This window comes from Centruroides vittatus, unplaced genomic scaffold, assembly GCF_030686945.1.
Source record: "Centruroides vittatus isolate TY-2023 unplaced genomic scaffold, ASM3068694v2 contig_166, whole genome shotgun sequence".
Lineage (NCBI taxonomy): Eukaryota > Metazoa > Arthropoda > Arachnida > Scorpiones > Buthidae > Centruroides > Centruroides vittatus.
Window position 1 is genome coordinate 242,215 of NW_027121006.1, and position 134,513 is coordinate 376,727.

The following is a 134,513-nucleotide window of genomic DNA, read 5'->3' on the forward strand; positions in this document are numbered from 1 at the left end:
CGTAAATTAAATAAATCGTTTAAACAAATGCCCCGAGCGCAAACCGGGGAAAATTTCGAAAATCGGCCGCACCTATGCGGTGGAAATCGCTTTGCCCGTATTTTTACGGAAAAAGTAATAAACGTCCGAAATACGAAAACCGCGCTTTACGCAATTTTTAAAGGCAACATCGGATTTATCGGAGGAAAAAGAGGACACAGACTCGGATTTAAGACAATTGTATTTTACACAAGTCGAGCGCGTTACACGGCCACGCGTGCTGGGACGCGGAAACCGATTCCGTCCTCTCCGTACGCCGACGCGTCCGGCGGCCCTTCCCAAAGGCCGGAAAGGCCCCAGGCGGCACCGCCTCTTCTGGCGGAAAGGCCGGCCCGGCCCCGCCCGCTGCGGGTGGAGGTCCAACCGAGCGGAAGGCCGCGCCTTTCCCGCCCGGTGGGCCGTAATTCGCTATAAAAAGACGCGTCCGGATCCGACCGGATAATCCTGCCGCCGTCCAAGTCGGGGAGCCCGTCCGGCCGCCAACGTCCTTCCTCCGGGGACCACCTACAAAGACAAGTGACCAGTGGTTAGTCGGCTTCTAACGGTCCGCAAACGCGGAACTGGACGGCGCGACTTTAATTCCGCTTTATAAAACGTGGAGACCGGCCCGGCGCCCGGGTGGGTAAGACTGCCCGCTTCCGCCAGGCTGTCGGAACCCTAGCGAAGCCGTCAAATGTCATCCTCGGTCGGATACGGTCCCCGAAATCGTCTTGAAGCCCACTTCCAGGAGCTACGGGTGTGACCTAAGCCGCGTTTAAGTTCAGACGGGTTCCGTGGACATTTTAGCTCCTGCGGCTCCGTTAATTGAAGGTCCCGACGACATCGTCGACATTTGCAGTCCTACCCCCGGGTAGGTGTTTAAGCGTCCGACGTAAATGCGCCGTGTACTCGACCCGCGGTTCGCAACGTCGCATTTTCGGTTTCTTTCCGTCCCGAAAGAACGGAGAATCCCAGACCCGGGTCCGAGAACGGGATCGAAATTCCCCACCGCCGAGGGGAGTAAAAAAGGCAAAAGTTACCAGAGTTTTTCGGTAATAAAGTCGACTGACATGGAAATAAAACACGAACAGAAGTTAGAAAGGAAATACTTTAATCTGGGGTTTTTATAAAAATTGAACGGTTGGATGACCGCGCCGTCTTTACCGGGTAATTCGCCCCGTTCGGTTGGTCGACCGGAGATAAAACCACCGCCGCGGCAGAAGTCGTCTTTCGCGGAACGAATTAAAATGCGCGGGCGCAGGTTTAAGGTGGACTTTAGGCGTGAGAAGAAGTTAAGTTTAAACCGCGCGGAGGAAAAGAAGAAAGACAGAAATAAATATACAACCTTGTGGCCTTTCACCTATTCCTGTGTTTCTCTCGGGGCTTCTTACCAGACTCTTCGCTTTCGGAACTGGCCGACCCGCTGGTCCTCCTCCTCTTGGGCGAGCGAGATCGACTGGCAGAACCGCCGCGTCGGTACCCGTACTTGGACGATTTCTTGGACTTCTTGGAGGCCCTGGACCTGCCGGAGCCGCTGGAAGGCGAGCTGCTGCCCTCTCTTCGGGACTTTTTGGACCCTCCGGTCCCGCGCCCGCCACTCTCTCTGCCGGTGGAGCCGCTCCGACCGCGTTTGTACCTGGCGCGCCACCTACCGCTCGAACCGGCCTTGCCGTCCCGGCCGCTGCTGCCGTCCCTGCTGCCGCTACGCCTCTTGGCGTCCCTGCTGCGGCTGCGCCCGCTTCTCTTCCTGCCGCCGCTCCTTCCGCTCCCGTCGTTTCTTCGTCCCTCGCCCTCCCTGTCCCTGTCGCGGCCGGTCTTGCCCTCCCGACTGCCATCCCTCTTTTTCGCTCGGTAGTCGTCGCGGCTCCTCCTGCGGCGTCGTCCCGCCCTGGCCTCCTTCTTCTTGGCGCGCTTCCTGGCGCGGCAGCCATCAGCCGACGAGCTGCTGGCGCTGTCCTCCTCCGAGTCCGTGCTGCTCTCCGAGCTTTTGCCGGCTCTGGCCGCCTCTGGGGCGCCCGCACCCGGGTCTCTCGGACCGCCGCTTCCGACTTGGCTTCCTTGCCGGACTGTTTGCCCTCGGCCTCCGACTTGTCCGCCTCGGCACCAGGACACACCAAGCCGCACTTCTCCTCCTCTTTCTTCTCCTTTCGGTTTCTGTCCGTCGGTTTGCTCTCTAAAACGAGAAAACACCCGTTAATCCGCCGAACTTCCCTCCTCTCTCCCGCCGCTGCCATTTTAAAAAAGTTCCCGTCGGATTAAATAGCCGAGTAGAATTTTATCGTCATTTTACCAACATTATTTTTCCTAGAATTATTAATGTCAAAATATATATTTTACACGGCGCTGCGTGCCGTGTAAAAATATAATATAGTCGTCCCAATACTCCGTGGCCAAATACTCGAGTATTAAACACCGTACCACCCCTTTTTTAAACTGATGACGACGACGTAAAGGTATTCAAAAATTAGTTTATCTTTTGTCAAAGTCGATGCGTCTGTTAAATCATTTTTCAGGAAAAATTACCTGACCGTCGTGGTCATAAATTTCACATTTACAAAAGTCAAAGTCGTGGGTTTTCTCCACGTCCGCAACGCCCAAAAAACACCTCTCGGAAGGCGTACTACAAATAGGTCGTTGGTGGTAACGACGACCAGTTTCGTTTTATTTCTATTCGTCCACGTATGACACGGAAGTTTATAACCGCGTACGCCACGCCGGGGACGGGCAACCCGCAGCCCACGTGGCATAAAATACGAATAAATGTGTCAATTTCCCAGCTGAAAAATTCAAACGTTATTTTCTACAACTTACGTACAGTACACATGTATGTGAATTGTTTTTCCATAATGAATTTAGTAAAAATTAAAGCGAGAAACCAGCTAACAGACTGGAATCCAAACTAATTTAAAACTAGCGGTGACTAATACTTAACCAAATATTTCCGATATATTATGTTTACATCGGTTCCGGAAGCTAAATTATACACGAATAAATAATTGTAATTTACCGGCATTTTCGAACCGACGTGGCCCGGTTCAAAAGTGACGATGCTCTTTTATACACCATTCTCTAGTTTTTATAAGAAAAAGAGCACCCAATATCTATAGCTTGCTACGGAAGGACAAAGACAGCGTAAGAAAAGAAGAGAGCTGGGGTATATAAAATACCATTTGAAAGTCAACCGTTAAGAATCGAAAAAGATTGTGAGTGTGACTAGAAGAAACCTGGCGGTGCGTCTGCCAGAACATAGATACGACATTGACAAAGGACAGGATATTAGCCATTACGGCGCAGACTGACGGAGCTGTCGTAAAATAGGAAGAGACGAAAGTCATTAAAACTGTGCACCCCATCCATTGCGTTGGAGACGAAAAGGTGGAAATTTATAAAAGTAAAATGAAAAACCATTGCCTAAATGCTAGGGATGCTAACGCATTTCCAACAACGTGGAAATACAGTATATAATAGAGAAAAAAGGAGGCTTAAAAACCCTTAAATCGTGTTTCTTTCTAGCTGGCTTTGATTTCTATGTTTTATCTGTTTGTTTATTTTCTATTTATTTATTTATTTAATATACACACTTCTTTAATTTAACTTTAAAATAAACTGAGTTTTTGAAGTTTAAATATGTAAAATATTCAAAAATGGCACGTTCCATGTTGGAACATTTATTATATTAAATCTGACGATGGTCTATATTAGGCAGGTTGAAAACGTTTGTAAAAATAAAAGAATTCTAAGCTCACTTGTCAGCATAATTAGATGTTAGTGAAACTGAACTGGTAACTTCAGTTTTATTTTCCACTTTTTTCGCAGTAATTTATCTTTTGGGAATGTGTACGAATGTACTGTACTGTATTTGATGAACTTTTAGACTTACATCCAAATACACGGCAATATTTGTTATTTACCATTGTAAGTTGAACACTTTCTAATTCTAACAGACCACAGACTATACTCATAGCAGCTGCCATTATGTAGTTCGCACTAATAACGCTAGGTGTCAGATCTATCGTTGGCACGAGCGAATAATGTTTCCATTTCGCATTTAAAACACGTGGTTACACCGCATTTTGCCAAATATTGCCAATTAACTGCGAATTTTCCTGGGACTGCTTTTAATTTTCCCAAACCTGGTTCGAACAATTGACATGTTCTGAAGCTCTGGTGATATCGAAGCCATTGAAACAATGTCAAAATTCCACGATGGAAGAGTGCAACCGGTAGCAAATTATTTGTAGGTCATAATATAATGTTTCGCATTTTCAATTTCTCCTCCTTTATGCATTTTTTTGAAAATAAGTATCGACAGATAAATAAGAAATTTCATTGTAAGCCATCAAAACCATGCAAATCATTGCTGTGTCTGCCACATTTATATATCAATCTAACTTTCGGCTATCGACTCTGTTTTATTTTTAACTTGACTTACGAAGTCTTCCAGTGCTATAGAAATGGAAAATTTGTTTTTCTGTTTCCATATTTCCTTTCCTTGGTACTTTGTTGAATGGAACCGTGGCTTCGGGTAAAATCTTAACGGAAACAACTGCCTCTGAATACTTGTCTTATTCAATTTTTTGTTTTTTTAGAAAACAATTTCATAAATCAATATCTTTGTAAGAATTCATTTATTTTAATAATTGTTACACTAAAGCAGCGATTCTCGACCTTCTTAGCTCCGCGTCCCCCAAATAGTAAATATAAATAAAGTTAATATTTCGCGACTCCCACCCAAAAGAATAACAGTAAGCCTCACTATTACTAATTGAATTTTGACTGTAATTATAAATGTAAATTTTTTTAAAATACAGCGCTAAAAACTGAATACGGGAATCGCCTTTTATCACTAGAAAACAATTTGCTTTTGTGTGTTTCTAACGTAGATCCACGTATGGAGAAAATTTTAAATGAAAAACAAACGCAACCATCGCATTAATTTCTTTTCTTTACGTGTGTACTTATTGTAAGTAAAATGTTTATAAGTTTATAATAAATGATTTTTTCTCGTAAAATGATTTCATTATTGTTTCACGACCCCCAGGTTGAGAAACGCTGCACTAAAGTATTGAATAACTACGATCTAATTAAGATCGGATGATCTGCCGAATTATCGGGCTATAACAAAGCTAACTTAATAATTAGATAGGAATTAATTTGTCTAGAAGTAAGCGGTTTGGCCACAGTCTACTGATAATTTTAACAATTATAAAAAATTAATTTTAATTTACAATTTTTTGAACGAAAATTGGTAAGGAGTGGGGGGGACTCAAACCGTCAACTCGCGCTTGTTGTGCAGATGCATTGCCAGTTACGCCACCTGGACTTTCATCAATCTTCGCTTCATAAATCTAATTATAACGTTGCTCCATAATTTAGCAGATTGTCCGTTTTAATTAAAAGTAACGATTTAGTAGAGTTCTTTGTATACGTAATTAAAGTATGCAACTTGGTGAGGTGGTAACTAGATAACACCTCTAGTTTTCCTTTAAGCTATATTCAAAGGCATTTTATATTGTAGTTTGTGTTTTTGTAAGTTAAGTTTGCTACTTAACATTTATTGTTACAGCAACACTGTATTTCAATGAGCCATACTTGATAAATATATATATATATATAAATAATGGTAGTCAGCCTTTAAGTCTACCAACCAATTTTCAATGAATATTAGCATAGAGACATCTCTCATTTTGGAAAGAGACAAGACAGCAACCCCACTTTTAGGTTGGCATATTTTTGCATTCTCAGCAAATATTCTAATGGATGAAGAATATGAAGATGAGATTCCAGACATTTAAGTTATTCATTTCTAGCAGTGATGAATTATAATATTAAACTATGAGAAAAATCGATGTTGGGAAGACAAGACTGCAATCCATTACATGGATTGATTAGATCCACTTGATGAAGGATGTTTGAGCTCTAACATCAGCAATTGCTGATGTTATACTTTCCCTTAACTTACAAGAGCTAGGATATACTCTTTGGCAAAAATGGCATTAATCCTGTAACTCACAGTATGTCCAATCACCGTAAAATTAGCATCATCATCTGAAAACATTACACTCTTACTTTCAAACTTTTTCTTGTTCTTTTGGATATTAATTGTGTAATCTGTTCATCTCATTGAATATTTTGTGGAACACTTGTTTTTCTTTCCTACATTTCCAATTAAATCCATTAAAAACACTTTATTTGTATTTTTTAGTTTACTGCAAAACTTTAGAGTAACAAGGTATTTACTACAGTCTGTCTATTTAATTTCCATTCTCTTAAGGCACTTCTGTTTACATGTGTGTGTGCGCATATACATATACTGTACATAAAATTAATTTCACATACAGTAAAGTATATAAAATATGTACAGTACATAAAAATTAGAAATAATCAAAGGTCACGCCGATTTCGAAGAAATGGGTAATCGTTTAGTTTTCGCTTAACGGCAGAGACGAAAGACGTGCAGATTTTCCGAAATAAACCAGAATATTGTTCCAAAACTAAACGCGTACTTCTGTTTCGTTACGTAATACAAAACGACCAAAGGAAATTGATGAAAATCAAAATATCCAATAGATATAAATTTCTATATAATATAGACCCTATTTAAATGTACGACTTGAAAAGTGGAGAGTATTTAATCAAAAGTTTACTCACCCTCGTGCGACTTCTGTTTTTCTCTCTCCGCCGCTTCCTCTTTTTCTAGAGATGCGACGATCCACTTTTCTTTCTCCGCAAAGGTGCGTCGTTTCTCGTGTATTATGTGATGCAGCTCTTCGTCCGAGTCGGAACCCTCCTCGTCGGCCACGCTGTCGCTATCGGTTCCGTATCCGGCAAGTCCACCTACGTGATAGTTTCTTTCCACTAAATCTCTCCAGTTTAAGTATATAAAAATTTCATTTAAATGAAAATATTGACCACAGGTTACAACTTATCTTTTCCCAACTGCAATTTAACTATATCGAATGTAAATGACACGTACGCACGCTTACGTAACCGAACGGAGAGAGTTTGCACCTACTCCATTTAAAACTTTAAAAGATAATTTATAGCAAAGTTGTTTTTAAACAAAGCCAAAGTAAATGTTATGTTTATAGAAATTTGATATAGCTGTGAGACCTCAACACGAAATGTATTGTGAAGTAAATGCATTTACATAATACAAATCAGACTGGCAAAATTAATTTATTAAGAAAAATGATCCAAATAGTATGATAATACATCTGAACAGAGTTGGTATTTTTCATTTAAAAATAGATATTTTCAAAATTATACGAGAAGAGATAAAGTAAAGAAATAAAAATCTACATAAAGTTATTACTTCTTTCTGAAGTTGTGAACACCAATTTATCTGGTTGTAAAACTATAGTAATAACAAATTGTTCTAAGAACTCAATATTCAAGTTTTATTCTCTCTTCTAGGTCTACATATTTTTTGATTCAAAACGGAAGTTCACATCCAACATATTCCAGGAAGTTATAAACAGAAATTTCAGAATGGTCGATTTTGTGGCTAATAATTATTACTGTATTATGACGAAAGGTCTAAACCGAAGTCAAAAACAAATTTAATGAATGTTGAAAGTTTTTAAAATTAAAATTTTATATATAATTGCAGGTCAGAACAACTGTAGCCAAACACTGCACGTAATTTGCGACAATAAGTATTTTCTCACATTATATATAATTCGATTGATTCGACGTTTTCTATAAATCTATATTTAAAATGCTTTTCATAATTAGTAACCTGAAGTCAAACAAAATTATGTATAGTTTGGCACTGCTTAATGTTATATCCAATAAAAGATTTTATATAAAATATAGATGCTGAAATCTCAATTAAGTTAAAAGTTATTTTATAAAACTCTCTGCCATAAAAATTTCCAGAACAAAAAAGTGAAAATACTATTTTAAAAATTAAATTAAATTATAGTTAAGACAATTTAAAATGATCACAGAAATTGTGATCATAGATTTTAGGATAACTTAACAAAAAAACACCCCAACTCAATTCTTAAAGTAAGTAAAAATACTTAATGCATTATAAAAAACTGAATTTTGTGAAAAATCTTACAATAAAAATAATGTTTCACATTACTTTCAAATTGCACTTGAAATGAACTTTTCATTATTTTGAACTTTAACTTACCATACAGTCTGCTTGAAGTTTTTTAACACTATATTATTGAAGCATATTCATCTATTCAGTGATGAGTGCTCAAAAATACATAATCTCCAAACATGAAAACCGAAACAATGAGAACTTACAAAATATTTTTTTAAAAATCAAACTCGATACAAAATAAGTTTGTCGACAACTTACACGCGAACAGAATCGTCCAATTACCGTAAAACCTGGCACGTGGCTATGTCTCCGACAAGCACGTAAACAATTACTGTTGCAATCTGACTGCATGCGTAGTAATATAGTAGTTGACATTTCTGCCAATTTTTCTTTGCAGATGAAGATCGTATTATGTTTTTAGAAACACAAACAAGATCTGTTGTTATTGATGAAAAACCAAATCTTACCAAATCTCTTAAATTTATAAATAACTTCCAGAACAAATAGTTTATTTACCATGCATTTACTTTTATACATAAAATACCTGGCTTAAAATCATCACAACACTTTTTCCATCACAAAAAAAAAAGGAATGGTGGCATTGGAAATCAATAAATCATCACAAAATTCTTGTTCTAAATAGTCTACACTGGTTGCAACAAGTGCCCACTTGCAACAAATAGTGGCTGCAAGTGGGCACCTCATATACATGGTATGTTGCATTTGTGCACAAGTGCAACAGCTACCATTAGAAAATTCAAATTAATTTATCTTATTTGTAGGGTTCCTACTCAAATTTTAGTTTTAAATTCCACGACTTTCCCCGACTTCTCCTGATCAACTTTGTAATTCAAATTCCGACTCTCGCATCCTTTTCAGTATGGCACATTGACAAAATAAAATATTTGATCTACTACGCACATGTGCTATTGCTTCTCCAACTTTTTAGTTAGTTATTTTTTCTAATTAACAATTACATATTTTTTACAATTGCTAAATTATTAAAATTACAATTAAAATGTTTTATTAACTTAAAGTAGTTTATTCTGCTATTAATCCACAACTATAAATTTACATTGCTTTGAAAAGAAAAAAACAATTACAGGTATACCTCGAGTTACTGTCATTTCCGATTATACGTCGTTTGTCAAAAAAGTATATGGAAAAATAAAAATCAAGTTTAAGTCAGTTTATTCGACTTTAAATCTGTCTGCCACAAACATTGAAGTCGTAATATCACTAGAAAAGCATTAAAAGCACATAAAATCATATTAAAATATGTATATTTACAGTAAATGTTAATATAATCATCATAAATCCTAGAGAACAAAACATGAAAACATCTGTTTCTGTGTTGTCGTCTTATTTAGCGGTCTTTAAGTGCTCATTATTGGCGTTTAGCTACGACTTACGTCGTAGCTAAACGCCAATAATGAGCACTTAGTTTCGACTTACGTCGTAACTACACAAGTAAATTCGACTTACGTCGCCTCTGCTGGAACCAATTACCGACGTAAGACGAGGTATACCTGTATTGATTTATTATTCATTAACAAATCCTGTAAAACCCATGTACAAAAGTATATATTTATTACATTTATCCTTTAATAAATTCCCTAAACTTTATAAAATATTAGTAAACTGGAAAAAATCAGAAACTCTTTTGTTATGCAATGAAAATTATAAAACCAAAAAATGATAAATAATTTTAATTTACATGGTATTATCTTTCATTTTTGTACTTTATCAATTTTTTAGCAGACCATTAACACCTTTTCTCAAACAGTGTAAATGGCAATTGTGAAGGATTTGGAGAGTTAAAATATTTCAACAAAAAATTTCAATCAATGTTAGATTACTAAGAGTATTACTTTTCTCTCGAATTCATAATACTGAATAATTAATACAGCTGTTTTAAAATTTACAGATGATAACTGATATTGTCATAGGCCTATATTTGAGACTTACAATGAGACAGCCAGACATTTGCATCTCAGATTCGAACGAAACTTGGCAAGCACGTAGCCCCAAACACAAATAGTTCCTTGTCCAAACAACATAGAACTCACTTCTCAAGCATTTCTGAAAAATGGTCCTCTGAAAGTGTTTAGCTTCTAAGTCATTCCTGGGTTAGATAGAACTTCTGGACTTACAAGCTAAACACTCAATTTTCAGAAGCCTATTTTTCAGACAAGCTTGAGAAGTCAATCCTATTATTTAGACAAGGAACCATTTGCATTTAGGACTACGTGCTCACCAAGTTTCATTCAAATAGGAGATGTGAATATCTGGCCATCTCCTCGATAGTTCGATTCCCTGGCATTTTGCAATGCTCTCCTCCCTGTTGCATTTTATAATTCTTCACATAGAAAATCAATATTAGTTTTTAAAATTGATCTGTATTATCAGTAAAAGAAGTAAATGTCTGTAACAATTGTCTGAACATAACATTTCCTTATCAAATTTATTTTTGTATTTTACTGAAACATAATATTTTAATAATTTCCAAATATTTTTCTAATAATTTATTTAGTGAAGTTTAATATTTTATTCTGACTATGACCCCCCCTAGTTTTCTCTGGCTCCCAAGAAATTGACTTTTGGCTTGTGGCTCCCTTGAAATGTCCTATGGTCCCGAGGGGTCCACATGGTACCCGGTTGAGAAACACTAAGGTAGAATATCATAAAAGAACAAGATTGAAATTATTGTATTCTTTCATCATTTATTAGTTTCTTATGTATGCATTATGTAATATGATTCTATTAGGAAATTTCTGTCTTCATTGGATAAGTAAAAGAATCTACATCCTCCTTTTCTTATCACTTTTGCTTGGGATATACATGCATTTTATATAATCACTATTATTATACTAGCTTTATCAGGTATAAATAACCACAGACACCAATAACCAGCTGGTTACTTGTGTCTTCCTGGGTTTATTTATGCATTTTATTTTGGACACTTGTAAAATTTTTGCTGTATGTGCCATCTGACAATACATGATGTTTAAATTTGTTTTGAATAACTTTAAATTTGTGAGTTTGAATCTATCTATTGATTAAAGTAATTGATACTTGGGTTATAATTTGTACTCTTTAAAATAATCAAGTACAGGAAACCCATGCTAACTCAAATCTTGCCAACTTAAACGAATTTTTTTCAAAAAACTTTACAGTAATTTAAAATTTCTTGACAATAGAAAAATTATAATTCACGAGTAATTATAACAAAATTATAACTAGCAAGTGTTTACAATATCTAGAAATTTTTGTGATATTACTGTAGTCGTCAGTAAGTTAGTAAAGATTGCACAGTATCATATACAGTACTATCATTAAAATTTTTTAGCTCATTTCATGTAATAGTAAAGCTGTCAGTATAGCTTACTAAAGCTCCACAAAACTTCTGCTTAGAGCCAATCACAATAAATTACCATACCGTATACCAACCTTATTGTTTTCCATGTCTGAGAAAACACCTCGCTAACTTGAACAAGCTTTCAACCCCATCAGTCTGAACTAGTAGGGTTTACCATAGTTTGTTGAAGACACTAAAATAGTTAAATGACCAAGGGACAACATTATTATTATTACTGCAGAGCCAATTACTGTAGAAAAATAACTTTTCTACAATAATTCATTCTTCAAATATTCCCTAATAAATAAATATATTCTGAAATACATTTATTAATTAAATCAGACATTTTACATAACTTTCAACTGCTGAATATATAAAATAAAAATTTATTTTTCAATTCTTAACATATAACATTAATCAGTGCCTTCTATATTATTAAATAATGGAACTTCTATTAACAAACAGTTAATATAATACAGGCTGTTTCTAAATGATATCCATAAATTATTAAAACGACAAGAATGTCGGCATATAGTAACATTTATAATTATCCACAAATATCAAACTGTTTTCTTAAAAGTAACAGATATAATTATAGCTATTTATATAAAATTAGTTTCATAAGCATACTAAAGAACAACAACACTAATTTATAGTAATGTAACAATAATTCAACTTTTAAGTTTTCACTAAACACTTTCTAATTTAGAAGTGGTTAAAATAGCACTTGTAATATGTTTTTGTGTATTTAGATAACAATTTGACTTTTTATCTGGTCAGAAGGTATCTCATCCCACAAGTTTGGTCTTGAAAGCAAAATACAAGTGGAGTAACTCCAAAAGACTTATTAATGCTTTCAAGTCACCTCAAAACCATTACAAAATGTTTCGTTGGAAAGAGTTTTGGCAAATTGACAGCGCAGACATCGTCCAGAGGCGGCGGGCTCTCGAACCGCGCCGTGCCAAAGCCCGGGTACACGACGGCAGTAATCGAACAGGTAGAAGAACGAGATGTTTTGGAATCTCGAGACCAAATGCGAGACGTACATCTTATGTCACACATAACAGGAATACTTCCAAGTATTTTCTTGTATTAGTATTTGAGTTAAAAATTCTTTACCTTGATAAAAACTTTAAACATTAAAATGTAATTAAGATATTCAATGTTAGATTGTATTTCAAATGTTTAAAATTCTTTGGAATTATATATTTTATCCTTGGTTCAAAATTTTATAATTATGAAAACTGAATGATCAACAAATGAGTTTAGTAGTTTTTAATAAAATTAAACTATAGTAACATTTATTTGTTATACAAATTATCTAATGCTTTTCATTTATATTTTTAACAAAAGACGGTGAATTAAAACTAAGATAAATTTTCTGTTATTTAATTTATATTGTATTAATATGTTTACATTTGCTGTTAATTATGACTTGACACTATTATTCTGTCAAAATTAATAATAGATCATATATATTTGATAACTTCCCAAATTCCTGGTACAATAATATTAAGCATTTATTATATCTGAAACTAAATTACAATGCTTCTATGTTAAAATAATACAACTAAGTAAATATTTCTGTAAGATAATCTTGTTTTATATTAAATTAGAAACAATATTTTTTTTAAAATCAGCATTAAAATCATTTATGTATATTCTAACCTTTTTAAAATAATTTGTAGGACTTTTCCTGTTAACAATAGAGTCAAGCCGGTCATCTGAACTCTTTTCGGAGAAAATTTTTAATTGAAATAATGTGACTTCCAATTTGCATTGGAAGTTTGTATATAGTTAATTGGGGCCTCCTGCCCCTAACTTTTCCATATTCTGGTCCTGGCTTTCATCTATCTAATTCTGTTCCTTTGATTAAGGATGGATGGACAGCAGACAATAGTGAAAAGGTAGGCCCCAAATGAGACTAACCACAACTCCTAATAATGTCACACCAATACCTTCAAATGCAGTAGAATTTTAATTATACTCTAATGTTTTCAGTTGTATTTAATGACCTTCTTCAAGGGAAAAAAAAGTACATTCTATATATAAGAAATGCCATCAATATGAAACTTATTAATATGATTTGAAAATTCACGCATCAGAACATAATGTCACAAATTCAAACGCACCTGCCAAATATCTGTTTGTCTGGTGTAACATCATTAGTATTATTGTGAGTGCAGTTTTCAAAATAGTTCCACAATTCCCACTTATCGTGCCAAAGCATTGTCACAGTTACACTATCCAGACCTCCATCCAATCTTTGCTATTTTAGATATAACAATATGATGCTAAGTGGGGACATATTTGCACCCTCAGCCCTCCATAACTCTCAGTCAGCCTATATTTTAATTTCAGCATTGTGTGTGTGTGTGTGTGTGTGCGTGTGTATAATAAATACAACTAAACTGATAAATTATTTAGCCTTATAAAGAACCTGCCTATTCGTTTGGTATTCAAAAAAAAAATTCTTCTTGTGATATTCACCTATCTGACAACTTTGATGGTTCTAGGATGTTCACTAACACATTCAGGGATCCTCCAAGGGTCCACAGATCAGAAATACCAAATTACCCACAGTACCTGGGTACAAAATTATTCATGACAATCAACACTACACCTCACTACATTGCTAGTCCCGGTAAAGTTTTTGCACACATTTTAAAGCATTTCATAACACCGTCAAAATTATACACACTAGGAAAGAATTATTAAAAATTATAAAATTTTTTAATAATTTATTTCAAATATTAATTTTAAAATATATTAACATTTATAATTTTTGACAATTATAATGTTAAATAATCTAAAACTATTATTAAATCTTTCAATCCAAACAAGATTTACTCACACAGAATTATTATTAATAAAAAAATTATAATTTTACACCCTAATATACAGAAAATTATGATTCTGTTTTAAGTATAAATAGTAAGTATATAAAATTTTACGGTAGAGTTCCACAAACTCGACCTAATGTGGACTCAGGAGACAAGTTGTTGAAAATGAGAAGTTTTAAAGCATAGCAATGGTGCTAGTCTAAACAGTAGAATTTTCACCAAGGTATTGTGTGCAAATTCATATTTGTATTAACTATGTACCAATAGTGAATATTTCTACTAGTAGTTAAATTTTAATTGTAAAAAGTACTGACTATTCAATGGCTACTTTTCAGTTAGTGATATTCTCATCATGATATTTTTCAGTGGCACTTTGGAAAAAGGGTGATATTCTTTGTTAGCATGTGAAACTGATGATATTATCAAGTGTTGCCAGTAGAGAACAATAACTTATTTGATCCTAGTGTTAAGTTATAGTGATAAAAATTACATTACGTGCATTTACTTATTTTTGAATGACACGAAGAGTTTTGCAGTGTGTCGAGTTATCGAGAGTAGAGTTTCTGGGACTTTACCGTACTCGTAAAAGCATCTGTCAATTTTGCCATTCTGAACCGAAACAATAACATTAATTTAGTTTCAAAGATATGCCACAGACAAATACAGACAAAAGCATAAAGTCATTATAAAAAAATTCAAAAGCATGTCTTAAAATCACTGTCTAAATCAATGATTCTCAAACTTTTTCAATCCACCGCCCCCTTTGTCTATAAAGTTATACCAAACGCCCCCTAACCCATTTTCTCTTGTGTGAGAAAGGATTGGAAATATCCTTAGGAAAACTTTTCTATGAATCTCACACTTTGTGCCCTTACCGTACATTGTTCTCAACATCCGGAAACCATTAAATGCAATGTTTTCTCTTATCCGTTTAACAGAGAAAAGGGAACGGCTGTCAGTGACCCCAACTTTTGCCTTTGGTCACTGTTCAGTACCCTGCCTCCAGTGCCCCCCTAGATTTACTCACCGCCCACAAGGGGGCATTATCGCCCACTTTGAGAAACACTGGTCTAAATCAAGGGTCTCCAACCCTTTTATGAGAGAGGCCACATAAGTCATAAAAAGAGTCAGGTTCAAAAGATATAGTCAAAGATTTCTTCCCCAAATACCAATGAACAGAAATCAATGTAAAATTTGCAACTGTTTTTCAAAAGAATGTTATCAAAATCTAAGATAAATTTTGTGGTGTCCAATATTAAAATCTCCTTTAGATGTTCATTGAGCAATAATGTTTAATATTTTGATTTTAGGTATTTCTTTTTCAAAAAAATTTATTCACAAAGATACATAGAAACAAAAATATAAAACATTCCTCATGCAACTTCTTAAGACTTGAAGTTCTCTTTTGGCAGAGATTTTTAAAAATTTAGCAAATTCCCTTCTTTAAATAGGATTTTATAAAACTCTAATAAAGAGAACAAAAACATTAAACTGGTTAAAGTAATATACTACAATTACAAGTATAACCGAACAAACACAAAACTAATGGCAGAACGACAAAAGCACACAAGGACAAGAACAGATACAGTACATTGCATTTAACAAAGTACATATATGCCACATCTGGGTCACTCAAGACCAGGATAGTAAAACATGAAACAATATGAAAAGGGGAACAGGTAATGATTCTAGTAGCATATGTACAGGACCCTTCTGTGGAAATAGGATTGCACAGTGCTAAAATCATTGGGGTTGTGCATAAAGAAGCTGACCATAGAAGACTGCAAATTTACAAGTCAGCAAGAGTGAGCAAATTGATCAATTTTAAGGACGTCGAAAGTTTTTCTTACATCTAGAGCAGTGATTTTCAACCGGGGTGCCACGATTGGGGTGTTGCGAAGTTTAGGACCTTCGGGCAATTTCTTGAAAATTTACTTAAGTGTAGTTCAAGATAACTCATTGTCAGTATTTCGACAAAATTCAATGGACTTAAATTTTGATTTTGAACACGTAGAAACACTATTTTTGCATTAAAATGCTACTTCAAACTGTCAATTTTTAGAAATTTTTTTCCGGGGAGGGAGTCCCTCCCCGGACCCCACCCCAGCATCGTGCATAATATTCATTTTTGTAAAAAATTCATCTGCCCCCTTATTCAGATTCTAGATCCACCACCCGCCGGTCAAGGGTGCCACAATTGTTCTTTCCTCAATCAGGGGTGCCACTCAATGAAAAAGGTTGAAAAACACTGGTCTAAAGATTGCATTACAAAGTACCATATTAAAAGACAGTACCTGGGCTACATATAGATTGCCATCACTCATATATATGATTTTATTTCAATTTTTTTTATTTGATGTCACTTTTATAACATAAAAATGTTATAAAAATTCATAAAATATGAATTTTCATAACATTTATAAAAATCCTCAAATATAACTAATCATTATGACATTTCCTTCCGGTTTACATTCAAACAACATGAAGAATTGTTCCAGCTAAGTGAATGTGACTGTCGCATCAATCGTCTAATGTCAATTTTAAATCTTGCTTCTGTATTCTAATTTCTGTTTATAAGCACTTGTTCTTCAAAAGTCCAAAGGCTAAATAAAAGCTGCTGAAAATGTTTTCACCAAATAAAAATATTGCCAGTTTTAAAGATGTTTGTAGTATATTTTATAAAAATCATTTGAGGCAAGGTCTATTAATTCTAGTTGACTTTTGAACCGATTTGATATGATTTGAACTAGTTGAATGTCAATGACAAAATGTGTTAGCAAAAACTGAACTAGGCAAGGTGAATAAATACGTGTCTGGAATGGTATTTGGCTAGCGGGCATTAGTTTAGAGACCTTCTGGTCTAAATATTTTAGGTAATGAATATAGTTCTACACTTTAGTCATAATTTTTGATATTTGACAAACAGGAATGAATATTTGCATCTATAAAAAAAAAGTGAATACCAACTTCTTAATTTCTGAGAAATTTCTCAAACAAGCAATTAACAAAAATATATAAAAAATATAAATAAGCATTTTTAATATATCTTTAATCTATAAATCTTATTAAAAACAAATTAACACTTATGTTTAATGTATCATTTAAAACAAATTAGTAAAATATAAAACATTGTAAAATTACCAACTTATTCAGTTAGATACTGTACACACACATTCAATACAGGTTATTGTGAAAATCTCATTCAAAATAAATTTATGTAACACATACAGAAGTCAAAAATTGACATGTGCACATGTAAACATTAATAGTATCTTTTAATCTAGGAATTTCTTGAAAGTATTTTTCTACAAAGAAAACTTCATTAAAACAATTATACATAATATGAAGTCATCCACAACTATGGCATTTTTCTAAAAAAATTGTTAATTTTATATTTAATTGAAATTTATTTTTGAAAAAATATATATAGTAGCAGGTAGGCCCGGCGTTGCTTGGGCAAAAGTAACGATAGCGAAAGTTAAGATTGTTATGTTATAGTCAACCTTATCCATTTTCAAGGTTGGGTCCCTCTGTTTCCAGACTAATTAGAGAATTTTCAGATGGGTCTAAAAATATGTTCGATTTCCCGCAAAAACGAAAAAACTGCATCTGCGTCTTGCACGTTGCTTTCTCTTAACACTTCCATTGTTGATGGAAGTGTTAAGCCTTAATCCTATCTCTCTTCCCCATGGGGAGGAATTTCAAAAAATCCCTTCTTAGTATGCGTTCTCGTGACGTACCCTAACTGTGTACCAAATTTCAACTTTTAACTCCTAATCGTTTGTGCTCTGTGATTATTATTATTATCAACTCATCTAGATTATATATACACTCGCTGAAAAATAACAAATGATAATTTAGAACTTCTGTTGGCAGGAATTAACAATTTCTAACAATGCTTAGACAAGTTATTGACATTAATTACTTGAATGACTGCACATCCTAGGAAAAAATTAAATGAAAGAACTACTCCCGCTACAATTATAAATAAGATCTTTGACAGCATTATGCAGATGGAAGAGTGCAAGTCGCAAAACTTTTTGAAGTAATATGTAATGTAAAAAAAAACAACCTTCAAGAAAAAGAGTACTTTATGTTTTGATTAAATGGTTTTGAACAAACAAGTTCAATTAGTCGAGTAAGAAAATAGTAACCTTGGCATTTGGGCGAAGTTCCTTTCAATTTCGTCATTGATATTTACACGTTCTATGAATGGTTTCGTTATGTAAATACCACTCGTAGAATTACAAAAGATATTGCATTAACCAACCGACGGAGACTGTTGTCGGTCTGAAAATCAGAACTGTTGAATCAAACAGATAACTATAAAAATACACATAATAGCTTAAAAAATATTTAATTAGCAAAGCATATTCATACTACCTGTATTTTTGAGTACATGCACAACAGGATGTTTGTATAATGTTTAATTGCTTGGATACAAAATTCAACACTTTGCAGCATAATTTCTCATTTTTTTTAGAAATGGTTCTATGTCAAGTAAAATTACCATTTCTAAAATTATATAAAGGGACGAGATCAATCGATCCAACGAGTCGGCAAGGAAAAGTTCACCAATTATTCCGATCCGTACGCAGAGCCGTCTTAACGGCAACATAGATCCCCAGACAAAGCAGCATACTGGATCCTGCCTACACAACCAACAGGTGATTGGAAAATTAGTGTTAAATTCTGGTCTGTGCATAAATTAACACGAAGCTGCCCGGCATGCCTGTGCATTAAGACGGCACTGTCTGTACGTCCGTTTGTATCCCATATTTAAAAGACAATGATATACTGCAAGACTATTTTATTAAAACCATACAATAATAAATAAACAAAAGCATCCAAAGAAAGATAAATTTATGTGATTTTATTATGTATGTCTGTGTACAAAGACCTAAAACATTGAATTAAGCTTTAAGTCAAACAACAAACCAAATTGTCAAATTTTTTAATAAAATTGTTTTTGTGAGAACAAGTAACTGTGTCTAGAGTGATAAATTTAACACTGTAACAACTTTGATATTAGATAATTCTAGGTTAATCTTATTAACTAACAAATTTGACACACTGCCAATTTCTATAATCGACACGAAAAGTCGGCAAGGGCTATTGCACGACTTTCCCGACGCTCGTAATTTATACATTTAAAATTACACGTTATCGATATGCCAGTAATCGGAAATGTTAACTGTTAATAAAAATTCACTTCACCGAGAAAGATTTTGAAGTTAAAACTGTATAATAAATGTTTTGACGAAAATAAAATACTCAATATAAACATTAATTAAATTTAAAATTAATCTTACCAACAATGTGAACTTAACACATTTTTTGCAAATTTTAATAGAACAAAGCCACTTACTAAAAAATGCTTTATCAATAATTTTATGGAGAACATACTCACCCCTTTACAATTGAAATTACAAAGCTTTTTATTGCTTCATCAGATATCTTGGAATATGTATATATTCAAAAATTTCATATTAACGGCATCACAATGTTATATAGGATCAACAGATAAAATTTTTGAATTTAAATAATTCTGTAAATATCTGACAAAGAGACAAGTGCAGTAATTAATTAAAAAACTGAACATTTGGGAATCATTTTGTCGGCTAACAATACCAAAAGAACGAAACAGAAAGAGAAAAAACAAGCTTTCGTTACAGTGAATTGCAAATTAATATTGTTAATATATAAAAATGTACAGGTATTGAATAATTTTATCAAACCAAAACATAAATTTGATAAAATGATATTTCAGAAGAAAATTAATGAAATTACACACATTAGAAAATTAAAATTTGTGGATAATTACAAACTTACATAATAGATTTTTTAAAGTTTATACCAGGACAAAATTTTGACACAGCCTGTATATAGATCTCCAGATAAATCCAGATTACAATACTTACCCAATCCACTTGCAATAGAAGCCAGAGCTGAAGAGGTGGCCAGCTGACGAGCTGGAGCTTTTGAGATATACATACAGAGTTTAGTAACATTGAAAACAATAGAAGATCAGATAAAGGAATTAAATGGGAAGTGTTTGAGGTCACTCAACATTTCCCCTAAATTCAGAAAACCTACAATTGGAAAAAATTACATCAAACATACAAGATTAATGCATTACCGTGTCAGGGGAAAACCCGACGAACGAGTTAACATGCCTAATACAGTCGTTCGGGAATCGGAAAACAAAATCAATGTATTTTGTTTTTCTATTAAAATACTTACGGGTCGAAGAGCAATTTTAAGAACAAATCATCGAACAAATAACAGTTCCGGACGTAATTATCGACGCCGCTCGGGACGTCGTTTCTCAGACGTATTCATTTAATTTCAGAAATGATTTGTATTTTGAACAATTTGATAAAATTCGTCAAAAGCAACATGTTAAAATTACATTTTTACCTTTTTCGTATTACATTACTCTATTTATATGTTAAAGATCAGACAGAAAATTTCATAACAAAACACACAAAATGTATAAAACTAATGCAGTTACTACACAATCTTTACAAACTGTATTCCTTTAAATCAACAGACAGAGAAGCAAAGGAAGTCATTGCAGAGACACATTCAATAAATTAACCAGATCTGAAACCATTCTTTACAAATATTTTTTAATATAGTCTTCATTTAAATATTTGATATATTAATTTCTAGTTCATTTCACTATTTATACTCTTCATAATATCTGCTCTACAAATATGTAATTCTATAATTACTTGTATCAAAAGAAAATATAGTTATAGTTACATTAGGAAACATCTAAATATAATCCTATGATTTATTTACTAATTAAATTTATTATTTTATTCAAATCTACTTATAAATTAATGCAATGTTTTATGCACATTGCTTCTAATTTAAGATCATAATTAATACATGTTAATTTAAGTCATTTCAACAAAAGTTGCATGTAAATTTCATAGTATCATATAAAAAGTATTAAAATTGTTTAATCAAAATATAATTTACCTATAAAAGATAAGAAATTCCTTCAATATTCAGAAATAAATATAATCATGGTTCCAAATAAAATATTTTGTTTGCAAGCAAAAAACATTTTAAACTTTTTTGTAGTGAAATTGGTTATGAGTTTTGACAAAATAAAGCTTTCTTTTATGTTTAAAATTAATAACAATATATAATTAATTAATTAATTCAAGAAATGAGCATTATTTATTGTGACATCGCCACAATGCCGGGCTCCAATTTTTAATCATATTTTAATTTATTTAATTAATTTAAAATATATGCTATCCACCTCAAATTTGTGCTGTAGTATCTTGTCCCCGTACATCAAACTTTTCCTTTAACGACAGAGTCGTGCCAGTCGTCTAACTAACTCCTTTCCGAGTAAAATTTCTCAATCGAAATAACACGACTTCCGGTTTGCGTCGTATGTTTGTACATAGTTAATCGGGGCCCCGTGCCCCAAAGGTTTCCATATCTGGTCTCAGATTTCATTATTCTATCTCCATTCTTGAGATTAAAAAGACAGACACCAGACAACAGTGGGAATTTATAGGTCTGCAATTTTCAAATTGCAGTTCAATAAAGTCAATAATTATGTTCTGTAATAATTCTGTGGGTCAATTAATTACAGATATGAATAATTTAAAACAAATAGATAAGTATTTTAAGTAACAGATGTATGCAAAAGCAATTTTTTAGAGTAAATAAATTCTTTTATTATATTAATCATATTTTAATTGTATAACAACAATTATACAATTTAAGTTACTGAAGATAATGTGTGACATGTAAATATACATTAAAAAGTTTAAATGCAGAACAGGTATCATATTTTATTTAAATGATAAATATTTTTAATTTCATTTTCTAATAAAACTTTTTAAAGTCAAATTTATCATATTTTTTTAAATTATATAGCATCCTAAACAATTTGAATTACATTAGCAGAGAATATTTGTTTTTTTACCAATATTATTACCAAATTTGCCTAAGTTTCCTAAAATGAAGAAACAACAACAATCCTAAAGATACTGATTTCATAATTTTAAATTTGAAAAATTCTGAAAATTTAACTTATAATTTTATAATCACTTCTGAAAGTAAATAATCACATCTTTAAAATAAACACGTGAAGCTCATTGATAATGTTTTCGTAAATAGAACTGAATAAGGTTGAAATTTAAAAATAAAAATCTATATTAATTTTTCCAATGCTAAATATTTCAGAAAAAAGTAAATTAAAATGTAACATCCATAATAATCCTACCTTTGGACAATGCTTTCTGGTGAACTTCTTTTGCAACGTTTAGAATCTGATCGGTAGTTACGTCCAATAAAATTTCCGTCAGCATCCTTCTAACTCTCAACATCTATCAAACGATATGCTAAATATTAAAATTGTATAATTTACTTGTTTATTTTTTGTGTTAGCCAATTGTGTCCTACAGAGCTGATACCAGTGCTTAGTGCAATATCAGACTAAGGTCAAGGAATAGCTACTGAAAAAGCTGTTATGTGCTGAACTGTTAGTGAATACATCTGTATTTAAAAATTTCCTGTGACATGTGTTTAGTTTAGCTGCTTTTGGTAATGTGATGTATTGCTGCTGTTGAAACCTAATTCTTCTAGACTTTTGTATAGTATATGCTGGTATCAGAAAGTACTACAGGATAAATAAGTATCTTATCGGTTCTCCACAGATGTCTTATTTCGTGGGAGTTCTGAATTATATACAAAGTGCTGTCTGTATGTACACCGAAAAAATTAGTGTATGTTATGAGTGTCTGCCATAGCAATGTCTGTAATGAATGTGATTTCGCCTTGTCTGTCCACAAATACAATATCTAGTTTGTGTTGAAGGATTGTTTTGTCTGTAATCATAACTTGATCGTAGCATATTTTGTTTACGTTGTTTCCTATGACCGTCCAAAATGGATGTTTGTAGTATGATTCATCAATTATACTAGTTTCGGTAAAATTACAACCATCTACAGTACTTAAACAATCGAGTAGCATTTCAGGATACTAACTAATTCTGAATGTAAGACGTAGATCGTGGTCTGTCAATATGGAAATGCCGTATAAACTTCACAAATACTTCAGCACTGCTTATATACAGGGTTCCTACTCAAATTTTTGTTTAGAATTCCCCGATTTTCCCCGACCAACTTTGTCCAAATTCCCCGACCCTCACATTTCTTACAGTATGGAATATTGACATAATAAAACAGCATTTTATTTACTGCAAACATCGATAATATCTATCCCTCTTTTTGACTAGTTGTACGTTTCAAAGACTGCCACATTAAAAAAATACAGTATGCATACATCCTGTAGAAAAATGTATGATAGAATCCACAACTTCAATGTAACGAAAAAATAAGCAATTTACAAATGAAACATGAGTTTTTTTTTTTATCATCATTTATTTGTATGTAAATCTAGTAAATACAAGATAGCATAAAATCAACAAACAGTATTCTTTGATATACAAATAGTACTGTACTATGCTTAAAATGAACTCTTCACTTAGAAACACATAATTTTAAAATCTTTCAACAAAAAGAGTAACTTTTTTTAAACAGCAACATAATTTTAACAAAAAGTTAAATTTAAAAACTTTCAAATAAAGCATTTTTTCCCTCAAAAAAAATCGATCATGTAAAAAAAGAAATAGTTTTCTTTTGTCAACCACATTATTTCAAAATGGCGTAAAAATAGATTGTATATAAAGAGGAGTAGGTGTAAATTTTTACTATAGCTTCTCTAACAAATCCACTAAATCCAGCAAAAAATTAGCCGAATTGGCAACTCGTTAAAAGAAAAAAAATGTTTCGTTGCTGCCATTTTGATTTTGGTTTTGGTGTAAAGGCCAGAGTTTTAATAATTATTTTTAATAATTTTTATTTATTATTTATTTAATTTCGCATTAAATTTTGTTTTTGCATAAAATTTTCTTAAGAATGCAGACAAAATTTATCTATTTTAACCCTTAATTACAAATCTTATAATTACTGCAAATCATATCACAAACCATCTTACTCACTTTTATAGCAAATTTTAATAAACGAACAAATGTTTTCGGCAATCTTAAATAGCCTTCCTCGGGTTTAACATAATTTCAAACGTCAATTAGAACGTAAGATTTGAAACTTCGCGTTTTGCTTGCGAGATATGACGACTCTTTCCCTTTGGGAAAATAAAGGGGATAAAGTTAATTCTCCCAACGTTGGGAAAGTCTAGGGACTAATAAGTATGTGGGAAACGTGGTACGGACAAACAAAGACACCTCTTTACCATTTAACCCGTTTATTGTAAAAATATGCTTACAATATAGCTAAAGTTGTCTTCGTTTCTCGTCTTAAGTTCGTAGTGGCGGTAGTGGAATCTGGAGCAATGTTTGGCGAACGATCCAGAAAGGAAAGTTCATCCGATTTCTGTTCGATGTCTAGCACTAAAGTAAATCACTCGTGTTTTTCCCGAGTTAGAAAAGTCCTCCTTTTGAAAGGCAACTGTTAATTTGTGGAAGGAAAAGGTAGCAGCAGCAGCAATATAGTGGAGATAAAGTGGAAGGAAAAGGCAAATGACTGGAGGCAATTGGTGGCGATGGCTACGGAAGAGACGACTCTCGTCCCTTTCCGTCCCTCGATCGTTCCCCGGATTGGTTTCGGACCGTCACCCACGCTTTACAACGGGGATCTAATGGATTTTCCGATTTACTTACGTCAATCGAAAAATCAGAGTCACAGAAGTATTCATTGTCTTTTCAAACAATGGAAAATCCAACTCCAATCCAAATGATGGATCTCGAGAGCTGCACTGCCTTGACTATTTCTCAAGTTTCTATAAAAAATTTTTTATTCATTCCTTTTTTTCATCTAATAATTTAATTATTTTACGTTTTTCTATTTTAGTGAGACTTGTATTCCTACGACGTCATAGTATTATGAAAATTAAGATTCTTAAAATGTATAGAATTTAAATAAAATAAAATAAATACACTCAAACCTGTTTTTGTGCAGTGGATAGGAACCGCATAAAAGAAAACGCATAAAAAAAAATCCCACAAAACTTCACAAGTAGCTATAAAAAATAGTTTTTGCAACACAATTAAAAACTATTTTTTTTATGTGGTGAAGAGGGACCTCATAAAAAAAAGTCTCACGTAGAAAATAACTCAAAACCCTATCAAATAACTAAAAATTGCTTTTTTAACTCCTTGGGCCTTTTTCTGCAATCCCTAATGGGGAAAAAATCCTCTAAGAATTTTATTTTTTATATTAATTAATTATTTCCACTTAAATACGAATCTAACATTTAAAAAATTTGCCGGGGAAATAATTCCTGCGAAATAAACACCCTCCCAAAAAGTGGTTTTACAGAAAAACTATATAAAAAGTTAAAAGTAATCCCTAAAAAATACTTTTATTTGATAAATATAGCTGCAGGAAGTGTTATTCTTTCATTTAACAAGGTGTGAAATTTCACACCTGCAGTCTACATTTAACACAATATTTCTGATTTTTATGCTTTTAAAATAGGAGAAAACCGAAAAAAGGTAAGAGAAAAAAATTTTACTGAATAAAAAATGGAAAAAACTTGCTGATGTCATAGAAAACATCCAATAGAGTTTTAAAAAATTTTACAGATGTCAATTATGTTCCAATTTGATTGAAATTTTCACATACCGCACAAAAACAGGTTTGAGTGTACAGAAATAAACATCAAACGAAATTACAATTATACGAAATTACGTTAATAAAATATAGAAGTTCAGCGCATAGAATCGTAACTACAAATCTCTTTCTTTTGCAACATCACTATAAAAATTGTTTTGGTGTTGTTTCGCACAAAAGATAATCAAATTTATTTTAAATTTTTTAATAATTTAATTAACTTTTTAAAAATTTACCAGCTTTTTAAATTTATAATTAATTATAAGCAAGTTAACACTGGTTAAACTATCGGATTACCTAGCTGATTTTCAAAACGATAACTACAGTATATCTATTACAAGTATGATGCCTAAATTTGCCAAAATCGGTGGATATTTGTTACCCAACATCATTTCTGTTAAACTAATTATTAAACTACGTATCGAAGTTGCGGAAATTAACGGGAGAGGGGGGAAAATACGCTTGCAGTACAGTTCTTTCAAGGAAAGTCATAACAACAAATGTAAAATACTGCTAGTCGGCGCCAGCATTTTACTGTAAATGTCGGGTAGCTATTTATAATTTGTTGTTGTATAGTAATGTTTCAAACGTAAAAAACAATTAAATTACGGATTTTTACTGATCTATTTAGCTATTTTGAAGTAAACAATCTAATAAATTACGATTTCAAGTTTTAAAAGCTTGTAAACTAATTTTTAATTAGTTATTTTTTATTATAATTAACAAATTCATCTTTTTATAATTGCTAAATTATTAAAATTAAAAATTAAACACTATTACATAATAGTAGTTTATTCTGTTATTAATCCACAACTGTAAAATTATCTGGCTTCAGAACGGTGAAAAGAGTCATTTCGGATTCAAAACGGATTCTGGTCTATTTTCTTATTAAAGATTGCAGAATTACTTCTTGCCGCCTGCAGATGGCTATGCTTGGTCGACCATTTTCAGCAAACGAAATCAACAAGGCAGTTAAGGAGACAAATTCCCTGACTTTTTGACAGTTTTCGACAAATTCCCTGACTTTCCATGACTTTTTCCGAAACTAATGAAAATCCCTGACTTTCCAGGTGCGTAGGAACCCTGTATATACAAAAGAAGCTTAGCTTTCATAGAAGGTTGCCTTAAAAATCTTATTGTTGTGTACAGACTGCTGAACAGGAGTCCAGAATGTTTTTGAGGAACATGTTTTGTAAAGATGTATCACTGCATCCCATTGCTCAACTATGCTTGTTCAGCAGTCCCAAATGTTAGCCAGAGTGTTGAAATGTGCTTTAAAAATTTGTTTTTAAAACTTGATTTTTTTGCACTTCATATTCTGCACACTGTGATGGTAGAAATCCATCAAAAAATCAGCAAATGACTTCGGGTGCATCATCCACAATTTCCAATAATGTTTTCAAATATGCATTATGAACAGTACGAATAGAGCAAGTCCTCATCATTAACTGCTAAGACATTTTCTTATTCACATTTGTCCATCCGAGTCAAGCATTAACAATTTAGTCAATGGCAAATTTGCACTACTGACAAAAATCATAATTTTGTGATGCAAAGTATCACCATCTGCATAACCCAAAAACAGATTATAAATGTCTACAAACCACCTGATCTTGAAGTTTTGACCAATGTCTAATTTTGATTTGAAGCTCCTTTTGGTCTTCAGCATTTGCGGTTTCATCAGAGCAAATAATGGTAAAAAATATATTCGTGGTAAAATATTCTGAACTTGCTTCTTCCAGCATTTCTTACCAGAAATATGGAGCTAGTGTTTCTGTGACTAAGCAGTTTGAAGAGAATTCTTTTGGAACACGTAACATGAAAAATTTCGGCAATATTGTGACAATGTTGTAGAATAGTTTGTACACACAGCTTTTAAAATCCATAATAATTCAGCACTTATAGCACGATCCCTTTTACCAAAAAGCTGTAAAATGCCAGTTTGGTCTAATTGCTTATTATGTTTAGCATCTGAAGTAGTATGACCATCTTTAATATTGTTTAACAGAAGATCTAATAAGATGCAGCTGCCTAGGATCCCAAAACAATGTTAAAGTTCTGTTTACGTTTTGCAGATTTTGAGTGGTTGAAGACTGTCTGGAATTCATTATTGCCAATGTTTATTGAAGAAAAACAGAGTTTGCAGAGGATCTGGTTATCACTCCTCTTACTTCCCCCACATACATATAACATAACCACTGTCATCTTTCTTTATTAGCAAATCTTCCCCACTTGCATTTTCCCATCTTCCTTAGACCCTTGCCTTTAGTATGACCAATATACTAATGCAACTCCAACTTCACAGCTCTGCTAGATGCAAAACACAACATGTCCATTCTAATCTTTGTTGCAGCAATTTTTAAAAATTGTAATTAAAGATAAATTCAAATATAATTGAGAGTGTATGTTTAATTTGGCAACAAGTCCATGATAAAAATTGCCCTTGTTGTTATTTCACATTAAAAACTGCAGTTACTCAGATATTATCAAAATACGAGTTAAAATCAGCTATTAAATTTTGGACCACCTGTATCTTTATTAAAGCAAATTTCAAGTCAAATACACTTATTTCAATAATAAACAATTCTAAGAACTCATCATAAGCTGTGAAAATATCAGATTCCAAAATCAACAGTTTCAGATTCACAATAATTTTCTTTTAATGATCCATTTAGTTCCCAACCAAAGTCTTCTGAGAAACAATTTTTAATATGTTCCAATGTTTTGTTAATTTTATTTAAAAAGCCCATTATTTGTTTAAAACCAATTGACTATCACAGGATCAACTGATGTAGATTTTACTTGTTATGTAAAACTTTTACAATACTTTTATTTGTAGTCGTAAAATGAGAAAGAAATACTCTTTTAAAAATTATCACTGTAACGATAAGTCTCTCTACAAAAGTATTTTTTCCCGTTCTACTAAATATCACTGTAGAGGGATTTGACTGTATGTTAAATTTCATCCACTGTCATAAATGCACTTATTAATTCAGCAGAGTAACCATAGCATTAATTCATCCATATAAAAACAACTTAAAGTTATAGAATTACTTATGTAAAATATTACCAGTTCTTGTTGTTTTTCTTCTTCTGTTTTATTTACAACTTCAGGTGAGGGAACAATTACTTGCGGAGAGGATTCTTTTTCTTCTTTTATACTTTCGGTTTCGTCTTCGCTTTCACTCTCCTACATTATAAGTTGAAACAATAAAATAAAGCTTATGCTTTCTTGTAATGCTAAAACAAAATAATTTATTTCATAAAAAAAAAAACATACAAATTTACTCTTAATGGGTGTTTCGTCAACCGAAGATAGAGATTTATCATCTCCACTAATTTTTTCTTGAGAAGAATCCACGGTTTTAAATCTTTCTATTTGTTCCTTATCTGCTTTTTCTTTTTCAAGTTTTCTTTGTCTTTCACGTTCCATTTTCTCTAATCCTTCTCTAATCCAAGCTGGCAGTTGTTTTCTTTTCACAGCATCTGAATTTAAATATGTACATGTTTAATTGATGCATTTTAAGATATTAAACATAGGGTACCAATGTTTAATAAAAATTTTTGATTATATCTTGTATAAACAACCAAGCTCTAACTTTAAAATAATCAAATCACTAAACACTAGATTAGCCAGTGAGTAGTGATATGAAATGTAACTAAACTATTGTTTCTATAATGGACTTTTAAGAGACTGTGTTCACAGGAAGTAGAAAAGTTAGGAAACAAACTGTAAAAAAAAAACTGGCATTATTAAAGTAAAGATGATTTCAATGGAAGAAAAGAATCAAAAAGGTCGAGAAGATATACATTAGATTTTACTACAGCATTACCTTTCTTTGTATTCTGCAGAAATAGTATTGTTTATGCTGTTACATTCCCAAAAACAAGTGAAAATACTAATTTAATTACTAATATTTTTGGGTTAATAAACTATATTTTCAATATTAGAAATTATTTAATGGGATTTCATGATGGAGTAAATGTTATAAAACATGTTATATTAATAGTGCCAGAAAATTACATCTTTAACAAGAATCCTTATCAGGCAATAATAATTGAATATAAACTCTGCCTAGGTTGTACAAGATGCTTATATCCACAAGTTGGCTTTCAGATAAGATGACGAGATTGTTTTAAAAAGTAGACATAATCATCTCAATACAGCCTAGGTCTACTTCCATAAAGATGTTTGGTCAATAAAGAAATAGGCTTAATAGAAAAAGCAGAAATATATTCAAAACCTCTTTTTTCTACTAATTCTAGAATTAAATACATTCTACATTGGTGTAACATCCAATTGTTTATTTGTACAGCACTTGTTTTTCAGTCTATACAGGCAGAATACAGATACCCCAAAACAACAAAGAACCCTTACATTTGTATAAGTTTGAAATACTGAGTATAAAAGTGATATTGCATATAAAAATATTCATACTGAATTGTCAAAATTATATTTATTGTGAGGTTTAATGCCAGATTGGAGTGCTGTTAAGCTTATAATGTAATCCAAAATTATTTTTGTTGAGAAATAGTCAAAATCTTGATACCAAAATCATGTAATACACCAACTTTTGGCTATTCCAAATATCCGATAGCTTACTCTTACTTTAACTAGTTATTGAATCTTGCATCTGTTTTTCAATTATATAAGTTTTATATTTTTGTTTGTTGTTGTTATTAATTAATTAATTTATGTAACTCTATTGAAATTGTTTTTTTTATAATTTTTGAATTTGAAATAATTTGATATTCTAAAATTCTATATCATCATATCCTAAAACAACTGCACTTGTGCCACAAACAACACAAAAATAATTCATTTTACAATGAAAGCTACTTATGTGAAGCCTAAGAAATACTCCAGCTCACATGTTAAAAATTTAATGAAAGTGTCAAACCAGAGAATCGAACTTTGATTCTAACACTTGTAAAAACTGAAAGAAAAAGGTAAATAAAAATGTGAAAGAATAAAACTTTTTAGTCAAGAGAGGGAAAAAAATTTAAAAAAAATCTAGCGTGGAGATTATGTTCCAGACTTACAAGAATTTGGCTGTAAACAAAAAGTAAATATAAGCAGGAGTTTTCAAACTTCGATTAACTTTTCTTGATCGAACAAAAATGAGGTGTCAAATTTGACACTTCGTAGCCTGAAATGGTCTGTTATCTACCTGGAGACAAGAAACTAACCAATCAGAAAGTGAGAAATTGGGGGAAAATACTTTAAAAACCCCAATCTCAAGGTCAGAGGACTTTGTCTCTCTGCGTGAGCCATAAATGTCAGTTCCGCAGATTGCTCCATTGGTCACATTGCCTTCCTGACTAGTCTTTAGTGATCTATGCATACAGACTTTTGTCTCTATCTTCACCATTCTGCATTGGTCTATTTTTTTTTGTCACTTTAGTCACTGGACTTCCCAACAGACAATTCTTTGACCAACTGCCATTAAGCCATCAACTCTCTGACAGACCAGCACTAATTGTCAACACGTCACTCTGTTATATGTAAAACTTAGAATTAATAAATGAGTTTGTAACTGTGGATCTCTTCCTTGCTTCCATTCACCCCATATCTGATAAATCCTGACATCTGTTTATCCCTAATTTGGCAATCTCACACTTATCAATGGTTTTACATGGGCTGGTCAGCCATGTTGCCCTATTCTATTGTGTCATCTATGGCAAACAGCTTATAAATGCAGTAATGGCTCCAGCAAATCCGGAAAGACACTTAACTACAAATCACAGGCATTCAATAAGATGCTATTTTAAAAACTATAGGAATCGTAAAAGAAACAAAGTAAAGTTTTTCTTAAATGACATCATCACAAGCCAGGATGCAATTTTTAATCATATTTTTAATTTATTAAATTTAAACTATATGATCTCCACTTCAAATTAGCATTGGGTTGTCCGTGTACATCATACTTTTCCTTTAACAATAGAGTTGGGCCAATCATCTATTAACTGCTTTCAAAGGAATAGTTTTTGAATTGACATAACATGACTTCTGGTTTGCATTATATGTTCGTATATAGTTAATTGGGGGGCCTACTGCCCCTAAGGTTTCCATATCTGGTCTCAGATTTCATCTATCTAACTCAATTCTTGAGAATAAGGAAAGATGGGTGGACAGATAATGGTGAAAATTTATAGGTCTACAATTTTTTCAAATTGCAGCTGAAGAAGTCAAAGGAAGCAATATATACAGAAGCAGAACTTATTGCCCATAAAACAAAAAGTCACACAGTTGATGAAAATCTAATAATGCCACCGTGTAAACTTATAATGAAACAAACATCTTTACTATACCCAATACGTTTAAAGCTATATATCCACAAAACCAAATATTATTGGGCTAGAAAATACTACTAATTTAATAGACAATTTGGCATTAGAGGTAGATGTTAGCCACCATCTCTTGTTAAATTTAATAATTATATATTAATTAAATAATTTTAAATAACAATTTAGAATTATTGGAAGAAAAGAATCGGCCTGAAGCGGGACTCGAACCCGCAACTCCTGCTTACCGTGCAGATGCATTGCCAATTACGCTACCCGGACCTTTGGTCCGATCTCCTACAAGAGATGGCACCTAACGCCTACCTCTAATGCCAAATTGTCTATTAAAATAGTAGTATTTTATAGTCCAATAATATTCGGCTTTGTGGATGTATAGCTTTAAACTTATAATGAGTAACATGCTAGGGCAAGATGCAATATGAGAAATTGAAAAGGTTCTGCTCTCAAATGGTATGAGATTTCAACATACCAATGACATGTCACACAATGCTGAAGATGTTTTGTGTAATACACTTAGAAACCGCAGCTTTGTTAAGTATGTCATACGAGTACGGTTGCCATTAGGAATTGCAATTGCTGGATCCCTCATCCAGCAATCCAGCTGGATCCAGCGCTGTAAATCTGCAAATACTCAATTAACTTTCTAAATAATGACACAAAAGTCAATGTTGTTGGCGTTGCCACTTTGCTAACTACTAGACTGCTACTAATTACTTACTCACTACTTTACTAACACTAATAATTAAATTACTTATAAATAAACTATACCTTTATCAATACAGCAAAATTTAATAAAATAATAACGTATTCAATTGCTTTTAACGATCTTCCTCAGTTACAAAAAAATAGAACATTAAATATAGAACATAAAATGTGTTTGGAATAAATATAAAAAGAATAGTGCTTAATTACATCCCATTTTTAAACAAGATGCATAGATGTACTGCCAGGTCTAATAATTTTCGTGTTATATACCGACGTAATCCCACTGTTTTCAAACTTTTAAGAAACGATAAAAAGAAAGAGGATCGGAATTCGACAACGGGTATATATTCGGTGCCTTTACACGACCAACGTTTCAATTTCAAACTTGTTTATGTGGGTGCAACGATGCACAGTTTAAAACAAAGGCTCAAGGAGCACAAATATACAATCAGTAAGAACCTTGACAACACTGCGCTGGCATCATACGCAAGACAGAAGGATGTTAACGTCCAATGGGATCGAGCGGCAATTATAAAAATGACGACAAATAGGCAAACGGTCAAACATCTTGAGAGATTGGAAATCTGCAAGGTGCACATGGCAACTGGGTTGTATAAACCATAGAGGTGCAAACTCATTGTCTACCATGTGGAGATCCTCTTACATTAATTAATGTTATTAACAGACAATGCTGGTTTTGTTGTTATATCTTATATTTTTTTTCCCTTTTCACTATTTATTTTGTTTATTTATCTATATTTTGTCCGCTTGGGCATTTTCCGTTAATTTTTATATTTATTCCAAACACATTTTATGTTCTATATTTAATGTTCTATTTTTTTGTAACCAAGGAAGATCGTTAAAAACGATTGAAAATATTATTATTTTATTAAATTTTGCTGGATTGATAAAGGTGTAGTTTATTTAATTTTTCTACTTCCAGTATAGTTTTTATATTCTTATAAATAACTACAGACTAATACGTAGAGCCTATGTAAAAAGAATGGTAAGACTGATAGCCACTTAACCACTGATTATCTGTCCTTACATTATTATAATATAATATATTAATATAAATTAATTAGTAGAATTACCTTTGCTATTATTTAACTAAAAAATTACATTATAATTATAATCTAACTAAACATTTAAAGTTAATTATCTGTATCTCAAGTGTTAAACAAAACCAAAGTTAAGTTTACTACCTAAATGTTTAAGATTTATAGTGACCAGTTTAAATAATAAAAGCTCCTTAAGTATTTTAAAATAAATGTTTTATTTCTTTAAAAAAAACAATAAATTGCTGGATAGATAGATAGACAGATAACACTTTATTGCACCAAAAATACATCTGCACTAGATCCAGCTGGAATGATTTTGCTGTATTTTTGCAATAATTTTTGCGAACCATGTGTTTGCATTTTTTACCAGATGCTCACACCCTCTGGTGTTTAAAAACAAAAGTATTTTCTGTATTGTTTCAATCGTTCGTGTGTATTGTCAGGAGTAAAGATGAAAAGCAATAGGAAAAACAAAGCTTTTGAATTGAATTTCAATTTGAAATTCCAAAATCACACGGGAGCCCAATATAAGTTTCAATCCATTCCCACATGAAAACAGATGATTATTCGGAAATCAGAATTTGGAGAAACTCATAAGTGTAATCGATGGAGAGTGGATTCGACCGTTAAGAATTGGCAAAAAAGATTCCCGATTGTCCAACTTTATGTAAACAAATTATGTTGTTGATTTTACAAGTTTAAAATGCCAGTAATTTTTGCTGGACAATGTGTGCATTTATGTGCATTTGCCATTTTATTTGTGATTAAATGAAATAAAATTAAATTGTATTAATAGATCTGATTGTCTTTATTTTGATCTTTAAAGTCACATCTCATTTTGTATGCGAGATCGTCTTATAAGCGAGTAAATACGGTAATTTTAAAACTTTTAGTAACATACATAATTTTAAATTGTAAGTGTCCTGTGTTCCATTGAAGATTTTAATTTGAACTTGTAAATTCTTTGTATAACATGTTTAATTTTTAATGTAGCCATTTTGTTCTGTGGTCCAGCAAAAATCCAGCTGGATTGAAAACACTGCTGGATTGCAATCCCTAGTTGCCATATGTCCCGTACATACAGTAATGTCACGTATTTCACTACTCAGTCCTGTATTTGTCCCAGTTTTTTCCCTAAACTCTGTATGCAGTGGCACTTCAAATCTTTCAGTCAGTCTCAACTGTGAGAGCTCAGTAAACGCTAATTTGTTTTGTGTGTGTGTAATAAAATAAATAATTGCTTGCTCTGGCACATCAAGTTTTTTTTTTTTTGGTAAAAACCATTTTTATACCTGTAATAAAAGATACCAAAGCAAAAGTGTCATTTTAAAGACGAATATACCAAAAACTGGTCATTTATAAAGAAAGGTCAAACTGAATTTGAAGCACTGTGTTCTATTTGTAATTCTCATATTGCCATTAACCATGGTGGAAAATCCAACATCCAACAATATATTGCTACAAACCTTCATAAATAAAATATCAGGACCACTTCAACTTATAAAGATACAGTCAAACCTGTTTTAGTGCGGTCTTTTTCTGTGTGATTTTTATTTGTGCGATTTGTTTTGTGCGGTATATGAAAATTTCAATCAAATTGGAACATAATTGACTCATGTAAAATTTTTAAAAACTCTATTGGTTGTTTTCTATGACATCAGCAGGTTTTTTCATTTTTTATTCAGTAAAATTTTTTTCTCATACGTTTATTTCGGTCCCCTCTTATTTTAATAGCATAAAAACCATAAATATTATGTTATATTTGAACAGATGCGGTAAGTTAGCTCCCCTCCAGCTTTAGACTGCGGGTGTGAAATTTCACACCTTGTTAAATGAAACAACACTTCCTGCAGCTATATTTATCAAATAAAATCATTATTTAACAATTATTTTTAACTTTTTAATGTTAGATTGGTATTTAAGTGGAAATAATTAATTAATATAAAAATTAAAATTCTTAGAGGATTTTTTTCCCCATTAGGTGTTGCAGAAAAAGGCCAGAGGAGTTAAAAAAGCAATTCCTAGTTATTTCGTACGGTTTCGAGTTATTTTCTACGTGAGACTTTTTTATGCGGTCCCTATTCACCACATAAAAAAAAATATTTTTTTAATTGTGTTGCGAAAACTATTTTTTATAGCCACTCGTGAAGTTTCGCGCGATTTTTTTTATGCATTTTCTTTTATGCCGTCCCTATCCCCCGCATAAAAACAGGTTTGACTGTATTTCTAGTTTTATGATAAAGAAACATTCGGAAGAAGAAATCTTAATTGCGGCTGCTGAGCTGACTACAGCGTACAAAGCAGTACATTACCATCAATCATTTAATTTGTTAGACTGTACTACTAAATTGAATGCATTAATGTATGCTGACTCAAAAATAGACACTAAACAAACTACTGCCAGCTTGGGCTACAATATGGCCACTGTATTTAACCAAGTAAGGTTATTTATATCTAAATTAATATACTTCTGGAAGCAAAGGCTCGCTCGGGGTCCGGGTGGCGTAACTGGCAAGCACACCGCACAGCAAGCGGAGGTTGCGGGTTCAAGCCCTGCCCCGGGTCAGTTCTTTTATTCCAGAAGAATCTAAATTATTTAATAATTTATTTATTTAATTATAATTATTAATTTATTTAAGAGATGGCGCCTAACGTCTACCTCTTGACCAGGGACCAATTTGATTTCATTGTTGTTAACAGGGACCACAAGGTTTAAGAAAAATGAACTGTGTCAATCTAAAAATAAACTTTAATCAAAACTTTTAACATAAGTAATCATTAACCTTTCAACAGTGGAATAGTCAGGTGTGGGGCTCCCACTTAGTTGTGGAGAAGAAATGTGGGAAATTTTGAAGTATATTTTCAAGTGTTTTTTCTCATTACTGTTTCAGAAAAAGATTTTGTAAACAGTTCTGTCTAGTAAAGAAAAGTCTTTTTTTATTGTTACATAATTCATTTTTTATGTGAATTTCTTTTTTGTGGTAGTTTTTGGCTAGTTTTTGGCAATACCCCCAAAAAAAATTAGTGAGTATAGTCGTCCCTCACTGTTAAGAGGTTAAACTCAAGAGTAAGATGCTTTAACAGTACTATTATAATAGAAAACATAACACTTTTAGTAAGAATTAAATTCAGTTTGTATCAATGTGGGAATAATAATTTAAAATGAATAAAAGTTTTAAATCTTTCGCGAACCATATTTTAGCTCTTGCGGACCATTGGTTGGAAACCGCTGCTCTAATGTCATAATAAAACATTCATTTTTATTAAATTAAACATAAAATAAATATTTTACATAATTTACTTTTAATATAATCATTAAAGCAACCATTAATAAATTGAAGATTTTTAAATTAAATTTTAAGAAATTCTCACCGAGCTGGGGTATTTCTTCTTCACTTCGAGGAGAATGTTCTCCGGGAGGAGCGATCTTGTTTCTTTTCAAAAATGGAGCCGACACAATATTGGTGTTTGGTCCGACCTGAGGCCAATACTGTTCATACTGATTATCATTTGTAAACATCTAAAAATTATAAACATTCTTGAAATTCAACCTTAATTCACAAACAAAAATTAAACTAAATAAATAATTCATTTTTAAACAAAAATGATTGTACGATAGTCCAAATAATATCTTATTTAACACTGTTAACTTAAGCTCTCAACCGTTTTGGCCAAAGATGTCACGTACTTCTGTAATGTTTTGCTTTTATAATACTTTTAGTGATTAAGAAAAGGGTCATCTTCAAGGATTAAACAATTTTGCATGTGTCCAGCTTCATCAAACTCCCCATCTTCTATGTTTTATGTAGCTTATCTATAGATGTTTCCTTTATGGAATTGTATAGAAAAGCATCTTTAGTGTATTTTCTGGCATTTGTTTTTTTCTTATGTTTGAACACTTTTCTTCTATATTCTGTAATTTTATTATGTATTGCTAGCATATATAACTTCTTATTTTATCTAGAACAGTACATCTTTGCTAGATCTTTGAGTCTGTCTAAAAAATTGTTCTCATGCATAGAGTCATCTGGTTGCACTAAAACAAATCCAGAAGCAACTTACATTTCCATCTAAAAGTAATTCATGCTATTCTGATATTACAAACACCAAAAAGTCCAATAAGACAACTGTATAGTAAGTGCACAACATAAACCTGACTATTTTGCCAATTACACCAAATTTTATTATATCAAATGAGAAATCACAATTTGAATATATTTGAAAAATTATAAAATAATTTATTAATAAATGATCAAAAGTTTAAGAACCTTAAATAAAGTGGATTTGCCTTCTGTAACACTAAAACTGAAAAAGAATAAACATACACAACTAAACCAAAACCAGCAACCATTAATAAATAAAGAAATATTTACTATCATTTTCATCTATTTAAAACAATCATCATCAGGCACATAAACACAGAACAAAATGGCTACATTAAAAATTAAACATGTTATACAAAGAATTTACAAGTTCAAATTAAAATCTTCAATGGAACACAGGACACTTACAATTTAAAATTATGTATGTTACTAAAAGTTTTAAAATTACCGTATTTACTCGCTTATAAGACGATCTCGCATACAAAATGAGATGTGACTTTAAAGATCAAAATAAAGACAATCAGATCTATTAATACAATTTAATTTTATTTCATTTAATCACAAATAAAATGGCAAATGCACATAAATGCACACATTGTCCAGCAAAAATTACTGGCATTTTAAACTTGTAAAATCAACAACATAATTTGTTTACATAAAGTTGGACAATCGGGAATCTTTTTTGCCAATTCTTAACGGTCGAATCCACTCTCCATCGATTACACTTATGAGTTTCTCCAAATTCTGATTTCCGAATAATCATCTGTTTTCATGTGGGAATGGATTGAAACTTATATTGGGCTCCCGTGTGATTTTGGAATTTCAAATTGAAATTCAATTCAAAAGCTTTGTTTTTCCTATTGCTTTTCATCTTTACTCCTGACAATACACACGAACGATTGAAACAATACAGAAAATACTTTTGTTTTTAAACACCAGAGGGTGTGAGCATCTGGTAAAAAATGCAAACACATGGTTCGCAAAAATTATTGCAAAAATACAAAGAATCTTTTGCTCGCGCAGATAGGACAACCTAGATTTTTGAAGCAATGAAAAATGAATAAAAACCTCGTCTTATATGTGAGTAAATACGGTATATCCCAAACAAAACATATATCTATATTATTCAAAAATAAAGAATAATTTATAAAATGTGTTTAAACAGTTTCCCATAAACATTACATATTTAGATTAAAATAAATCCTGTAATAACAAATTAATTTCTGAATAATTATTTTGACATAAATGACAGATTTAATTTAAATTTTCATTAATGTAAACTCATATCCGTGCCATCTAGTTAATTAATATACAATTATTAATTAAAAGTCAAGCAATTTGGCCTACAGGTAGGAATTAGACACCAGCTCTTGATAACTTTAATAATTATAATTAAATTAATTCTTAATAATTAATTTAGAAAAGTCTGGAAGAAAAGAATTGGCCCAAAGAGGGATTCGAGCCCACAACTCCCACTTGCTGTGTAGATGCATTGCCAGTTACGATATCTAAACCTCAATCCAATCTTTGCTTCCAGAACTATTAATTTAGATTAGTCGAACTCTCAAAGTTGACGGTTCGAGTTCCACTTTAGACCAATTCTTTTCTTCTAGAACCTTCTAAATTAATTATTAAATTTATCAAGAGATGGCATCTAACACCTATCTCTTGGCCAAATTACTTGACTTTTAATTAATAATTAGTAGCCCAATGTGATCCAGCAACCATCTGACAATAAACTAAAAATCAGGTTGTTGAATGTTTACATTTGTATATTGTTTATATAGTTATTCTAACATTTTGGATACCTATTTATTAAAGCTTATATGGAAACAAACATTGCTATGTTGAAACAATTTTCCCGAAACATTAAAACATGTCTTTAAAATCATTTTATTTTTTGCTGTGTTACAAAATCTTGACATGATTAAATGTGACAGGGTATCTTGTTTTTGTTGAAGTTTTACGCTTATTCAAGAGATAAGAAGTGCCACTAGTTCCGTTCAACATCTACTTATTAATGAAATATATTATTACTAGCAGGTAGGCCCGGCATTGCTCGGGCAAAAGTAACGATGGCGAAGATTAAGATTATTACGTTATAGTCACAAAAGAAAAAGAGTAATTTCATCAACGAACTAAGTATTTCTAAAGAAAGGTCGAATTTGAAAATCGAATGTTCTAATATTGTTCGATTTTCAAGACGTGTTCTGGTTATATTGTTCAATTTTCAAGACGTGTTCTGGTTATATCGTGATTTTCATCGAACATTCTACAGAAGAAAGGTCGAGAAAAACCGAACTAATCCGTTTAAATTTGAAAATCAAATGTGTTCTAACATATTATTCTTTTTCTTTTTCCTTTTTTTTCCAGAGCCCGTTAATCTTGCACGTTGCTTTCTCTTGTTCTCCATTGTTACTTCACACTATCATCGTTACTTAACACTTTGGTACTTAAATTTGGTACCCTATCTGTGTACCAAATTTCAACTCCTAACCATTTTAGCAAAAATTAAGATTATTACGTTACAGTCAACCTTACCCATTTTCACAGAATGCAAGAATTGGGTCACCCGTTTCCAGATTAATTACAGAATTTTTAGATGGGTCTAAAAATATGTTCGATTTCCCGCAAAACGAAAAAACTGCAACTGCGTCTTGCACGTCGCTTTCTCTTAACAATTCCATTGTTACATAACACTTCCATTGTTGATGGAAGTATTAAGCCTTAATCCTGTCCCTCTCCCCCGTGGGGAGGAATTTTGAAAAATCTTTTCTTAGCGTGCATTCTCGTGACGTACTCTAACTGTGTACCAAATTTCAACTTTCAACTCCTAACCATTTGGGCTCTGTGCTGATTATTATTATTATTATCATTATCAACTCGTCTCGATTATATATATAGATACATGTCTCAAATATCTCCAAGCCAATATCTGTTTAAAGTAAGTTTAATGCATTTTACACTTAGTTTAAGATGTTTTAGCTTAAATAATAATTAATAGTATCTGACCCCAACATATCAACTAATAAATACTTGCAATTAACTTATAATTGCAAGTGTTTCTCAAAACTTTACCCACAATATAAAATATAATAATTTGTGTAATATGTATATACATAAAAACCTAATTATCCTCACCAGGAACAGTATTCTTAACTCTAAAACAAACTCAATAAAATTCTAGTAAAAAAAATCCTAAATACAATACATGATTTAGAGTAACAAATACCAGCTGCCCAAATTTCAGTATCTCTCGGTTACTCAAAATTAACTTTTTGAACTTTTAATCAAATTAATTGTTTGCACCTAATAATAAATTACATAATATAAGTACACTTACTTGATTGTAAGAATATTGATCAGACGTATGATTATAATCATAAGTTTGTGGAGGAATTGTTGGTGTAGAAGCCATGTGACCATATTCAAAAGTTTCCTTTCCAGGGGTAGAATTTTGAATTGTTCCAGGTGGTGGTACCCATCCTCCCATCCCCCAAGATCCTTCCCAATATCCCCCCATCATATCTCCTTGAACGAAATTTGGATCTAGAAAAAATTTTTAATATTAAATGTAATTAAGAAAGCAAAATTTTATTTCAATCAATATTTAAACTTCAGAAACAACAACTGAAAGTTTCTTAAAGGCTGCTTAATATATATCAAACAAACAGCCAGATTTCTTTATTGTGCAATTAAGGCAAAATAATCATTAAGCAAATTAAAGCTAAACAACTACCGAGATTAATTAAATTACTAATAAAGGTATCTGGCCGTTTGTTTCATATTTGAAGTAATCATCAAATTGATTGTATTTATTGTATACATTGCTTAAGTTTAAAAAACAAAATGATAATAATGTTCAATTCTTAATTAAACTTTTCTCTATTACTGAATCATTTCAACAATTTTATAATTTAAACTCATTTCTGTTTTTATGGAGTATTTTGACATCAAAGATCTCTTCACGTAGTACTTTCAAACTACTTAGTTCATCTTCAGAGCAATCATTTCTAGCACCTTTCCTCATGTGAAAAATATTTGTAATGCAATTCAAGTTTCTATAATTTATTTTTAAAGAGAAGTTTGGGAGAAATAACATTTTCAAATAATAAAAACTGATATATTTCAGTAAGAGTTAATAAGATAAGTTTGAAAGTAGTATCAGAAGTTACTTAAAAACTTCAATATCAAAAAATATGAACACAGAAAGCTCCAAAAAACTTTGGGTTCTGAGAAAATCTATTAAAAAATCTAGAAAATCTCTTAAACTCTAGAAGCAAACATGTTAGTTACTTTACTCGTTTTCTTAGAAAAAATTTATAATAAAGGCTAGATTCCAGCAGACTTATAAATTCAATATTCATAACACTTGATAAAAAAAGAAAAACAGACAATGATTGCAATGATTATAGACAAGTTTGAGGAATCATACAAACACAATACCTTTAAAAATAACTAGAAACCAAATTGATATTGTAAACATTCAAACTGGATTCCAAAAAGATAAGAGAATTAAAGTAAACATTTATCTCTGATGCAAAAAGAATCATAAAGAAATTTAGAAATTAAAAAGAAATTCATTTGTACTTCTTATAGATAAACTAATGTTTTTGATGCCATAGGTCAACAAACAGTTTTTGTCTATAGTAGAAAAAAAAAGACAATAGCAGCTATAATATCCTTAGATTAATTGAAAACTTACATAAAAATTAACAGTAAGCTTCATAACAAACAAGAAATTAATCAAGCTTTCCATATTGGAATGGGAGTTTGGCAAAATTGCCTTATATTCCTCCTGTTATTCAATTTGTACAATTAAGATATATTTAAAGTCTGATAAATACAAAAATATAATAAGAATCATCATCATCTGAATATCTGAAATTAGTTACATGTAACTCATAGGAAAAACTAGAGAAAAAATTACAAAAACTTTTAAATGAATATTAAAAGTCTAATCTCTCCAAATCTTTATAATCTACCTTTTTCTGCTTTCTTGGAGACCATCAGAGTATCTTCTCTAAACCCAAGTACTTTCAGGTCTCTCAGCCCATCATCAGGGGTAAAGACTGCTGTAAAAAGTTGTAATATTGAATTTATCAGCAACTGTTTTTAAAATTCATATTGCCTTTAAGCCAGCAGAACATTAAAATTAAAAATTAACAAATATTTGTAGTTGCAATTTATCAGCCATTTGCAAGTTCAAATACGGGAATAAAACAAACAGTTTTATTCTACACATTCAACTTTCATAATTATATGCATTTTTTAAAATTTATGTCATTGTCTTGGAACAATATAAATTTTAAAAAAGAGATAAAAGCATTCCAATATTAAATAATATAACCTTTGTTCATTGGGAAAAACCATGTATCTTTTGTATACAGGAAAAAGAAAAATAATTATCATTGAACAGTCAATTTATTTACACATCTTGGTCAACTTACAATGAATAATAGAAAAATTACAAAGACTAAGGAAAGTTTCCTGAAAAACAAAACTCTCTAGTTCTTGGGAAATTAAAATGCGAATCAGGTTAAGATTAATAAAATTCCTTAACGTGATCAACAGCTCTGTATGACATGGAAACTTAAATCATTGGCAAAAATATGGCAACTGGACTCAATTTGTGATAAGGCTAACTCGAACCGTCAACTCTTGTATAACCAGTATGGTTATATCTAAATTAATAGTTCTGGAAGCAAAGATTGGATTGAGGTTTAGATATCGTAACTGGCAATGCATCTATGCAGCAAGTGGGAGTTGAGGGCTCAAATTGAACTCAATTTGTGATAAGGCTAACTAGAGGAGGTTGCCAAACGTTTATTCTAATTCAAAATGATCTGCCATATTATTGAGCTGTAGTAATGCTATTTTTAATAATTAGATTAAAACAATTCGACTAGAGGTAGATCTTGTGACAATTACATTAATTTTAGATTAAATTAATTTTTAATTATTAATTTAATCTAAAATTTCTGGAAGAAAAGAACTGGTGCAGAGCAAGACTCAAACCTGCAAACCCATTTACAGTGCAGAAACATAAACAGTGAAGAGTTAAAAGCAATAGTGTACTGAGAACCAAGGAGGGCCACAGGCAGTAAAGTCATTCCAGTTGGCACCATGAGTGATCAGTATGGTTATATTTAAATTAACAGTTCTGGTAGCAAATGCATCTGCACAGTATGCAGGATTACAGATTCAAGTGCCCCTCTGGACCAACTCTTTTCTTCCGTTAATTTTAAATTAAATAAATAATTGAAAATTAATTTATTATAATTATTAAAATTGTCATGAGATAGAAGCCTAACAGCCTACCTCTAGTCAAATTACTTTATAACTAACTATTAAAAATAGGGTTTATGGATTTAATATTTATATACACCAAATGATTGCTGGATTACATTGGGCTATAATAATGCTTCTAATTATTAATTAAAAGTCAAGTAATTTGGCCTACAGGTTGGAATTAGACACCAGCTCTTGATAACTTTAATAATTATAATTAAATTAATTCTTAATAATTAATTTAGAAAGGTCTGGAAGAAAAAAATTGGCCCAAAGAAAGATTCGAGCCCACAACTCCCACTTGCTGTGTAGATGCATTGCCAGTTACGATATCTAAACCTCAATCCAATCTTTGCTTCCAAAACTGTTAATTTAGATATAACCATACTGGTTATACAAGAGTTGACGGTTCGAGTTCCACTTCAGACCAATTGTTTTCTTCTAGAACCTTCTAAATTAATTATTAAATTTATCGAGAGATGGCATCTAACACCTATCTCTTGGCCAAATTACTTGACTTTTAATTAATAATTAGTATTATTATTATAGCCTGATGTAATCCAGCAATCATCTGACAATAAACTAAAAATCAGGTTATTGAATGTTTACATTTGTATATTGTTTATATAGTTATTCTAATGTTTTGGATACCTATTTATTAAAGCTTATATGGAAACAAACATTGCTGAGTTGAAACAATGATTTTAATGTCTTTGTTGACATGTGTACAGCTTAACTGTATTGTTAACTTAAAAGTGATAATATTGACATCAGAATTAATTGCATTTTCTTCTAATATGATGTCTGCCAACCTACTATCTAAAGTATCCCAGAAGACAGCACTAACTGTAGGAAATACTGTTCTCTAACTGCACTTACAAGTAAGTGGAAATAATTTTGAGTGAAAAAAGGCCAGCCTTTTTCCACTCAAAGTGTTCCTGTGCAATTTGTTCTCAACAGTGACCTTGTGCTAATTCCAAAGGAAATACATATAAAATAACTCACTACTCACCACACCGGAATTACTTCAAAAAATTACGTACCCAGAACCTTTTACGGTATGATAACGCAAATATCAACAAACGTTTTCGAACCTCTTCTGGGCTCTGCTTCATGTTCCAAATAGTTTCTAGATGGACTATTATCAAACTGATATTTAAACAACGTGCCAATCGAACTGATATTTAACGGCAATCGAACTTCCATCTAAAACTGATTTGGAACCTGAAGCAGAGCCCAGATTTCAAAAACGTTTGTTTGTCGATATTTGCATTATCACACCGTAAAAGGATCTGGGTAGGTAACTTTTTGAAATATATATAATTAGGAGAACAGCAATAACCAAATTCTAAATAAACAAACCTTAAAAATCTTTAAAACGCAGTCTTTTTATTACATCACCTAACGTTCTTAGTCAGTTAAGTCAACTTCTTCACGAAAGAATTGAAAAAATTCTGATTTTTTACCGAACAAAACCGATTATGGAACATTTTTAAGCTTTATAACTTTCTTAACATCTAGTGCACAAGTCAGTGAATAGATAATTAAAATGCATCAACTGATAACATACAAACATACGAATACACTAATCATAAAAACATAAAATAAAATTAATTAAACAAACAATCAAGTGATAACATATCAGGCAACGATTGTGCCTATTTCTTTACTGTCTGTTTGTCGATCTTTAATGGACTGTATAAATATGAAAAAAAACACTTGCGGTTTGATAAAAGTTTAATGTGGATTGTGGGTCGTTACACAAGAACAAGAAGAAAAACAATATGGCTGACGCACTTGGCCGTTACAAAATACTCTCGTCTCCAAACATTTTTAAATTATCATTTTTTCTCACAAAAAATACGGTGGCGCTCGAGGCGACAACATCCCGACCCGCGTTGAAGTAATACTTCAATAAACAATGTTAAACATTAAATTTAAATTTAACAATTACAACAGAAATGACGCTTGTAGGTTACCAAGGAGAATCACATTTTCTTTCTAGATGGATGGTAACAGGCACAATTTTGTTATGCTTCTCTTAAAAACACCTTGAGGGGTTTTCACCAGAACCACTCTCACCTTCCCGTTGGGTCCTTTGATAACTTCCTGTACATGGCCCATCGACCAACTTCCGGGTGGGAGGTTTTCATCCTTTAAGAGGACCATTGAGTCTGGTGTTATATTGTCCTTCTCAAATTGCCACTTATGTCGGGCCTGTAAGTTGTTTAGGTAGTCCAATTTCCACTTAAACCATATAACTTGAACAAATTTAGTTAACATTTGCCATTGAGACAAATAGTTATCTGGTTTACCGGTGAGATCTGACTCCAGTAGTCTAATCAGAGGTCTTCCAACAAGAAAGTGTCCTGGAGTTAGAACTTGGAAGTCGCTTGGATCAGAGGACATAGGAGTGAGCGGTCGGCTATTCAAAATTCCTTCTATCTGTGTGGTGATAGTTATAAACTGCTCTATAGTTAGATGCAAGTTACCCACGGTTCTTTTTAGGTGATGCTTAAAGGACTTCACTCCTGCTTCCCAAAGGCCACCGAAATTTGGTGATCTGGGTGGTATGAACTTCCAAGTGACTTCCTCGCTGGCGAGATAATCAGCTAAACTGTCAGGAGGTGCTCTTACGTAGTTATGTAGGCATTTCAACTCCACACTGGCACCCACAAAATTTGTGGCATTATCTATCCAAATTGATGCACTTTTACCCCTTCTGCTAAAAAATCTTTTCAAGGTTGCTATCATTGCCTCGGTTGTTAAGTCGGTAACTACTTCAAGGTGAATTGCCCTAGTCACAAGGAAAATGAAGATTGAGACGTAGTACATGTTTAAAGAGGAGATTTGGAGTGATTTGCTCCGAAGGAAGATTTCCTAGGATTTGTTCCATGCATTTGGGTTTATTTCTAAAGCAAATGATGCACTCATGTACCACCACCCTTCTGGCCAGGTTTCTTCCACTTAAAGGCCAGAATTCTTGTCTGACGAGGTAAAGTCTGTGCACCAACATGCAAATTTTTCAGATGATATCATCTCATAATCAAGTGGGTTAACTTGTGATTTTTAGGTAGCAGAATTGGAAACTTTTCATCAAATGATAAATTTGAATTGCTCAATCTACCGCCAACTCTCATTAGACTCTGTTTATCTAGAAAGGGATGTAATCTGCTTAATTGACCCTTTGTTAGATTCCTTCCCATTTGCAATGCTTTTATTTCTTCGGCAAAGGCCATTCCTTGTACCTTGCCGATCAAATAAATTTTGGACTCTTGGAGTTCTTCCCTTGATAAAGGGCCGAATCAACGAGTTATATGTCTTATGTTATGTAGAAACTGGAAAATATAACTGAGTATGCGAATTAATTTGATATACTTATTATTAAGTTCAAACAAGGTATTGTCAAAGTCAGAGCTTGACACTGACACCAAATTAACGTCCAATTGTTTTTTAAGCTCAGATAGATATTTTTCATTGGAGGAAGTGTCGATGGCATATTCATCCTGATGTTCAACGGTTGGTGCTACTTGAGACTGTGCTCCACTCCACCATAATTCCATGGATAGTAGATCTTGCGGATTTAAACCCCAAGAAACTACATCTGCAGGATTGGAGTGGGAAGCTATATGTTTCCAGTGACAGCCTTCAGTAATAGACTGTATCTTTTCCACTCAATTTGCAATAAAGGTCTTCAGGTGGTATGCAGGAGTGTTGATCCAAGCGATGGCAATAGTTGAATCTGTGTGTAAGATCACTTCAGCTATATCCATTTGCAGACATGAGCGTACCTTTTTGATAAGTTGAGACAGTACAAGACAAGCTGATAGCTCTAATTGAGGGATTGTAATAACCTTAAGAGGAATGACACGAGATTTACTAGCAATAAGTCGTGTCTTGCCAGTTCCATCTTCCCTTATGCAATGCATGTAAACTACTGTTCCATAAGCTGACTCCGAGGCATCTGCATATCCTAGCAAGACAGCCCTTTGAAGTGGATCTGTTAAAACATATCCAGTGATCTTAAGATCGTCCAGGGCTTTCAAGGATGATACAAAGTTCACCCAGTCATAATTAAGGTTTTCTGGTAGGGTATCCTCCCAGTCGAGCTTACTGAGCCACAGCTTCTGTAGAAAGATCTTTGCTCGAGTTATAACTGGTCCCAGAAGACCCAAGGGGTCATAAAGTCTGGCGATGACACTCAATACTTCTCGTTTTGTATAAAGCAATTTTTCTGGAATCGATACTTTGAATATGAACTGATCTTCAACCGGCTTCCAAATAATGCCTAAGGTTTTTACTGTTGGTTCCGCACTTGAGGAAAAGCAATGTTCTTTATTTTCTGGTGAACTACTGTTCATCAATTTCATTGAATTAGAGTTCCATTTGTGTAGTGTCATTCCACATGTGCTCAACATGTTGCACAACTGAGATTGTAGTTCAAGGGCAGCATCGAAATCTTGCTCACCTGACACAATGCCATTCATGTAGACATCTTGTAATATGGTTTTAGAGGCCAGAGGATATCTTGCTGCTTCATCGTACACCAACTGCTTAAGGGTTCTCACTGCTAGAAAGGGAGCACTGGCGGTTCCATAAGTCACAGTTTTCAGTCTGTAGGTGACTGGCATTTCTTCTTCCTCGATCTTCCAAACAATTCTTAAGAGATCTCGTTGCGAGGACTCGATTAGAATTTGACGAAACATTTTCTGGATATCTGCTGTAAATGCGTACTTGTATTTTCAAAATCTTGTCATGATCTCGAAAACATCTTCCTTTACTTCACCTTTCAAGAGATAATCATTTAGACTCATTCCAGAAGTTGTGGGAGCAGATGCGTTGAAGACTACCCTTAACCTTATAGTGGTTTTGTCTGGCCTAAACACACCGTGATGCAGAAGGTAGTAACATATATTGTATGCTGTCTGATCAGCGGGAGGTTCCTGTACCCTTTCCATGTGGTCCAAATCCAAATACTCCTTTATGAAATTCTGATATAACTCCTTTAATTGTTTGTCCCTTGATAGTCTCTTCCACAATTGATTCAATCTCTTCAATGCTAACTTCCTTGACTCTCCCAAGTTTTGTATCTCCTTGGTTGCCATCTGCACAATGTATCTCCCATCTTCATTACGTCTGTGAGTTCTTTGATAATGATCTTTGCAATACTCTTCTTCTTTATTCATCAAACTTGGAGCCTCTGTAAGAGTTTCTATTTGCCAGAACCTTTGTAAACATTTATTGATTGATTCTGACTCTGATATTAGTCCACAATATTGATCTTGATCATTAGAGTCTGTGGACCCAGTTGCGATGTATCCAAAACCTGTGTTGCGAAATGTTAGGTTATTGTTGCACGATAGACGAATTTGATCGTTCTTGACTATTTCAAAAAATGCTTCAGTTCCAATAAGCATGCCAATCTTGCCTGGTGTAGCAAAACTTGGATCAGCTAACTGATGGGGTATTTCTGTTTTGCTAATGTGTAGAGAGGAAACAGGAAGTAAATCCGTGATCCTTGCACCACTAAGAACTCTAGCATCTTAGAAAAGGATCCATTGCCATTTATTATTGTAGCAGACAGCTTAAATTTGACCGAGGTTTTATTTCCACTTATACTAGAGACTGTGAGATCGATTCTTTCTTGCGGTGTGCCCAAACGACTTGCGAAATCTCTAGTAACGATATTTGACATACTGCCCGAGTCCAATACTGCGCGCACTTGAGTGCTTGCTCCGGTAGTATGATTTAAAACCCAAACCTTGGCTGTCGAGAGAATTACTGTTTTATTTACTTTGTCAATGCATGACAGTGAGTGAGGTATACTTTCACGAAACTCTATTGCGTCGGGATTAAGATCCTGCTTGGTTGGGGTCGGTTTGCTGTCGATCACTGGTGCATTTAAACCAATTATAGCTTGTTTCTCTTGGTGCAATAATGTAGTATGTCGCTTTCGGCATATCTTGCAGCAGCTTTTGGAGTTGCAATTGGATAACTTATGCCGATCACTTAAGTAATTGAAGCAGAGGTTGTTTTTGGCCACAACATCGTTTCTTTGAGAAACTTCCAACTGTAGAAAACAATCACAATTGTAAACAGGATGATTCTGCTTACATAAAATGCAACGAGACATAGAATTGTTACATTTCACAAATAAGTTTTTCGGTTTAACTCTATCTTGATTACATCTTGGTTTCACGAACATGGTCTTATTAATATTTTCTAAAATCTGAGAACGCTTTTCCAAAAATGAAATCAAATTATCTAGCTTAGGAACGTCATTCGAACTAATACTGAACTCATACTGTTTTAGTCTTTCCTTATCCAGCTTCTGAAGTACAATGTTTAAAACAATCCTCATACCGGTACATATGATATCCATTATACCTTCTTAAGCCTTTTTTTCGAATTTCCGGTACTAAGTACTAACATTAACGACCACTTAACTAACGTTTTCGATCGCCTCCGCGATCTTCCTCAGGTTTTATTCGACGGTTTTCGAGAAAGAATGCAATAGAATTCTTTCAAAGTTCAAACGTTCGAACCTCTCACCGCGTGCCATAATTGCGAACGATCCAACTTGTTTTTAATGCCTATAATATAATCGTAAAAATGACTGCGTACATCCGTACATGAATAGTACACTACTCTGATATGCTACCATTGCGGGTGTACTTCGGAGACATATCTCCACGCATATGATAAAACGTTTCCATCTTTGAAATTAATGCATTTCCCTGATTTAGACGCCTTGTAAATCTCAAGGGTCTCCAAGGCCCTGATGCGGTCCGTGTCGAATGATGTTTTAATTAGGCTGGTTTTATCAAAATCTGCCTTTATATCGGGGTCGGTGGCGTAGGTCGAGAGGGCGGTGGTGTGTCTTTTCTTGTTGACGTCATACCTGTGTTCCGCGATCCTCTTTTTCACGGATCTCTTAGTAGATCCGATGTATATTAAATCCGTTTGGGACCTGTGATCCCTTATCGGGATACTGTACACCCCCGGTGCTCTTAGAAAATCCGGCTTGTCCTTGGCGTTCCTGAGTAGCGAATAGATCGATTGGGTTCTTGAGAACGTCAAATCGGTGCCCTTCTTCCGCGCTATTTCCTTGTATATGTCATGCATACCTCTGTTGTACTGGACCACCGTGCGCTGGTTCGGCCCCGACTTGGACCTATCCCGTGCCCTTGCGGCGTGATGTGCCGCGTTTGTATTACGGAAGTTACGCGCTAATTTACGGACTAGGCCACGCCTGTATCCATGGCTAGCGGCTATGTTTTCTATGTGTGCCAGCTCTGTGAGCGTGTCCTCCCTTTTAGAGTTATGAGTGTACGCCCTCCTAACTAACGCCCTGAACGCCGCAATCTTATACGGATAAGGGTCTTCAGACCCAGCAGGTATGTACATAGGTATGTAGTCGGGCTTGTAATACACCCGCGTTTCAATGTTGTTTCCTCTGAGTTGTATGGTGACGTCTAAAAAGTCATATCGCGTAGCTCGTATTGACTTTTTAGACGTCACCATACAACTCAGAGGAAACAACATTGAAACGCGGGTGTATTACAAGCCCGACTACATACCTATGTACATACCTGCTGGGTCTGAAGACCCTTATCCGTATAAGATTGCGGCGTTCAGGGCGTTAGTTAGGAGGGCGTACACTCATAACTCTAAAAGGGAGGACACGCTCACAGAGCTGGCACACATAGAAAACATAGCCGCTAGCCATGGATACAGGCGTGGCCTAGTCCGTAAATTAGCGCGTAACTTCCGTAATACAAACGCGGCACATCACGCCGCAAGGGCACGGGATAGGTCCAAGTCGGGGCCGAACCAGCGCACGGTGGTCCAGTACAACAGAGGTATGCATGACATATACAAGGAAATAGCGCGGAAGAAGGGCACCGATTTGACGTTCTCAAGAACCCAATCGATCTATTCGCTACTCAGGAACGCCAAGGACAAGCCGGATTTTCTAAGAGCACCGGGGGTGTACAGTATCCCGATAAGGGATCACAGGTCCCAAACGGATTTAATATACATCGGATCTACTAAGAGATCCGTGAAAAAGAGGATCGCGGAACACAGGTATGACGTCAACAAGAAAAGACACACCACCGCCCTCTCGACCTACGCCACCGACCCCGATATAAAGGCAGATTTTGATAAAACCAGCCTAATTAAAACATCATTCGACACGGACCGCATCAGGGCCTTGGAGACCCTTGAGATTTACAAGGCGTCTAAATCAGGGAAATGCATTAATTTCAAAGATGGAAACGTTTTATCATATGCGTGGAGATATGTCTCCGAAGTACACCCGCAATGGTAGCATATCAGAGTAGTGTACTATTCATGTACGGATGTACGCAGTCATTTTTACGATTATATTATAGGCATTAAAAACAAGTTGGATCGTTCGCAATTATGGCACGCGGTGAGAGGTTCGAACGTTTGAACTTTGAAAGAATTCTATTGCATTCTTTCTCGAAAACCGTCGAATAAAACCTGAGGAAGATCGCGGAGGCGATCGAAAACGTTAGTTAAGTGGTCGTTAATGTTAGTACTTAGTACCGGAAATTTGAAAAAAGGCTTAAGAAGGTATAATGGATATCACAATGTTTAAAATTACGATATCAGAAAGCTCATTCCTTTCATATCCCAAGACTCTTAGAGCTCGCATATTCCTATTGACATTATCAATTAAGTTCCTCAAACCCCTTGCTGACTCATAAGCTAGTTTTACAGAGTCCAGAATCGAATTAACATGGGTTTCTACTATTAATTTCTTGTTTTCGTACCTCTCTTGTAACGCTTGAAACAATGAAGCAAATGAGTCACTTAACGTTTCTAAACTCTTAGTTTCCCCTATGAGAGCAGCCTTCAAATAATGTAGTTTCTGTTCAGCTGATAGTTGCTCGCTTGATGAAATGATATTATCAAACTGCATTTTAAAGTTACTCCATTCTTCATATCTTCCAGAGAATTTCGGTAGAGGAATCTTTGGCAATTTAATATTAGCGAAGTTATTTCGACCTACAGGGGCCTGACTCACCATAACGACGGACGAATCTGCTATTTTGTCACACTAGCTCTTATCGAAGCGCGTTTTTTCCTTAATTTCTCGAGCTGATCCATTTTAAACTGTCTACCATGTGTAACGGACAGATAAATTCCTCCTACCTTGGATAGGCGACTTAATGAAGTTTGAACTCCATCTTATTTGCTTGCGAAATTGTTTCTTTTCTTCTCATCCGCCTTGACAGACCAGATGTTTGGCGATCTTTAATGGACTGTACAAATATGAAAGAACACACTTGCGGTTTGATAAAAGTTTAATGCGGATTGCAGTTCGTTACACAAGAACAAGAAGAAAAACAATATGGCTGACGCACTTGGCCGTTATAAAAATTTCTCGCCTCCAAACATTTTGAAATTATCATTTTTTTCTCACAAAAAATACAGTGGCGCTCAAGGCAGCAACACTGTCCATGCCTTTTTTCTTGCTGATATATTCATATTGCACCCGCTCTCCATGCCACTGCAATTTTATAGGATTCTCTAAAGTTTATAGCTTGTCCTGCTTGATTACTTGTGTGTATGCCATGCTTCTGAATATTTAAGGTGTCTTCTGTCCTGAATCTTTTGTATTATTTCTGCTCTCCAATTCCAGAAACCTGTCAGGTCTGCTATAACATACGTCACTAGTGCAGTAACTGGCTGCTCATTCCATATGTTCCTTTTATGCTCTTTTATTCTTTCTTTTAATAAACCCCTTGAAGCTCCAATGTGGTAGAGCTCTTTTTGCCACCACTTGTCTTGTATGGGTACTCTATAAATTCCAGGAATAAGGCTCTGGTCTATAGCTTCCTTGTCCTTACATAGCATCTGATATATTGATGGATTTCTTTTAAACACTATCTTTTTGTTAGTAGCTGTTCCTATTTCTTTGTAAATATTGCTTAAGGGTGCCATGTATTCCATCACTGTGTATTCTACTCTTCCCCATTCATTACCTTCATTATCATCTTTTCTTCTTTCATTAATTAAGGCCTTTACCGTATTCTGATTGACTCAGAATCACTATGCTAGCTCTTTAATTTGATTTAATTCTTCACATCTGTCCTGCACTTTGCTGCAATGTGTGTATGCTCTCTTTATACACACTCTGAGAGCTTCCAGTTTATAACATGCTGGTTTGTGGGAGGTCCATGGTATTATCAACAGGTTATAAATTGGCTTTCTGTAAACTTTAGTAGTGATTTCCTCTCCTTTCTCTACTTCTATTGATATATCTAGGAAGTGTATCTTTTTATCGTTCTCTTGTTCTAGTTCGAGCTCTAGGCCAAACTTGTTAAATTGACATCTCTGAGAAATTGTTGTATGTCTGGTTTTTCTTTCCATATAATCAAAACGTCGTTGACATAGTGTGCATATACTAACATACAAACTTCGTATTTCTATATGATGGAATTCTCTAATGTCTTCAAGACCATTTCGCATAATGCCCCAGATAACAGGACTTTCCATTGCTACTCCTCTATGTTGAGTGTATGTTATATCGTTAAAATTAAAGACAGAGGAATATGTAGCTAGATGTGCCAATTCCAGTATCTGCTTTCTTAGTTTTTCTGCATTTCTGATATTTCAATAAGAAATCTCTCAGATGGCAAAAACATGGCTCTAGTTTGATTGAGGGATATAAAGCCTTGAAGTCTGGTACTGTCATATAACCTCCTCCTTTTAATCTTAAATTTTTCATTTTTTGGAGCAACTCTAGCAGGTGTTTTATACTGTATTCGTGTGGAGACATGTGTGCATTAATAAAACCTTTGAGTAACTGTTCTAGGATTATCGTAGGCGAGCAGCATTTATCAACTACTGGCCTTATGCTTCTTTCCGGTTTATGTATCTTGGCAAACCGAACAGTATTGGAGCTGACTACTGGGGAGGGGACTACTACTTCATTCCGAGTTCTTTTGCAAAGTCATGTTAGAAAAACCTTTGACTCTTGCTTGCAACTGCTCTAGAGCCCTTGGATGTGCAGTCTTGAATTGTGTTTCTTTTATGTATCTTAATAAAAGCTCATTATATGTAAATCTTTTCATTAACAACATGTCCTTCAACTTGTCAGCTCTTGTAAGCACTATATTACTATATTATTTTCGTTCAACCATTTTTGACTCTCTTTTATATTTTTCCACATTGGACTGTGGCTTGCTCTTGTATATTCGATCTTTATTTTGAATGCTGTTTTCCATCTGAATGTCTCTTTCTTAAGTTTGCTTGGCCCTTCCATTACTTGTTCTATGCCAGAGATGATCTTTTCATATATGAGCTTAGGCTGCAGTACATATTTGGGGCCAAATTTGCAGGCCTCATTGATGCACGATGGTGGTGTAATGGTATCCCAGCATACAATTGAGGAGGTGGCCTGCAATTTTATGCTACTCTGTTGCTGGTTTCTTATCCCTTTCATTTTATTCTTATAATTCTTACGCATCCTTTCTGACACTTGATTCGATAAGTTTACCTCCCCATTATTAATGTTTCCTAGTAAATTTGGATCATTTCATATGGCTTGTTTCTAATTTGACCAGTTTTTTCAATAATATTTTATGCAGCATAATATATGAGCAAAGTACAAAATATTAAAATATTTCATACTTTTCTCATATTCTTTTTATTTAAAATAAAATAGAGCAATTAAATTACTAGTATACAAAACTACTGCAATTACTTGGCTTCAAAATGATTTTCCTAGTTTCTTATAAAGAACTCAAAAGTAAGTGTAGATACATTCTCAAGCTAAGGGAAAGGAAAAATTTAGGAATTTTACATAGAAAATCAGTTAAATCTTTAGGATATAATACTCACAATATTCATCAATATGACATTTATAAAAACAAAACTATACATGTGCTTAAACAGTCTTTGTCACTGAAATAAAAATTAATTTAGGGGCAAACGAATAATTGGAAATTGAATTAACTAAGAATATAATATTATCAGACAAAAGACAAACATGTATATGTAAAAAATATGTAAATAAATACTCAATTTTAAATATCATGAGAAACAATAAATATGAAGTAAGTTGATATTTTAAATTTCTTCAGAGTAATTAGGAAAAAAAACAAACTGGAAAAAGTCCATTAGTGAGTAATTTCTAAAAAAAAGTTGAGAAACATCTTGCTGGAAGAAGAAATATTTCAATTTTTAAAATTTTAAAATACAGGAAGTTCCCAAAGTCAATTAACTGAGATAAAATTTTCAAGATTATTTAAGAATATATACAATTAACTTAAAAGAGCTACAGACTATTATTCATAATTCAGTTGCTTCTAATGAAACAACTGAATTACAAATAACTTGAAATTATCTTATCTGCTCAAAGTAATTTTAAAATGTATCTTGGTTAACTGACTTTTTGGCCACCTTATATACTTTTAAAAGACTTACTCGCTCCCGGAGGAGCAACTGGACCCGAATCTTCGTTTCCTTCGACGACCGGTATCGGTGCGTGACCGGGTGGCGGCAAGTGAACCAGAGGTAGTTCGCAACTTTGAGATTCGGGATTACCATTTTGGGGATTTTCTAATAATGGCGGAGGAGGCGGCGGAGGAGGAGGAGGAGCCACGGGTGGTTCGTTTTGATTTCTCTGCTGCATTTGAATCCATTGCTTTGCTAGAGCTGCCCAATCAACTATAATGATAGAAATAAATATTAAATATTTTAAATTATTTATTTGCATTAATACAGTATTAAACAAACACTTACTTTGTTCATGTGGAACATTTTGGTAAGTAGCTGGTTGTAATGCCCACTGATTCCAAGCTGCTCCTGCCCACATAATTTTCCAAAATTCTTAATATTATCTAAAAAATAAATTATACAAAAATAAAATTAATTGTACTACACTTAATTCTTTGTTATTATTAAAATTACTCAATCAGATAAATTATAATATTAAACACTTTTCTAAATCAATCTGGAACAGTTTTTAATTGTTTCAAATCCAGAAAATATTACAAGAAATCAAAATATTTCAAACAAAATAGGAATTTACCACAGACAATTAGCAACAGAGCATCAATTCTGAATATGTGATAAATGAACTTCAAAAAGATATTTGTCAAAAGATTATTGTCTCCAGTAGAATAACTGGAGAGAATACAAAACATTTAAAAGTAACTGGATATTCATAGTTAAAAGTTGACATTTTAATTTTACAAATGAAAGTTAAAAAACAGCTTACTTAAATTATAGCAAGTCAAATTTGTTTTAGTAGAAATATTTCTAAGATTCTACAAGACTTGATCAGAAAATATAAGGACTCTATTCATAAAAAAATTCTGAAACTGCTTCTTATGACCTTGAAAAGCTGCCATTTCTGCCAACTGTAGAACAAGTTTATGCTTGTTCTGTAATTTTGTTATTACTTCCTTGAATCTCAAAACATTGTCCTCTTAAAGCTTGCTTCATTATTACTGATAAACCTGCAATCTACCGTGAGTTGGTTTGTCCCTTACATAAATTTGCCTTATTTTTAGTTAACAAATAAATGACTGTGTATAAAACAACAATTAAACACATTCACAATTGAAAAGCATAAAAATCACACCAGACCACACACTTTTTTATGGACAAAATAGCACAAAAATTATGGCTATTTAATATAATTTTATCTTCATTGTTTAAAAAATTTTTTTCTTGATTTTTTTGGGCATGTTGCACTTCTGCAACACGTGGCCTGAATGGTTGTTTCTGATCATGTTATACTATCTTGCAGTCTCATCAGGTTTTAAATTCAACAGAACATCTACCACATAAATACATAGCATCTAGATTGTATAAATGAACAGATACAAATCCAAAAAAAATAGAATAATCACTAAAATTAAATAACTACTATTTTTGTGTTTTTTTACTGTTTTTATTTCCTAAAGAAAATAATAATTGTTTCTCAAATACAGCAGAGTGTCGATTATCTGAATCAATTGGGGACTGGGATTGTTTGGAAAATTGAAAATTTGGAAAATATGTACGAAAAAATACATTATTAATATAGTATATTAGTATATCTCAATAACAGTATATTAATATATCCCATGTTCAAATTTTTCTCATTGTGTGTCGCTTTGCATTGAATTTTTGTCGATGTTAAGCCTAACGAAATCTTTATAATAATCATTGTGGCTATTGTATCATTAAAAATTATTTCTTTATTTTGTACAAACAAAATAAATATATTGAAAAATATAAAAACAAAAAAATTATACTTTAGAAGTTAATCTGGTATCAAAAACTTTCGATTCGGCACGACACAGTCCGACTAAAATGTTTTCGGTTAACAGACGTTTCGGTTGATCGGCATTCGGATAATTGACGCTCTACCGTATTTGTTTTTGTGCTTTATATTTTTACAATATTGTACTTAATCATGTTCATTGTGCAAAAAGAACATTGGGAAAGGCAAATTTTGCATATTTTTCATATTTCATAGGGAAAAAAGTTAAATTTCTATTAGCATTCTATCACAAAAAAAATTTACTGGGCCAAGTGCAATTTCCATTTCCACAAGCCATGCTCTGTTTCCACTATGTTTATATGACTGGAGTGTTGTTCCGAGATAACACAGTACAGATTTTAACTGTACTGCGTTACTAATTCCATAGTTTTATCCACAAATTTCACAGTGTGGTCTCCTTTACACCATTCCACACCAAAGCAGCAGTGTAAATAGAATCCTTTATGTTGAATTGCTCCTAAAATTCAACAACTCCACAATCATTGTTTACCAACTTCCAAAGAAAACACCGCCGTATGTCACTTTAAAATTCTGAATGACGCCCTGATCCATACGTTGTATCAAAGACGTCACATTTTCAAGAAAGTATGTTGCAGAAATGTTTCTGCAAATAAGCTTGGAAGCTGGAGGGTAAGCATGATAGTTATCAAGCAGGAGAATAACTTTGCTGTCTTCTGGTAGCCCCTCCTTGTTAAAATTTTTTTCTAACAGCAAGAACAAAGTGATGGAAGAACGAATTCTTCAATTAAGATAGCTGCTGACATCCAACTGTTAGTTTGTGCATCATATGTGACTGGTAGATTTGTCATGTTTTTAAAAGCCCTTGGTTTCTTTAATTTTCTTATCGTAAGCATCGGCATCTTGTGTGTTCCAGAAGCATTTGCATACAAAAGCACAGTGATACAGTCTTTGTTCATTTTAAACCCACGAGCAACCTTTTCATTGCTACCAACCAGCATAGAATTTGGCAAACACCATCACAAAAGTCCGGTTTCATCTGCATTGTAAAGTTGAGATGGGGCAAGCCATTTTCTTCCACTAAAGTCAAACATCTTGCAGTATTCTTCTGCAACAGCACAATCTGCAAAAAGCTGTTTGCCACTTATGTCAAATTTACAAATTCCATGTCTCTGTTTGAAATTGCATAGTCATCCATCAAAAAACACACATGGTTCTATGATCCTCAATTCTTTAAGAAGTTCCTTGGCTTTTTTCAACAAGCATGAGTCTGTTCGCTGGTTTTCCCAGTACGGAAAGTACAGAAAAATACAAACCTTCTCTGGAAACTATGGATGTTTCTATGGATTCTATGGATGTTTAACAAATAATTTATACAGTAAATTTTTATTTTTTAGAGTCTTGTAAATTTAGGTCCAGTATGAAAAATTCTTTTAAATTGTTAAATCTGATATAATTAATATACACTTTTACTACCAGAGAGAGCTACTTGCAAATGGTGGCATAATTTGAAACTGATTTATTAATATTAATTGATATCTTGTGTTAATAACATCCAAATTTAAGTATCTTGGATCATATATAGCAAGTGATGGGAGGAATGAGTGCAGAAATCCAACATAAAGTTCAGAGTGGATGGCTGAACTATAGAAAAATGAGAGGGGTGCTGTGTAATAAGAAAATAAATGAAAGGAAAATTATACGAAACTATAGTAAGACCTGTAATGATGTATAATGCTGAGATGTGGGCAATTACAAGAGTGCAAGAAAAGATGGGAGACAGTGAAGTTGAGAATGCTAAGACGAATGTGTGATGTGACAAAGGACAGAATTAAGAGTGATTACGTAAGAGAAACAGTCAAGGTGGGTTTCATAAATAAGAAGGTACAGGAAAGTAGATTAAGGGTCTATTTACACACAACAGTGATGTGACCATGCAGTGCAGTGATTTTTTGCCAGTGGGATATCATTGACCTAGTTTCAAACCACCCTGTCCAGACTCGTCAATCACAGCGCTATGCAATGACAATGACGTGAATGTACTGTGAAAGTACATTTGAAGGGAACAATATTTTCACTGATGGTAAATTTTGATTTCCAATGACAAACATTTAAGTGAAATCGTGCATAAACACCCCGATTGATTTATTTCATTCGAAATACATGGACATTGGGTACGAAATGAATATTTCCCTGTTTTGTTTAATAAAATATGAAATGCATGTTGGGACATTTGAAAATATTCAAAATATATAGATTTGTCATCTCAATTTTTTTATAAAGAGAAACTCCCATTCTGTTGATATTTTTTGTCCATGCTTGATGTACTCACTTGCGGCACTTTCTTGATTGCATTTCTTTTTCTTCTTCATCCAAACATAGTTATCATAGCCAATTCATCCCCAGAAAAGTCCACGACTACGCACCGACAGCATGGTCACATCACTGTTGTGTGTAAATACTCATCACCGTGCAGTGCTCGACGTCACCGTCACCAAACAGTCACTGTGCCGGCACGTCACTGTTGAGTGTAAATGGACCCTAAGATAGTTTGAACATGTGGAAAGAGGATTGGGAAGTTGGAACTGATGGGGTCCTGCAGGGAAGACCAAAGCTGAGACAGAGGGACAAGGTGAAAAAGGATTTGGAAGGGAAGAGATGCCCTGGATAGAGAGAAGTGAAGACAGATTAAAGATGGAAATGCTGACCTCATATAAACATAGGAAAAAGCAAAAACAAAGAAGAATTGATATTTTGTGTGACTTTCAAATAATGGGACATACCCCAAGGGACTTACACACAGAAAAAAAAAAGTAATTATGACCTGGAAGAAATCTGGACTATTAAATAGACAAATTGCAATAAAACTGAAAACATCTCAATTTAATTAACAATTTAGAAGATGCATAACATAAAATGCTCCAAACGACAGCCTTCAAAATTGACTCCGTGAATAAAACAGAAATGACAAAAAAATCCAAATCAACAGTTTCCAGAAATATAAAAGATTGAGGCAGATTTCTTTACAAGAAAAGGAAACTTTCCCCTACCTTAACAAATGCACACAAGAGGAGGTTGAAAGGGGCCAAAGAAATGATGGATCGGAAAGAGGAATAGAAGAGAATTAAATTTAGGGTTCCTACTCAAATTTTTGTTTTAAATTTCACGACTTTCCTTAACTTCCCCCGACCGACTTCGTACAAATTCCAACCCTCACATCCCTTACAGTACAGCACGTAGACAAAATAAACAGCGTACAACTCACTACGCAAATATCCTATCGCTTCTTCTCGACTTTTTAATTAGTTATTTTTTCTAATTAAGTTACATAATTTTTATAATTGCTAAGTAATTAAAATTAAAAATGTTTTATTAATTTAAAATAGTTTATCGCGTTATTAATCCACAACTGTAAATCTATGTTGCTTTGAAAAGAATACAAAGCCATTATTTATTATTCATTAACAAATTCTGTATAATACATGACAAAAGTATATATTTATTAAATTTCTCTCTCTATTAATATTTTATAACCTTCAGGAAATTTATTATCTGAGAAAAATATCAGGAATTGTTTTGTTACACAATCAAAATTATTCAAATAAAAAATACCATTTATATACCATTTAAATTAAAATTTATCATTTTTTGTACTTTGTTATAATTTTTTTAAAATCAGTTCATTAACATCTGCCTTCAGACTGAGAGTGAAAATCCGCGCATTCTTTTATTCAGCAGTGCGCTGAGCAGTTGCTACCTGGAAGTGACGTTTTTGCTGCTGATGGTCGAAAACACTTTTGCTGGAGAGAAAGCTATCTCAAAATGGCCGATGTAAACGATGATTCTCTTACTGCTATATTTACGTGCGTTTGTTCAGTATTATTAGAAGAAAAGCCATTAAGTTCGATGTTTTTTATAAGAAAACGTAGAAATGATGATTTATTTGTGTCATTGGCGTTGACTGATTCTATTAACACTTTATGTATTTTTAAATGATTTAATGATGATAAGTCTACTTCAGAAGGCAAAATTTTATTCTCTCTCAAATATTGCAGTAAATTGCTAGAATCTGTAAATAAAAATTAGAAACAGTATTTCATAAACCAACTTTTAACGGTAGGTTTGACTTCATAAACAAAGACAATAATAATAGATTCTTATATTTCGTTTTGTTATTATACATTTCACATTTATTAAAAAGATACTTGAAGCAAAGGAGTTAAAAATCTGCTCATTTAATGTAGCAAAAAAACTGTTTATCGTTTGGTAATCGAAAAAGATACTTCTTCACGGAGGCGTCCATCTTGTAAGCAGTATTTTTAGCGTGGTCAAGAGGTGCTGCCAGTGCGCTGAAAGCGTAGCTTAAGCGCGCTGGCAGTAGGCTTAATAATTGAACACATGCGCTAAAAGCGCTGCAAGCGCGCTGAATAAAAGAATGCGCGGAATGGTAATTGTGAAAGATTCAGAGTTAAAATATTTTTTAAAAATTTTAATCAATGTTAGATTATTAAGAGTACTACAGACTTTTCTCCAAAATTCATAATACTGCATAATTAATACAGCTGTGTTAAAATTTACAAATGTGTTGCAGTATATTATATTTGAGACTTAGTTTGATTCCTTGGCATTTTGCAATGCTCTTCTCCTTGTTGCATTTTATAATTCTTCACATAAATTATCCATATTAGCTTTTAAGATTGATCGGTACTATCAGTAAAAGAAGGAAATATCTGTAATAATTGTATAAACATTAAACAAAGTTTAAAAAATACACAAAGTGATTACAATTTCAAAACTGTGATTCTGAGTGAACTGTGATTCTGAGTGAACTATGATTTTCAAGTACAATCTTACAATGCAATAGAATTCTAAATCTTGTGTGTAATAAAACTTACTTATTAAATCTAAAATCGTAAAAAATGTAAAAATTAAAATTAAATTTTGGCCGATGGTATTTACGTCAAAATATACCGTATTTTACGGACTATAAGACGCACTTTTTTCTTCGAAAAATTGCCTCCGAAATTCGGGTGCGTCTTATAGTCCATAAAATACGGTATATAAATAAAATATATTAAAGCTACAAAAGTGTCTTTGTGTTCCGTTTAATGACAGAACACAAAAACAATTTTGTAGCTTTGATATATTTTATTTATTTATACTTTGAGGTAAAAATTAAAATTAACATATTTGATATGGTTTGCAAAGTTTAAAGAATGCTTAAGAACTTGATCTTTAGATATAATATCAAAAAATACTCGACACGTAAATGCGATTTCCAGCACCCGATAAACACAAATTTAATTCTCGAACATTTTTGGCCGTCATTTGAGGCTCTCGTCTGGACTGAATACATAAAAAAACAGTTCTTTTATTCAGAAATTTCTATCTTTCAAACATCACTGTGTTCCAATGTTTCGCAGATTTATCTCACAGTAATTATTTGTTTATGATGTAAACAAAGAGATTTTTGTATCAAACAACTTTTTAATGTTTAAAAAATTGGAACACAGCAATGTGCGAAAGACGGATATTTTCAAATGATAGAATTGTTTTTTATGTATTCAATTCTGATGAGGGCCTCTAAATGATGGCCAAAAACATTCGAGCAGTAAATGTGTGTTTATTATGTGCTGGAAATTGCATTTAGGTGTCGAATTAGTTAGTTATACAGTTCCAGTTTATAAGCGTGCTGTTTTTTTTATCAAAAAATAAAAACAAATTGATGAATATTACTTGTGCATTCTTTACATTTGTATTATACACACACCACACATTAAGTCAGCATTTCACTGTAATAGTTGTCATATTCTTATTATCAACAGTGCATCTTTATTTAAATTGTAAAAGAAAAACTTAATAGAATTTTGAAAAACTGGAATAACTACATACTTGAAGTACAAAATATCCCAATGACATGCATTAACCTAGTGTTTCTCAAACTTTTCACTATCCAGTAGACCCGTTTAATAAATTTTAATGTGCCATTTACCTAATTTGCATTGTTTGCTCTCAATATATTTGCCTAGACCCACAGGGATCTGTGGATCACACACTGTTGAGAAATCTGTTAAAATTATCTCAACCACCTGGACATGAAAATTTCTATTCAGAACTACAGTGGGAAAATTTTCAGTGTTTTCCAATGATGCTTTCAATGTCGTCAAATAAAGAAAACAATTAAGTATCTCAGAATGGACAGATTTATTGAAGAAGGCAATGCAACACCTGAAAATCTGGCAAGGAGCAATGCTTCCCAGGAAGACTTTCTACAGGAAACTGACTCTATTTGGGTGTTAGATTTGTGAAAAACTTCATGTGGCCAGCCCATTGGTGAGATGCAAACCAGCAACCAACTACCAGTGTTTCATCCACTAAGACATTGATGGCGCTAAGCACGTCAGGAAGCCAGTATTAATTACCATGGCCCAGACCAAACTTGTGTTATTTTAAAATTTCAAGTAATTTCAAAAAATTATAAAGTTTTGATAAAATTATTTAAAATTTAAAATGTAATTTTTCCTATTAACTTTTTAACCTGTTAAAATAATTTAACTTAAATAATGTAAAGGAGTGTTTTACAAGTTAGAAAAAATGGCCACCGTGGCAAAATAATTTCAACAACATGAAAATTTTCCTTTTTACAATACTTTTGGTATTCGTTACTCGAAGTTCATCCTTAACCAAAATTTTCGAGCCTTATAAAAACTCGTTCGAGGTTGCGGTCATAAATAAATTTTGTATTTTCGGACGTCAAAAAGTCCATTAATTACAGTCTGTGCTAAAACTAAAAATAATCATTCGTGGCACCAAATTCAATTTTTTTTCTATTAATCGACATACGGCATCAAGTTTATAACCGTATACGCTATCCTACGACGACGAGAACGTGCGCTCAAACAAGGCATTCTTTTAATCTAAAATATTTACGTTAACTTATCAGTTTAGCATGGCACAACGAATCATACGATAGCCCACTTACTTACACGCACGATCTAATTTGAATTTCCAAAGTACGTAATAATAATTATTAATCGGTTCACAAATTACAGTTTTATTTTGCGTGCAATAATTTTTGGGGAAATTTTGGGTTCAGAAAATATTCTGCACACCTTTTCACAAGTTGCATCTTACCACATTACTTCCGGCTGCCTGCAGAAGGACCCGCTCGGTCTACCTCGTTACAAGCAAACAAAAACTAACGATGTGGTCGAGGAGGCAAATTCATGGACTTTCCACAACTTTTTCTGAACGCTAACAAAAATCCCCAACTTTTTTCATCGGTTAATATATACTTAATATATGTGGTTCTCGGTAGGAACTACATATTTTAAACGACAAAAAAAGTTTAATTCGGGCGGTCCAGACAAAGGACAGTATTATTGGCACATTTTAAGACGGAAAGAAGAGATATATTCAAAACGTCGATAAGACGACACTTCCGTAACGGTACGGGCATGGTTCTGACAGAACGGAAAGTCTAAGGTGGCATTCGTACAGGGCGAAACGAAGTCAAATGGCAGCCGAGAAACGTCTCTTGCCATTTTCGGAAAAAAGAGAGGCCCGAGATGGATCCACCGAAGGTGGGACACCCGGAGATGCAACCCTGAGTCCGCCCACCAATGGTTTTTCGGTAACGAAGTACGGATTCGGAATGGCCGTCCGGCAACACCAATCCAAAATCTCCCCAAGAACCCGAGGAAAATGCCAGCCAAAGCAAGGGAGACGAGCAGTATTTTGCATCACGGGGACCGAAAAATGCCACGGTAGCCAAACGGGAAGAAACGGAAGAAAAACACCTATAAAATTTAATCAAATCGACACCCGATTGCGTACATAATTAGATTTCTATCGGACTTTGGCTCAAAGGGGTTCCGTGGGGTATCAAGAAATTTTTTTATCACGTTCCATCGGTATTTTTTCATACGGGACTTACATTTACGTGCCACTAAAAAATCGAAAAACATACCATATATAAATCTGGCCCCACATCTAGGGAAATCAATCCAGGCCCTTATTTCTAATCCTGGGATTTTGGGAATATACTTAGTCAATCCCAAGATCCTGTGATTATTTCGGTATTGAGGTTTAATAAAAAGAAAGAAAATCTTACAGAAATCAGCTCTTTAAACAAATCAAAATTTAGACAAAAATCAACATATTTTATGGTATACACCTAGCTAATCTAATCAGACTTAGAGTCAGACTAACCAAGTTAAAATCACTCAGTCTTCATGTTAAAGTTATTCTTTTTCAAGCATCAGTGACATCTCTTTAAACTTACATAAATTGAAAAAAACCTTTATGTAACAAACTATGCAAATAAACGTTGCAAATAAATAAATAAACAAAAATCTCTCTTAACGTCGACTAAATAGATGACTTTCATGTAATAACCTAGTATGTATGTAGTAAAATAAGTTTCTTAGCAAAAAAGTATTTAAAAATAATATTAATCAGTCACATTTTTTTTAAATATAAAGAAAACTAATCTAATAGGAACATTTTAATTTGAATTGCAAAAATATCATCTGAGAAATAGCAACGTATCCAGTGTCTCATCACCAAGTCTGCTTCTCAATTTGTTGCACATATATGCTCTGTCACACATATATACACAGGTGTGACAGAGCTGTGGACTGTACATCAATGCTAGATAACATAAATGCACCTGGAAAGTGTTACAATTTTGTTTAATCGACTACAGAGTGTATTCGATCCTTAGAAGCTCTAAATTTTAATATAAGTTCTCGAGCATATTATTTATGTTCATTATTCAATTTAAATTGGATGCAACAACCAGAGGCTGGTGGGAGTGCTCACTTAAGGGTGATGATATTCCTCCATCGAATGACTTATTAGAATTTTTGAAGGGTCACGTTAGAACTCTACAGCCGACCAAACGTGCTCTCGACCGTGCCAGAAAATCGATCGACACCCGCAAAAATTCAAAAATACAAAAATGAAGTATATTACCAGGTAACCCGGCGAGAACTGCTTGCCTATCATTTTAGTTCAAAATACAAGAAGTTTTATATTAAAATGATAGGCAAGCAATTCTGTTAAGAGCACTGGCACCGAAAGTTTTGCTTCACGCAGTTTATTTTGCAACTTTTTTAACGGCATAACTCGTTCGTATAAGCCGAACAATCGGGAAACTTTTTTGCCAATCGTCAACCGTCGAATCCCTTTCGGCGGGTTATATTTACGAGCTCGTCCGAATTCCAATTTCCGAACAATCGTCCGTTTCTTGCGTGGAAATAGACGAAAACTTATATCAGCTCCCGTACGGCTTTTTTGTTCGTAGAGTTTTTTAAACGAGTTGCCCCTCAAATATTCTATGTGTTTGGGACACGTCCAGCACGCATGTCTCTATTGTAAATAAAACTGAGAGAGAAAACGTTGACGTGTGGCTTATAAACAATTACCGCACCTTAGTGAAGGTTAAGGTGCAGTACAGTCTTGTCCAAAATGTTATTTATGGTTTCGGCGAACGAATTACGAGTGTCTCGGTCTCGACTCGACGTATTTCGAGCAGAAAGCGAAAGTGAGGACGACGACTCTTCCAATTTCACATTCTCAACCGAATTTCTATAAATATTCGGACGAGTGGCCAATAGATCGATGGAAGTTTTTGCTTCTTGGCCCGCATTTATCGATCGCGCCGTCTTCCTCCACTATTTTAACCGAATTAGTTTCTGCCGAAATCGCTCGTTCTTCCTTCGCGCTCCGAACTAAGAATAGACCGAGTTGGGCTTTCGTCACGGAAAACTTCCCGACGGGCACTGGAGTCGACAAAACTCCCGACGTCGCCCGCAATTACGTGCACCGATCCGTTATTAACGTATTAAAGAAGAGGACGGAGGATACGCACCTAACAAAACCAGAAGACGACAGAAATCTCTTTAGTCTTTCCTTCTCTCCAACGTTAGTCCACGCCAAGATGGCGGACGTCCCACAATGCCTCGGTACTCGGACTTCCGCCGTCGTACCTGCTTTGTACGGATTCCGACCGGAGCCCGTACGAAAACGACCGCGCGCCGCCAAAGATTTGGAATTCTTTCGGCGAAAAAATAAAAATATTGTATTGGGCCCGACACTTCCTATAAAAATATAATTTTGTCATAAATCCATTAAGAAGAGAGAAGATTCCCCGAATCTTCGTTCCTTTCGACCCGTCGACGACGATAGACGGTTGAATGGCCGAGCGGTCGAGACGACAGCCTGCCGCTCTGGGAACTGGGGATCGAACAATCCACAGGAATGTTTCCAGGGTGATCCGTCCGATTACGTCGGGCTCATCCCTCACCACCCGGCCACCTCATTGCGGGCCTGGCCCAACCCATAACGGGCTGGCTAAAAAAGGACCTCTTAGTGCCCACAGGGCAGAGTTGAAAAAAAAAAATCACTGTCGTCCGAGCGAAAGAGGGTCGCGTGTCTTCCGTACTGTTAATTATTTCTGAATTTTTCGTTCGCCGTTGCGAACAACGACGATTTACCCGCAGAGTCGGTTTTACGTCCGGACCCAGTCCGTCGCGTAGTCTACGTACGACCCCGGGACCAGGTGTCTTAACCCATCGCGTTCTAGCAAGAGAAGACCTTGCCGAAACACTACGGACGTCAGAAATTACTCTAATGGACTCCGGAACTTTTTCGAGAGGTGGACCGTCCGAAGCCGCCCGGTCGAACCCGTCACCGTCTCGCCGAAAAGGCCTTCTTAGTGCCCGCGGGACGGAGTTAAAATATATATATGTTATTCATAATGCCCGTATTAATCACTTTGTCCATAACATATATATTGTCGAAGGTCTTCATTTAGCACACTCTTCGTCGGAAAAAATTAAAAGATAAGGCAAAAATTCTCCTCGCAATTAATTACTCAAATTAAATATTTGATCATGAATCTGAAGTTTCTAAAATTCAAATTTAATTTTGATCCACCTTCGGAAAAAGGTTTGCCGAAAAAGACTCTAAGGCCGCGACTCCACTAGCCGTAAAACCCGTCGCCGTAAAAGCTTTTAATCACGTGACCTATTTGCGTTTGCGCTCGGATTGCGGTAGAGGTCCGGCTAGCGAAGCTTTTTACGTCGACAGTACTATTACGGTGTATACGCGATATATCGATATAAAGACAATGATTAGATTCTACGAGTTTTCTCTGTATTATAATTACAAATGTAGTGAAAGTAATATCTTTACTTTCATATATTGACTTTTATTATTATATTATTAAGATAATATACGGCACTTATAAGCTTAGCTTTTTTATTATATACTCCTCTAAATTGAAAGATTTTCCTTTGGCCGTTCATATCGCGTGTTTTAGGCATCCGTTATTATAATCGGGATACCTCTCGTCGTAGATACACGAATACTTTCGGATGTCTTCGATCAATCTTTCCAGATCTAGAGTAGCCACGAGAGAACGTACACAAAAGCTCGTTTTCCGCCATTTTCGCACCGTGTCACAATGACTAGATTTCACTAACTTCTGATTAGTGGATGGTACCGTTTTACGGCCGTATTCGCGTCGAAAGTCGAACACTGCTCGACTCGCTTTTACGTTGGTTTTACGACCTGCTCGGGCGTAAAATGTCATGGTCACGTGATTAAAAGCTTTTACGGCCCTTTTACGGCTAGTGGAGTCGCGGCCTAATAGTGAAAAATGAAATGTTATTACGGCAAGGCGGTTTCTATTTCCCGGTCTCTCGCTTGTCACGGGATAGAATTAATTATTTTTCAGATTTACAAAATATCTCGAAATCAAACGATATAATTATTTTTAGTTTTTAAAGCAATTTAATACGTTCCGCAACCTCCGAAATCATATTAATAATGCCGTGTAAGACATATATTAAAAATTACCTTGGAATTACGTAGAAATTTTCACAAATAGAAATAAATTATTAAAGTTTGCCGGAAACCGCATACGACGACAAAAATGATCCGAATTGAGTTGAAAATTTTTAAAAAAATGAAGTTAAAAGGTAATTTTCGTGATTCAAATAAAATATAATTCAAAATATTATTGTAAATTTTTATAATAAGATTTTAAAAAGCAAAGATGGTCGATAGTCCCATCACTCGATCTGGTTCTTATTTTAGTAATGAAAAGTCCCGATACCGAGAATGCCCTTTCCCATTCAATTCGTGCGAGTGGAATCGTGTTTAACGCATTTAACAGAAGACAGATGTTACGTGTTTTTCACCCCTAGCCTGGAAATTTCTAGTTCGTTTTCGAGATCGTAGTACTTGTTTTTCTTTCTAGTATTCTCGATTTGTCTTCCTGGCTGCGGCCTCTTTAATAGCGGCATCGAGCTTATATCCGGATAATTCGGCAGTTTGCGTGGCTTTAATAATTAGGTTTATGGAAAAACTTCGTACTCGTATCCTTGACCAACTTGCACAATCCGCGTTACGCAGTTATCGAAGCTACTGGGCACGGTTGAAAATTAAGACGGCGGTAAGCGCAATTATTCCAGATATTACGGGTTCTGACAAGTGAAGAATTTTCCTAGTCCTGCCACAAATACATATTGATTATTGACAATTCGTGAGATGTCGTAACAGGCAAAAATTTAAAAAACTAATAAGTGGGTTTAAAATTAATAAATACAAATGTATTCTGACAGTTTATGTGTTACTTATACTTTCTATTATCAAAATTTCCTCAACCTTTACACAAAATAAGAAAAAAGTGAACTTTTAAGAAATTTATAGGATTTCCCGGGTTAAAAAACAACCGGGATCCCGTTTGAGTAACCGTAATTACAGTAAAACCTAGATAAATCGAACTGCGTTAACTCGAAGCCGTTTACGGATCTCGGGCACAATATAGATTTTCCACGCAGTACGGCCTCGTCGAGTCGGAATCGTCGGTATTTCTAACCCGATAAGAGTTTCCCGCGTACTTCTGTTCCGCTGTAAAACCTCGATCTCCATTTTTCTCTTATATTCCAAATCAGGGTTTCCAACCCTTTTTCTCAGTGGGATAAATTTGTCCCTTTGGAAAGAATTCACTTTGTCCCAGCAGTTGGCAACCGTACTTTTACGGATGCGGCTTCGACATTCGCCTAGTTTTGGATCTCGACTGCTTCGATTTCAAATGTGTTTTTATAGTCAGGTAGAAGAAATGACTTCTATAAGCGAAATTGCCGAACTACTTTTATTTCACACCGCAGCCTCAAACAGGTTCTCCGACAGTATTGCAGCATGCTTCATTTTTTTAACTTTACGGGAGACCACGGCAACGGCAGAACCAAGTTTTTCAAAACTGAAATTAATCAAAACTTATTTAAGAAGCGTGTCACAACACCGTCTTAACTCTGGTTACTATATCCAGGGGCGGCCCGATGGCCGAGCGGTCAAGGTTAGCAGCCTGCCGCCCTGGGGGACCCGGGATCGAATCCGGACGGGTCGAAAAATCCCCAGGAATTTTTCGGGGGTGGTCCGTTCTGATATGTCGCTCCCCGTCCCTCACCATTCGGCCGCCCCATTGTGGGCCTGGCCGAACCCATAATGGGCTTGCTATAAGAGGCCCTCTTAGTGCCCACTGGGCGGAAAGAGTTACAAAAAAAAAAAAAAAAACTATATCCTGGGACGAATCTACATAGCGAAATTGCGGGGGCTTGAGCCCTGGGCCCACAAAAATTAAATTATCATCATAAATTTTTAACACTTTTTCATTAACAATGAACATTTATCGTATAGTAAAAAATAATTAATAATTATAAAAATAATGATAATTTATAGTATTATTTGTATTAACGAAAAAATGGGTCCCCATTGGACTTCAATAAGCCGTAGGCCCCGAAAAATCTAGATCCGCCCCCGAAAAAACAATAGCTTGTCGACTTGATCCGAAGAAAGTGATTGACCGATTTGCAAACGAAAAAGCGAGAAAACAATTTTGAAGTTTTCTTATGTATTTGTTACGAAACTAAACTTGTTTACATTTTGTCAATACAGTTTTCATAATATGTAGTAAATATTATTAGATACTCTGTACTTACAGAATTATATTTTGTTTTATTGTTATATTTATAGTAGATGAGCCCGGCGTTGTCGGGCAAAAGTAACGATAGCGAAGATTAAGATTATTACATTATAGTCAACCTTACCCGTTTTCACAGAATGCAAGAATTGGGTCCCCCTGTTTCCGGACTAATTAGAGAATTTTTAGATGGGTCTAAAAATACGCTCGATTTCTCTCAAAAACGCAAAATACCGCATCTAAAATAGTACAGTAGAAGCTAAGTTCTTCGGGGTAATCCTTAACCCTCTTCCTCTCCCCCCCCGTGGGGATTTCAAAAAATTTCTTCTTAGTGCGCATTGGTATGGCGCACCCTAACTGTGTATCAAATTTCAGCTTTCAACTTCTGTTTGGGCTTTGCACTTATTATTATCAACTAGTGATGTAACGAATAGTATATTCAGCCTCAGCCGAATACCGAATATTCGGCTAGGAGCGTGGCCGAATACCGAATATTAGGCCAGGAGCGTGACCGAATGGCCGAATATTCGGCCAAACTATTCGGCTCGATTAACGCACGCACGAAAATTGGCACGCAAACCGCATTATGGCAAGGATCGCGCACTCTGCTCTCTATTGGCCCGCTGTCACTACGATTTCTTCTTCCAGTAGGTCTAAATTATTTAAATTAATTAAATTATAATTATTAAAGTTAATACGAGATGAAGCCTAACGTCTACCTCTAGTGCCAAATTGGTTTATAATTTATGTGATAGCCGTAAACAGCCCGATGCGATTCGGTAGTTGTTGGTATTTAGATGTAAGTTATAACTTATAAGTTATTTTATTTGCAATCGATCTTTTTAACTCTTTAATTAAGCACTAAAATTTTGTTTTTACTACGTATTTGTAGACCGAATAGTACCGTAAGGATATACTTTAGTGGGGACATACGGTCTAGTTTTCTCCCCAGTTGTGGAACAGTTCAAATATATTATTGGGGGGTTCTATTTGTGAAGTTTTGTGATATTTTGTTGTTATTGTTTTTGTCAATATTTTTAAAATTAACACGATTTCAAATGTTATCTTTTGCATATAACGAGAAATGCTCGTTATATCTTTTGCTTTATATGTAAAATAAATTACCGTATTAGCCCGAATATAACGCGACCCCGAATTTAACGCGACTCCAAAATTTTCATAAAGATATTTAGAAAAAAAAAAATAATACTCATAAAAGAATTCAAAGAAAGTAAATTTCAATTAGATAAGCATTTATTTAGGTATTTATAGCTAATAACACAGGTTACATTCGTGTCAATGATCGAGTTAAGCCTAACACACGACTATATCACATAAAAAATTAAAAATAAAATTCAAGTGAAAAAATGTAAAGAAAATATCTGTTAAATCTTAAACACAACATTTTTCTGAGTAAAACAAAATAAAAACTTAGTCAATTGGTCGATTTACAACTCAGAAAAAAGCATTTGAAAATAGGGTTATAAAACAATTAGCGTTTATTGACTTTTGCGTTAGGGGGTAAAGCGGGTCTATTGACAAATTTTCTCGCAGTAGTACGAAATTTCTACTGACTTAACTTGAATGAGTCATATTTCTTCTCCATTTACAAACAAACCCGATGGCAATCGGTGAAACATGAGATAAATTACAGCGAGTTGAAATTTGATACGTTTATTTTTTGCGTTTTACGTATCAAATTACATTAAATTCGACACAAATAAAGCATTTTTGTCAATATAGAAATATTTTACATTGTTTAAAAGTAGAGAAAATAAAGAAAAGAAAGATGTAATAATAATTTTTCGAGCAAAGCCAAAAATTTCACAATTTTAAGATAAAAAATGGCGTCTGTGAGAGCCCCCGTGACTAAAAGGAGGTCGAAAAATCACGTGACTAATGAACTTCGAACAAGCGGAGACATAGCCTTACTATAGTAGCGCTATGCAAACAAAAGCGCAGGCCTACTAACTAGATCACATGGTTGTTTTGAAGTGGTCGGTCGAGCTAGGTCTGACGTTCAGTCGCGTTTTAATCTCTGTAGGAAAATGTCCTTGTTTATATTACATTCCATTACTTAAACCCCGAATTTAGCGCGAGTCGATTTTTTAACGGAAAATAAATGGTCGAAAAATATCGCGTTATATTCGGGCTAATACGGTATATATTAGTTACTCATCTTCTAGAAATAGATAAGTAATACTTTCATTAAATACGGTAAGTTTCGATAAAACGTTTCGTAAATCATTTTAAAATATTGTAAAAAATATAAAAATATAGGCGAATACGAATATAACGTAATTAAGTAAACAATAACACTAATGCCCGATACATTCTAACCTACACGCCATCAATGCCATAAGATATCGGGCTAGATAAACGCTATATTATTATTTAATTACGAAATAATTTAATACTAGAGTTAGACGCTATTTCTTATTAACTTTAATAATTATAGTTTAATGTTCGGCATTAGTAAAAGTTACCAAAATGATTAATTTACTGTTTTTTGTTATTTCTTACTCCTGTTTTTAGGTATTCGGTATTCGGCCGAATAGTGAAAAATAGGCCGAATAAGCCGAATACCAGGTAGTAACCGAATATTCGTTACATCACTATTATCAACCCATCTCGATTATATTAGCGAGGTTGAGGCCGAAGTTTTAAACGCGAAAACGTGTACGTCGGACGTTCGGCGCCGCTTTCCCGTAAGCCTAATAGTTTGAAATGGCGTTTGGAAAGTCGGTGGAATCACGCTCGACATTCCAAACGCCATTGTCGAACTTTTAGGCTTACGGGAAAGCGGCGCCGAACGTCCGACGTACACGTTTTCGCGTTTAAAACTTCGGCCTCAACCTCGCTATTAATATATTTGGATTTATTAAATTGAATATCTTATTGTTGAAATGCCTCGAATCTCAAATAAATTGTTATTAAGTAAGGTTTTAAATCGAAATAATTAGATGTTTTTAAATTAAATGTTCGAAATAAATTTCGCGAGCCTCCGAGGAACGAGGAGGCGCACCAATTGTACTCGCTCCGGGACGCTGAATATGTAGCTACGCCACTGATTAGCGCAATAACAATTTAATCAAAAGAACCGACCAACGTAACTAGGAAAGAGGCAAAATCTCGATATTGTTATTACTTTGCAAGCGGATGCGTGTTAAAGTTCATTGTCGAGCTATGGCAAAATTTTGGCACTGGGTATATGAGCGATAATTTTCCTATCGAAAACCCGATAACCGCAATTACTCGATATTTTTCCGTCAAATTCCGAGTAGCCACGTTTTTACCGTCTCACGAATTTATGGCTTTTCAATAAAACTCGCTTTGTGTACAAATTTCGTATTCTATAGTTTCGGTAATATTCCGACGAGTCTGCGTATCTCGTAATTTACGAACGGTCGGGCCAAAGGTTTCCCGGTTTCCAGACGAATGTACTATTTTACCGTACCTCGCATACACGTGCGATACAATGGTCTAATTTAGATCATTTCTCCGAAAACACACCCTGGGCAGTAACGCGAATCACGCGTAACGCCTTACTTTTACCAAGGAAACGGTTTTGATTACCAACGTTTCCGGCTTCTACAAACTGTCTTCGAGTGTCGAATTACGTTCGATCACAGGAATATAAAATTTTGACGGAATTTCGAATACAACAAATTCAAATGCGAATAAAAGAACAGGGAGGAAATGGCGGAGAAGTCCTCCAAACGGATAATTATTATTGTCTTATTTCGATTCGTATTATATTTGTCAACTGGAACTTTTTTTTATTAACGGTGTTCGTAGGACACCTACTTCGCAATTTCCGCCGTTTTGCGTTTGGAGTGACGGCTACAATACTTTTAATAAAGGAATTAGAGGGCTGTGTGTGGTTTAACGGCCGACTTAGCCCTAAGCGACGGGAAGAGATAGTGTAGAATGAAGTGGTGAAGAATACGTCACTCGAGACGTATTTCCCGCCAACCTAGGAGCCGTTAGCGGATTACGTTAAAATCAGCCAAAACGTTGGACGGGAGGAAACGTATTATTTTCCAGAACGCCGGCGTTTAAAGGTCGAACGCGGAAACGAGCGGGATGGCGGAAAAAATTTCCCTCCGGTTAAAAACCGCCTCGGAGTCCGCGTACGAGTTCCGAAGTTTTATAAAAGAATTTAATTTTTTATTGTATAAATTGTGATATAAAAATGGTTTTCTTATTTTCATTTTGTAATAATCTGTATCTCCCGAGACGTCTCGGTGCTTGGCGTAATTGCAACGTTTATACGCTAACCGTATCTACCGTTCCTTGGTCGTTTTAAATTAATAATTTAAAAACTGTTCCGCGCATACCTCTCGTCCTCCACGTTTCTGTGGATCTCGACTCGGACAGATACGCCGAGGAGAGGACCACCAGTTCCGTTTCCCGAACAATGGGAGTTAAGTGGTGGGTTGGCGCCCGGCCGGGTGTTTTCTTCGCGTCCGTACCGCCCGAATAGCGGCCTTTTACCGTTCGGCCATCGGACGTTCCGGGAAGGCATTATCCCCGCGTACGACCGATTCTTCGTGCGAATAGAGAACGCCTGGGTCTCCGGTCGAAACGAAACTAGGCGAGCAAGTAGCCCTAAACAAAGGATTCCTTGTCTAATAGGGCCACTTCTCCAGCGAAAATTAGCCGTTTAGTTTATAAATCTTGGCAAGTTTCACTCGTCTTTCTACGGCGTCAGCCGAGTGGGTAAGATGCTACGCGACGCACGCTCGAACCTCGGCAATTTCAGTTTTCTTTCTTTTATGCGTAATAAAATTTTATTTTATTTTAGCGCAACGATGGCACGATTACAGCTTATAAGAAATAAGATTGACGACATCGTTTTCGCAAAACGGGAAACGAAGTTTTTGTACATTTAACTGTTATGTGGTTAAATCAGCGGTCCGCGAAAGATTTAAAAAACTTTTATTTATTTTAAATTATTCCCATATTGATACAAACTAAATTTAATTTTTACTAAAAATGTTATGTTTTCTATTATAATACAGTAGACTCGTTAATCGGAACGATTTTCAGTCGGACTGTGTCGTGCCGAATCGAACGTTTTTGATACTAAATTTACTTCTAAAGTATAATTTTCATGTTTTTATATTCTTCGATATATTTATTTTGTTTGTACAAAACGCAGAAATAATTTTTAACGATACGATAGCCTCGATTATTATTATAAAAATTTTCGTTAGGCTTAAAATCGACGAAAATTCGACACGGAGCGACACGCGACGGAGAAAAATTTGAACATCGGACGGTTAATATATTTATTCGTACATAATCGGTAATCGGAACAACCCCAGTCCCCAATTGATTCCGATTAACGACTCTCTACTGTAGTACTGTTAAAGCATGTTACTTTTGAGTTTAACGATTACTTATGTCAGTTTTGATTAAAGTTTATTTTTCTTAAACCTTGTGGTCCCTGTTAGCAACAATGAAATCAAAGTGGTCCCTGGTCAAAAAAAGTTGGGAACCGCTGGATTAAATACTTTTTATTTCTTCGTATTTAATGTCGGATTTGGCAGTATTGTTATATTTGAAGCGTAACAAACACCAGCGCACCAGCAAATTGTCCGTAACGATTAAAAAAACGCTACGACTCGACCGCCGTATTTTCGTATCGTACCCGTTTTTTGTCCGTCCGAAAGTTACTCGCTGGTGTCGACGTAGTACGTAACCGTAAGGAAAAACATCTTTTTACAAGCCTTAAACCCGAGAAATAATACGATAAAATGAATAATTTTGTTACACGAGAAAAAAATGCACAGGTTCGAGCCCGCGTGGCCTAGCTCCGGCAATTAGCATCTTATCCGCAGGGCTAAGGCCGTAAGGAAAACGAGCCAAATTTCCGGACTTTTCGGAAACGCCGGAGAAGTGGGTCCGATTATTTTGAAGAGGAACCGCTGGCGTTGCTCGGCTTTAACCCGAACCCGAATTACGTGGACGTCGGTCAGATTAGGGCCGGACGGAACTGTACGTAGTCCCTATTTTACCACAAAATTAACGTGGGCGGTTATAGTCGTAAATTCAAACAGGCTATCACCGAAAATCGACGCGACCACAAGCGCTTCAATTTTGGAAACGCGCTCATTCTGTTCTAAGTAATTTTAAGTTAAGCGGGGAAAATCGTCGGTGTTACCGACTTTTACGGCCGATTAGGCACGGCCTTAGCCAGGAAGTAGTCGTTGGGCGTAATTCGTGGAATCGGCGCTAACGCGCAAGGGCCACCGTTTTTAATTAGTCCGTAAAATTAGAGGTAGAATCGGCAAGTTAAACGCCTTTAATTAATCGATAATACGGTAAAAATAAAAAGCGCTTATCGTGTTTCGACGAGTCATTGGCTTTAATTTCGTACGGCGCCCGCGCCCGTCGTTCCACGGGCTCCCAACTTATCGACTCCGTCCGTAGGCACTAAGGCTGGGATTGGCCAAAGCCCGGCACGACAACTTACAACGAAAGGGACCTTCCGACAAAATTCGTCGTGGTATTTAGGTCCGTCGTCCGCCGATGGTGCGGGTGGTGGAAAATTTAATCGGTCCGATACGGTCGAACGTGCAGGGAAACGAAACCCGGTTTGAAAAGGGGTAAACCGGCCCGTTCCATATCGGACAAATACGAACTACGCAGAAACTTTCGGAAGGTTTCGGTAATCTCTCCGTCTACGCGTGTACTCTACGTACCTAAAACTATTGGCTTGTTCGGAAATTAACGTCCGACAATTATTTTTTCCGCCAGAAGTAACAGCCGAATCCATCCTCCCTTCTTTCTTTTTTCGACGCACGTATTTGGAAAGTGAAATTACGCCTTCTTTTCCTCTCTTCCGTTCTATCACCGAAACCGGTCCGGTACACGGTAGTCTTCTAGAAGAAACTCGGGGCTCGGCCGGTAACGGCAACGGGTTACGGCTAAAGACCGGGCAGTGGAGAAGGAGTCCGAGACCCGTAGCCGTTGCCGCCGGTGTAAAATCCACGTTACTTTTACTAAGAGAAAGCGAAAGGTGGGAGACGGCGTTTTATTAAGAAGACATTCCACGTATTTCGTCCGTCGGAAAAGAAAAAGCCCGGGAGTCTCCGAGCCGGCCTAAATATCCGGAAGGGGCGGTACGTTATCTCTCTTTTCCGGTTTATTGGCGAAAGTTGTCGGGGAGGAAGAACGGGCACGTAATTACGTATAAAAATACCAGTGGACGACGGGGACGATTTACACGCCGGAGGGGGAAAGAGCGGGCGGAAAATGTCCGGGAGGCGGGATCCTTCCGTTCCTTTCAACACCGGACGACTGCGGGCCCGGGCGCAAACGTCCGGCAGGGAAGAAAGAGAAAAGTGGCAATTTGGCCTCCTCTCTTACCAACTCGGCGGCCGGGGGACGAGACCCCGGCGCACGGCGGACTAGGTGAGAAGGGGGTGGTCCTCCGTCCGAAACCGTCGATGGCCGACCACACCACCGGCGGACGAAAGGCCGACGGTCCTCGGAGTGATCGTCGGGCGGTCGACTCTTCCGACGTCGTCCTCTTCCCAGCACGACAAAGTCGGCTAAATCCTTTTCGATCGGCAAATGCCCGGAAGCTCTTCCCGGGGCCGTCACCGGAACAGTTACGCCTCCGATTCGAAAAGTAAAACCAAGAATTGTCCGTGCCGACTTTTATCTCGGAGGATAAACCCGTCGGTCGCCAGAAACGGAGCGACAAAACCGACGGGCCAGAGACGGAATCTCGGCCCCGGGACCCTCCCCGTTTGCTGGCGTTTCCCTTTTCGTCCGCCCCCGCTCTATTTCCCCTCCACTTCCGAATTTAACGGCCTCCTCCTACCACGTCGTTCCTCGATCTTTACCCGTTCCCGACCAAACACTCGCCTTACGCCGTAACCGCCCGGGTCGTCCGCTTCCGCCCGCCGGTACTAGACTCCGGGCCCGACGCGGAAGAAGACCGATTTGCCCGGTTGCATCTTTAAGGAGTTGCCCGGCCGACGGCCGATTCCTTGCTCCGTACGTAATTCGGCCCGTTCGTCGGCTGATCCGCGGCCGGATTAAAAACTCGCTTCCGTAGGAAAAGTCCTCTTCCGCCGAAACCGTTACTTATCGGCGCGCGGGAATTCCCGGCGTCCGAGGCAAACTCCATTGTCCTTCCGAAAAAGAACGGCGCGACGTCCGTCGGCGAGGTTTACCCGGCGCGCGAAAATGGGTCGCGGCCGCCCGAGCGTCGCGACGGAAGAAGTACAGCAATTTGGGGCGGGAAAAGTCATTTATTAAATAGCGACGGCGCCTCTTCTTCGACGGAAGACTCTAGTCCCGGGAGCGGACGGTCCGACGGAGGAAAGGGGGCAGCGGACCCACGAAGGGAGGATAGGGGACCTCCTCCGGTATCTCGGCCGTCAGCAGGTAGGGCCCGGACAGCACTCGGAATCCGCGGCCGTCGGCCGAGTAGCGCACCACCCGAAACAGGCCGGGTCGGTCCAGGTATCCGTAGCTGCCCCGCACCTCCCCCCGCGAGGTCCTCTCCTCCTGGTGGAACAGCTGGGCGGGCCCTCCGGTGCCCGTGTCGTATCCGTAGCGGTAGCTGCCGGGGCCCCGGTGCCCGGCCGTCTGGAAGTGAGTCCGGCGTCCGGAAGGTAGGCGGACGGGGCGTCCGAAGCCCGAGGGAGGCGGAGCCGCAGCCCAGGCCACCAGGGACAGCAGCAGAACCTGCAAGAGAAAGAGTGGCAGACAGAGGAAGAGACAGGCAACGGTCCGCGACCGAAACAACTCACCCACACCCGCGGCGCCATCCCGTTCGACGAGAGTCCGGCCCGTGATCTACCGATGCCTCCTCCGCCGGATCCGGTTTTTATGGCGGCCGCCACCGCCATCCGCGCTCCTCCTCCCCCTCCTTCCGGGCGCTCCGGGCCTTTCCCGCGCCCGGAGCCGGAAAATCCCGGACTCCTTCCGCCGACCGGTCGAATCTCCCGGCGCCGCGAGACGAGAAAGCCGACCGTTTCCTCCCGGCGGGCGGTCGCCTAGCAACGACCCGTTTGGTCCGGAACCCGGTGCCGGAGGCCGACGGAGCACCCGCGTCGACACGGCGCAAAAGACGGAACCCGAAGGAGGAAGAACGCCCGGCGGAAATTCCGGAGGAAAGAAACGCCCGTCCGGGGCCGTCCGGTCCTCTACCGGAAGCGACGATGCAGGGGGAACAAACTTCCGCTTCGGCCTTCCGTAACGGAGGAAATTCGACCTTTAATCGTTTTCACCGCGGAAAGCTCTCGGGTCCACCTCGTACTTTTTCGCGTCGCCGCGAAAGGCGCTTTCGGCCTCGTTTTCGTCGGGAGGTCCGGAGGAGGGGAAATTTTGCTGGCGGAAGAGGAAAAAGAAAGGATACCTCGATCCGGGGAGAGGGGGAGCGGGCCGGCAGTCCGGGGGTGGAGAAGGAGAGGACGGAGCGAGGAAGATAAAATTGCGTGTATTTACTCGGTCGAAGCCGGAATCTATCCGAATATGATACAAAAGAACGGAAAGACGAGCGAAGAGGAGGACGCTTCTTCTTTCTTCCCGCCGGGGTCTTCAAGACGGTGCTCTGCCTCAGCAGCGACAGTTGACTCCCTCCGTCTTCCGATTCCGATCTGTCGGCGGCGGCGGCGGGGGGACGGAGGCCGCCGGAAGGGGGGACGACGGCGTTTCGGTTTCTTCTCCGCGGCGTCCGGGACGGGGCTCGGCTTTTTTCTTTCCTGAAAAGCGAAGAAAAGCAAAAATTAGCGGCCGCCCGCCCGGGCCGAGTGGGTCTTCCCGCGGAGGGAGACGGCAAAAATTCCCTTTTTAAATTATTAAGTGTAGAGATGGCAGTCCGTTTCCTCGGGCGCGCCAAAGGCTCGGGGGTTCGGGATCGAGTGGAACTACCTGCCGAATTTCCACGGGTACCGGCCGGGGGAGGGGAACGATTGAAAAACGAAAAATTGGTTTTCCCGTATTACCGAAACCGTCGGTCGGCGGCTACCTTTTTCCCGACGAACTCCTGCCCGTTACCCGGAGCATCGGACGATGTGTGTAATTTGATTCCGGAAAGGTTGCAGTCGACCCGGAAATTAAATTAGATGAAATCCGGATCATTGACGGCCTCGACCGAAAATGGTAAATTCCGTCGTCCTCGGCAGTGCGGGTCAAAAACCCTTTTTTACCCGCCGCCGAAGAGGATTAAGGACGGGATTCCGGGCGACGGAGACCGTCGGGACCCGACCAACTCGCTGCCACGCTCTTTCCCACCGTTTACGTACGCGCCAAGAATGCCCGAATAGCGTGGGTCCAGAGGGGAAGGCGGAATTCCCGGTAAAAGAGGGGGTTACTTATCGGCGTTACCGAGAAGAGATTACGGGGAATGGCGCGGCGCGCGCGGAAAGAAATTTTAGCTTCCGAAAGGGGGCATCCCCGTCACTCACCGTGGGCGTCGGAGATCCGGTAGTATCCGTCCGTCGTCCCGTGGTCTTCGCCCGTCGGCGGTCCGCTGCCGTTTCGCACCGGAGGAAAGACGGAGGCGGGTGGGTCCGGGTCGACGACGGCGCCGGAAGTCGGACCGTTCTCCCTCTGCTGGCAAAAACAAAAATCACCGGATGAGTTCCGTCCGTCGGTCTTCTTAGGAGCCAGGCCGCGCGTGCCACCGGGGCGAAAGAAGTCGGCGCGGAAGCCCGACTTCTTTCGTCCGTCCCGGCCAAACCCGTGCGGTATCGTTTCTCGGACGCGTCGGCCCGCTTTATCTTAATTCCGTACCACCCGGAAGAAAACCATTTCCCGCCGGTTCGCGGCCCTTCGGAGTCTATTTACGTTCTATTCACTGGGAACGGGCATTACGTTGCCGTTAATTATTCGGTCTGGTTAACGGTGGAGGGACCGGAGTTAATACGGAGGTCCCACCCGCTGTAACCACGCGCCAAGCGGGTAATGGTCGAAGGACCCATTCGGCCGGGGAATTCGTTTTTGAGCAACGGATTGGGGCTGTGCCGCGGTTTTAAATCGGCCAGAAAAGACCCGGGAGGAAATTATTAATAAATACAGAAAACGTTTTATCCAGTCGTCCTTTACAAATAAGAAATAAAAGTTGCCCGAGGTCGATGCCCTATTCCCTTTATTACGGAAATTTACCCGTAGATTAATAGGTAACCGGCGGGATACCCGCCGCCCGCCGGTTTGAGGTAGAGACCGAGGAATTGCCGCCGGGCGGCAAGAAAAAGGAGGGGCCGAGAGAATTCGGACAGGTAAAGGGCAAAGGGACGATATTTTTCCGGCCGAGAAATTAACAGATCGGTTCTTTCTAGCAATTTACCCAAAACCGAAGGGAAGGCGATAACGTTTTAATGAGAAACGGATTGAACCGGAACCTATTAGCAGCGACTAAAGGGCGGAATTTTCTATCGTCTACGAATGCCTTTTCCTGTCAAGAAAGTATTTTAAACGTTTTCGCGTTATTCGGGCGGACGGGACTTTAGACTCACCCCGTAGACTCTGGACTGGGAGGAATATATTTTCCAGTGGTTGTCGGTGGGAAGAACCGTTTCTTCTGTTATGATGCCTCTTCTGTCTATCAGACTGCGGAAAAGTTTTCCTATTAGCATATGTACTGTACAGTACGTATACGGCTAAAAACTCTTAACTTAATATTAAAAAAGACCGTGCATTGTATGTAGAAGGGACGACCTTTTCTTTCCGTTAAGGGATAATTACAAAATAAGCCAAACGGAAGGAAGGAAATATCTTTCTCGCTAAATTTTGTCCGTCTCCCCGTCGGGAAGTAGCGAAAAATCAAAAGACGGGAGTCTCGGTCGAGGGCTATTAATTAATATACGAATGCCGAGGGACGGAGCCTGGGTGGTTGCCTTCGTGCACGGAGACCAAGATATTGGCGCGTAAGCGCACGTGGGAAAGTCTGCCATAGGGATCGTTCGTTCGTTCCAGTAAAAGATAACCGAGTCGGAATTAAGGCAAAAGAAACAATTTTTTCTTTTTTAAGAAAAGTGCCCGTTACCCGGGACGCCACCCGGAAAGCGTTGGAGATCTGGTTCCGCCGGAGATGTCGCTAAAGGCAGAAATAATAGATCGGAACCGGAGGTGTGTTGCGCGAACAATCGGAATTAGATGCGGCCAAAGGGTCTTTGGCGGAAACGAACGAACAGACGTCGGCCCGGAGAATTAACCAATTAAAAATAGAGTAGGAACGCAGGCACGAGTGTACCCCCGTGTGTTTATTACCTGTCTGCCCGAAAGAGCTAATGCACTGCAAAAGAATTCCAGAAAGAAAACCTTAGTATTAATTATTTAATGTACGGGTGAACCACCGGGAAAATTTACTAGTGACCATTTCGAAGTCGATGGGCGAAGTGTCCGCTTCGTCAAATTTCTCGACTGAGTTAAGCTTACCGAGGATGAAACGAAGAAAGCCACGGTTTCCGTCGCCTCTATTTTGTTCCACGTGAAAAGAAATTAAAAATTCGAAATATTAATAATATTTTCCATGTCTCTGGTTGGAGACTGAGCGCGTAAGAGATCTTTCCTTGGACTGTACGAAAAATAGAAGAAAACAATGCATAATTTAAGACGGGGTAGATAATGGGGAAAAACTGCAGGCTTCAAAGGTGATAAACTAGCGACGAGTGAAAATGCTGGCAAACGCGGTAAGGATTTAGAGGAGGACGTTTGTGCCACCCATGATTCTTTTTTTAGGAGTAAACGTCATCCGTTCGAACCGGCGAGATACCTTAAAAGTCCTGCAAAAAACCCCAGAAGGGAGTGCAGCCATGCCCTGCACATCCCTCTCATCCACCCCTGCCTGAGGCTATAAAGGGCATCACTTCAGATGCACTGCAAACCATTCCATATGTATGGAGTGAAAAAACCAATGCAAAAATAAAGAAAGCTGACCAGAAGTATTGGTGTAGGATTTGAGGACGTAGAACATGGAGGATTTCATTGATGAGCAGACAACAATATTAAAAGAGATGATCAGGAGGAGTTCATTTGTTCAAATTCTGAGGGAGAGGATGAAATTGAAGAGCAACAACTCCAAGAAACTCCCTAGAAAATATCAAAAAGAAATGCGTGATACTAAATACCTTGAAAATTTCTTTTACACAAATAATCACCATAAAAACGTTTTAGCAGGAGCAAACCATCACATTTCTTTTACAAATATGACAATAATCTGGTTCGTGCAATGAAATTTAAGAAAAGACTTGATATTTATCATCATACACAACTATGTTCAGAGAATTAAAAACAAAAGCAACAGCTTCCCATTAGTATGATCTTCCAAAAAGCAACCACACTGCCACTGAATCTAAGTCTTAAGTCCCGCTTCTTCGGTATCTGACAGTCACATTCTGAAATGGAGATCTATCAAATGCTACTCGCTATGGTAAATAGCCTGATTTTCACGTATTTTTCTCGGTGCACTCAATATGACGAACATTTTTCCTCTTTATATTCGGAAACGTCAGACTTAAATGTTATTTAATAACATTTAAGTCTGATTAATAACATGTAAAAGGATAAGTTTTTATTATGATGATTTTATTATCAATAAGCTTGCCCAGATAGCCGTGCTCTTTGAAAATATAACTCGTGCCCCCTAACAGGAATGTAAAGGAAACCGAAAGTGTCTGGGCTAAATTTAAAACTAGAGCAGAAAAGCAATCTTAACGTTAATCTTCTCGACACTGACATTATATTTAGAGATATACAGGTTCACATCAGCATATATAGAAAGTCTGCATTCGGTCCTCTGTATATTCTTGTTAACTCACATGACCCAATTGTATATAATCCTTTAGAATGTTCATTGTATGAACGTATTCACACTGCTCAAGTATTAAGGATCAATTAAAAGGTCTTAAATATATTAAGTATACAACAAATGAACTTCCTAACATATACTGGATGAAATATATTTCTTCGCATCAAAAAAACCTTTAAAATCCAGCGATGCGTATTTATACAACTGCTAACGTTTTCGACCCCGTCGGGGTCTTCCTCGGGCACGGTTCGAAGGAAATTTCGAATGCGGTTGGAACGGAATGTGTGAAGAAATATATTAAGTATAGCTCCAAAGGGAACGGTACTGGGACGAGCTTATCGATAATCTTATCGGAAAGCATTCGATACCGAGGGATAGAATGTACACGACGGCCGTGCTGTACGGCGTGAAGCGTAATAAAACATGCATGGCATTTACCAGGATGCTTTCAAAGAAAGAAAAGTTTGTCTGATCTGCCATAGAAACCCTTCTACATATAATTTATTACAAAATGATAAAGAACAATCGAACAATCTTCACACAAGAACACCGCAAGTTGGGTGTCTATCGGATTCCAGCCAGAGATAACCAATTTAACATTTGTATGCGATATGTCAAATATGATTCTCGACCATTTGAGACAAGACTAAAAAAGCATAAATGTGACGTATGCACTAAGAGGTCTATTGGCCTTTGCTTTGGATGATGGTAATGCAGTGAAATGGGAGAAAGCCAGAATTATAAGACCAGTTAGAAAGGCAACTGGCAAAATTCAACGAAGTGCTCGTATGTTTCGAGTCTTGCGTATTTCAGTGGCCATTCACATATCACCAACAGGAGGAATGCAGCATGTTTCCACCACGTACACGTTTTTGTTAAAAGGTTTACTTCTTACTTTATGTAATCATGTGGTATGGAATGTAGTGTTGGTCTTGATGCCTGATTGTTTACTGAGACATGATTTGCATTTTAATGTTTATCTGGATATTATTTTGTCAGTATGAGTATGTTGTGATGTATGCATATTTTTTTAAATTTTATTTCATTTATTTTTACTTTCCATTAAGTTTGTCCATTATGTCGTATGCAATCTTTTATTAAGTAATAAATGCATCCGATACCGAATAGTATACAAAACACTTACACAACCAAAAATCCAGCTCACGAAACAAATTGAAGGTGAAAATTGCTAAAGGCAATTGAAAACGTTAATTTTTCTCCTTCGTTTTGTTTCGTAAACTGAATTTTTGGCTGTGTAAGTGTTTTGCATTCTTTTATTTAGATTAATTCAAATATCCTTCAGTTAAACACTTTTGAATGCTGCATTTCCTTTGTTTCATTTAAGTTTAGACCTGACAAAAAGGTATAAACTAGCTTAAAAACATTCATTTGAAAAATAATTTATGCTAGATATTATAAGATTGTAGTATTCAGTGTGTGAATTTAATCCAGTTGGCAATTTTTTGTTAGTTTAAATTAATATTTTTTTGTTAATTATAATTGGTTGCATAAATGTTTAGGCAATCAGCTGGGACTACTTGGGGTGAAGCATAGATTTATTTACACCAAATTTCATTTCATACCATATCCACTGATGCACAACTCATGCATAAAACAAGATCTGTTATGCCATTTAAAAATCCAAGACTTCCAAGTTACTACAACTAAACAGTTCAGTTTTCACTCAGTTTTGTGACACAAATACTAATTTGAGACTGCAATAAAAATAATGTAAATAACAAATAAAAATTCTTAAATCTCAGACAATTTGAATTTTCTTACTCATCTAAAAATTTATAATATTTATTAAAATATATGAGAAGTAAGCCATTTTCAGAAAATATATGAATAAAGCAGTAACATCTGCTTAGAAACATAAATTTTAATTATCAAAGAAATAAATCAAACTTTAATAAATTTTAATTTACCAGACCAAGATGATTAAAAAGTCAAAAATATTCTTTGCCGGTGGCATGCGGTGACATTCGACCATGGGGATGTCGTGCCGACCCCGGATGGAATCATTGAAAGCGTTATGATGATATTTTGGTGTGTAGCGTCCACCGGCTAAACCGTGCGAGGTTGGTGCTCTGTAAAGCACGTGCACAAATGCATATAATCTGGCTGCTTTACACGATTCAAATATTTTTTCCGTGGAAGTTATCCCTTGTTCGACAATATGGCGCTTCCGTTGGGAATATGCATATACGAATTATATTAGAGTATACAATAGCAATCTTATCGTTGTTTTTCACACGTAGTATAGAAATTTGTAATCAGATACATAATGCAGTTGTAATAAAATATTAATTTTAATTAATTCAAAGTTAAAATATGAAAATAATCGCACGATATGTACAGGTACTCCTCGCTTTACGACCGAGATCCGTTTCGACGACTACGTCGTTAAGCGAATCGGTCGATAAGCGAGGAGCTTGTGCCGAAAATATAGGATCGTTGTAAAATTATACAAATTATGCAACAAACTTCGAGTTTATTCATAAAAAGACTATTATAGTACGCTATTAGCCTATTATAGTACGCTTAGTGTGCACGTCACCGTTCGCCACTGGCCGACACTCGAGCCGGGAAAGGGGATTCCCCGATTTGCAGGTCGAAACTCTATTGGTCGTAAGTGCGAGTGGTCGTTAAGCAGATAGGTCGTAAAGTGAGGAGTACAGTACCTGTATTTATATTTTAGAAAATACAAGGGAAGCGACGCTTTCACAGCTTCCGTCGACGGCACGCCACTCTTCTTTACTGATGTGCACGTTTTTGTTATTAAAAAGTTTTCACTTTCCAAAAACTTGTCACAAAGTTTTTACGGTATTGTAGGTATAGGACTTTAATTTTCCCTTAAAAAGTTAGTTAATGTATTGTACAGCAGAACATCATAAGCACACTTAAGCTATTGGAGTTACTCTATGTGATTTGCTGATTTCATTTTGTTGTTTTTATCATAATTTTATTTTCTCTCTCAACACAGTATATGCTTTGGTACTTTTATCATGTACAGTATATATGCTTATACTGTTCTGATTTTTATACCTTTCATCTACATTATGATAGACAGTACACAATATTAATATAGATTGTATTTTCAAAATAATGTCTTCCACTTTGGCATTGCCAAATGCCCTGTAGAATTTTGAAAGTGAATGGAATTGATTTATCTCCATAAATCATTGCATTTTATTGGAAATAAAATTATAACTGTTGCAAAAAATGCAAAAGTTATAATTTTATTTTTAAATTTTAGAATTTCAAAGCATGATAAAGAAATAGTCTAAATTTATTATTTTTTAAAGTTTACTTTTTGGAAAAGAACAGAAGGTACAATACAGTACTATCTTGATAAACCAACCACTCTAGTTTTCAAACTCCAGTTTTCACTAAACTTGAATATCTTTCCATTAAATGTTGCATGATATCGAGTTTGAACACTCAAGCTTGGATACTACATTACAGATTGTTTGACTCATCACCTTAAGATGCTTAAAAAAGACACAGTATCTTATAAACATACTGTATAATAAAATATGAAAATCAGTTCCCCAAAATTTCCCATCAAAAATACTGTACTGTAAATTTCTACCAAATTTAGTGGAAATCCACCAACTTGCCAATACTGATTACTAGTTATGGCAGCACACTTGGATGTTTTAATCAGAACTACTGTGAGACTCCGGACTTCAAATTAAACAGCTTAAACTAAATAATAACTCAAAGGTACTATCGTTTTCAATAATATAACTTTGTTGGCAGTGATATCTGTTAACTTTCACACCTGGGAGCATCTCTTCCTACGTGTTCTCGGCATCGAAGGAGATGCTTTCCCGCGACCTTCCGACGTGCTGTCCCGATTTTGCAGAATTAATGTGACGACTAACAACCGGCCAAGTCGGTCGCCGGCAGTCCGTCCACTGATAAATTAACACAAACCTTACATTTGGATTATTGTAGTCTTCAATTCAGAATATAATCATCTGCAATACGGACAATATTACTACCTCCTATAACGAAATAATATAATTAGTGCCTCTGGTAAGAGATTCTAGTAAGGGATTATCCTCTTTGCCAGCTACAGATCCTCGGGACCTCAGTTTCTCAATTCATACTTCCATAATGGAAAGAAAATCTTCTGTCTTCAAACTTTCCCTGGTGAGCAGAACTCGTGTGTGCGTACCTCTCTACAAGGACGATTATCACGTTTATCAACGACTCTCTATTACTCCAGGTAATTACGACAATGTGAACTCTCTCTTCCTTGCAAAAGCAATGTCTTTATCTCTGTTTTGTCCTGCTATATCGGAACATGTAATTTCGTCGACAAATAAAAACCGACGCTAAACTTAACGAGTGCCCACCCAAGAGTCTCGCAAATACTATAAAAGAATTGTTTCTGTTGGACAAATAAAAAGCCGGAATTACAAGGGAGAGTTTCATAGTTTGAAGGAATACTATCCAATCAAGAATACTACCCGGGTCGAGCGTCGACGTCGACGTCTCCTGCACTCCGAAAAGTTTCGAATTATTGCCCGAAAAAAGAAACGACCAATCGGTATTCATCATTTTACATCGCTTCTTCTTGTGTTTGTTCTGTGAGGTGTTCGTTGTCCAAACACAAAAATTTTTCGCGAAAGTGTTTGTTATTCGATTTGTTCGTTAACCGATCACCCACTGTATAAAAAATAATTTTTTCATAGTAACAAACTTCTAAATCACATAAGTATCATATTTACAAGACTATATTATTTAAAAATTAATGAACATTCATACCTTGGAGGACCTGAAGTGCATAAAACAGCCAAGCAGTTTCCACATATCGATCCTCTACTATATGGATTAACTTTATGTTGCCCATTTTTAGAAGTAAATGAACCCTTTATCTGAAAAATTATATTGTTTTATTAATTACATTCTAATTACTATCCATATATTAAAAAAACTTTTAAATATCTACTTTAACAATATGTTCTTCAGAGCAAATATATGAAATCAGTAACACTTGTTCACCCAATTATTTGGGTTCACAGAATAATTCATTTTTTTGCAATCTAGAACTGTTTGTGTAGCAGTGTAGTTCAACAATCATTTTTAAAATAAAGGTGTACATGTTACAGATGCATTTTAATTTGGGAATCATTTCTTTGGAGTAGCCATTCTCAATGTAGACTGAGGGAACCCCCCTGGAGATTACAGAGAACCAAAGGGAGACCAAAGGATGTAATAAATGAAGAAGGGAGCCATGAACAATTGAAAGAGGAATGCAATAGTCACAGCAAAGTCTAGTGGAAGTCATACTACAGCCTTAAAAGTTGTTATGCTAATTATTTTATTACTAGTGTGTATATTTTTACGACCTCTGAAGATAAATTCAATACATAAAAAATAAGGGCGTCATTTGTCATCTATTTCTAACACACTAATATTTTGATGTTAGACAATTATATTTCATAACAATCTAAATACAGTGGAAACTCGCTTAACGAGCATAATTTGTTGGAGTCTTACTCGTAATGCAAAACACTCATTAAGCGAAACAATTTTTCCCATAGAAATTAATGTAAAATACAATAATGCATTCCATGCCAAAAAAATGCTCAAATGTTTTAGGTATAACATTTATTCAAAAAAAATTGTACAATATACACTGTTAAGGAGTGTGAATCATCGTCATCTTTTCATCTAGTGCAGCATGAACCATCCTGGAATGAGAATTCGATTTGCAGAAACAAAAAAAAAATCACAGCTAATATGTTCGATAAACACTCCAAACGATATGCCAAATTCTTGGGTTATGTAAAGGCTATAATTAAATATTAGAAATTAATTAATTTTACTAGATGTAGGCAGTTATGTTTCCATCTTGTATTAAATTTAATAATTATAAATAGTTAATTTTTAATTTGGACATTTCTAAAATTTAATTTGGAATCGGTCATTAAATTTAATGACCCAAGAATTTGGCATATCGTTTGGCGTGTTCATTATATAACAGGCTATGTTTATAAGTAATATGTTTGAACACAAGTTTGGAAAAATGTGTGATCACAAGTGACACTAAGATGCTAGCAGAACAAGTGCTAAACACAGACTGATGGAGCATGCCCCATGTGCACGATTGGGATTTCCCCTCTCCTCGTCACTCAGAACATCGCTCGTTAAGCGAGGCAAATTTTTTACAATTTGTTTAGCTCGTTATGCGAAATACTCGTTGTGTGAGGTGCTCGTTAAGCAAGGTTCCACAGTATTTCTATAAGTGAATGAATATTTCTATAATTATTAACATATGATTCTAACATCAGCAATATATTTCTAATTTATAAATAAAATATATTTTTGAAACCTAGCTTCTGGCCAATCTTCATACATAAAATGTCACACAACCCTCGCCATTTCAAGACGGTGGGATTTGTGGCACTAATCAAAGGGACCCATTCCCACTGCCCAAACATGTTACACAGGTAAAAGAAATTAAATTATATAATAAATATTGCAAAAAGCATGGTTACCAACGTAAGACAATAGAATTGCTAATCAACAAATATAGTAATCATAACACCACCCAAGAAAAGCACCACTAATTTTAGGGTCGAAGCTAAATGGGCACTTACAAACCATCCATCAAGAAACTACACTGGCCACAAGGAGAAGAGCACACTTTGGAAGAAATCCAACCACTTAGTCTATTAAGAAACGATAAACAACACGTAGATCCAACATACACAGCGGGAATATTCGAAGTACCGATTACGGACCTTAGGGGTAGCCAACAAACAGAATACATACAACTTGCAAAATGGCCGAAATCATTTAGAAAGAATGCTAAATTCCAGATTTTAGACGTAACAGTATAAATATTTTATCTAATAATTCATATAAATAATAGTAAACAACAAAATAATCATTACACTTCTAGAACTTACATCTTCATTTGTCGTTTGATTAGATGTCGTGAGGTAAGTGTGAAATCCTGCCAGGCCAAATACAGACCACAGTGAAAAGAAGCATATAATTCCTTCTATCAAACTGAAATTTATTCAAAAATCATACATTATAAAATACAGTACATTCTACAAATAATTTGTTGTAACAGACAGTTCCAATTCTCACAAATATTCACTCGGTTTCTTACTATTAAAATAGATTCAGCAAAACATTCATAAAATACAAATAAAAATAAATTTACAGATAATTTATACAAATCAGCTATTAAATTCTTGATTAAGATTTCTCAACTTTTCTCAGATTGTTTTTCATGAAGAGAAACAATAGTTTGAATAGCAGGTTCCAAATTATTCAAAAATACATAAATTATACATTATTTATGAAAAAAAAATTATATAAAAACATCCCAAATTACTTAAATTCTAATTATTAATTGTAAAAAAAAGATAGCCCTATTAATTACGGCAATGGTTTGGTTTAGTACGGCATTACCTATTTACCTATTTTCATTTGAGATTTTTTAATAATTTGAAACAAATTGCTCATACTGTTGTTTCCCTTTTTGAAAAAAATCTGAAAAAATTTTAAGCTGATTTATATAATTATCTGTAAGTTTGTTTTTATTTATTTACTATTTTTTTTTATGAATGTTCAAGATTTATCCGTTGAAAAATGTAAAGTAAAAAATAACTTTGCCGACTGTATTTTAATTAATAATAATAAGCCACATTCGTGAGAATATACAGTATATACATTACATATACACACATACAAAAAAAGGTATTAAAAATAAAAAAAACAAAAACAGAAAAATTAATATTTAAAATTTTGTAAAAATAAAAAGGAATCCCATTGATTTTGAACTTAATGAAGCCTTTTATCAGATTAATAACTGATTGTCAAGATTTTCTTTAACATAAACTATTACAGCTCCCTAAAATAGCTGTTAGCAGATAGATATATGTTTAATGAATTGAGATATCCATAATTATGTGCAATGATAACATCTCACTTGGAATAAAAATGAATAACAATCAACAATATGACATTGTTTATTTTAATTCTTGTTTTATGTTAAAAAAAACTTCTTTAATTATCATATTTTATGGTACGTACATAAGATACAACTTACACAAAAAGATTGTTCTGTGTCTTATATGTGACATTGTAATCACTTCTAGGTTAATAAATTCCCATACTTCAATCATCTTCAAAGCCCAAAACTTCTGCACAATAATAATAATAACAACAACAACATTTTTTCCAATTTATATTATTATTATTTTATTTAAAGCAATTAGCCTTCAGTAGGTTACAGGTAACCTCCACTTAGCCCATTCTATAATTAAACATTTATAATATAACAACATTTTTATGTAACATATCACTATTATTATTTTCAGGCTTTTGAAGTGATTAAAATTCTTTAATAATGAAGAGTAATGACTTTTGCTATGCTGCTCTTCTGTTTCATATTCAATAGAAAATACCAGTAGCTTGTTATATATATATATTGCTTTTTGATACAGCTTAGCAGTTTTCACATAAATTCATAAAGAATAATTGGTTAATGTTACCCTTGGTGCCAAGATGGCGACGCTTCCGGTAATCTCGAATACGAGAGTCCCGAGTTAAATTTAATAAAGGGAGTCGCTAGAAAATCGAGTCGCATAATATGTAAATATGATCATTGAGTTGGTAAGAGTAGATCCGAAAGGATATGCAAATGTAATAATTATGACGTTGTACCTGGAGAAATAACATCGACATATGCAAATTTGATCCGTAGGGAGTGTGGTTGACAGTGGTGTATTGCACGCTAAATGCTAACTTTGAGTTATTGTTAAAAAAAAGTACTTTCTAAATGGTTAAATTGGTAATTATTTTAAACTTAAATGTTATTTTTTCGAATAGTTATTAGTTTTTGAATAATTTTTAAAGTAAATTTTAATTTTTTTAGCGAGTTGCTAATATTGTGAAAATGGGTGAAGTAGATATGAGTTTGGACGAATTTTGGGCAGAATGTAATTCCCGGCAGTTTTATAAATTAATAGAAAACGATTATTCGGAATTAGGATTGGACCCGGCAATTGATAATGCATTTAAATTTGCAGTCAAATTAGGTATACAACAGATTGAGTCGATTTGTTCTACGTGTAATAAAACATGTAAATTATATTATAGAAGAGAAAGACAAGAATGTATTCTTAGATGCAGTTCGTGTGGAATTAAATATTCAGTGTACAAAGGAAATTTTAGGAGTAAATTTGGCCGTTTATCCTGGGGATGTATCTTGTCCTTCGTATGGCACTACCTATGTCTAGAATGTACTGCAACGACTTTGACTTTAGCGGCAGGGATATCTCGAAAAGCTAGTGTAGACTGGTCGAATCACATACGATTAGTAATGCTAATTTCGCTAATCGTATGTGATTCGACCAATCTACACTAGCTTTTAGTGCACACTTAGTGAAGCAATCTTCACTAAGTAACATGACAAGCTTCAAAAATCGGTGGGCCAAATAAGACCGTTGAAATCGACGAAACAGTTATATGCAAAAGGAAGTAAGAAAAAGGCCGTTTAATGAAATCTACGAAATGGGTTGTAGGAGGCATATGCAGAGAGGACAAAAATTGTTTTATTTGTCAGGTAAACAACAGATCCGAACAAACTCTAAATTGGATAGTTTACGAATATGTCAATTCAGGAAGTTTAATAATAACAAATAAGAAGTCCTCAAAAGTAGTAGCTGAAGCGAAATCAGGGGAAAAAAATCCTTAAGAAGCGAAGGTCAATCTACCAAAGTCGGGAAGAAGTCTAAGAAAGGAAAATAAAAGTCATTTAATGTGAGTATATTTTTGTTTTGTATAATTGTCAATAATAGTTTAGTACAGAATAGGAGTCATGTGGTCACGTAACATAATAGTACAAAATGCGCAGACTCCGGAGTAGTCCAAGATGGCGACCAGAAGTGCCGCCATCTCGGCACCAAGGGTAACATTAACCGAATAATTTAATGGTAAATTTTAATTGTAAATGACTCCTTTAATCTCCTCTTTTTCTCTGATTATTAAATGTACTAAAATATAGTAAAAATTTTTTTGGGACTAATTGCCAAAAACACAAAGGAATAACCTAAATACACTAAATACTTTTTTCCTAAATATTATGTGCTGAAAGGGTTGGTTGGTCGGTTAGCTTTTGGGTTGGTGCAAGAGCCTCTTGGCCAAACTGTGCCAATCACATAGTTATGGAGTCACACATAGGTAAAAAGAGACCAAACTGGGAATGCATCTTATATGCCATAAAATAAGATAAATTTTTTCTATATTTTATATCTAAACCATTGCATCCCTTATGAATGTATATAATCTCTGACATGACTTCAATGTATGAATACCCAATAAAACAGTTTATACCAAATTCTTGTATATTTTCTCTCTCTTCTCAATTTTCAAAATGAAACATTTGTTACAACAAATACCGACAATATTTATGAAAACAAGGTATTTTACAAAGAATATCTTTTTCATGCAAAGTTTTTGAGGTTAAGTTAGGTTCTTGTTTTATAACACAAGTAACTCATGGGCCATGCTGCACCAACCACAAGGTAAACATCTAAAAAAGCATAAAAATAAAATGATGTCTGTAAAGGGAACCATTAAGTTAAAATATAAAATTGCAGTATACAAAGAATTAATATGGTAAAATCATACAAATAGCCAATAGGATCAAAATATGAACAAGTACAAAAATAGTATAAAAATATTAAAAGCCTCATAAAACCATTCAACAGAAACAAAACAATAAAATGTAAAATGCAAGCCACAAGACAAACAGTTAAAACAGAATTAAAATAATAAATCGCAGAAGAGTTTAAAAGATCAAAGTTCTGAATACTAGTGTCTGAAAAAATGCAAAAAGTGTAAAGGGTTAAAATCTTTGCCAATAATAGCTAAAAGATTAAGATTAGACTGATTAAAATATCTCAAACATGATCTGGTAAAAATCTGATAGGCATATTTTAAGTACGTAACAGTTAAAAGACTGGCACAAAGATCATTCGGGTGGATTCTCACTCATTAAGAGATAGCAATGGGTGAAAAAACTGTGTCCTTTGTCCAATTGTGCCAGGACAACATCCTCTCAGCATTCCTGCAAAGGCTCAATTCCCACAATTCTATAACTGGTTTCATCTTATGCAGTTTATTGCTACTCTGGCTATCCCAAAACATTGCCATAAGTTATACAGTTTAGCCTTTATGGTGGATTGTAAATCAGTGTAGGGTATTGCGTGACGGAACTGGCCGAGTGGAGCAGCTGACTTTGTTGCTAGGTCAGCCAATTCGTTTCCCCTTATGCCTATATGTCCCTGAACCCAAGAAAATCTGATTTGGTAGCCTTGTGAAAAAAGTTGTTATAAAAGCTGCTAGACCTTTTGCACAAGACAGTGCTGAGAAAACTGCAGAGAGTTCAAAGCCTATATTGAGTGAGTGAGTGAAAATATAATGTGATGGCGTCCTTTGTTTGCAGTATGTTTTAGTGCTATGTGGATGACAGATAGTCTGGCAGAGAATACTGAGGCAGCCATTGCTAGTTGATCTGTCACCATGTCGTCGTGACAGATCACAGAGGATCCAACATGACTGTGAAATTTAGATTCATCTGTATAAATAAAAACAAAACTTCTATATTTATGACATATCTCTGTGAACTGTTGCAGGTGTATATAGTCAGCAGTACTCAATTTTGAATTACTGTTGAGGCAGGTATCAAATACCAGCCTCAACTGCTACCAATTGATTTGCTATCCACAGAGCCATAGGATTACATACCACTGGAAAAAATAGCATTTATATCTAGCCTGATCTCACTCACTTGTCAGTACAGATTGCATGCACATACCAAATGCAATAGTACAAGATGGATGAAGTGGAATAATTTATGGACATCTATGTTAAATATAATGCTCCTTGTGGGATGTTCCAAGGTTTCAGTTCTATAAAAAGATACAGCTGTTTCCTCCTTGTATGGAGTGGTAGCTCAAATGCTTCAACATACAGACCGTGCATGAGAGACATACAGAATGCCTCGATTCACGTGGTGTATCGAGTGGTGTATCTTGGTGGTGTATCGGGTCTAACATGCAAAGTGCAGATTCTCTTACTTAGCTATAGTTGATTGCACCTATAGTCTAGCTTTGATCAAATCAGTGACTGGCAAATGCATAGTATCAAACAATAGCACCCCAGGATAATTTTGACAATACCTTTAATATATTCAATGATTTCAAACACATTGATTTTAGATAATGGACATGTGGAATAAATGTTAACTTCTGGTCAAATATGATGCCCAGAAATTTGGCCTCAGAGTAACAGAGTATTAAATTAGGGTCAGGGTAAAGGCCACACCTACAAAGTGGAGCTTTTGAAACTTTATCAGAATTGGGTGTATCTTTTTAATGGCCAAAATTTGTACTTTGTTCTAGCATAACCCATATAATTCAAAATTTTCTGATCTAGAAAAATCAGGTGTCTATATGATGCAAGATTTGAGCTCTGGGTCAAAAAATTTTTTATATAGGAACCACAACCAGAAAGTTGCTAAATTGATTCGAAGAACACCAAGACAATATCTTAAATAATAAGCTTTCCACTGACCTCTCCAGAAATGTATTTAATCATAATGTCATGCCCTGCTCAAAGAATATACGGATTGTAAAGTAATTTTTTTTCTCTGGGAGTCTTTTTATATAACAACATTAAGCTCATTCAATAAGCCTATTTTTGACTCCCTGAATAATGGCTGTTGCATCTCAAGCCCTTAAATTGTACTTTATATATTTAATTCCTTTATATTTTTTTAAAATATTTCTTTAATGTTTCCTTTTCACATTACTTTCACTTGCATTCAAAAAAATAATTTTATAAATTTTGTTCAAAAATTGGCACAGAAATAAAAATTTCAATTAAGAAATCTATTTAAAATCCATTGACACACAGCTGTTTAAAATTCTGGTTTCATTCTAAATACATTCTATTTTGCCTGAAGATGCCTGAAGATTTGTAAAATGTGAAAAGTGTGTACATTTGGATTAAACTAAATTAACAACTAAAGACAGTGTGTATTCATTAATTGTCCAGCCATCGTCTAACTGTAAGAAGAAAAAGGTAGTGAAACACATTTCTGTCCCAAGAAGACGACCAAAATAAAATTCATTCAGTATTTGTGAAAAGGGCCTTAAATGTTCCAAAGGGCACATATAGAGGATTATAAATGGAAATTTTGTGGGCCCAGACTGTAGGTTAGCATAGCGGTTTTATACCATACTACAAAAATTAGAAGTAGAAACAAGTACTGTACACAACAGATGCTATGTATTTTTTATATCCACACAAAATCTGACAATGAGAAATTTTTCTTACTCATTATCATTGACTCTTCCTCCAATATATATACAGATTGACATTGATGATTGAGGTAAACAATTACCACACATTGCAATAAATGTATCTCCAACCCTTCCTAGGGTGTTGAACTACCGTTTTATTTAACCTATCCTTTGGAAATATAAATTATGTTGTCATTCTTCTCCAATTTGAATAAACACTACAGTGATGTTCTTTGTTCGATGGCTTAGTTATAATCCAAGTTAAATAAATAGACCTTTCTCCTTATTTGAAGTATCCTGTAGTTAAGCAGATTGAGATTTTGAGGTTATTCATGTATGGTAACTCATCTAGTCTCAGAAGAAATACTTTGCACAAAATTAAAAACAGCAGAGTAGGAAGTAAATTGACAAGAATAATATTCTCAGAATCTTCAAACCAAAGTTATGCAGAATTGTTGGATTTGTTCTCAGTTTGAAGTTTTCTCTTTATTGTATATAGAACAGAAATAAAACGTTTCCGTAATGTAAGGAACTAAGTCCGAGCGTTATTTTTATTTTGCTATTATTTTTTTCATTTTATTATATTTTGTTTGGGGCTTATGTTTAGTTAGGACGAAAGTTTCCCACCACTCTCCTAAGTAACAAAAAAGGAAGAAAAAAAATAAAATAAACCAACTCGTGGAAGAACGAAGCGCCGTAGGAAAAATCACGCGCACTTGCACTGCCCAGCAGAAATGAAAAGTCCGCAGAAAAAATGGGGGGAGTCCCCACATTCACTAGAAGAAAGACTTACTAAACCGTCGTAAAAACATCCCGAAAAATTGCGCTAATACTTTGTAAACGGTTTGTAAGAATTGTTGGAGAAATGAGTTGCCAGAAAGAAATTGTACATTAGTGATAAGAATGTAAATAAGGAAAGTAACTCAAGATGATGATTTGTGACGTCACCTCACAGAATAAAACCAGCACGATAATCGAAGACGATCGAGGCGATTTCCAGAGCGAGGTGTACTACCGAGTGAAAAATTCGAGGCGAAGTCCAGATTGAGAATTAGGCGATCGCGTGTTTAAAGAGGAATTCGATTTGACGATAGCAAAAGGATTGAGGAAACAGGTTCCTAGTATAGTGAGGTGACGGATAGGCATTTAGTTCGTAAGAGATTTTGTTCGTGGTTCTTAAGTATTTGATTTGTCGAATTTTCAAAGGGGAATTAGGATTAAGTTAAGCTAAGTAGCCGAGTTCTATTGTCGGGTTGACTTATTGATTTTTCTTTAATAAATTTTGTTTTGATTATTGAATCTTGTACATAGTTTGAACTAGAACTACTAATTAAATATATTTGAAATTTTATTGACTTTGTATCTTATTTGACATTATTCTTACTAATTTTTTTGGTGCACGCGTAAAAGTCCAGGCCTGGCAACTAATCTCGAATCCGCGTAAAGTACCCGTTAGGTTAACGGAAGTTTTACCAACCGCAGTTAGTGTCGGTTTCCTTAGATACTAAAGATAGTACTTTACAATCTAAATAAAAGGAAATAATAAAACCTTCACTGAAATAAAATATAGATGAAATTTAGTAATAAATTGTCTAATCACCAGAGACCAATTACCATTACCAATTATCTTCATTTAGAAGTTGCATTTTGAGAATTACTATAAAAAGATTTGTACATTATGTTTTTTTATTTATTATGAAATTAATCATTTTATTGTAATTTATTTCTATTCATGCATAGTTTTGATAGTTGTTTAGTTCACAGTTTATTGGTTGAAAATATTTTGTTTATACAGTAAAACCTGTGTAAACTGGAATTCCACAGTACTAAATTATTTTTTCTGTTTTAACAGGTTTTAGTATTTTTTTTTGTTTATCTTTAAATTGTACCAGAGAAATATCACACAGTTATGTTCATTTTTTATAGAAATATCACTTTAACATACATAAAAAAAGATTTTATTACTAGGTTTAATTCAAAGTGATTCTAACTGAAGACAGAAGTATTCAAATACAAGAACTAAGAACTATTTGACAGTAAAGAGTTTCATACAACAGTGAACAAGCCAATTTGAGTATCAGGAATGAGGTTTCACTTTACAATTACAAATTCCAATCCATTTCAGTAATACCGACCAAGTTATTTTATGATCTAACTTCTCTAAGAATTTTAATATTCTAATTAACTGTTAACTCCGATCCCTGTAATTATCAACATGTTAATCAATATGTTTTCGAATACTTAATACTAGTTAGTTGCTCCATACAATGCAAACTGACAGCATTGGTGTTACCTTATTCTCACTTTTTTACAAATTACATATGCTAATTGTTTGCTCTTAAGAACTTGATTCTCAGAAACACATTCCTATTCTTGAAAATTCTCTATTCTTAAAAATATTCAATTCTGTCCTTGATTAATTCCAACAGAGAGTAATATTAAGAAAGATCTTCTGCCATTATGTCTACTTTTCTTAAGTCTTTTGTTTACCTGACAAAGTTTGAAATTATTCTTGGAATACAGTTTGTGATGCTCTGAAATAATCATTATAGAAATTCCTAGAAGTGATTTTACTTCTTTGTCTACAAGTGCAATCTTAATTTTCCACATTATTCAGGTTAAGTTACATTCTTTGTACCCAAAAACCTTTTCCATTTCTGCATTAAACAGGTTTCTGGTTTATAGTAAAATTAGAAAATCTCTCCATTCTGGAAATTTCCAGTTTATTCAGATTTTACTGTTGTATATCTCATGTTTTGAATTTCCTATTCAAAAATTTGTAACACATTCAATTTTTTATATTATTATTTTCTTTAACACTTCTGCTGCACAATTGATAAAAGTTGCACCAAATACGCAAATTTGTTTTTTCATAAAGTGTATCACTAGTATACACAAATTAAAAAAGAAAGCTTTTTCATTTTGAGCACTCTTTATAGAATTATGTGTGATGATGCAAATGAGTCATTGGCACCTACGGGAGGACAAAATGATGGAAAACCATTATAATAAAATACATCCTAAAAAAGTAAGAAACCAAGTAATAAAATATAATCTCTAAAATGGTTCATGCCCTTCTGAGCAGTAATAAATGATGTAAAAAGAAAAAAATGCCTATGCAATTTACCAAGGCATTCCAGCATCCGAATGATGCAATTTTGTGTCGTGTCTGTACGCAACGAAAGTGTTAATGTGTAACCCAAGACAACTTCTTGAACAGGTTGAAAACATTTCTTTTGCACATAAATTTTTCACTATTAAGATGTTTTTTCTGTTATAAATTATACTGATTAATGCACCAAAAAAAGAGTCAGACATTGCATGTAATAAAGTTCAATAATTTTGGTATCTATAACCAAAACTTGTCAAAATTGTTTATATTAATATCAGTTTAAAAACAATTTTTCTGTAAATACCTTGCGGGAGAGTCTTTAATTGCTTCGATGAAATTTGTTTCGCGAGCAACTGAAAATAAAACGAAAAGAATTCATGCATATCTTTTAATGAGATAATAAATTTAATTAGTAATTATCATTAGTTAAAGTTTAAATTTTTAACTTTTCTTAATTTCTTCTATTAACTTTTTATATTTCAAAATATAAAGTGAAACAACCAAAATTACACCAATTGATTTGATAACACTACTCTGTTACTTATTATAAACTTTGATGTGGGACTAATGTGCAACTAATGCAAGTTATTGTCTAAAATCAGTAAATGATATTATTAAATTACTGGATAATGTAATAAATAGACATCACAAGATAAGTATATAAAAATATTAGCTTAAATTAATACCTTTCAATTTCCAGCAATAATGGTTTAACATAACAACAAACATTATTGGCCTATTTAATAGGCTATCTGTTAAATAGGCTGAAAGCATTTGTTGTTGCATTAAACCATTTTTGCAGGAAACTGAACAGTGTTAAGTATATGATCTGTAGTTCCAGCTAGTTATTTGGACTCTGCTAATGTTTTCATAATTATATACACTATAGACTCTAGTATACCTTTTAAACACAGCCGTTTATTGCTAATATTCGAACGTTTTCGGTTATTTTTAATAACCTTTCTCAAGAACAGTTACTTTCGAATGCGGTCGTAAAAATTTGAACACGTCGCCAATCGAAAACGAGCTTTTGAAATGGTTCTATTCTCGATCTCCTAACGGGAGGTTTACAAACCAAAAAATTATAAAAATATATCCTTAACTGATTCCTCAGCTTGTCCGTTGTTATACGTATTATATTAGTATAACACCCATAAGCAATTTCCTTGCCTGTTATAATGAATATCGCGATTGGCGACGTGTTCAAATTTTTACGACCGCATTCGAAAGTAACTGTTCTTGAGAAAGGTTATTAAAAATAACCGAAAACGTTCGAATATTAGCAATAAACGGCTGTGTTTAAAAGGTATACTAGAGTCTATAGTGCAAATCTACGCAGTCTTTGAAGAGTATATAATTATATACAAGGCCATCTTAAAGTATAAAGGATAAAAACCGGAGCAAAATTAAAATAAACAACTGAAGTGCCTTTGACCGGTGTGCTTTTTCTCTCGGTAAATCGCAAACGTTTTCGAACCTCTTCTGGTTCTTCCTCGGGCATAATGAAATTCTGTGTTCTAAAAAGGCCATCTTATACAATCAAATGATATCACCAAATCAGATCTCATTTAGCCAGGTTCTAGCCAAAAAGTTATTTCAGAGAAATCATTTGATTGTTTCTTGTTTCTGCTTAAGAAATTTTTGAAAACATTATTTAACCATACAGTAGTTATAGATTTAAAACATGATGGTAAAAATAGACTGCATATAATTAAAATACTCAACTTCTAATTTTTAAATAAAATAATTAACACTTCAGTGTTGAGGTGTTATAAATTGCTATTTTTAGATTTTAGATATATTCGCCGGCACTTTCAATAGCTTATAGCTACCATTCTCGGGCGAAAAATCAACTACAATTATTTTCGAACGTTCGGCTTTTGAACAGACTTTTGAAATTATCTAATGCACGTGAATGGAATTCGGAATAAATTGATTTTAAAATTGGAAAATATTCAAAATTTATAGAAATGTGCTGCAAATGATGTAATATCCCCAAAAATACTTAAAAAGTAATAAAGTGAGCTGTATTTGGTTGTGGTACAAATGGGAAGGAAGAATCATAATTTAAATTATTTGAATAATGTTATCCACAGTTGTGCGGTTTCTAAGGTCGATGTGTTGCATGGTGTTACAGTGGATATATAGAGGTTCTCCCGTATGAATAATTCTCTTCGATTGTTGCACTGCTTAAGTAATTTAGTGTGTGCACAAAGCGGTAGATAATCTTGGTCTAGTACCTTTTTAGCTAACTCCATTGTTGGTCTATTGCAGGGGTGGGCAGGCAAGAGTTCAGTGGGAGCCGAAATGTACGTTTGCAAAATGCATGGGAGCCGCAGTTCTGTACTGTCGTGGCAGATAGTATGGTAAGGCGTGCGATTTTATTATATAATATAAATATAATATAAAACAAATGTTGAATTTTTTTACTAAACATATTTTCACAAAATTATAAAAATAAAATTGTGAAAATAATAATAATAAACAGAAATTAACACTTTCGGCAAGAGCCGCACGTAACTCAAAAAGAGCTGCATGCGGCTCTCGGAGCCGCATTTTTCCATGTCTGGTCTATTGTTTCTAATATCCTCTTGATGTTCCAGGATGTGGGACTGTAGCATTCTGGTAGTAGCACCTATGTAGTTAATTTCCTCCCCTGACAGTGACATGTTTTAATGGAATTTCGTAGACCTCAGATGTTTTCATTTAATGTGAGAGTATCTCTATCATTGTATAACACTCTTCTTAGTGTTAATTGTGGGGTTTTTAGAAAGCATGGCTTTACTTTGCCTATAGCCCCACAACCAATATCTGAATGTACGAACTGACGAGGTATCACCCTCCTTTCTGTAAAGGTATCTTGTGTGATCCTTCCTTGACACCTGCAGATTGCCCTCAATCAACACTTCTGGGAGGAGCAAGCTCGGTTTCACTGTGGAAGATCACGCAGCGAGCAGATCTTCTCTCTTCAAAATATCATCAAACAATGTGTTGAGTATCACCACCATTGGCCATCAATTTCATTGATTTCAAGAAGGCTTTTAACAGTGTTCACCACGAGTCCCTCTGGTGGATCCTGCGATTATATGGTGTACCAACAAACTTTGTCACCATTTTCAAGGCCTTATATCTGCATTTAAGTTGTTGAGTCAAGACTGAAGATGGTCATATGGACTTCCTTGAAATTATGACAAGAGTCAGGCAGGGTTGTGTCCTGTCCCCTTTCCTTATCCTCATTGCCCTTGATTATGTCATGCATCAGGCAGAAGAGTCTGACGTGCGCATTGGGGCAGGCATCCACTGGTTTGACCAGGACAATCAGAGATTTGATTTTTGCTGGTGATATCTCCCTATTAGAGGAAAGCAAGACAATGATACAGCATGCCACGGCCACATTGGGTCCAGAGGCACACAGACTTGGCCTTAGGATAAATACCGTGAAGACGAAAATTATGTGTGTGTGTAACACTGTCCTAACGTGGGGAGTAATTGTCAGAGCACAATGATTGGAGGAGGTGGAGAGATTTACCTACTTGGAAAGTGTAATTTCTCAAAATGGTGACATGGAAATGGATGTGAAGTGTCACATCAGAAAAGCAGTGACAGTCTTCTGGCAGATGAACAAGATCTGATCCTCACCATCCATCTAATTGAGAATCAAATTCCACCTGTTCACCTCCATTGTGATTCCAATAGCTGTTTATGCTAGTGAGTCCTGGAAGACATCAGGAAACATCAATAGAAGGCTCGATGTCTTCTAGCAGAGATGCCTACAACAAATCCCAAAGATCCGATATTTAGATCATATCACCAATGAAGAGGTTCTCCAAAGGAGTGGGATGTGCAAACTTCATAACATTGTCGCCCGTAGAAGAGTCCAATTAACCAGCCACATTTTTCGTATGGAGAACAATAGGATCCCTAAGACAGCCATGAAATGGGTTCTCTCTGGTGCCAAACGACCACAAAGATGCTCCAGGAATTCTTGGCATAAAACTTTTCTTCAAGATTTGAAGATGCTCAATATGACTTGAGAGGAAGCTGAAGCCCTTGCCCATGATCGAAATCGACGGAAGATAACTGCTGCTGGGTATGCTAGCTAGCATTGGAGGAACTACTACTACTATACTTCTACTACTAATCATCAAGCTTTTGATACAGATACAGTAAGTAGAAAACATTATTTTTACCTGAAATTTGACTTTCATCTCCACATAAAAATTTCACACGAACGTAACATGACAAAAGTAATTACCTGTATCTGTACATATAGAAAATTATTAAAAATTATATACAACTAACTTCAGTATTTATGTTTATTCTCTATTATGAAATACAAAACTACAAAAAACCTTTAATCACTTTAATGTCTTCAGCTGTATTACACAGATCTTCCTCAAACAGAACAAAAACATATATAGTGTTTAATAAAAATTGCCGAGACCAATATGACATTTACAGAAAAAAAGTATTTCTATTTGACTATACATACATAGATGAGTCTAGTCGATTTCACCAGTGGAAAGGTTGACTTTGCCAGTGGAATTGTTATTGCCTCGTACAGCGTGTGAAGGGACAAATCGACTAGACTCATCTATGTATGTATAGTCAAATACAAATATTTTTTTCTGTAAATGACATATATAGTGTATTTAAGTTGAGACCAAACAGAACAATAATTAAAATTGTTGTAATTTATGATTTTTGTGTGGTTTGGTATTTGTCACATCGTTCCCAAACGGAATAAAAGGAAATTTAAATATTTGGAACGGCACGCGGTTGCCCAACGTACTCGATCGTTTAAATTACGGAACACGTCCCATTTATTTATGCTGTTCGATTATCAAATCCAGAATTGGCCTGAGGAAGAGCCCAGGAGGGGCAATGAAAACGTTCGCCATTTAGAAAAATAGTTCGCACCGGTTATCGGTTTTAGAAGGTATTTAATTTTTTTCTGTTTGTCACTGAAGCTTCCAGTTGTTCTATTATGAAATGGGTATCGTTTATGCTTAGATCCCACCCAAAGCTGTCCGAATTTAAAAATGAAAATATACATACATTCCAAACCCAAAACACTTCTAGTCTCAAGCATTTCAGATAAAAAATTCTCAACTTCTACCACACTTTCCTTATCTATAATTATTAGTTTCTAAAAACGATAACAACACAGTACTGGATATATAGCAAACAAAAAACTACTCACAGTGTTACCCAAACTACAGTTCTTGTAACAGTTTAATTGCTGGAGTTTGGGTAACACTAAGTAGTTTTTTGTTTATTATTTTTTAATATTTTATAGCATAAATTTGTTTTCTTCATAAAATATATAAACAAATGCCTGTCATACAAAAATATGATCATTGAGAAATAATTATATAAATAATATTGAATTAAAAATTACTATGGTGTGTCACTGGCAATAAATAATTTAACAAACTAATATAATTATATAATATATACCGTATTTTACGGACTATAAGACGCACCTGAATTTTGGAGGCAATTTTTCGAAGAAAAAAGTGCGTCTTATATAGTCCGTAAAATACGGTATATGTATATATAGTAAAGTCTTTATTAATGCATATAAAAATAATAATCTTACCCATAGCAAGATGAATAGTAACATTGGCAAAGATAAAAACACACAATACTGCAAGAGACATAATAAACATGTAGAAATATCTATAATTTCTCTTTCCAACGCAATTTCCAACCCATGGACAATGGTGATCAAAACGTTCTAGAAAAGAAAATTATCATTTTTATTTTACCTTAGAAAAATGTTAAATACATAAACAGTTAATGCTGGAATTTATTACTAATTTAAAGCTCTATATATAAATATAGAGCTATGAATCAATAAGTTTAGTTTGTTATGATTATAAATTAAAATCTGAACAAATCTTATATAATGTTGCTCTGTCCTGATTGCCTTTGGTGGCTCAATTCCGACACTTTCTGACCCTCTCAAATCACCATTATAATTTATAATAATTTTTTAAACATTATCTGGTTGTGCCCAGTAATTTTACTGATCCATAGGGCAATGCAGGCTGGAGCACAAGCTCCTGGTAGGGACACCCATGCCAGTAAGGTCTATGGAGAGAAATGAAGCTAAGAGTGACCACACCCACATTCTGTAGAGATATTTATCATGGTAGTAACCAGATCTAAGTTTGATACCAGCTCGGACATTTCCGGGTTAACAAGGTCCGCGTGCGTGGGTTAGGCAGAGGCTCACGTTTGAAAAATATGTCACGGTCTCCTTTGGTTACCAGTGGTGAAAGCAGTGCCAGCCAGGCCCGCCGTAAGCGGGCGTGCAAGGCATGCACCGCACGCGGGCGGCACGTCCAGGGGGCGGCAAATTGGTATTGCTGGCAAGCTCAGCGTAGGTAGTCGTATTTAAACAGGGGCGGCATAATCGGTATTGCACACGGGCGCTCAAACAGCTAGCGGCGCTGCTGGTGCCAGCCTAAGCATGGCTACTGCAATGCCCTCAACAGTTGTGAGGAATCAATCTGGCCTTGGTGCTTCTGTGGCAATGCATCCACAGACCACAAAGGCAGGAAAACCACGTTGACGGATGAAATGGACAGTAGAAATGAACGAGTTTATCATCTGTACTTACTATACCATCACAAAACTCGAAACAAACACGACAGCATACAGACAAACAACTACACTATAGATTCACACAACAATATCCTCATCTCACTGTCACCAAACAGAGGGCTGTTGATCAAAAAAGAACAATTATACACAACAACCTTATCACACAAACAACACTTGAACTTATCAAACAACAGATTTCTGATCAAATACATCAACAGACAGAAACATCTAACATTAATGAAGATCACGTAACCTGTCGGGATAATCTAGCAACAAGCACTGATTACGGCACACACGCAACAACTACCACTATTGATACTACAGACACTTCCTCATCCATCACTGATAACATAAACATAGATTTAATTAATATGCTCTCACTTATATTTCAGGAAACACTCACTAAATATACAGGCACAGATTCCACACAAAGACCACGAATACCAGAAATCAACATGTCAAAGGAAGTAGGAAAAAACACTAAATTATGTAAACACTCACTTACTACCACACTACATTCATTCAAATTCAGGAAGCATAAAATGCTAAGAACTGTATGATTGGCTATGCAAACCGATTTAAAACTAATTCAATTTGCATATAAACAACAACAGTGTTCATCCTGCTATGCAAGATTTTTAAATTAAAAGTGCTTGGGTGCTATGCATGCTCTCTTTGTCTGATCCTTCATGCTTCTATCCTTGGCTGATTAATATAACTAACCTAACCTAATCTATCCATAATAGCTAGGGTTTCCAACTGTTTGATTTTATGGATCTTGCCTGGTGTCTGATTTTCTCTTATTTTATTATTTTACTGTATCTTACTGTACTTAATTGAATATGCCTATAAAAGCAAATTTTCAGTAAAAAATTCAAATTTACTATTGAAATTTAATACTTGCCAACGCAATTGTCACAGAGACTACAATGGGAAGCCCTCGGAGGTCTAAATATCTTGCACGTAAAACAGTATTTTAATTTGACGGTCTGTCCATTGACAATTATTTCTTTCGTCCTGGGAGGAGGACGGTATGTCGGACTGTTTGAACCATTTGAAATTTCTGAAAAAGTAATACTTATTAAAATAATCTCCTTTAAAAAGAAATGAAGATAAAAATACAACATCCCATTTTAATAGAGTAAATATGCTTAGATTTATAAAAACAAAAGTTACAACAAAAGTACCAATTAATTTTTCAATATCTGCAGCTTCTTCTGGCGAAGCTCTTGGAATGACACCCGGATCACTGAAACTCGTCCTCAGTAATGTGGCAAATACAAACAGAAACAGAGCACCGGCAACGGCTGGAAGAACGGGACTTATTCTGGCAGCAAGAAACGGACAGCTAAATGTAAAATAAACATATTTCTCTTTCAGGAAACTTTATTAAACAAACAGAACCTTTATAAAAAACTCATTAATAATAATATTTAAACATAAACAAAAAGCATTTATAAACACACAAAATTTTTCTTCTAATCTTAAAAAAACACATAACAAACAAAGTAATAATATAATTTAAATATTTTGTTTTGATAAAAGTGAAAAAGTATTCCCAAAATTTCAATTTAAAGTATAAATTCTATTAAAAACTATTGTAAATTATCAATATGCACTTTAATTATAAAAAAAATAATCGTAACTACTTCTGGATTCATTTGGCCAACTTCAGAATTTACAAGAAAAAAAAAATCAAAATATTATCAACTGTTCTTAGTTAATAATATTTTGATTGTTTTTTTCTTGATTTGAATTTAAATATGTAGCATTAAGAACAATGCTACATATTTAAATTTGAGAATTCAGAAATACTCCAGTTAGTGCAGCTAATGCATTCCAGAAAATTACAACACTAACCGGAAAATATATTTAATAAGAAAACTGACAATTGAAAAGGGGTCTGGACCTATAGACATTTGATTTCTTTCAAGCAAGTGATCATTCTTCTGAAGTCAAACGACTCTGGCACAATTTCTTAAGGCATCAAAACTCTGAAAATGCATTTGCAGCATTGCCACTATTTCTGTAAAACAGTTTTACAAAAAGAGCACATTTTAACAAGGTCGTGATCGTGGTGATCGGTTTGTCATAATACGAGGGTAATCCCAAAAGTAAGGTCTCCTATTTTTTAAAAAATACAAAGAAACGTTTATTTTCAATAATGTTCATATCATTAAAGCTTGAACATTTTTTATCTATTTTTCTACATAATTGCCATATTGATCAATGCATTTTTGTAGATGCTGTGGCAATTTTCGTATGCCCGTGTCACACCGGCTCGCCGTGTCAAGGGATCCGTCTTGCGCAAACCTTTCGATATTGCAACTTTTCTGTTAAAATCCCACATTGGTATGTCGAAAAGTCCGAGAACCAAAATGCAGAGATCGTCCAGAGCGATTTGCCGGTCTTCACACATGGTTTGCTCGACCTTCGCGATTGTCTCGTCAGAAATTGACGGTCTCTCGCTTCTTTCTTTGTCACGAATTTCAGTACAATCGGCTTAAAACTCCCTATGCCACTTGAGGACATTTTTGACATCTCCGCACAACTCGCCGCACACTTCCGTCAATTGGCAACAAATTTTGTTCGGTTCGACACGACACGGTGGCGAGCCGGTATGACACGGGCATACAAATATTGCCACAGAGCATACAAAAGTGCATCGACCAAAATGGCGATTACGTAGAAAAATAGACGAATGCTCGAGCTTTAAAATGATACGAACATTATTGAAAATAAATGTTTCTTTGTATTTTTTAAAAAATACGAGATCTTACTTTTGGGATTACCCTCGTACAAATGAAATTCCATATGCTGCCAAGTTTTATACCCAGAAATCACCCATAGCACGTGTGTGTTATGTTTTGCAACTCGCGGTGCCCAAAATCCCATAATGGTAAGTTTTTAAATTAAATTTTACTGGTATAGAAATTTCTTCTGCACATCCCGAAACATCAGTCTACAAAATTTGATCGTGTTTGGACTGCCATATATCCCTCCAGACAGCAACAAGTAACTATACTGTAATTACGATTGCTTTGTAAATTGTTGTTATTGAAATAGAATATTAAACATTTCAAACATAAACTTGTTACTATCTGCAACATTAATCAAACTTATAAATTAATATGATGCCCAAATGTCATCTTAATTGCAACTAATAATTTTAAGCTTGCATCCACTGATTATATTAAGTTTGAGAAGAAAAGTAAAGTCATCTTAATGTTTCTAGTAATAGTATGAGACACACAGTTAAAATGTCTTGCGCGGACAGTAATATATAGTATAACCTCCGAATAGTGGACGCCATTGAGACCGAAAAATTTGTCTGCTATTAGATGGTACAGTACATGCTGACAGCTATACTGTATTTTAACACAATCATCATATAGTGAAGAATACAATGGATTACAAAAACATCAAATTTGTGATAGGAATGTGAATATACCAAAAAGTATAAGTAGAATATGTAACAAAAATATATATACAGTATATTATTCATCTTTTCAGCTGTCAAAAATCTTGTTTTTACTGAATTATAAATAGCAGGACAGGATATTTTAAATAGAACATAAAAATTATGAAACATAAATGTTGAATAACTATTATATCGTCGAAAAGTGACACGAGCAAAAGTAAACAAAAAACAAAAAAAAATGAAAATGTTATTATGAATAGAAGGGTGAACAAAAGAACAAAAGTCATTTTAGGAAGTGAGAGTTTGAATGTCAAGTTATGAAAATGATTTTCTAGCAACTTCAAGCAGTGGGAAATGTATTTGGTATTTGTGCATTTAAAACATCATTTGTGGCATAAGTGACCAATAAAAATCGATTTAGTGACTTGTCTGCTTGAAATTTTTCAAACATTTTCCTTTTTTTCAATAAATGATTGATTAAAAATTACATCTAAGTCACCATAAAACTGTTAAGGTCATAAATGTGAGAATACCTAATATCTTCCTATATATATCTGCAAAGCTTCATAAGGTTAGTGTGATATATTTGTCAATGCTTTGTTTATGAGATGGATTTTATCTTCCCATATTTTAAAGTGGCTGGAAAATTGCCTTCGACCTTTGAACTTTCACCGCAAATGCCGTCGTCATAACCATTCTAAACTTATTTTTATTACTACTGTACTATAGTTCTTGTTGAATGAATAACTCAACAATATTCAAAGTTTTTGCTTGTCTCGATTTTAAAGTAAACAAAGCTCCCAATTGTTATTAAATTTATTTAAAATAATTGGACAGAAGAGTTTGCTTCATATTTCATTCATCCTTTACAAGTTTGTCATATCAATATGAAATTTTAATTTACTAATGAAAGTAAGTCCATCTGTGTCCCCTCTATTCAAAAGAAATTCTTGAATTTCTTCGATATATTTTACTGCATCGTTGTAATTTTTGACTTTGCTTTGTTTGTCGTCGTGATTTTGAACTTGTCCTTCTTTGTCTATCTCAATAAGGATATCTTTCGAGTGAGAAAATAAAATATCGGCACAAATATCATTAGTTGTCTCTTCTACAAATAACTTATCTATCAAAACGTAATCCATTTTATTTACATCGCCACGGATGATTTTTATCAGATCCATATATTCTGTAGTAGTCGTTTCTCCAATATTTTCAAACTTCTTATCCGTCGACGAGCCGGTGTGCAATGTCGGAAAGTTTGAACCCGGCTTTTATAAAAATCTCAGACAGCTGTCCAATAAATGACATCTAAAACAGTCACTTAGTTTGCAAATTCTTCCCTGCTTTTACAGGAAGAACTCCTTGCTATAATATGCCACAAAAAGTTTCAGTGACTTGAACTATTCATATAAACCAAAGAACATGTCAACTTTCTCTTGGGGAACTGATCTAACACTTTTAAGATATTCAGTGCCCATGTGCATTTCTGTTTGAGTTGACAGATAAGGGAAACAAAAGTTAATTTCCAGTCAAAGAGAACCCCCTAGAAATTTGGCCTTAAGTTTCTCCAAGCAGGATAGTGAAAAAATTAACACGAAACAAATGTTTTCAGTCTACTTCATAGAAAGTGTTCATTTTGAATTAATTTTTTCACCACTCTGCAGGGAGAAACACAAGGTTAGTGTTATTTTATTTTATTTACTTTCCCAGTTTCCACAAACTGGGAAAGTAAATGGTATAACATTTAAACTTGATAATTGTTAATCTTGTTCAAGCATTATAGAATGAATGTTCCAAAATAGAATGCATTTGTATGCTGCAACTGGTCTGAAATAGGGGCTGTCAATCTACCTAAAAATACTTGTCTCAACTGTTAATATAGTTGCTGGAATAAAAAAGGTTGTCTTGCTGTTAATAGCAGTTATCAATTACATACCTCTAAAAGCCTGTAACCGGTGTGTAATTAACATCAAAACGGAAGAACCTTGGAAGATTCGAAAATGTTCGTGAAATTTAATTTTTTCATTTTGATGTTAATTACATACTGGTAACAGGCTTTTAGAGGTACTTGATTATATTCCGGTGTTGGATGAAGTGAAGTTATAATAGCAGTTATATGCCTGATCATATACGAGGGTGGTTTTTTAACCTCCGACGGTCCATTAAAAAAAAAGACAAGTGTAAATAACAAAATGAATTTATTACCAAAAGTTAGGTACAAACGTGGTTACTTTTCGACATAATCAATGTGAAGATCGAGGCATTTGTCATATCTGCAGACGCGCTTTTCCATCCCTTTGTCGTAGAATGTTGCCATCGGTGACTCGAGACGGGCCCTAACTTTGTTTTGAAGATCGTCATTAGTCTCGAATCTCTGCCCTCCTAGCCACTTTTCCTGTTCGGGAAAGAGCTGGAAGTCGCTCGGCATAAATCGGGGCCATACACTGGGTGTTTACAGGTGGTGAAGACTCCCACCCAGCTTGGAACTTTTTAATGTGTGAAGAATTTCACCTTTTCCCTAAACAAAACATGGCTAGGAGGGCAGAGGTTTGAAATTAATGACGATCTTCAAAAAAACGTTAGGGCCCATCTCAATTCACTGGCAGCAACATTCTACAAAGAGGGGATTTCAAAGCTCATCCACAGACATGACAAATGCTTCAATCTTTGTGGTGATCATGTCAAAAAGTAAACGTGTTTGTACCTAACTTTTGATAATAAATTCATTTCATTATTTACACTTGTCTTCTTTTATTTTATGGACCATCAGAGGTTGAAAAAAAAAAACAGCCTATGCAGATCAGTGCCTGTATGTCTCCATACCTGATCATATAAACAAGCGTGAAGACATACAGGCACTATATATACTATCCTGCAATAGATATTCCTACAGATATTTTTTATTTTTATAAGTTAACATTGACTCTCACACAACCTTTAAACAGTAGCAATAAATTTTAATGACTAACATTTTCATTTATTAGGAACATTTAGCAAAGTCACTTTTTCACTTGACAAAACAGACAGGAAAATGACAAAGTCGTGTTATATGCATCTGCTTCGAGATGATCTCAAATTGTTCACATTTATACTTGTATTCAAATATGAGAATAAAGGCTCATATTCATGCTATTAGAAATGAATCAAATATAATTAGAAAACAAGAGTGCAGAAGACAAGTAAAAGATGTCAAGATTTTTGATTAATGCAGATTTAACTTTATTGAAAGTAGCAGCATCTGTAAAATCATTTGAAGATAATTCAATGGAAAAGTGAATTTGCAGCCACTTTTCCATTGAGTGCTATTGTCTAAGATCTCAAAACAAATTGCCAAATTGCAAGCTTTGCTGAAAGTGTAAAATCATGCTTAAGATTCTCAATATGAGACAAGCATATCATTCATTCTCGCGTTCATTTCATCCAGTGAAAATGACTGCTAAAAATCCTATTTTTGAATACAATTCACAGGTTGCAAACTATAAATTGAACAATATGGAAAATATGATTTAGGAACACAACAGAAATAATGTAGATCTCCTATGATCAGTCTAGTTACTGTGAAAAACATTAGTAATTCAGTCACTTGATGTTGAAAAATTGTGAATTAAATAACAGACTTTTTTTTTAAAAGAAAAGAAAAGAAAGGAGATGTTTTTTTACTTTGACATTTTCAACACAAAGAAGCAAAAAAATTTGTTGTTATCCAAAACATTAGACAATTCACTGGTGATTCTGCTACCAAGTTTTAATATTAACAACACTGGTCAGCAAAAAAATAAAAGTTGTCTCTTTCCCTTATCAAAATAGTCATTTCCACCCAAAAAGGGGTGAGAAACTAGAATATGACATCAGAACTTTAATTAGATCTTGGTTTCAAGATGTATGTCGAACTCTAATCTACTAACTTGAATATTTCTGTCTTTTTGTTTTTCATTTGTAGTTTACTTCTGAGGCATCTCTAGTCACATTCCATCACTACAGTGTCTTTGTGGAAGCACTGTCCACATTCCTCATTCACTGCACCACAATTGCTTGGGAAGAAGTTAAGATGGGAATGTAGAAAGTGTATTTTAAGTGACATATTGCAACCTAATTCTTGGTATGTTGTCAGAAGTTCTTTAACAGCTACATCATAATTTTCTGCTATTTGATTACCCAAGAAGTTGTCAACAACAGATCTGAAAGCTTCCTAAGCCGCTTTCTCATCTTGAATAAATTTATTTAAGGTTTCATCCTTAATTAAACAGTTCACAAATCTGTGGGCCAAACAAAGATTCCCTCCTTGATCTTAGCATCATTCAGATGAGGAAATTTTCTCTTTAACTACTTGGAAGCTTCTCCTTCCTGATTCATTGCCTTCACAAAATTTTTCATCAGTCCAAGTTTAATACGTAGAGGTGGCAGTGTGATTTTATCATGGACATCTAAAGGAGTATATCGAATATTCTTTGTTTCCAGGCTCCATCACTTTTTCTTATATAGTATAAAGACATATCCCAGCAGTCTCATTCATAGAGAAAACAGCAATATTTGGTATATTCTAACTGCATTCCAAGTAAGCTAGCAATAACTTTCAAATCTCTACATATCTGCTATTAACGGTCTTCATATTTAATTTTTTTCAAGAAACAATTTAACATTTTCATAGTTCTCCTTCATATGTACAGCATGACCTATACGAACAGACAGTAGTGAATTTCTACACTTAATAAAACATTTAACACCTTCTATCACTGAGAATACTTTATTTAATTAAACACAAACATTTTCGGTCTAATGTAATAGGCCATCCTTGGATGAACTGGCATTCGAAAGTATTTCAAAATTGTAATAAATGGAACGTTCGATCATTATATATTCAAATTTAAAACAAAAAAATAGATAAATTATCAAAATAAATAACAAAATAAAATGTACTAAATACACTAAAGCCACAAAAATATAAATAGTAAAATAAAATAAATATATTGGAGTCACAAGAAGGAATTCAGCTATTAGACTTAAGGAACACAAATATGACATTAATAAAGGACACTGCAACACAGCTTTGTCAAGTATGGCACAAGCGAAGGACTTTGTAGTTAAATGGAGTGAAGCAACTATCCTCAAGACCATGCAGTCCCCATCATTAGCTTTGCAACAAGAAAAGATTGAAATCTATAAAAGTAAATTAAGAGATGGCTGTATTAATGCAAGGAATGCGGATGGATTAGCTTCTGCATGGAAATTCTACATAAAAGAAAAATTAAAATATAAAAATTCTTAGTCCATATCTGCCCTTATATTGTGATGCCTTTTTATGTATTTATTTCATTTTATATATTTTACTATTTATATTGTTGTGGCTTCAGTGTATTTAGTATATTTTATTTTGTTAATTTATCTATTTTTTCATTTTAAATTTGAATATATAATGATCGAACGTTCCATTTATTCGAATACATTCCGAATAATTCGAACATTCTGAACTGGCATTCGAATACGTATTCGAATGCCAGTTCACCCGAGGATGGCCTATTACAGACATGCAGCTCTATTCGAGTTACGTGCGGCTCTAGCCAAGAGTGTTAATTTCTGCTTTTTATTATTAATTTTACAATTTTATTTCCACAATTTTGTGAAAATATGAAATTATATATATGTAATATTTAGTAATTTATTTCCAAGTTGGTGCAATAAATTAAATTGACATTTCAAATCTATTCTTTTAAAACAAGTTCTCAACCCGGATGGGGGACACCGCTATCCTTCCTTGCCTTACCATACTATCTGCCATGACAGTACAGAACCGTGGCTCCCATGCATTTTGCAAAACCTACATTTTGGCTCCCACTGAACTCATGCTTGCCCACCTCTAGCCTATTACATTAGGCTGAAAATATTTGTGTTTAATTAAATAAAGTATTCTCAGTGATAGAAGGTGTTAAATGTTTCATTAAGTGTTTTTAAAAATGCCGAATTTGATATTTAATTAGTGAATTTCTACTCTAAAGTAAATCTGTTTCAAACTTAACATACATGAGTCTATGAAAAGTCTCCATTATCAAAGATGTCATCAGACCATTTACATCAGTGAAAGGAACATTTTTGTTATCCATTCAAAAAATGGAATTAAGTCTTTTTGTCAGTTTCTATACACAGACACTTTCATGTTTTCTTCTAGGAGACTCCATGCTTGAAGCTTAGAAGCAAGAAGTTCAGCCTTGTTTTGTGCAACTCCAGATTACAAATTAAATTATTCAGTTCATTTTGTGCAATTTTACCTGGCTCACTAGACAAAGTTGATCCTGGTGTAAAATCAGGATCTTGCTATAAAGATGGCAAGTATAACAGTTGTGAAGAACTGCTCCAAAGTCTTCGTCGGGTTTAAGGACATAATATTTAGGCAGGATAACAGCAGGCAAATCATTTCTGTACGCCACTGGTCATATAGCTGATGCTGTATTTGAATAGATGATCCACCTTTTCTTTCTCACATTTCTCTTCAACATGGAATGTGGAGAAAGAAATAATCACTTACATGAAATAATCTGCTGGATCCCATATCATGGGAATGATGAAAGGCATTGACTATACTTTATTATTTAATCAACCATGGCGATTTAATGAACATGAATTACAGCAAATGTGAGGTTCCCAGAGTTTCTCATAGTCTCCTATTTTACAGCCAAAATAATGGTAATAGGCTGTGCTTATAAATGAGGTAATTTCACATTTCTGACATGGAAATGTAACTACACCTTACACACAACAAAATTATTCAAACTATTAACACCTTTATACAGCATCTTAAAGTCTAATCTGAAAAAATAAACACCAATTAGAAAATAAACTTATCAAAGTCTAGGTTTTGTATATTTGATGATGATGATGATTCACCCATGAAAACGACTTTCGTTAGATCTGAAACACAGCATATTATTTAGAAATAACAGAAGATTCAAACAATATAGGTTTCTATAAGCACGAAAAAGAAAGTCTATAATCAAAATGACTTCCCTTCAAATAAGATCGTTCACTCAGGGCCACAACCCAAAATTTTTAACTGAAAATATCTAACAAAATTTGAACATTTCACTAAATCATAGAGGAAATTTCTATTTTTCATGAAAATAAGAGCTAAGTATGAGTTTTAAATGTCAGGATAGTGTTTCTTGCATCAAAACTAATAAGTAAGATAAGTATCTACATACAATCATGGAACGCCAGGGGTGTAAACCACACTTTCGGGAACCTCTTACCGGTGTTGGACGCAAAACGAAAAAATCTTCGTTAACGTTTTTGAACTTGGAAGGTCTTCTTCAGACGGTAAAAAACGAGGAACGCAGATCGAATAAAGAAACGAGTTATTTTTAAACCGATTTCGGTTTAAAAATAAGTTCCAAGTTCGAAAACGTTAACGAAAAAATCTTCGTTAACGTTTTCGAACTTGGAACTTATTTTTAAACCGAAATCGGTTTAAAAATAACTCGTTTCTTTATTCGATCTGCGTTCCTCGTTTTTTACCGTCTGAAGAAGACCTTCCAAGTTCAAAAACGTTAACGAAGATTTTTTCGTTTTGCGTCCAACACCGGTAAGAGGTTCCCGAAAGTGTGGTTTAATAAGTAAGAATTCATCACCTTAACACCAGGTTGAAATCAATACTATATCTGGAACCTGTTACCGGTGTGTTTCATGAAAAAAGTAATCTATCACAAATGTCTTTGAATAGTTCTTCTTCGGGTAAAATCCAATGGAATGCTTTAAAATAGAAAGTAATTATTTAAAAAACAAATCGAATGCCTGTTTGATGAAATTTGTTGCACGCACGTTCGTACGTTGATGGTGGTAATTAAAGCTCGTCATCTATAAGGGCCTGCCAGCCAATAGATTAATAGATTAAGTTCCTCCTTCCGGTTGAGACAGGTGGTCACGTGACTAGCTTTGTAAATGGATATGGCTTCCAACCATTTTAGATGCACTAAGTGGAGTGTAGCAATGATGACCTTGGCTTTGTCAAACTCTGCTTTGATGTCTGGATCAGATGCATAAGTGGCCGGGGCAGTGGTTTATCTCCCGTGCTGGAGGTCCGCTTGGTGCTCCCATATTCTGGTACTTAAGTGACGCTTGGCAGAACCAATGTACATAAAGCCCCTTGTCCCTTCTAAGTGAGATAGAGTAAGCACCGGGAAGTCTGTTACAATCTGGAAAGTCTTTTCCATTTCTAAGGACATCGAAGATCGTCAGATTTCTCCTGTATGCTATCTACATTCGATGTTTGTTGGCGATCTCCACGTACGCCGCTTTAATATACAGGTTAAATGTGATTGGGACACGTGTTTGATTGTCCAGATCGGTGCTAGTCCTTGTATGCATGGTGGGTGTGCAGTAGCATAGCGAGGAGGGCACAAAGGTAATAGTAACTATTTGTAATATATTATAGATATTTTAATGTAGGTACTACATTCTATTATTATTTGTATTATATTCTTATTACGAGTAAATTCTATATTATATTACTATATGTGTTTCTGGAGGGAAAAAGGGGGTACCAATAAAGTGTCGTGCCCCAGGCGCCAGTTATGTTCACTACGTCACTGTGGGTGTGCATTGCGAGCGGTGATGTTGCTCAAAACTGATAAGAATTGACTATTTTAAAGTTGGAAAGATTTTCATGTTGATCAGTGTAATTTTAATCTTGTAGCTAAACAGTTATAAAATTCAAATATTCTATTACTTTATTCAGTTCCATTTCTATTTCCTTAACAGAAATTTCTACTTTAATCTTTTTATTGTAATGATGAACAAAGAACCAATAACTGGTGTGAAGAAAACAAAAAACTATCCCAAGACAAATGTTTTCCAACTCCTGAGTTCTTCAGGCACTGTAATGGTTACCAGATGGAACTTCAATCAGAACATAAAAGCTTTTTTGAAAGAAATACAGGTACTCCTCACTTTATGACCTATCTGCTTAACGACCACTCGCACTTATGACCAATCGAGTTTCGACCTGCAATTCGGGAAATCCCCTTTCTCGGCTTGAGTGTTGATCAGTGGCAAATGGTGACATGCACACTAAGCATACTATAATAGTCTTATAGTACTATAATAGTCTTATAGTACTATAATAGGCTAATAGTGTACTATAATAGTCTTTTTATGAATAAATTTGAAGTTTGTTGCATAATTTGTATAATTTTACAACGATCCTATATTCCCAGTGCAAGCTCCTCGCTTATCGACCAATTTGCTTAACAACGTAGTCGTCGGAACGGAACTCGGTCGTAAAGTGAGGAGTACCTGTATAAATTTGAACCAGAATTCAAAGTATCAGTATAAAAATTTAAAGCTGCACATGCGTGGTACTGTGTGTAACGAGGATTTAACCAATGACTATACCATCATATCAAGTAGAGCCTACCAGGCCATCAACATCGTTTCCTTCTTAAAATTTATACGAGATGACGTAAAATTAGCTTTAAAGATTTCCATAGCATCTAACTATATGAGGTGCTTCGTGTGGTGAGGAGGAGTTTGGCCCACATGAAGTCCACAGTTTCCAGATCTACTGTATAGGTAGAGAGGGCTGTGGAAGTTCTAGCATATTGCATGTCCAAGACATGTTCTTGAATTCTGGTTCTCATAAAACATTTAGTGGACCCAATATACCGAAGGTCCCTATCTCATCTTGTGTCCCTTATAGGACACTGTATACACCACGAAGTCTAGTGGGGTTGGGAAAGACCTTTCCATTACAAAGTATGTTGAAGATAGACGGGCACCTCCCGAAGGCTATACGAACGGCACACTTCTCGGTAATTTTTGTGTACAATAAACTTAAGTAGGAATTAAAGGTAACAGAGACCAGTTCAGATAGTTTTTTTGTTTTCTTCACGCTGGTTATTGGTTCTACGTGTGTCATTAAGTATTTCCTGATGTAGTAATTTACTTTTTATTGTATTTATTTAACATAATTCCTCTCAAAACTTCTTTTTAGCAGAAAAATTTAGAGCAAGCTAAGTTTACTGTTTCACTGTTCATATTACTCTGCAAACTTGACTATAACTCATTACCATCTTATTTCTTCTTCTCAATATCCATGAACTTCCAAATTTTCACTTACTTTTGATTGAAGCTGTATTTGTCTAGTTGTTCTTTCTCTCTCAAGTTATGATACTGTAAAGCACAACTGTAGTTATCGACTATTCTCTCGTTCAGATTCAAAGACGATCAGTCAATCCTACTCTAACTGTTTATTTAACTCTTTCAATAACAATGTTGTTACCATTCCCCAAATCTACTTTTACACTCTTGACAACTTCATCACTACCATATACATACAGGTATCCCTTGATTAACACAGTTAATTAATCCCTCGATCCTACTGCGTATATCAAAATCACAAAATACAGTATCCACGTTAAGTAAAGACAGCCGATAAAACTGCAAAATTTATATAAAGGAATTGCCAAAATTAATTTCACATAATAATCAAATCCCGCATTAAACGAAACTGTATTAAGCAAGGGATAACCATACTCTACTTCAGTGGTGCACTCAGAATTTAATCTTGGGGGAGCCCACTTGGCATTAAAAATTTTTTTACTTGTCTAAGTCAATAAAATTCCCACCTTATGTGACTGCTAATTCATGAGTAATTTAAAAATAGAAGACATGACACAAAATAATTTAAAAAATTTTAATTAGAAAATGATATTTGGAAAATTTTCTACTGTTATTTTTCTTTTTCTTGGAGGACTCTGCCCTACTTACAAACTTCTTATTTATTTGAAAATTTTGTTTAGGTAATTACACTAGTCTACAAATTGAAAAAAAATTTTCGGAACAGAAACAGCAATAAGTGAATTTTATTCTTTTTTGTTATCTGAATCTGAAAATGAAGCCAGTTTTTCTCCATCACCCACCACTTTTTTATTATATACCATTAAAAATTTGATGAAAAATGTGAATTTCCCAGTGACCAAGTTTATTGGTATATTAAATTTCACGCAATGCTAAATAAATTTCTAATACTCATATTTTATTTTGATGATTACATAAAATAAAAACTGTTGTATAACATAACTAAAACAGCATAAAGAATACCTGAAATTTTTTTATAATCGAGTCAGATAATCACTTCTTCCTTCGATGCAGGGTAGGATCTTCTCTTCGCAGAGACCGGCAGTAGTCACTTGTCGTCGATTCGTCCCGTCTCCCTCGGTAACGCTGCTCAATTTGCAATACGTCCCGGTAAAACCGTTCACCCTGCTCGTCACTCGCTGCACCCAAATTTGGTGGGAAAAGTCCAGATGAGAATGCAAGAAATGAATTTTTAAGGACATCCGAAAGCCTAAATTTTTATAGTTCAGCAGGAGATTTTGTAATAAAATATCATTATTTTGTACTTTGTTATTTCCAAGAAAACTATGAATTACATCCTTAAATGATTTCCATGCCTTTAGCTCTACGGTATTCAACTTAGTGTCAAAATTTTCATCATTAAGTAATTTTTTAATCTGAGGTCCAACGAATATTCCTTCCTTTAATTTAGCTTCACTTAACCTAGGAAACACTTGGCTTACATGTTTAAATCCTGGTCCTTCTTTATTCGGTGCTTTAACAAAATTTTTTTTATCAACCTCAACTTTATATGTAAAGGGGGCAAAATTACTTGCTGAGGGTTGACTAATGGAACATACTTAATATTGTTTTGCCCAAGAATGAAAGTGTCTCTTTTTGGCCAATCTTTAACCACATAATGTTCACTCGTTGCACGACTGTCCCACAGACATAAAAAACAGCAGTATTTTGTAAAGCCACCTTGCAGTCCGAGAAGACCAATAACTTTTAGGTTGCCACAGATATGCCATAACTGAGCACTATAATTGACTGCTTTTAAAATTAATGACATATTTTCATATGTTTCTTTCAAACCAACAGCATACGCTACTGGTATAGAAAAATTCTTGTTTGAATTATGCAGTAGCACTGCTTTTAAGCTCGTTTTTGACGAGTCTATAAATAACTGCCAATCGTCGGCTTTATAAGGAATATTCAACTCGGACATCAAACCATTTATATCACAACGGGCACATAACTGAACTGCCATAGTGAAATATTTCATTAAATCCTTATTTCTGTGTTTGAAAAATGAAACTTTGGTATCCTTATGCAATAAATTTAAGTGTGAACCCAACACTTCCGCTTGCTGTTTTGATAAATGCAAGTCGTAAACCAAATCATTCAGTTCCACTTGTGAAATGAGATGTGGTTCACTATTTGATTTTTCTGGTATAAAATCTTCGTCTCTCGAACCTTGTGCCGCCGCATCGGAACAATCCTCTTCGAAATCAGAAATCTCCTGCCAAGAAGCTGGGGCTGTGGAAATAAGTATGAGGAACTGGTCTCACAGCCGATGGAATATTTGGATACACAATATTACTTTTATTTTTTTGCAGAAAAACCTCTGACCTTTCTTAAACAGAAGTAGCAGTCGTCATAATGATTTGCTTGTTCTCGCCAAATCATTGATATAGCAAAAGGCAAGCATTCCTTTTCCCCTCGTAACCACCGTGCGAGCTCGACATAACACATAATACACGTTAAATGCGGCACCCATTATTTGTCTCGATCTCCGAGCGGACATCCGAAATAAAGTCCGCAGGCAGTTTTCATCAATTTTGAAACGGGCATACGCCGATTCTTTTTTGCGAATTTGCCACATAGGTAAAACACATCAGGAGAATTTGTACACGAACGTCTTTGCCACCGCATATTTCAATAAATGTCAAGGTAAAATTTAAAAAAGTAAAAAATTTCCAAGTTTATTTTACCTGCAATTGAACACAGATTACCACACACAACTTTACTTGCCAATGTCTCAAGCTGCATAGTAACAAGTTTTCAAAGACCGATAACACGTCTTCTTTGTTCGTGGTCGACGATTCATCGGTTAAAGCGTGGGTGCCGGAATAAACAGGTTATAAACCGGTGCCAATCGGGTGGCCGTTCTTTCGTCGGCAATCTTACTCGTATCCGAATGTACCTTTCCTCCAAAACTACCAAATTGTAAAAATGTAAATGTAAAAATGTGTCGATTGTAAAAATGTAGACTTTTGAAATAGAAAATTTAAAATTTAAGAATTTTTTTGACAAAATCTTTACTTTAAAAAAAAAAATGTATTTACAACTGAAAAATCAAATAAAAAAATGCACTACCACAAGAGGAACAAGTCAAAGTTTGCCATTTTTACATGGGCTGGGATTGAACATCCGACTGCCCTTAAAGTCAAATAACTAAATAACGTGACGTGATAGAGCATTTCCAATCACACTTTCCGTTTCGGCACGAAAAATACATTATAAAATAAATCACTGACGTATCTGTTCCGAAAATCTTGTAGACTAGTGTTATTATTGTTGTCATTAGTTTTTTGACAAACATTGTAAAAGGACCAAGGCAAACATTTTCTAATAATAAACTTTGTTGTACGAGGGCTGTTCAGAAAGTTCGCGGCCTCAAATAGAACAACAAACAAAATAATGTTAAAACTTTTTTTATTTTTCAATATAGTTTCCTTTATTAGCAATGCACTTATTCCAGTGATGTTCTAGCTTTTTTATGCCATCACAATAGGTCGATTTGTCAAGGTGTGCAAAATACTCATTCACTTCAGAGATGACTTCGTCATTTGAGTGGAATCTCTTTCCAGCCAAAAATTTTTTTTAGGTTTGGAAAAAGGTGGAAGTTACTGGAGGCCAAATCAGGTGAGTATGGTGGATGTGGAACTAATTGGAAGCGAAGTTCGTTTATCTTTTGTTCGGAGATTCTGGCGGAATGTGCAGGTGCATTATCGTGGTGGAACAAAACCCTTTTTCTTCTTCAAGTGTTGCCTCTTTTCTTCGATTTCTTTCTTCAGTTTTTCCAAAAGTTCACAGTAATAGACAGCATTGATGGTCTTTCCTCTTTCTAGGTAGTCAATAAAGATGATGCCTTTAGCATCCCAATAAACAGAAGCTATCACTTTCCCCGCTGATGGAACTGTCTTTGCCTTCTTTGGTGGTGGCAAACTGTGGTGTTTCCACTGCTTCGACTGTTCTTTTGTTTCAGAAGTGTAGTAATGGATCCACATTTCATCAGTAGTCACAAACCAATGCAAGAAATTCTGTGGATTTTTCTGGTAGAAGTCCAAACACTCCTTTGACATCAAAGTGCGAACCCAATTTTGCTCGGCGGTCAGCAGATGCGGCAACAACCTTGCTGAGACCTTCGTCATACCCAAATTTTCGGTTAAGATGTGGTGCACTCGGTCGACAGAGATGCCTGTTGTCTCAGCTATCTCACGCGTTTTCAAACGGCAATCTGCTAACACAAAATCGTGAACTTTGTCGATATTTTCTTCGGTGACAGCAGTTGACGGCCATCCGCCGCGAGGGTCATCTTCCACACTCTCTCTGCCAGATTTAAAAAGGGCTGTCCATTTTTTCACAGTGGTGTACGAAGGAGCAGACTCTCCCAAAACTTCATCCACGTCAGCTTTGATTTGAGATGGGGTCAACCCTTTTTTCGTCAGGTATTTTATGACCGCACGAGTCTCCGTCTTCTTCATTTTTGACAAAGCACTTGCACACTAACTATCTGCTAAGCGGTCGTGGAAAACTTTACGACAAATCAAGCAGAAATTGGTATTGTATCTTTAGCAAAGATATCTGAATAATTCCCACCAAAAATTAAATTGATCGCAGCGCCGCATATAGGCAAGGCCGCAAACTTTCCGAACAGCCCTCGTATTATATTACACCATATTAACTCGACAATATTAGAGTAACCACCGAATGAGACATCGATTATAAAAGTCCCAAACTTTATTTCTATTCCAGTCTACTTTCTTATGTTAGTTTCATAAGTATACTGAATAATAAATGAATTTAGCACCACATTTGCAGAGAAATTCATTGTGATTTATTTTGCTTAAGCAATTGAGCCAGCTCAAAGGTAACAAATTCTATATGTAAAAGTGAGGATGTTATAAAATGCAATTCTGATTCCAACTTTGGACAAACATAACTTAGTTCAAAAAACTGTTTATAAATAATTATTCCTAAGGTGTAAAACTAATGCATGTTCGACAGTATGAATCTCGTCCTCATTATATACTTATTACAATATTTTGTACAGTTTATGTTTTTTCAAGTTCATCCAATTAAGATTATGACATAAAAGATGCATAATAGTTTCTATAAAGTATTAGTGTTGTATCTAATGTCAAAAATAATAATTAAAGAAACATTCAATACTCTACAATGTTTAAATTTGATATCGTTATCCGAAACAATATCAAATATCGGAAATCGCCCTTCGCACGAAAATAGCAAGTTCTCCGACACCTTATTTGCCGAGAAAAACTTTAATCTCGTACGTTTTCGACCGGGTTCGATTTATAACGACGACGCGTAGTTTATGCTCGAGGACGATTTGCGGCACGGATCGAAAACATTGGCGAAAGATTAAAATTTTTTAGCAAATAAGGTGTCGGAGAATTTGCTAATAATACGAAATATAAAAAGTGCGACTCGCTAGAAACCGATTAACCGCCGTCGTTACGATTAACATTTGCGAACGTTTCGTGACCCCGTCCGGTCAAATATTAATTGTAATAACACCGGTTAATTGGTTAACGTGAGTCACACTTTTTATATTCGTCCCGGTGCATTGTACAGTTAAGTAATATCAAATTTATAGTAATAATAAATCAATATTAGAGTTGAAATTGTTGAATAAAATATGTAAATTACAAAAATTAAATAAACCCAAGAGGTAACCCTCTTGGATTTATTTAATTTTTGTACAACTAATAAACAAGTATACTCTATTGTTACATTCGAAACAGAATGCTAATAACCAATTACGAATACAATTAAAAATTCTTAATTTAACACGATAAATTTTAATAGTTATTAAGCTAAATAAACGGCTCATTTCCTCACGGCAATTGATCGATAACAAACAAAATGATTACGTTAACAATCGTCAGTTAAATGACGATTGCTCTTAATATAATAATCGATACGAGGAAATAAAAAATTAAAGTAAACGACGAGAAAATCGGATGCAAAACAACAAGAAAAGGTTTAACCGTCCGGGTCGAACGATTTAAATAGAGAACATCCGCATCACATTTTCGGAGAGCACGGATATCTTTTGTAAAGATTCTCGTTTCGTTCCGACGCAAGATCGATACGGAATTAGCATTAGCATTCGACGACGCAGAGGCAGAGAGATCTCCGGAGCTTTTATTTTCGCCGAGGCTTTCGCCGACACGATCGCTCGAGTAAATCGCAAACAAATTCCCGGTCGAATCCGTCCGGGTCCGGAACGCGAATACGAGCCGAACGGACCCGGCGAACGACGGAAGGGAAGGCTCTCGTCGACGAGGGACCCAAAGGAACCGAGAACCGCCGTCGGCAAAATGCCCGGCGGGAGATCGGGGTCGACGGAACCGTCCGGCGGAGCTTCCCCGCCGGATACGGATTCCGACAGACGGGGACGGTGCCCCGCCGCGGCCGGTCGGTACGAAGAGGCGGTTAAAGAGATGCCGGCAGACGACGCGGTTTGTTTCCCCGGCAATTGGCAAACGCATTTAAAGGCCGGGAAATCCGAGATTTTCCACTCGAGAGATTTCCCGGACTTTAAACGTCTAACCCACGCGGCTACGGGAGAACGATTACGAAAGACTTTTAACTTCGATAACGGAAGTCGTAACCGCGTATCGTCACCCGTTAATTCTTCCGGTAGCCAAGTCGGCGCAAGTATTTATTTCGCGTACTGCATATTGGAAGTCGGAAGCATCCCGATTACGTCATTAAGAAAAGTCGATCTCTTATTTTTTGGGGATCCACGCCGTCGGAATGGCCACGTCCGAATGACAGATCGGGTCGGACGGAGTAACGGAACGAACAGAAGGGGAAGGGCCGACGTGGGTCGAGGAACTTACTCGAAGACGAAGAAGAGGACGCAGGTGAGAGCGATCAATCCGAGGGCGAAGTAGAAGACTCCCGTGTGTTTGGCCATCATGATCCTTCCGTCGAAACAGAACTTGTTCCTTCCGGGAAACACTTCCCACTTCTTCAGTCTTCTGGGCATCTTCGTTCCGTTCTTCTCGACCATCGGACGGGATCGAAACGAGTCGTAAACCTTCATATAATCTCAGGGGCGAGACATCCTCCGAATTACCGCTCTTCCTTATATCTGGAAGCCAAGGTTAAATCGCTTCCGTTCCGCGGACTAGCCGCCTCTCGCGCAAAATGTAAACACTACGGATCGATCGGGGCGACGCCTTCCGTCCACAATTTTAAAAATTGGACGAAGAATTTTCCGGCCCCGGTCCCTAGCCAAACGCTCAAAATATTTTTAAGCGTTTGTTCATAAATATTGGATTAAATATGGGTTAAAAAGTGTATAGAATATAAATACTGCAAATGCGACGCTCGATTTTACACGATTTAAAAGGGAACGGTTCCCGTACGTGACTCAAAATTTATTGTTTTTCCGCCTCAAACTTACTTCAAATAAACGATTATCCTAAATCCCGCCTTGTGAGTTTGGCGCCCAAATTAAATTATTGCGAAACTAAACTAGTGACTAACCTTATTTTATTTTATTGTTTTACGGAACGCCATGCACAGGCCGTCCGCCGAGGGGAATGCCTCCCGGGAGGTCTTTTACGGAAAACCCACCCCGCCTGAACGGCGGGGGTAGGTTTTCCGCGTTTTTTAGCGTTACTAACCTAAAGAAAACTTGGAAAACTTCACTTGGCCGGGGCCAACCCGCCACCGACTACCGGTGTTCGGCCGTTTCGTCTATTCGGCCACCGGTGGGCCTTTTCTATATACTTCCGCTTAAACTTTAGGCCTCTTCGTGCTCGCCGGATGGGAACGACCGAATACCTTCTGCCGAGGCCAAAGAATATGGCAGTCCGAAAATTTCTCGGGCTTTATCGCCAGAACCACCGGGCCGCCGATATAAAATCGTCGGGTCTTTTCCCGGATTCTCTGGCGATTCGGGAATTGACGTAGTTATATTTTCCGTAGCCGAGAGGCTAGACCTTTGGCAGGGCGAATTCTTTGGGCTCTCCCTTAGCATGCGCTGCATGCTTAAGAGAAAGTTTTGACTGCCAATATCCTTTTTATATGAGAACAAATATGCCAATAATAATTTATTCTAACGTGTAAACTCTATTATCATTTGTGTTTGCTGTTTCATTAGCAGCTCGCGGCTAGCCGTATTGTCAGTGCCATGCTTGCGGGAACTCGAAGGCTTGCTCGTATGGAGGTTTGTCGCGGCAAACAAGTGCGCCCGTATGACGTCATTCGAAGCATTTAACACGGCCAGATTGCATCGAAAGCTGGCGGTACCCAGTCAACGTGCGTGTATACGGAAACGGATTTACATCGAGATTAATAGTGTTTAAGCTCTGCCCCCCCCCAGTGTCAAGGGCCCACAAAATTTGAAATATTATCATACATAAATTTTTAATACATCTCATATATTTCATGTGTAGATATATTGGGCTTTATAATAGTCCATACTATTTTATTCACACAAAATAACGTTTCTGTCTATTGTTTAGTGTCTATTATTCTTCTTATCTTCACCATTCAGCATGCCCAAAAATTTTGGTCAGGATTTGCCGCTGACCTTTGGTATCCATCGGTACTCCTTTCTAATCGTTTACTTTCATTAAAGAGCGACGTTTCGTCTCCGGTCGCCTCTCCTTATACCCTGTTCGCACCGAGTATTTCAATCTAGATCAGTGATTCTCAACCTTTTTTCGTCACGGTACACTTTTAATAATTTAAAAATTTAGCGGCACACGTGGTTACTTCGGTAACAAACGGTAACGTCATAACAGTGATTTTTAAACGCACTTGGTTATTTAGATCACGTTTTCGAAACGCCTTGGTAACTACCGGCAGTTACCGGTAACACCAGTTACAATTTCCAAACGCCCCTTCGTAGGTATAACTAATTGAACCACTTGTCTGACGTTGCTTATGTATGGGTATTTGCAGTGGCGGCACACTTCAAAAATGTCGCGGCACAGTGGTTGAGAATCACTGGTGACCATAGTCAGCGATTGTGCCGTGGTGCGACCTCTCTCGACTGTTTCAATCTCGACCGAAACGAGGTTCAATCGCGATCGACTCAATAGGGTTCTTGAAACTAGATCCAGTCATAAGAGAGTTCCCACAATCCCACGCGCGCAAAAAAATACAAGATGGCTGCGGAACACGTGTCGGGCTATCAGCAGAGAAATAAAAAAGATATTTGGAGAGACAATGACATCTGTCTACTATCAGATACGTGGCATGAAAAAGTATTTATTTCTAACCAAAACTTCCATTTTGTTTGTTGGTGTTCGTGACTTACCGAGTAGTTATGCCAGTTTTATCATCGCGTGTAATTGGCAAGCGCCAAATCCGACAGAGGGCGCTCAAGATGGCTGCCGAAACAAGTGAGAAACCGACCATGTGTTTGTTCAATGCCTCAGCCGATTCAGTTTCCATCGGTGACGACTACTGCGATGACTAAATGGAGAACAAATCATTGAATTTATGTCAGATTCTAGACTGTAACGGCGACAGGAAACGTTGTCTTGTAGAAGGTGAAGCCGTTTTGGATGCTGAACACATCGTATTTTGTGGATTAAACTCTAACAACAACACCGAAAATTCATGTTGTTGCTTTAGTGTCGCAATCTCAGATATTGTCGTTTTAATACATCTCAATTACGGGGAGAATGCACGTGCAAAGCGGGGCTGTCTGGTTTTCGTAAACATGCGATAGCCGAGCATAATACTAAAATGAAAACAAAAAACGTAAATTAACTTATATTTTCAATTAAGAATATTTTTAAAAATTTGACTGGAAAGTTATCTCGACATACGTATATGAAGATAGAAAATTTACCTATTTTCTTTCCGATCTGCGTACAAAAACAATTTTTCGACAGGCATGTCCATTTACAAAAAAAATTAGACATTTTTTTTCTTTTTATGTGGACGGCTTCAAATTTTTAAAACTTGAATTAGAATATTACCGCTACGTCATGACTACATAAGATTATTATTTAAAAATAGAATAAAAGACTATCGTCTGCACAATTCGCATTTTTCACCGGATGCTCGCCCTCTGGTGTTTAAAAACAAAACTATTCTATCTGGGTCGTTTGATTAATTCTTGTGTATTATCAGCAGTAAATATGAATAACAATAGAAAAAGCAAAGGTTTCTGTTGCGTTCCAAATTGCAATTTCAAAGATTTACGGGAGCCTAATATAAGTTTTCGTCTATTCTCACACGAAAAACAGATGATTATTCGGAAATCGGTCGGTTATATTTATGAGCTTCTCTGAATTGTGAAAGAGTGAATTAGACTTAAGAATTGGCAGTTTCTCGATTGTCCAATTTTACACGAACATGTTATGCTGTCAATTTAAAAAAATATTTTCTTAAAGTTAAAATGCCAGTTATTTCGTGTGGGACACAGGGTCGGATTTAAGCATTTCGAAGCCTTAAGCTGAATGTAAGTGCCCTTACCAGCCCTTCACAATTTTAGAAGTCAATCATAAAAAGAAAAAAATTAAATCAGGCTATCTCTCTGATACAATACGGTTATTGGAAGAAAAAGATGTGAGGTTTCACTAGTCTTCTGTTTTATAACTGAATTTAATTAAATTTTTATACCCATTCCTTTAAAAATCTTTTTTAAAATTGGTTTTATCATTTTTTTTTAAAAAAGACCTTACGTTAATTCTTAGAAAAAAAAATTAACGAAATACTACACAAAATAAAAAGTAAAGTATGTTTTGTTGGTTTGTAAAAAATGTTTATTACAAAATTCGACTTTAATTTTTTTTTGTTTGTACAAATGTTTGAGGCTCCTTGATAGTCGAAGCCTAAGCAACAATTTACATAGCTTTTTACTTGTAAATCTAACCCTGATAGGACAATGTCAAAGCTGATGTTTTTAACACAAAGGGCACAAATATGCATAGAACGATCTCGCTCACTTGCTTCGATACCACATAATGACGTATCCCGCTAGCAATAATTGTTTTGCTACTATAAAATTTCTCGATAAACAGCTACAAGCAGCATATATCATTATATCGGGCAGTAATATATGATTAATTTTACATTACTAGTTACAAGCGACCCAGATAAAGTAGCCATTTTGTAAAAATTCAGCGCCCTCTATAGTTCATGAAAAACGCGAATTAAAACACTTCTCACCTGTTACACGTTAACAGGTGAGAAGTGTTTAAATATTTTAAGCAGTATACACCATGTTCCAATATAAAAACATAACTATTATGATAAATAAAACTATGTTCAGTGTCGTTATTAGAGTTTAATCCACAAAATACGACGTGTCCAGCATCCAAAACGGTTTCACCTTCTACAAGACAACGTTTCCTGTCGGTTCCTTACCTGTTTCGGCTGCCATTTTGAGCGCCCTCTGTCGGATTTGGCGCTTGCCAATAGCCGGGTTCTTCTCAAGCGGACTGCCTGTGCGAACAGCTCCAC

The 134,513-nt window shown here is 35.3% G+C and overlaps 2 protein-coding genes across 9 annotated transcripts; both read right to left on the minus strand.

The window, feature by feature from the left end:
• Window positions 1-202: 202 nt before the first annotated feature.
• Window positions 203-68,703, minus strand: LOC136968935 (arginine/serine-rich protein PNISR-like). Its single transcript, XM_067263003.1, has 13 exons — window positions 68,554-68,703; window positions 57,191-57,288; window positions 56,873-57,115; window positions 43,105-43,194; window positions 41,463-41,668; window positions 37,389-37,536; window positions 29,225-29,430; window positions 29,015-29,134; window positions 22,536-22,638; window positions 20,200-20,256; window positions 6,670-6,855; window positions 1,364-2,191; window positions 203-543 (listed from the first exon to the last, which is right to left on the minus strand). The coding sequence occupies exons 2-13, from the start codon at window positions 57,261-57,263 to the stop codon at window positions 209-211; spliced, it is 2,595 nt and encodes an 864-aa protein (XP_067119104.1). The 5' UTR covers window positions 57,264-57,288; window positions 68,554-68,703; the 3' UTR covers window positions 203-208.
• Window positions 68,704-80,922: 12,219 nt separating this feature from the next.
• On the minus strand, window positions 80,923-130,256 carry LOC136968917 (palmitoyltransferase ZDHHC9-like). 8 transcript variants are annotated; one of them, XR_010879725.1, is made up of 11 exons: window positions 129,920-130,254; window positions 110,707-110,867; window positions 110,424-110,582; window positions 108,510-108,647; window positions 103,212-103,260; window positions 93,379-93,481; window positions 91,229-91,338; window positions 84,156-84,249; window positions 83,106-83,253; window positions 82,144-82,400; window positions 81,252-81,381 (listed from the first exon to the last, which is right to left on the minus strand). XR_010879725.1 is itself a non-coding variant. In XM_067262984.1 (10 exons), the coding sequence occupies exons 1-10, from the start codon at window positions 130,123-130,125 to the stop codon at window positions 80,939-80,941; spliced, it is 1,608 nt and encodes a 535-aa protein (XP_067119085.1). In that variant the 5' UTR covers window positions 130,126-130,256; the 3' UTR covers window positions 80,923-80,938. The 8 variants fall into 8 exon arrangements, 7 of the variants coding, with proteins under 7 accessions (XP_067119085.1, XP_067119084.1, XP_067119086.1 ...); XM_067262984.1 differs by lacking the exon at window positions 82,144-82,400 and having other exon boundaries at window positions 80,923-81,381; window positions 83,106-83,250; window positions 129,920-130,256; XM_067262983.1 differs by lacking the exon at window positions 82,144-82,400 and having other exon boundaries at window positions 80,923-81,381; window positions 129,920-130,256.
• Between the last annotated feature and the right edge of the window lie 4,257 nt (window positions 130,257-134,513).

Excerpts from the sequence above, each read along its gene's own strand:
- LOC136968917 (XM_067262983.1), bottom strand. The coding sequence starts at position 130,125 with ATGAAGGTTTACGACTCGTTTCGATCCCGTCCGATGGTCGAGAAGAAC. Across the intron at positions 110,868-129,919 it reads GTCCTCTTCTTCGTCTTCGA|CTGTCCGTTTCTTGCTGCCA; the intron begins GTAAGTTCCTCG and ends TTTTACATTTAG. Across the intron at positions 93,482-103,211 it reads ATTAAAGACTCTCCCGCAAG|TTTGATAGAAGGAATTATAT; the intron begins GTATTTACAGAA and ends AATAAATTTCAG.
- LOC136968935 (XM_067263003.1), bottom strand. The coding sequence starts at position 57,263 with ATGTGGGCAGGAGCAGCTTGGAATCAGTGGGCATTACAACCAGCTACT. Across the intron at positions 43,195-56,872 it reads AGTTGCTCCTCCGGGAGCGA|CAGTCTTTACCCCTGATGAT; the intron begins GTAAGTCTTTTA and ends AACTTTTTACAG. Across the intron at positions 2,192-6,669 it reads AAAACAGAAGTCGCACGAGG|AGAGCAAACCGACGGACAGA; the intron begins GTGAGTAAACTT and ends TTCTCGTTTTAG.